Genomic DNA, 144,179 nt, shown 5'->3' on the forward strand with positions numbered 1-144,179 from the left:
ACATCCTCTTAATCTCCAGGCCAATTGCCAGTTGCTTTATAGATGAACTTTCTCCCCAAGTGTCCTCAAGGCACTGCAGTCACCTATGCCGAGTTGAAACTGTGTCAGATATGTTTCCTTAAACAGTTGTTTCAGGTTTAGTAGTCCATGGGCAGTTTTTTAAATAACTAGTCTTAACATATTCATTCAGTCATTCACTGTGTTCCCACTAGATGGTGAAAGTATTACAAAGACGAAGTAACTATGTCTACATGTCTTATGTTCAAAGTCCTTATGTGGCACGTAGGCCAGAAGCAGAACAAATGAGCAAAGCAGGAGTTTTAGAAAAGCGAAAGAATACTTCTGCCTGAAGAGATCAGGGCAGTCTTCACAGTGGAGGTGACATTTGGACTTTACCTTAAAGTAAATGGGGTTCCAACAGGTAGAGAGGGGAGGATGCCATGATCTCTCCCTGAGGGCAGGAGCTATATTTATCTTGTTCACTACTTATTCTGTAGCTACTAGCTCGTTCCTGGTGCTTAGTAGGTGTCCAGCAAACATTTATTTAATGAACATTTGTGGGCAGGTGGAGAGAAGAGACACATAATCAAATTCTCAGCAGTGGGGAAACAGGTTTATTCATACAAAAGCTACTTTTCTTTTGTGGAAGGATAAGCCGGATGAGGAGGAACATTGGAATTTAAACTGGAAAGTTATATACGGAGTCCAGGTATGCTAGACTAAGGAGCACACAGTAGGTAATCATGATGGTGGACTGGAAATGTTCATCTGGAGTGGTTTTCAACATCAATGGAATAGATCAAAAGTGAAGAGACCAAGTGTAAATCTATTAAAAGAGTATTGGGGAGGGACTTCCCTAGTGGTCCAGTGGGTGAGACTCCGTGCTCCCAATTCAGGGGGCCCGGATTCAATCCCTGGTCTGGGAGGATCCCACATGCCGCGGAGCAACTGGGCCCGTGAACCACAATTGCTGAGACTGCACGTCTGGAGTCTGTGCTCCGCAACAGGAGAGGCCACGACGGTGAGGGGCCCGTGCACCGCGATGAAGAGTGGCCCCCGCTTGCCACAACTAGAGAAAGCCCTCGCACAGAAACGAAGACCCAACACAGCCATAAATAAATAAGTAAAATTTTTTAAAAAAAAGAAAAGAGTATTGGGGAGGGACTTCCCTAGTGGTCCAGTGGGTGAGACTCCGTGCTCCCAATTCAGGGGGCCCGGATTCAATCCCTGGTTGGGGAACTAGATCCCGCATGCCGCAACTAAGACCGAACACAGCCTAAATAAATATTTTTTTTAAAAATAGAGAATTGGGGAAATGTGGATGCAGACTGTATTTGATGTTAAAGAATCATTGTTTTTTTAAAATTTATTTTATTTACTTTATTTATTTATTTATTGTCTGTTTTGGGTCTTTGTTGCTGCACACGGGCTTTCTCTAGTTGCAGTGAGCGGGGTCTATTCTTCGCTGTGGTGCACGGGCTTCTCATTGCGGTGGCTTCTCTTGTTGCAGAGCACGGGCTCTAGGGCGCATGGGCTTCAGTGGTTGTAGCACGTGGGCTCTAGAGCGCAGGCTCAGTAGTTGTGGTGCACGGGCTTACTTGCTTCGCGGCATGTGGGATCTTCCCGGACCAGTAGTTGTGGTGCACGGGCTTAGTTGCTTCGCGGCATGTGGGATCTTCCCATGACCAGAGATCATCTTTGGTGATCTCTTAAAGAAATACAAGGAAATATTTACAGATAAAATAATATATGTCTGGATTTACTTCAAAATCATCCTGGAGGGTCCAGGGGTAGGGGCACCGATGAAACAAGCGTGGCTATGTATTGATAACTGCCAAACTGGGGGATGGCAAAGGAACTTTCTGGGGTGATGAGAAAGTTCTATATATTGATTAGGGGTGGCAGTTAAACAAGTATATACATTTATCAAAACATCGTACACTTAAAATCCATGCATTTTACCATATGTAAATTTTTTGTAGAAAAATTGGGTGATGGGTAAATTGGGTTGATTTTACTATTCCCTCACTTTTTTATATGTTTGAAAATTTTCATAAAGAAGAAGAAAAGAAAGAGAAGGAAGAAACCTACTGCAGTATTGGAAGCAGGAAAATTACTTAAATTAGAGTGGTGGCATGGAATGAAGAGGGACAGATTAAGAGTGACACCTTTTCAAGTTCAAACAGGTGATGGATCGTTGGATAGAGCAGGGTTCTGCCTCATTGGAGCACTCACACAGTGTTGCAGAACTGCAGTTGGGTTGGGTTGCTTTAACCCAGGCATTAAAAGGAGACAGCACAAAATAATTTATTCGGTATTGTCTGATGCAGCTCCCATTTTCTGCAACCAAGTTCATTATCAGCATCATCAAAATGCCTACTTGATATTCACATCCACAAAACTGTTTCTCCATCATCTCTGAAGGAAAAAAAAAGACAGTGAGAAGAAAATTTCTTTTATGTGCTTTGGCTATAGGATTGAGCCTTTCTCAGGCCATTTAATAGTAGACCCAGGAGGAAAGGTATTTAGGGCTTTCCAGGGTAGGCCTAATCCTGAAGAGGTCTGGCCCGGTAATTACTGTGCCCTGAGTGCCTTCTTCTGTTGGAACTATGTCCACGGGATAGACCATATTGCCATTTTCATGTCTGTTGATTTGTTTTTATTTTAATATTTGAATGGGAGCAATCTGGGAATATTTTCGTACAGATTTGATATTATGATGACTAAAAATGACTATCAGTGGTGCTTAATGTAAGTGTTAGGGAGCAAGAATGGTTGAGGAAAGTTCCCATGACAAGGCTGACTGATCCTGACCCCATACTAATGTGAACAGGTTCTAACGCGGTGTGTGCCCGGGGGCCTACTCATCCACAGCTTTATGATAACATTCTGAATTACATTCAAACGAGTTAAACATACTGCCCCAGAGATACGCTGACAGGATGGAAAGAAGACATTACCAGAGGCAGCTCTGGCCTGGAAGTGGATCGTTCCCCTAATCCTACCAAATGGATGCATTTACCCAGCATCTGTTCCTTGCTTCTTCCCTTCTCCTTTTTTCAGAACTTAAATTTATTATCTTCTGGTTCTGAAGATCAGAAGTCTGACACATGTCTCACTGGGCTACACTCAAGATCTGGTGGGGCTGTATTCCTTTCTGGACACTCCAGGAAGGGGTCCATTTCCTTGCCTTTTTCAGCTTTGAGGGCCCACCCACTTTCCTTGGCTTGTGCCTCCTTCTGCCATCTTCAAAGCCAGCATCCTAGCATCTCCCTGACCCCGCTTTCATCAACACATTTTGCTTCTTCCCTTCTGACCGAATGCTTGCTTTGGCCAAGGTGGTCTTCATCCCTCAGACAGCCTTGTGCCTCAAGGGGACAGCCCAGCTCTGGGGGTGAGCCCGCTTAGTCAAAGCAAATCCCATACCTCTACCCCCCTCCAGTGATCTGTTCAGAAACTAACTTATGTCCATTTCCTCCCCTTAAATGTGAACTCCATGAGAATGTGGATGGTCATCTGCTTTGCCAAGCATCTGGAACAGCACTGGGCACATGGTTCTCACTTAATAAATGAATTTATCTTTTCCATTCCTCTTCAGCAAACTTTAATTGATCACCTACTTTATGTCAGGGACTCTTCTGAGTGCTGGGGATGAGAAGATATATAAGACTCCAGGAGTCTAGCAGGCGAGACAGACGATTCCCTAACAATGCGCCGTGATAAACACTGTCATGAAGTTGCAGGGAGAAGGCTGAGTGGGCACTGCCTGCAGGAGATGGGCAAGGCTTCCCAGCACCTCCGACATCCAGCAGATCGTGGAGGATGAGCGGAGGTTTGCCAGGTGAAGAATTAGGGCAAATGCAGTGACCACACAATTTGTTGCCTAAGCCAGGACACCTGGGAGAGTGAAAGGAAGGCTATTAACAATTACACTGAACAACAGGTGTAAACAGAGACTGTTCTGGGCAAACCAGGCCACATGCTCCTTCTCGGTGGGAGGAGCAACGTGGGCGAAGGCAGAGGTGGCAGAAGCCCGTGGGGAGAGGGAGACCTTGGTGTGTTGGGATGAGGAGTGGGGCGCGGTTGGGGGGGAGCTGGTGTGGCAGGTGGGGGCCAATGCGAGGGACCTGTCTTGGCAAGCAGAGAACTTCAGCTTGGTCCTCCAGCCCTGGGGACCTGTGGAGCTTCTCAGCAGGAGAGCACCAGGCCCAGATTTGCATCTGAGGGCAACAGCTCTGGCTGTCCCAGGGAGAGAGGCCCAGAGGGACCCAGACCAGAGGAGGGAGACCAGAATGGAGGCTGGTGCGGTGGCTCATTAGGGGATGCTGGGCCCTGATCTCAAGTGGGGTGGGAGGGCGGGTCCCAAAGGAAACACATACACTAGGTATTCCTGAGGTGGAACTGATGGAAGGGCAGAGGAGGGAAAGCAGAGACGGGTGATGTTCAAGTGTCCAGCCTCGGTGACTGGTGGCTCCTGCTGGTGACACGCAGAAAATGACCTCAGCTGCTTGGCAGACTCAGAGTCATCGGGGAGCAGGTACAGGAAGCTGAACCTCGCAGGGCCAAGTGCCCAGCCAAGCGGGCAAGCCAAAAGCTAAGTCACTCGATCCAAAGGGTCAGCACAGGTGGAAAAGAGGGAGACCAGGGAAGCCTGTGAAGGAGAAGCACTGAAGCAGACGGGCAGAGGGGCAGGGACCGAGGCCTGGTTTCAAGTTGAGCCACAGGCATACCTGGCGTGTTTGTAGCGTCTGCATCCCAATCATGCTTCAGAATGGAGCAGGGATCCCCGGGCAGACCCCTGGGAGCGCTGAGAAGACAGCGCCTAAGGGTGGCAGAAGAGGCGAATCTGGAGGCAAGTCAACGTAACGGAAGTGATCTGTGGGACCAGAGGGCAAAGGAAGTCAGTATAAAGGAACACTGGCATTATCTGTAAGTCCTTGGTGAGTTTTTTTAATGATTGTTTTTTATTGTGCTAAAATATATGTAACATAAAATTTACCATTTTAACCATTTTTAAGTATACAGTTCAATGGCATTAAGTACATTCACATTCCTGTTCAACCATCACCGCCGTGTATACCCAAATCCTTTTCAACAGCCTCAACAGAGACTCTGTACTCATTAAACACCAACTCTCCGTTCCCCCTCCTCCCAGCCCCTGGCTTCCACTGTTCTACTTTTTGCCTCTAGGAATCTATTTTAGATACTTCATGTGAGTAGGATTATACAGTATTTGTCCTTCTGCTACTGGCTTATTTCACTTAGCATAGTGTCCTCAAGGCTCATCCATATTGTAGCATGTGTCAGAATTTTGTTCCTTTTTCAGGCTGAATAATATTCCATTATATATATTTGCCATTGTTTGTTTATCCACTTATCCGTTGATGGACTCTTGGGTTGTTTCCACATCTGGCTATGGTGAATTCATGACTCTTTGAATCAAGCAACCATACACTGTTCTGACTGAATCATCTTGTTGAGGAGAAAAGAGGAAAGAATCCAGGGAAACTGACAGGCACTCTTTTCTCTCACTCATCCTGGGGGCCAGCTGTGGTTCTGAGTCCTTCTGTGCAGTATCTCATTTAATCTCCCCAACAACCTGATGAAGTAGGGATCTTCCCTTCGTATAATGAGGAAACTGGAGCTTAGAGGGTAAAGGGCTTGTTCAGGATCGCAGACTGGACATCCTCTGTGGATGGAGGGGAGGGATTCAGCCAAGGCGACACCCTAACTCTTAACTTGAAGCCCATTGGTATCTCAGAAGTCGACTACTACTAACAACCGTAGAGCTTTATAAAATCTGTTTTTCCCTTACTTATTATTTTCATTGTCTATTTCCTATTTCTTAGTAATGACTGACAATGGAATCCTTAAAATAAAAAGCTCCTTGCTGCTTACAGGCAGCAAAGACAAGGAAGCAGTTCCTCTGGGGACACTGTGTGCCCCGGTTGTCAAAAGGAGCAGCCCTGGGCTTGAGCCTTGGAAAGATGGGCATGCGTTTCCCTGTTACCTGGAACACCTATTAAAAGAAATTCTGGTATCATCTGTCGTTTGTGTATCCTCAAGTTTTGTGTCAGAAAGCAGATATATCTGCTCCTATGTGTAACTGTTGTTAAAAGGAAAAAAAAGTAAAATTTCTACCACGCTTAGTAGAATTGACCAGAGGGAATTGGGAAAGGCTAAAGGAAAGGAAAAAAAAAGCCCTACAAAAACACCCAGAAAAGGTTAAGATGCCTGGGAAGATGAGCACTCTTCCTGTGCTGGGGAAAAGCACAGGACTGTTCTGTGGACAGGTGTTGGGTAATGGTGGTCATGCGATCATTGATTACGTGATCACGTGAGCAACTGGGATCACTTCACCTCTTTTCTGTTTGGGCCTTGAGGATGGAGCGCCAGGAATAGAGAGGATTTTCTGGGTTCACCTCCCTTCTTCCCATCTCTCATTTCCTCCACAACCTCTTCCTTTTGACAGAGCAGGAGAAGCACCCATGGCTAGCCCTCTTGAAGCAGGCAAACAAAAGCTTGCCCTTCTGTAAAGAGACTGTTATCTTTCTTAACTTGCAGAGTCTGAGCCAATGCAGGCAGAGGAGCCCAAACAGAGTCCTAAGGAAGGAAGTGTCAGAGTTCAAGTGTGTGTTCTATTTAGGCAGAGACAGACCAGAATTGAACTGGGCTCGCACTAAGTTACTTAAAAAAAATTTTTTTTTTGGTTTGGATTGTGCCTAGTAATTTAAAAATATTGTCACATAACTGTCTTTTATTTAAGTTTTAAAAAAATTCAATTTACTTAATTTTTGAAATAGTTATACATTTGCATGTTTCCAAACTCAAAAAGCATAAAAAGTATGCAGTAAAAATTCTCTCTTCCATCTTGTTCCCCAATTCACCCATTCCCACTTCCACAATCCTGGGAAATCACCATGAACAGTTTCTTGTTATGTCTGACAGGAGTTTCTGTATGCTAAATCTATTTTGGAATTTTTGCTTTTGTTTAACATGGCTATGCTCTGCTGTTTCAATAATTTTTAAAAAGAAGTGGGAGCCATGCCTGTTTGAAGTGATGACAGAGCTTGTGTGTCTCAGGAAACCCCCAGGGGGTACACTGCCCCATACTAGGTGCCCTAGGCAGGCTCCTCAAGGTCAAGTGCCCAGGAGGCCCGGTGGGCCGGAAGATGCAAAAATGGCAGTAAAATCACAAGTTAGAGCCAAACGTTTACAATACAAACTCCAAGTGTATGGTTAAACTCTGGTAAATCATATAGAAAAACCACCCTGACATTTTTGAGAAGTAGGTTGTTAAGGAGAGGGCAGGATGAAGTAAGAAGCTGTCTCCAGAGGAAAAAACCTAAAGGCACAATAAAGAAAATCAGAGCTGTGATTGGGGAAGTTGTAGATGCTTGAGGCTTTCTGGAGTCCAGAAAGTACATTTTCTTTTCTTTTCCTTTTTTTCTTTTTTTTTCTGATGAACTTTCTTACAAGAGCTGAGCAAATGCTGAACTGAAAATGGGAAACTCCAGACGGAAGACAGTCAGAGAAACAGAGTATCTGCGAGCGCTTTGTGAGACTTCACATTCATTGTGTTGATTAGTCAAGATAAATCAGCTCTATGTACCAGGATTCTTCTGTTTTTATTTGCTCTGGAGGCGGACATACTTAAAGTGTAGTGTTTATCAGTTTCCGTTCATTCACTAACATTTATTTATTGAGCACTTACTGTTCTTTCTCAGGCCTTGGGGACAGAGCTCTAAAATAGACAGGGTTCCAGTTCTCTTGAGCTTACATGAGAGGAGGGGATCTGGTGGCATCAGGGCCAGAGGAGGTGACCCTGTAAAGGAGGGGGAGTGTTCCAGGGAGAAGGAACGGCCAGAACAAACGCTCAGAGGTGACATGGAGCTTGTCGGTGCTTGAGGAATAAGACAGAGGCAAGTGTTACTTAAAAGACATAATTATGTTACTCTTTGAGATCTTCCAACTTTTCCCTTTGGATCAGGTGACCCTACTTTCTAGTAAGGGGTAGCATTTTGGATGACCCAAAGAAGAAACAATCACTTTCTTCTCTGAACCCTTATAATACTATAAATCACACAACTGGTACTTAAAGTGATTTGTGTACAAGTCTTCTCTCTCAACTAGATGGCATGCTTTTTTACTTTTTCCTTTTTTTAAAATTTATTTTATTTTTTGGCTGCATTGGGTCTTCGTTGCTGCACGCGGGCTTTCTCTAGTTGTGGCGAGCGGGGGCTACTCTTCATTGTGGTGCGTGGGCTTCTCATTGTGGTGGCTTCTCTTGTTGCAGAGCATGAGCTCTAGGCATGCGGGCTTCAGAAGTTGTGGCACACGGGCTCAGTAGTTGTGGCTCGTGGGCTCTAGAGCACAGGCTCAGTAGTTGTGGTGCACGGGCTTAATTGCTCCACGGCATGTGGGATCTTCCCGGACCAGGGCTCGAACCTGTGTCCCCTGCATTGGCAGGCGGATTCTTAACCACTTCGCCACCAGGGAAGTCCCGATGGCACGCTTTTTGAAGGAACAAGCTTCTTTGTTCCCTGTTTCTCACAAGACTTCACGAGTCGGAGGTACTCAACAGATATGTATTGACTAAAAAAAGCAATTCAGATGCACATTGCTGAGGAAGTAATTACATGACTGGAATGGATCATGTTTGTATCCAGGGTTGTCGCTTTATGGCTCTGTCTCTCTCTGTTCTCCCCTTTTCACAGAAGATAGGGGTGGCTGATGGAAGCATTTGAAAAGGTATCCTTCTCAAGTTAAGCTCAGCAACTTTTGCACTTTTCCTAAACAGCTGGGATGCTCCCCAGCATCCTCCCCAGCCTCCTGTAGTCAGGCCCTGCTTAGTGAGGAGCTAAGTACAAAAGAAAATACTCCAGTTTACCTCTGTGCTCACCGGAAGTCAAGGTTTTCTCCCCAGGTACATACCTGTTAGTTTGATGTCTCCTTGAGATTCTCTGCCATGTTTAGCCTCAAGAAATTCCAGGGTGGGAATCCAAATGGAGATTATGAAGAACAAGGAACAGGTTTTTAGGTAGGCTGATTCTACCACTTGGTACTGATGGATATGATGGTAGAAGTTCCAGAGATCATAATCCCTGCTGGTGTCACTGTGGGTCAGATTGTCCCCTTAACATTCCACACTCATCTCCACAAACTCCACAGAACACTCAGTGCCGCAGCCTTATACGTACCTCTGGCTCCTATGGGTCAGTGCACGTGACTTTCCCTCTGCCTTCCCCTCCCCTGCCATTGTCCACCCTATTCTTCTGGATTGTGAGGCTGTCCTCAGCTTGTCCCTCCTGCAGGCAGGGTTAGTCTCACCCGCCTCAGAGCTGACTGCACTTAGTTCTCCATTCTCCCAGCTCATTTTCCATAAAACTCATCTGTCTACCCCAATGGACTGTGTGCTCCCTGAGCGCACAGATTTCTCTTAATCATCAGTAGATGACCAATAGATATGTTTTAATGAATGAACTCATTTTTCAGTTTTAAATAGAATGTAAAGGGGCTGTGCCTTTGGCCCTCTTTGAAAACCTAGATTTAAATAACGACAACGTTTTAGATACATTAGCTATATGCCATGCTGCCCGGCAAATCAGAGTCATATATCCATAGGGCATATGCTTTGACTACTCATCTGAATTAGAAATCAGACTTGAAAAGTAAGTCACTGATTTGTTGATTCAAACCAACAAAAGAACATCACTGTTCTGATTAACATCCACCTCTGGACAGCTGGATGATGTTAATTAACGCCACCAAGAAGGTTAATTCATTCAGCTGTCAATGAGCAGGGTAGAGAAGGGGAGAGACCCTGGGTTTTCAAGTCAGAGTGTCTGGGTGTGGCCCCTGGCCCTGCACTGGCTGGGCAGGGCCGTGGTGAACGTGGTAAAATGAGCACAAAATGATCCAGCTCCAAGGGCCCTGGGAGGTTACATTAGAAAATGCATCTAAAATACTAATCAGGCGACTGGCACACGGCAGAGGCTTGTTACATCAGAGAGTAAACTGGCAGCCTGAGGGCTGTACTTGCCCATCCTGACTTTTCAAATGTTGATACTGAATGTCCATTTAAAGCTCTCCAGTCTATGCTGAGTGCCAGGCACTTTTCTAACTGTGTCTCCATGTTTTATCCTTGTCACACCCCTCTGGGGTAGGCATAATCATTACCCTTATTTTCCAGATGAGGGAAGTGAGACAAAGAAATACTTATCTGTGTTTATTTTGTAGCTGTAACCTGGTCCCAAAGGAGTGAGTGCCTCTCAGCCTCCTTCTGTTAGAATCAAAATGAGGCACTTTGACTTGAGCTGGGTTAGCAGGGTGGATACAAGTGTGGCCTCTGGAGCTGGGTTAAAATCCTTATTCCATCATTTATTAGTTGTGCAACCTTGGGAAAGTTATTTCTGTGCCTCCGTTTCCTCATCTAGAAAATGGGGACAATAATAGCACCTACTGCACTGGGTTGTTACGGGGATTTGAGAAAATGCTTGGTGCTCGCTGTGGCTGTCTTACGTGCCTCTCCAACCCCTCTCCACCACATCCTTCCTCGCCCCATCAAGGGCAGCATTTCACTCACTGATGTCAGCTGGTGCAAACCCAAATGGCTTCGGGAAAAAGAGAGGTGGCAGAAATATATGAAGTGACACGTGGTTAACTGGAGACAGGAAGAGAACAGAAAAGATGAAGTGGCTTGCAAGGAACTGGACCGTAAAGGATTGTGTAAAATTATTCAAACAAAACCATTTAAAAACATCGTGCTAACCAAATGGAATAAGCTTGCCCTAATTGGTTTACTTGCTTGGTCCCTGAAGTTATCAGGGTGTAATTTGTAGCTGATACACTCAGGAAGGCCTGAAAGAGGTCAGTTGTACACAAACTCATCTTTCCCTACGTACAATGAAGCTCTTTGTAAAGCTGATACGGCTGCAGGTAAAAACTGTATTCTAAGTCCAGACGATCCCTTTCAAGCTCTGGGGGCACAAGTGTGACATTTCAGCTATATCTTATCTTCATCTGCATTACATATGGTAAAAAACAAACAAACAAACATACAAAAAAACACCCCAGTGCAGCACCTAGCACGTGGAAGATTCTTTCTTTACGTTTGTGCCTTTCCACTCAACGCTGGGGAGGCGAGGCATTGGGAGGTTTGCTATTAGGATCTGTACTTATTTTTTAAATTTTTAAAAATTTTAAATCTTTTGGCCACGCCATGCAGCATGGGGGATCTTAGTTCCCCGACCAGGGATCAAACCTGTGTCCCCTGCATTGGAAGCGTGGAGTCTTAACCACTGGACTGCCAGGGAAGTCCCTCATCTGTGAATTTAGATGGCTATAACATTAACTAAACACAACTTCAGATAATTCTACCAGAAATCCATTTAGAAAAGCCCTTGTTCTTAAATACACTTACGTATAAAGCTGGTGGCCTCTGTCCCATGGACAAGGAGAGATCTTGGTGGGCAGCCGAGATGGAGATGGGGCTCAAATTCTGGCACATTAGGCCTGTTCAATGGGACAGAATGACAACTAGACTTTCATCCAAATAGATGAGACAGACAGGGTCCAGTCTGTCATGGGCATGGCAACACTGGTAGGAGGCCCAGGCATGCCCTGGAGGTCTAAGCAGGATGGAACATAGCAAGAAACAACTCAGGTGGGTGATACTTCCAAGTCTAGGCAGGGAAATGGGTAGGTGAGCACCCCAGCTACTTGAATGTGTGGTTCTGGCACATTCTAGCACTGGCTCGGGTATCAGGGCAAAGAGGGAAGTCCCGGCTTCCAGGGAGGCAGGTGCCTGGAGCAGCAGGCCAGCTACTATGGGACTTGGCTATATTCTGTTTGCAATTTTGTTTCCCCCAAGCAAGCTTATAATGGAAATCACTATGGAAACAGCATGCATGTACCAGAAATCTATTTTTCACCTAAATTTTGTTTGAATGTTTTGTGTTTTAAATGTTTTGAACTGAAGAGTTAAGGCATATCTGATTTTAGAGATCCGTCTGTCATTTGTCATTTCTGCCCCACTGAAATGGGGGAACCTAAAGAAGCATCCCATCAGTTCTTCAATCGTGAAAAATCACAAGCTTTCTAATACAATAATTTATAAAGTTATTCTACTAACTTGAACTTCTTTCTCAAATAGGAAGAAACGAAGCTGAGCTGTCTGGCACGAAGAACAGGGTGCAATGATGCACTTTATCAAAGCGGAAAGTAGGAACTATCCCCCCTGGCTAATACTGCTTCAGCATTTCTCACACGACATTTTTCTTACTTGCGGGACTCCTTGTCCCTGGGAATAACATCATCACTGCTGGATTGAGATCCTTCCCTATTTTGCAACTCAACTTTCAGAACAAGTATATTTAGATACTATATTTATAACCAAATTCTAAATTTATGGCCAACAAGCGGGCGGAAATCAGCTTCGCCCCCTTCCCCATAATTTACCTTTCTTAATTCAAGGAGCCAAAGATAGTTTCTTCTTTGCCTCTTTCACTTTTAATTAATTAATTTGTCTTTCGCTAAATTACGGTGTTCTGACTCAGGTTATTCACCCAATGTATGTAAAAAGAAACAAACCATCTTACATTTTAGGTGCTTGGGACGTTGGATGACCCGGGCTATTTTAACCGTTCAGAAGCAGGTTTCCTCCCACCGCACCCAGAATTATCGAGATCATCCCCTCAGTTTTCTGTCTGGGATAGCTGTTCCCTCGCCCTTGGTAGAGGCTGCTGGTCAGCCCCTTCCAGGATTGACGCTGGTCGCCCCCAGCACCCTTCTTGCCCGTCTCGCGGAGAGTGGGCTCTAAGACCGCGAGGGCCGCGGGCGGGAGGCGGTGGCCCGCCCGAGCCCCGCCCCGGCCGAGCGCGGGGTGGAGCCGGCGCGGGAGTTCCCCGAGTCGCGCGCTCCGGAGCCCGGGAGGCATCCGCGGGGAGTGGGCGGGGCCGGCGCGGGGAGTGGGCGGGGCGCGCCGCCGGGCCGCGCAGCTGCCAGCAGGCCGGGCATTAGGGCCTCGGCGGAGCCCGCTCCCCAGCGCACTGGGCGGGGTGTGCGGCGGACGGCTTCGCGGGCAGGCGCGGGCCCCGAGGCAGCGGCTGCGCCCTGCGCCGGGGAGGAGCCGGGGGCGGGCGGGCAGCCGGCAGGCGGGGGCTGGGGCCCGCGGCAGGGAGTGCCGGAGCGCCGGCGGCGACGACGGCAGCGGCGGCTGAGCAGGCTCGGTGCGTGGGTCCACAGCGGCTCGGGGTCCGCCCGCTGGCTGCGGTGCGAGCGGGCGGCCCGGCTGCCCTCCTCCCCCGCCCGCCGCCGTCGCCGCTGTGATTGGGTGGAAGATGGCGCTGGGCGGATGGAAATCCTAATGACAGTCTCCAAATTCGCCTCCATCTGTACCATGGTAGGTGCGGCGGGAGGGCGGTGGGTGGCCCTCGTCCCCGCCCTCGCCGCCCGCGGGGCCTAGCGCGGGGCCGTGGCCGGGAGGGGGCGGCGCGGGCCGGGCGGGGGCGGTTGGACGGCGGGGCACAAGCGAGCGCGGAGCGGCCCCGCGAGGCGGGCGCGCGAGGGTGGCCGGCGGGGGCGGCGCGGGTCGTCGGTGCCTGGGCTCGGCCGCGGGTCCCCGCGGCGCCGGGGCGGAGCGGAGAGGCGCCGGGCTGTGGGCGCGCGAGCCGGGGCGCGGGCCCGGCCGGGGCCGGAGGTGGAAGCACGCGAGCGGCGCCCGCGTTTCCGTCCGGCGGCGCGCGGGTTCGGGCCCGGCCGGCCGGGCCGGGAGGGTCCCCGGCGGGCGAGGGGCTGCGGCGGGAAGGCAGGGTCCCCTTACCGGCCGCGAGGGCACGGAAGTCGGCTCAGGTTTCCTCCCCGCGCCTCTGGCGAGGCCGAGTCCCCGCCGGCGCCGAGGGGAAGGGGGTGTGTGTGAAGGTGGAAACTTTAAATAAGTGCTGTCGAAATTTTCCCCCTTTTCTCCTCTTCTGAGAGGAACAAGGTCTCCCGTTTCCAGCCGCGTGTCCAGGTGGCAGTCTTGTCTTTGGGAATCCACGTTGATCTTGAAAATAGCTTAAGCATTCCTGTCATTTGTTTACTTGAACGCCCCAGACGCATCAGTGTGTGGCTTGAAGTGTTTCTGTGCAGGAACTGACGGCAGGGGTTGCTGTCTGTGTTTTACTGGGGCTTTTAAAACGACTTTAAGGGAAAAGTGCTAATACCTGTGGAAGAGTCCCGAGTTGAGCAAAACGTGGGTGCGTTTAAATCTTGGTGTTTTGTGGTTGGTCAGTTTTCCACACTGTGGGGCGAATTCGTTTCATTAGCTCCTTATGACTTAACATCTTGCGATCTTAAGTATGAGCCATCACAGAAAAAAAGTTATTTTTCACCACGTGGGCCTATTGATGATGTTATTAAAGACTTCTGAAATCTTTCCTTCTGTTTTACGTCTTATCAGCCCTTTTTATGCATGTGGGAGATCCCCCCCAGCAATCTTCCATTTAAGGGTGGTACGTTTCATATACCTTTCTTTAAGGAGCGGTGAATCAGATCGAAAAGATGCTTTAGAAGCAGATTCTGTACTGCACGCTGAGGAACAGTATAAAAATGGCTGAAATCAAGTGGGATTAAAATCTACAGTATTAAAGACATCACACTGAAGAATGAATCATGAAGAATCCATTTCCTCAAATGGATGTTTGTTTTTCTTGCACAATTCATATTTTAGGAACCATTGATGTTAAAGGGACTGTATTTTTTTTAATTTTATTTTTTTAAAAAATATTTATTTATTTATTTATTTATTTTTGGCTGTGTTGGGTCTTCGTTGCTGCGCGCGGGCTTTCTCTAGTTGCGGCGAGTGGGGCCTACTCTTCGTTGGGGTGCGCGGGCTTCTCATTGCGGTGGCTTCTCTTGTTGGGGAGCACGGGCTCTAGGCGCGTGGGCTTCAGTAGTTGTGGCTCACGGGCTTCAGTAGTTGTGGCTCACAGGCTCAGTAGTTGTGGCTCGTGGGCTCTAGAGCACAGGATCAGTAGTTGTGGCGCACGGGCTTAGTTGCTCCGCGGCATGTAGGATCTTCCCGGACCAGGGCTCGAACCCGTGTCCCCTGCATTGGCAGGCGGATTCTTAACCACTGCGCCACCAGGGAAGCCCAAAGGGACTGTAATAAAAGGATTTCCAAGGGTCAGGTAGATTAATTATTTTTAGATATGCCAGTTATTATTCTCTTTCAAAAGGAATGTGATAATTAAGTCTTTGAAAGTGATAATCTTACCAGATTGCTGAGCTACACAGATTGTCAGGTCATAGTTCACTGTCAAAGTCTAGAGTTTCTGGAGTGATGTGTTGCTCTTCACTGTTTCATCCACTCAAGTATATCAGGTATACATTTAGCACCTACTACGTACAAGAGAGTGTGCTGAGTGCTGGGGATACAGCAGTGATCAAGACAGTCTCTGCTTTCATAGTGTTTACATTCTAGTTAAAAGAGACAAACAATATTCACATAAACGTATTAATATATGCTCTAATCAGGTTAAGAAAATGAGGCAGAGAGAGATTTGCCAAGTCAAACACTGAGTAAGTGGGATTTTGATCTCAAGAATTTTAGACTCCAAAACTCTCTCTAGGGCTTCCGCCCAGGTGCATTCATTACATGCGGGGTGTGTGTATTGTTGGCAGATAGGGAAACATCAGTGCCCGGCCAAATGAGATTGCTCCAAAAGTAGTGTTAAAATTGTATGTGCCTGTGTTCATATTTGAATACATTCTGATGCGCTCCCAAGGTAGTGCTAAGTATATCAAAGTATCCTACAATCTTATTCTTTAAAGAGAACTTCAGTCTGTCTTCTGAGATACTACAAAATTGATAATCAAGAAAAGCAAAAGTATTTATCTCTGTGCCTTTGTAGGTTTCTGACCTGGTCACCGCTGTCTCTCAAGCAGGTAGCCTTCCTTGAATAATCTTAGCCCTGTCCCTACCCACCCTCCATCCCCCTCATACAATTTCACAGCATTTTTGTGATCTCAGTAACACTTACCGTACTTGCTGTGTTGTAAATTTTTCTCTTATCTCCTTATTAGATTCTGAAGGCCTTAAGTGAAAGGACTATCATTTATTTCTGCAGTTTGGTGGTGCACTACCTTCTGCATACAGTAAAAGTCTCCCCGCATCCTTCATTTCTTCTGCTGACGTCTAGGGGGAGTAAGTTTGGTTAAACATGCCTGAGATGGGGGTGGTGTGTGGGGTGATGCAGAGGAGAGGGGCTGGTCCTAATGGGAATGATCTCTCAGAATCAGCAGCTGTGAAAACGCTTATAATGAGTTGACATTTTATTCTATAAATAATAACATTGACATAATTTTTTCACATGTCAACACAAGGTACCTGGGCAAATAGCAATACCTTAATAGGGTTAAGTAACTGTTAAAAGCAAATCTCTTTCGATGTGGCTTATTCCAGATCACAGTTGTTCCTCTGACATGCGAACATCAGTTAAGTTTATTTCTCTTAAGTTACTGTTACAGCCTGACGGGGTGAGTGATTATGTTTAGGTTACAATGAATCAATTTTCAGGGTACCTCTAGAAATGCCTCTTGTTGTTTGCCCATGAAATAATTTCAGTATCACATGGTGCTTGTTTTGCTGATGAAGTAGCTTCAGACTTCAGGGCCTGGCACAGAGTAGCTACCTAATATTTAAGATTATACTTCATAATTGTGAAATAATGGGAAAAGTGACCGAATGCATGTAGAGGGATGGCCTGTGTTTTGAAATTGAAGTGGAAGTTGTAGAGCAGCTTGTGGTGGCCCAGGACTAGAAAGTGACCATACGGGTCAGGGTTGTTAGGAAGCACAGCGCTGGGGGCTCCACGGATGTGAGAAGCATCCTCGCTTCCTGTTTGGGTTGTAGGAGTCCTGGCGGGGAAGGGCGTGCAGGGGAGGGGGTTGGATAAAGGAGAAGTCGTTGCAGGGGAACGTGGTCGATCGTGGGGTGGCCTGGCTCCTTGCCCACCCCCAGTCACTGGGTGTCAGCTAGATCCCCTAGAACATGGTGTCATTGAAGCCAAGGCCACAAGTCTGCTGCTCCGTGGGTCTGACAGGTTTGCTTCGAAAAAGCCTGTACCCAGTACAGCACTCTGCGCGTGGGAAACTTTAAGCTGACTGTACTTAGTGCAGGAAAGTCACAGGTGAGACTGGCTCTTTGTCTTTTCTTATTGTTTGAGTCTCACTGGGGTCACTCACGCAGAGTCAGATGCGTGTGTGGTCAGTGCAGTTTATCACTCCAGAGAGAGGGGCGGGAGGAAAACCTCAAACCCGTGGTGCCTTGCTCCTCGGGGTGCGGGGTAGGCTCTTCATGTAGTCCGAACATTAGAGTAAATGATAGCAGCCCTTGTTCCTTCTCGAGAAATAGGGTGGGTGTGATTCTTTTATTAGCGAAATATTTAATTAATTTTTATTAATATTTTAGTAGTAAAAAAGTTTTCTATGATGGGAACATTCAAAGTGAGTTGCCATTGGTTTACTAATTTTGCTGTTTTTAATGTTAATTTAGGAGAGATGAAAACTTCAAAAATAGGGAGTCTTCTGTCCTATAAATGGTTGGATAAGGAATGTTTGAACATGTGTTTGAGGACCTTAGCAGAGAGATCGTTTAGAATAAGTTTTATTTAAGCCTGCTGATCATTCGAATTTGGCTAAAATACATATTGGACATTAAAAATTGCACATTCTCATTATAGAAAATTTGGAAAGTATTCTATAAAAAAGAGTTTGGAAACTCTTAAGGCAGCAGAAAAGAAAATAACTTACTTTACCTCCCAGAGCTTGTCTTGTCTATTTTTTATTTATTTTTATTTTTTAAATTTATTTTTAATTTATTTATTTTTGGCTGCGTCGGGTCTTTGTTGCTGCGCGCGGGCTTTCTCTAGTTGCGGTGCGCTGGCTTCTTGTTGCAGAGCCCAGGCTCTAGGCGCGCGGGCTTCAGTAGTTGTGGCGCGCGGGCTCAGTAGTTGTGGCTCGAGGGCTCTAGAGCGCATGCTCAGTAGTTGTGGCGCACGGGCTTAGTTGCTCCGCGGCATGTGGGATCTTCCCAGACCAGGGCTTGAACCTGTGTCCCCCGTATTGGCAGGCAGATTATTAACCACTGCGCCACCAGGGAAGTCCGTCTTGTCTTTTTAAGAAAACTATGCCCTAGGTAAAATTTCACATTTCAGTTTTCCACGTGCATTATTGGCACTTACCACAAATAAAGGTAAGATCATTGGAATTTGAAACTTTTCATGTGCTTAAGAAGTATGGTTTTAAATACCGTATTCAATTAGGTGAAACAGGTATAAAGACTCTAGTCTCATATCATTTGGCTTTGCTTACCTCTTGGTGGTTTTCTCCTTCCACCTCCAGCTAATCTTTTTATAATAGATCTCTGAGTAGGTTAATTATTTACTGTCCCACGACCCATGTGGCCAGTTCAGCCAGACTTGATCGCAGCACACCTAGTTTTCTTCCTTGGTTCTGGGCTTCTGATAGGCCCGCAGAGACTGAGTCCACTTCCATTTTCTCGCAAGTTCTTTCTTCCTGCCTTTAAAGTCAGATTTATTGAAGCTCTCCTGAAACTTTTACTGTCTCAGGAAAGATTATTTAAGGATTTGTTTAGTTAGCATTAATTCCTTTCCAGAAACCTTCATTTTTTAGATTTAAATAATCTGATTTTGTTTTGAATTCTCTTTCAGTAGCTCAATTCCAGAAACTTAATATAGTATTTTGTAATGTATCCTACTGCATGATATATTAAAAAGAGAAGTTGGACCAGAAGGAAATTTCTAGTCCAGATTTTGACATTTAGATCTGTGCATATGGGAAAGTCTTCTAAAACTTTGTGAGTTGGTTTTTCTCATCTGTAAAGTAAAGGGGTTGGACTAGACATGTAAATATTCCTTCTGTGTTTTGTTTCCTTCTAGATCGAAAACTCAGTATTCTCTGATCCTTTGAGAGTTTATAAATGATTGTTGATACCATCATTTTGGGAATGCTAATCGTGTTTAATTAATTTTCTTTTACCTGTTTGACCCCCTTCACCCATTTCTCTCCACCCCCCTCCCCCACCTCCACCACCTCTGGCAAACACCAGTCTGTTCTTTGTTCTATGAGCCTTTTTTTTTTTTTTTTAAAGATTCCACATATAAGTGAGATAATATGGTATTTGTCTTTGACTTACTTCACTTAGCATAATACCCATGATATTCATCCATGTCGTCGAACATGGTAAGACTTTTAGTCCTTTTTTTTATGGCTGAGTAATATTCCGTTGTATACATGTACCACATCTTCTTTATCCATTCATCCATTGATGGACATTAGGTTGTTTACATATCTTGGTTGTTGTAAATAACGCTGCATTGAACATAAGCATGCATTTATCTTTTTGAGTTAGTATTTTTGTTTTATTTGATAAATATCCAGAAGAGGAGTTGCTGGATCATATAGTAGTTTTATTTTTAATTTTTTGAGGGACTTCCATATTGTTTTCCATAGTTGCTGCACCAACTTACATTCCCACCAACAGTGCACAGTGGTTCCCTTTTCTCCACATCCTTACCAACACTTGTTATTTCTTGTCTTTTTGACACATTCTGACAGGTATGAGGTGATATCTCATTGTGGTTTTGATTTGTATTTCCATGATGGTTAATGATGTACAGCATCTTTTCATGTTACTGTTGGCCACGTGTATGTCTTCTTTCGAAAAATGTCTATTCAGATCTTCTGTCCATTTTTTGATTGCATTGGTTTTTTTTGCTGTTGAGTTGTCTGAGTTCTTTTATGTATTTTGGATATTAGTCCCTTATCAGATATATGATTTGCAATAGTTTCTCCCATTCAGTAGGTTGCATCTGATCATGTTTTAGATAATATAAGGAGCGTGGAATTAGATATAGTTAAATATGAATTATACTTAGTTTCCTAGTTTGTTTTTTTCTTCTTGTTTGTTTGTTTGTGTTTTTGGCCACGCCGCTCGGCTTGTGGGATCTTAGTTCACTGACCCGGGATTGAACCCTCACTCCCTGCAGTGGAAGCGTGGAGTCTTAACCGCTGGACCGCCAGGGAGGTCCTCCTGTTCTTTTTTTTTTTTTTAAATGTTATAGAATTTATGGAAAATTACGGTCCAAAGTAAATATATTTCTTCCTTCAAAAATATTTACTGGAGGTTAGTGATATCACCATTTTATTCATTAACAGGCTAATCCACGCTGTTTACTTATTTTTGACATTTTTTTCTTTTCCAATGCCATTTTAAAAAAAGATTTGAGGGACTTCCCTGGTGGCGCAGTGGTTAAGAGTCCACCTGCCAATGCAGGGGACACGGGTTCGATCACTGGTCCGGGAAGATCCCACATGCCGCGGAGCAACTAAGCCCGTGAGCCACAACTACTGAGCCTGCGCTCTAGAGCCTGTGAGCCACAACTACTGAAGCCCGCGAGCCACAACTCCTGAAGCCCGCGTGCCACAACTCCTGAAGCCCACGCGCCTAGAGCCCGTGCTCCGCAACAAGTGAAGCCACTACAATGAGAAGCCCGAGCTCCACAATGAAGAGTAGCCCCCACTCGCAGCAACTAGAGAAAGCCCGCGCACAGCAACGAAGACCCAACGCAGCCAAAAATAATAAATAAAATAAAATAAAATTTAAAAAAAAAGATTTGAATTTTTGCCCTTTCTGATATTCCGCATTTATTTTTGTGGGTGTGAGTGTGACCTTGAACAAGTTACTTCGCTGTGCCACGGTTTTCTTATCTGTAAAATGGGGGTGAAATAATGTCCACTTCATAGGGTTACAGGATGGTACCTGGCCCAGGGTTAATCATCTGTAGTGTTTGTAGTTATTATTATTACCTTTGTAAAGTGATTTGCTCCCCTCCATGAGGTAAGGACTCATTGGCACTACTAATGCTAGTAACCAAAATTGAAATTTTTAAAGTAAAATGCAGTTATTTTAGTTCATTTTCATCATAAGAAAAATTAGTTTATTAATAGTATATGCCTCTGAGAAAGCAGACATTTACTTTGAAGTTAAGTGAGCTAGATTATAATATTGCAAACTAAGAATGTAGATTATCTTTTTACCCTGTTTTGAATATTTTGTAGACAGATTTTATTCCTTTCATCTGGGAATAAAAATGTTCTAATTTGTAACATTCTCAAATATGTTCTAGAAGCTTAGATAAGTTGGGAATACTACTTTCAGAAGAAAAGTCTTATTTTTTTCTACTAAAAAAAAAAAGCATACCAACTTTTTGTCATTGTTAGAATGAAGCGTGTGTTTTAAAGTTAGCTTCAGGGCTTATTTCCTTTCAGATTTTCCTGTTTTTTGCTGAGGCCATATTGTTGCACTTGATTCACTCATGCCTCTGCCCCCACTGGAATGATATCTCTTGTTGGCCTGCGGTGCAGTTACCCAACCTGCTTTTAGAAGAGGATTATTTAAATATCTGTAAAATAAGGTGTCGGTAGAAAAGGGTAAATGCTAGATGTTTTGAGGCGTTAATGGGTTGCTGAATTTAAAAATATAATCAGAGACCCAGTATTGTTGAAAATACCTATACATAAGACTTCATCATTTAAAACCTTGTGCATAGAATTTGTATTAGAAGGGGAGAGACAGTTTATATATGTAATTCATTTTGGAAGAAAAACTATGAAGTCTTTACTTTCACAAAAGTACTCAGTCAAGAATTTTGTGATACTGTAGTGTGAAGTACGTGATATTTAATATAGAACATGATTGCGTGAGGTGCTGTGTATCTTCACTCTCCTGTGTGTTCACTGGCTTATCCTTTGCTGCCGCTGCTTCAAAAGAAAGATCATTAGCTTTTCCTAAGAGTTGTGTGGTGTCTACAGAATGTCTAAGTTTGCTTAGAATCTCCATCTGTAGTCGTCCATGCGTCTAAATCTGCATGCCAATAAAAATTTATTTCCAACTTAAAACAAGAAGTGGATGTTCTTCCAGTGATAATGGACAGATGTTCTTATTGAAATGCTTCATAGGTGCAGGAACCAACCAGCATTTCCTACTTGTGAATAGTGGTGTACTTTAATGGAGTTAGAATATTATTGCCTTTGATTTTATTTTAGTGCTTTTTATTTCAGTGACCTAAGTAAAAGCCTTCTGCCTGATGGTGAGTAAGTATATAAGTGCTTTTCATGGAAGGAGGGGTGGACTTATTATTTTTAAGCTAATAGCGATGTGTTCTCTCTCTCTTTTTTTTTTTTGTAAAGAGTGCCTTTCTTCATGAGTACTTTCAGGAAGTATTCATGGAGGCTTGCATTCTGTCAGGGTGTATGCGGGTCCTGAGAATACAGAGATGACCATGATAAGCTCTGGTCTTACAGAGCTTCCCATTCAGTGTGTCCCGAATGGGTTATGGTCGTGCAGAGAACACCCAACTTCTGGTGGGTTTTCCCTGTGAAAATCCAGCCTTCGCCCGATGACCACACTTGAAAATCTACATCGTTGTCTTCTTGTTTGAAGACATTTATAGATTGCCCTTTTCAACTGAAAAGATATAAGTGGACTCTTCCACCTTTTTTGTCTCTCTGTTTGTGGTTTGTTCTGTTACTTTAGTCCTTTCAAGGTGGCGTGGCTGCCTTGCCCTTCCTTTCTCGTGTCCTGCCGTCTCTCTCTCTTGGTTGCAGTGTTTCACCCCAGATGTCACCATCTTTCTTTTTTACTTCTGGGACCGCACTGTGGTTGTTATACCACCTCAATGTGTTCTGTTAATGATGAGCAGGGTCATCTCAGCAAACTTGGTGAAATGGGAGGTGCCTTCTGTAATTTTCAGCTTCCCGGGGAACGTGTGTGGAGATCTGGCACCCGGTGGGTCTTAGTGGTGCTGGTGCTGAGTACTTCGCAAACTTAGAGATGATAAATCCAGGCTGGATCATTAACAAGAATTAGGATATTTGGGTCCATGTTTGGTTGACATAAAGCAGATGAGCCCTCTCTAAATGTGACGTGGTGCTGTGACAGGAAGAAGGCTGGGCTGAATAGGCGTGGCCCATTTGAGAAATGAAATTTCATGATAGAATATTTGTAAAAACCTTCAGAATTGTATTCCTGGTAGACATGGAGTGGTTGGTAAATATTATTTTTTTTTAAAGCTGTCAATTATATATTTTTATTGAATTTAAATGCTAGAAAAAAGTTTTCAAAAGTATTTATCTCTCCATCTATTTATTTGTAATACCGCAGAACTCCTCTTTAAATATTTTCCTATAGGAAATGTTTATTAATAGACCTATTTTTGTCTTATTTTCCTTCTGTCTTTTTTACAAGCAACCTATGTTTAGTACTGATTCTGAACTATAATGACGTGGTCACTTTTAGAAATGGGGTGGTATATATGCCTTTGAGGTTGAATGAATTGTTTTGAACTATCAAAATGAGGATTTTTAAAAGTGAAATAAACCACTCAGGTTTAGCTGTATGCATTGTTAAAGAATATTGTGACCGTTGGTTTCCTTGGAAACAGTAGTTTATTTTAATTCTTCATTTTTAAAAAGTCAAAAAAATTTATTATTTTAAAAAGTACAAAATTGTGTGAAGTAAAAAAACCTATCTCCTGCAAAGAGAAGGAGGGGCAGCCCTTTCCAAGAGTTAATTATTTGTTAGAGTCTGTGTGTGCGTGTTTGTGTGGCTGGACATTACCTGAGCATATATAAACATACAGTATTGTGTGTGTCATCACCCCCCCCCCCAATAAAGTTTGCAACTTGCTCTTTTCACTTAATGTATTGAATATAATGGACATTTTTCTTTGTCATTATGTTGCTTCATTCTAGGTCAAAATTGTGCTCATTTTAATTCTCCATCATCTTCAGTGTTGATCACATTAGAAAGGTTGGATTATATAATACTGATTGCATATTTTCATTTTCTTTAACATCAATTGTGTTAGTTTCCTAGGGCTGCCAAAACCAAGAACCCCAAACTGTGGTTTAAAATAACAGAGTTTTACTGTCTCACAGCTCTGGAGGCCAGAGTCCAAAATCGGCAGGGGCTGGGGGTGGGCAGAGCTGGCGCCTTCGGAGGCTGTGGGAAGACTGGTCTCTGCCTTTCTCCTGTAGCTTCGGGGGGTTTCCAGGCAGTCTTTGGTTTGTGGCTGCGTCACTGCAGTCTTTGCCTTCATCTTCACTTGATGTCCTCCACTTTGTCTCTGTTTCTTCACGTTGTCTTCCCTCGGTCCATGTCTGTTTCTGTGTCCACATTTCCCCTTTTTATACGGACGTCAGTCATATTGGATTAGGGCTCACCCTGATGACCTTTAACTTGATTACCCTTGTAATGACCCTATTTCCAAATAAGGGTCATACTCTGAGGTACTGGGGGTTAGGACTTTCAGATGTTTTTATTGGGGGATACGATTTATCCCAATGCAACAATGGAGCAGTGAGGTTCATTTTTACAAATCAGTATCAATGATGTTCATTAAGTAGGTTATGTACTAGACACTAGAGTTGCATTTAAGTTTCAGACTTTGTCCTCAAAGGACTTGCAGTCCTTTATATATATATATTTTTTCATGTATATGAAAAAATCAATAATGAAAGTAAAATGCTACATTAGAAAACACAATGCAAAAGAAAGCAATAAAGGGGAAATAGAGGGGGAAAAAAGACAGGAGTCAGGGAAAAAATCTATAAAATTATAAATTTTACCATATACATCTTAGCTTGTCAGAATCACCTTTAGATTTATACTAGCTTAATTCCAGTGATATATAGGAATGTTATTCTTATATAGGTCCATTCCCTTTCTGCCCTTTTAGGGCTTTATTTTTATATATATTACATCTGTTAATGTTATAAACACAACAATACATTGTCATAATTAGTACTTTACCATCTATTTGCTAAGCCCATTACAGCTTTGCTCCAACCTGCCCCTTTGTGCTGTTACTGGTATATGTATGACATATATTACATTTATCTATATTATAGGCCCAGTAATACTTTATATATTGTACATACATACTATTTTATACAATTGCTTTTTAAATCAGTTAAGAGACGAAAGGAAAAAAAAATGTGTTTATGGTGTCCTCTGTAGTGAAACAGTTACCGTCACGGGTCCTCTTTTTTTGTTCATGTGGACTACGATTATTATCTGAGGTCATGTGCTTTCATCCTGAACAACCTCCTTTAGTATTTCTTGTAAGTCATGTCTGCTAGCAAAAAATTGTCAGGGTTTTGTTTTGTTTGGTTTGGTCTGGGAAAATCTTTGTTTCACATTTAGTCTGAAGGCTTTGCCAGATTTAGTATCCTTGGTTGACAGTTTTTTTATTTGAGCACTTTGACTATGTTACCCCACTGCCTTCTTGCTGCCTTGTTTCTGTTGAGAAGTCAGCTGTCAGTAGTATTGGCGTCCCTTCTAAGCAACTCATCCTTTTTCTCTTGCTGCTTTCAAGTTTTTCTCCTTGTCTTTGACTTTCAGCACTTTCACTATCATGTGCCTGTTTGTGGGTCTCTTTGTGTTTATAACCTATATATTCTTTTTTTAAAAAATAAATTTATTTATTTATCTTTGGCTGAGTTGGATCTTTGTTGCTGCACGCGGGCTTTCTCTAGTTGCAGTGAGCGGGGGCTACTCTTTGTTGTGGTGCGCGGGCTTCTCATTGCGGTGGCTTCTCTTGTTGTGGAGCACAGGCTCTATGTGCGTGGGCTTCAGTAGTTGTGGCTCGTGGGCTCAGTAGTTGTGGCTCGCAGGCTCTAGAGCGCAGGCTCAGTAGTTGTGGCGCACGGGCTTAGTTGCTCTGCAGCATATGGGATCTTCCCGGACCAGGGCTCGAACCTGTGTCCCCTGCATCGGCAGGCAGATTCTTAACCACTGCGCCACCAGGGAAGCCCTGACCTATGTATTCTTAAATTCTGGTTTATGTTAAATGCCTGTACTTTTCAGTTGGGAGTTTGTTTTCTTTTTGTGGGTGGGGAGGAACATTTCAGTTATAGTATAATATGTCAGCTTTGTAGGTCAGAATTATTAGATTAATTCAGAATCGTTATGTCTCAACCAAGAATATATTACTATAGTTAAACATTACATTCTCGCAGAAGACATTCATAAGAAAATTGGACACAAACTAAAATGAAATGATAGTATGAATTCCTTTCATGAGTTGTATATTGTTGTTGTGCCTGTAGATTAGCGTCACTGTATATTTATTCCACAGATAAAATTGTTTAGTGTTCTTTGGAAAAGCAGTGGTTATGAGGGTGTCCCGCTGCATGTTTATCAGATGGTGTATTAGATTTCTAGGGCTTCTGTAACAAGAGCTGCAAACTGGGTGGCATAGAACAAGGGAAATTGATTGTCTTACAGTTCTGGAGGCCAGAAGTCCAAATCCAAGGTGTTGGCAGTGTTATGCCCCCTCTGAAGGTGCTAGAGAAAGATCTGTTCCAGGCCTCTCCTAGCCTCTGATAGCCTCACTTGGAAGTATCGAGCCTCAGGTGTTCCTTGGTTTGTCGATGGCCACTTTTACCTGTGTCCCTTCACATCATCTTCCCTCTGTGTGTGTCTATGTCTAAATTTCCCCTTTTTATAAGGACACCAGTCATTGGATTAGGGCTCACCTTAATGACCTCATTCTAACTTGATTACTTCTGTAAAGACCCAGTTTCTAAGTAAGGTCACAATCCAAGCTACTGGGAGTTAAGACTTCCATATATCTTTTTTTGGGGCGAGGGATACAGTTCAATTCATAACAGATGGCTTAAAGGAGTATTGCCATCTTAAGTTCTTTCAGAAATAAGATAGGGACTCAAGGAACTGTAGTTTTTTAAGGGGAGTAGCAATTAGTTAGTTTGGGTATCTTTTAAACTAACTAGTTTAAATATTTCTAACCTCACTTATGAGCCAGGATTGGAGCTCTATTGTGGTGGAATTTATACTTAATTTTGCATTAAACTAATAATGGCTGACCTTTTCTGGAAGTGGATGTATCAGTAGTTAGCTGACTGCTTGATTTTTTTTTTTCCCTCTTTGTGACTACTCAATCCGTCACTTTCTACCCACCCTCCCACACCCAAGTCTTTCACAGCTGTGTAATATTTTCTTTTGGTTACATGGATACTTAATAAGAAATTTTACTGTTTTACTGATTATAAAAAGAATAAATGTTTGTGATGGACAGCAATGTGTAAAGAAACTAAAAGTCACCTATAACCCATTAATCAATTACTAGTATTTGATAACATGTTTTTGTATGTTCTCTTGGTCTTTTCCATGCGTGGCAAACATGATTTTTAAAACACAATTTGTGGGTAATTGAGTTAATTATTAATGCTTGTGCTCTCAAATCAGACATTTTAATATATTTGCTCTAATATCTTTCTATTCTGTGATGTCTTGGAAACCAAGATATACTTATTTTTGTTGTTTCTCATTTTCTCTACTGATAACAAAAGTTTGGTGTAACAGATTTAGAGAGTTTGGGAGTTAAAAAAGGACCTTATGACAACTAGCCCTTTATAGTGACAAGTAAGTAGTGCAGGGGAACTAAATCTGAGATCCCGATATTTCACAGTGATGAGCAGATTCTAAATGAACTCCTTCAACATAGTGGTTTAGATTGAAGTTATGTGGGAACTAGTTTATGTTATTATTAATTTGTCCTTCCTTCTGAGAAGCTACCAAACTGGAATAGCAAGCATTGGAAGAAAGTGGTTATGCAGGAAGTCTTCAACTAACAGAGTGATTTCCAAAGGTCTTTTTTTTTTTTTTTTTTTCAAAGGTCTTTTTTAAAGTCAGTTGATTGGCGCTCATTATTGATTCTCCCATAGAAACAGTGTATAAATTCAGCTCCTTAGCCAAATGGACAAGGTGTGTTTTAGCCCTGATCAGTTACTCTGGCTCAGCAGCATCATGGCACATGGTTCATGCAGAAGGGCTGCCATTGCCACGTGGAAAAGTGGGGCTCAGAATTTCATGTCTTTTGCCACCTGTCATTCTTCAAGAAGGAGACTCACTGGGAAATGTCTTACACTTGTATGGTTACTTGAGCACCTGATGTTTGGGGAGGGTAGTGTGATGAAGAGTAGGAGTTCTGTGTCTGACACAGACCCGCGTTCAAGTTCCCCCTCTGCCATTTATTAGTGACAACTTTGGGCATGTTACCTTAAACCCTTGAGTTTATTTTACATATAAAATGGGCCAAATATAATATGTGTAACAATTGGGTAGAGCTTACTGTGTGCTTGACATTATTCTAAGCCCTTTACATATATTAATTCATTTAGTTTTCACAGTAGTTCTGTGAGGTTGGAACTGGTGTTATCTTTTACCGATAAGAAAACTGAGGCACAGATAGCTTAAGGAGTTTTCCCAGTGTCATACAGAGCTGGGATTCAAATCCCTGGAAGTCTGGATCCAGAGTCTTTGTTTATAACTGCCATACTCAACTGCTTGTCCAAAAATACTGCTCTGAGGTTACTAGGAGGAGTAACTAAGATAGTATGTCAGGGGTCTGGTTCAGTAAATGTTAGGTCCCTTCTTCAGCTCCTTAGGTGTCTGCGAGCAACCCTGTATTTTCATGGCTCACTGTGTGCTCAATCACAAATTATGAATTCCCTGTATCAGCAAAATAAGTTTTAATAACATACTAGTACTTCTCTTGATTTGTCTACACATTACCTTCTTACTGCAGGTGGAAATCCCCAGTCAAAATTTAGGCAGTTTCGGGGACTTCCCTGGTGGCGCAGTGATCAAGAATCCGCCTGCCAATGCAGGGGACATGGGTTCGAGCCCTGGTCCGGGAAGATCCCACATGCCGCGGAGCAACTAAGCCCGTGCGCCACAACTACTGAGCCTGCACGCCACTACTACTGAGCCTGCGTGCCACAACTACTGAGCCCTGTGCTCTAGAGCCTGCGAGCCACAGCTACTGAAGCCCGCGCGCCTAGAGCCTGTGCTCCTCAACAAGAGAAGCCACTGCAATGAGAAGCCCGAGCACCACAATGAAGAGTAGCCCCCGCTCGCCGCAACTAGAGAAAGCCCGCGCGCAGCAACGAAGACCCAACGCGGCCAAAAATAAATAAATAAAATAAATAAATTTATTTTAAAAAAAAATTGAGGCAGTTTTGGGGTGAGTGGAAAGGGGGAGGGACAGGCACAGGGACAGGTCTGTCCAGCACAGTGGTGGAGTCACTGGGTGTCAGGGATCATCAGCGCCTGGAAACCCTGACACGTCAGCACTTCCCGCCGGGGAGTAGGGCCTTCTCTTTGTAGTTTTGAATTATACTTACCTCTTTCTTAATTTAGGTCCTAGTGAAAAAAATTAACCTTTAGATTAAAAGTTACACACATATTCGATGAAGGAAATCATATTTTTAAATAGTTCACATTAATATTTTCAAATCAGATTTAACATTAGAGTTTTTCCCCCTTAACTTCTTTGAATCTTCTTCCTTTTTAATTGGAATGCTTACAGAAGGGCTTAGTGGAATTATTGTGTAGTGTTTTGAAGTTATGTAGTAATCTGTAGTTTTAGTATGTTGTTTTGGCTGAATACTCACTGTCAGCTGACATGGAAATAATTGTGAAATCTTCCAATCTCTTGTTAGAGCAAATGAACATTTTGCAATTAAAAAATTTTAATTTCAAGTTAAGATATTTTAAAATGAATTTGTTATAGCTAGATATTGCTTCATGTACATATGAAGAAAGAGTAGTATTAGTCAAATTTCCAGTCTATTAAGGATTCAAAGTGCTAATTTCGGTTTTGTTATCTATAAAATTAGGATAATATCTAAAAGGGTTGTTTTGAAGATAAAATAGATTATATATATAAAGTACCTAGTATAGTCCTTGGCCCATTATAGATATTTAGTAAATGGTACCTCTTATTATTATTATAATATTATTATTGTAGCTTATATTGCCTATGGGGACATAATAAGCCTTAAAAATTACTTGTTTGATTAATATACCTTGTTGATGTAGATCAGGATTTCATAATCTAAAACTTTTGACTTTCTATATGTTTTCATAACTATACTGATTTGCTTAACATTAAGTATAAACCTCAGTGAATTTTCAGATTAAATACACCTATGCACCAGCTCCAATATTTTTTTTTTTTTTTGGCTGTTTTGGGTCTTCGTTTCTGTGCAAGGGCTTTCTCTAGTTGCGGCAAGTGGGGGCCACTCTTCATCGCGGTGCGCGGGCCTGTCACTATCGTGGCCTCTCTTGTTGCGGAGCACAGGCTCCAGACGCGCAGGCTCAGTAGTTGTGGCTCACGGGCCTAGTTGCTCCGCGGCATGTGGGATCTTCCCAGACCAGGGCTCGAACCCGTGTCCCCTGCATTGGCAGGCAGATTCTCAACCACTGCGCCACCAAGGAAGCCCCACCAGCTCCAATATTAAGAAACAACATTATCAGCACTTACGATGCCACTGTCATGTTCCCTCCCAGTCACTACCCACCATCTTCCCACCATCTTCTCTTTCGTGGGACAGTGCAGGAATTTTTCTATTTTTTCTCTATTAGGCCCTACCAAAAACATACTGTATGTATTAAAAGAACTAGTCTGTTTTTGAGATTAGAATTATGTTAGATGAGAAACTTTAAATGGGGTTTGTAAATAGCTTTTTACGTGGCATATTGTGATTTTTAATGAAAGTACACTAGTAATATGTTTTGCAAGTAGGAAGTGAGCCTTTAATTTGTATTTTACCTTATTATAGGGTAATTAGTAGAACCTTTTTGAGGGACAATAATACTAGAATATCTTTTTCGCTGTCACTTGTACGTTGATGGTGAACAACAAAGGCAGAACTCCAGTTTCCTTTTCTGTAGGGATAAGTCAACTTTGTATACTCCGTCCTTAGCATAGTACCTAGTACACATTAGCCATATAAGCAATTGTTTTTAAATTAAATATCTGAATCAGTATAGGCAAGTACTTGTGTATGACTTTACCTGCATTTATTTATATCCTACCATGTAAAATAATTTAAGGTAGGCCTTGCATGTATAGAATTGCTGTAGGAAAACTGTCTTTCTAAAGGAGTTTCAGACATTAAATTTATCTAAGAATGACTGTTTTAGAGACAGTTTTATACATGTGTGTAGCATAAGCTGTAGGAAATTTACCACAGCTGTAGGAATGTAGGGTATATCAGCATTATAGAAACTAATCATACTCCATTCAGATGTAAACTAAGGCAAGCTCTATTAAGTGTGTCTGCATCTTAAATATTATATTTTGAACTGTATGCTGAACTTCTTTGCCAAAGAACTCATCAATCTGGGAAAAGTCCAGCAAAATATTAACAGTAATAGTTAGAGATGTGTAGTGTATTTAGTAGGAGAAAACTGAAAAGAATACGGTGGTTGTGCTTGGAAAGATAATGTTTAACATACAGAATGTGAATACAAGGCTGCGGGATCATTTATTGTCTCACCTGGGGCCCTTTGGAAGTGAAAGGTGTGCCGTGACACCTGGCACACTGTCTCAGGCAGGGCGGGGCATCATTGTCCTAGTACAGAGTCAACATGGATTTCTCTGCCGTATCCTAGAGTTCTAGAATCATTATTTCTTTAAACTCAAGAGATGGAATGATAGCACAACTGAAGGGGCAAACACTATACGAAATGTGGCAAATGTAGAGCTTTGGAACTGACAATAATCACAAATTTAGCAGCTTAAACCAACACACATTTATCATAACAGATCCACTGCCAGTTGAGGCTCTGAGGAGAACTGAGCTCTGGCCAACACACTGATGACAGCCTTGCAGAGGGCAAGGCTGAGTGAGGGCCCTGGCTTTTGGCTGGCTGTTAGCGCTGAGAGATTGCCTACAGTTCCTGGCCATGTGCCCTCTCCTCCATGGAACCTGTCCTCCGTGTAATCCTCTCCTCCATGTGGCCCTCTCCTCCATGTGGCCCCCTCTGCCATGGCCTTCTCTGCCATGGGATGGGCTGCCTCACAGCACTGCAGCTTGCTTCTTCGAAGCCAGTTACTGAGTCAGAGAGCAAGCCTGGGAGCAATGCAGACTCTTCTACAACCACAGAATCGTCGTCCCATGACTTTGTCATATTCTGTTGGTTAGAAGCAAGTCACGGGCCCTGCCCACATTGAGGAGAACGCTTTAACTCTGTCCACCACAATGACGAGTTCACAATCAGTGAGAAGTCTCAGTCTGACTGAGGTTTAATTCTTGCTTTGTGTGGTAAACATCTTACTTGTGATTATATTATGTGGAGGGGCTGCCTCTTTCTGAACTAATCAGTTACCTGTATCACTTATTTGGCAGTTAATCGTGTTTTGCATTTTGTTTTAACCAAGCGTAGTCTCTTTTTATTGTAGAAAAACAAACATCTATAAGGTAGTTGCATAGTATCATGTGCCGCCATGCACCCGTCCACTGGCTATGGCCCAGAGCATCCCTTGACCAGCCTGTGTCTTCTTCCGTCCCGCCTACTGTAAACCTCCCGGATTATTTTGAGGCGAATCCCAGGTATCGCTTTATTATTGAAATACCGTGTGACTTAACGTTTTATGTGCTGGATCCGGGTCCTCCCCTTCTGTACTGTATGTTCCCTGCGGATATGGACTGTCTAGTCCATACCTTGCTTGGTCCTAGTGGTGCCCAGTGGGTAGGCAGCTACACACACGTGCACAAAGTCATTTCCGAATCCCCCGGTGGTGGGGCCTCACCTGCTCTTTGCAGGTGCTTTTCACATGGACCTGTGTCGGGAAGACAGTCCCCTGATAACATAGCTCTGCAGTAACCCGGGCCTCTGGTGGGAAGAATTCTAGACGGAGTTCTGCCTGACTTCTAGATGGAAGGAACCCCGTGAACACAAAGCTCGTGCGTTCTGGGTGGGCGTCTCACCCAGCTTGACAGTGAAGGAAGCATGTTTCCTTCGCCCCCCTCCCCAGCTTGCTCCTGGCTGCGCATGTTGATATATGGTTGTACCCTATGTAGAAAACAGCAGATATCTTAGGATTTGTATATTTCATAGACCTCGATATTTAAGTGTTTGAATATGTACATGTTTAGGGATGCGGCTGATATTGTAAAGGGTTACCTATACTTAATTTATAAGTTTTGGTACACATAGAGATTTGAGATAAAAAAATAAATTGTGAATGTTTTCATTCATTTTATGATGTAATTTTATTCATCTTCGGATTGTTCGTAGGCATCTTTAGCAGCAGCGTTTTGTTCTTGACACTTTTGTGACATCCAGCGCAGTTGGTCAGAGCGCGTCATCTCTACTTCCGTTTAAGTGCGTCTATCCCTACGTGCAGCACTGCTAAATTTGTCTTGAAGCATTGGTGGATGCTGTGGCTTGGGATGGCATATCTATTCATGTAATATTGACCACTGGTTTTTGCTTGCTCGTTTGCCAATATCACCATATAATGTATCACTGATTGGTGACCTAGTCTAGCCTTTATAAAAGTGATTTTAAAGGTGCCTTTGTTATAACATCCATCACATACTATAATGAGTTCGTATCTCTAGCATAATTAATACATGTGTTCAAATTTCTTACTTCATCTCTAAAGGAATTAGAATTATCATTTATTGGGGTTGTTTCAGACTTCCTCGGATAACCCTTTGTTGTTCAAAATGAAGTAATTGTGAGAGTATTTTTTGGTAATAGGAGAGACTCTAGGGGACCGGGATGGAAAGAAGCTCCCTCTTCTCTGAGGGTGCCCCGTGTATTTGGGTAGGTGATGTGTACATTCTCACCCTGGACTCACTGAACTCTTACTTTTCCCTCCTCTCGGACTGAATAGGGGAGACCTTTTTTCCCCCTTTCCTGTGTCAGTTTCAGAATATAACAGAAGATGAGTTTAGATGGCAAGCCAAATGTGATAAAGAAATTTTAGAAATTGAATTGCTTTTGGTCAAAGCACTTCCCTGGACATTGCCTCCAAGTTCTGTCCCATGGGTCTTTAGCAACCCTATAAAGAGAGCTTCTTTAGTCCTTTTTGTTTGAGTGTGGTGACACATTTCAGTTGTATGTATGACTAATAAAATTATTTTTTTTATAAATTAGAACAAATTTGAATATTTTTCTGAAGTAGATAGTTGATCTATAAATTTCTTTTACGTTTCTATATGTAATATTTAAGAGAACATTGTTGGAAATTATTGCTGGGAACAGTGGTCTGAATGAAACAGCCTTTGGTGTGGGCTGCGAGTTTCTGCTGAGATTGATTTAGCACCACAGGGACTCTTTCCATTACTGTAGGTGTTTATTAGTAAAGTTTTTTATATGATTTAGACGATATATTCTGTGGAGAGTAGACTACTTGAAGTAATATTATGCTTGTTAAAATGAACACTCTTGTTTTATAAGAAATCTGTCGTAAAGGACCCTGAGGCCAGTCTGTGCACATCCGCTTCTTCAGCAGTGTCTGTGGGAGTAACAGAAAGGTGTGTCTGCACGCGTGTGCTGAGTGGCTGCTTGTGCTTAGTTTACTAAACTACAGTAGAGGTAGAGGGTAAATGGTGCTACCAATGGACCAGGTCTTTTTGAGGAATTCCTAGAGGATTGAAAAGTAGTGACAGGAGAGAAAAGAACCACTAAACAACAATTGACTGTGGTCCTCCCAAGAGAGCCCTTGTGGAAGCTTGAATTTGGAGCCTGCAGTTCACGGTTGGCATGTGGCTGTGATGCCATCACCATGGTAATCGCTGGAAGAGCTGGCTCAGGGGAGCCTTCTCTCTTCCTGTTCACACAGAGTAGCTGGCACGTGGGGTCAGGCCAGAGACGTGGTCTTTGCAGAGAGCGGGTGACCTTCTATCTGGGGGCGGATAGGCCGTTAGGGCTCAGGAGTGGAGAGATCAGGGATGGGCGTGCGGTGGGCCGGTGTCCCTGCAGACGCGGGGCTGGGATGCAGCCACCCGCAGCCACGCCCCCTGGTACCCGACCTCCCTACTCCTCCAAGCACCCGCTTCCTTGGAACTGGGAACTAGAGCTTTCAGGACAAATGCGGAGGAATCCCAGCCAGAGATACCGATGCTGGTCATCTATCATTCACGAGTCAGAACAGCTAAGCAAGGATTTCCAGAAACTTAAGGAAAAGCGGGAACTTGAAAGAGAACAAGAACCTTGGTTCTCCTTTAAGTGGCAGTAGTTTAATGACCAAGGGCCACATTTCTGTTCCTTCGCTTTTTTCTTTTTGGCTTTCCTGTACTGCCTTTTGTTGCAGAGATGATATTTTCTTTGTTTTTTGGCAGTTACCTATGAAGTTTTTCGCATGCGTAACTAAGCTTTTCTCACGTCGAAGTTGTTCAGCACCTTTCTCCCCGTCTGCTTCGAGTCAAGCTCCTGAGCGGCGTTAGCTGCCCTCTGGGCCGCTGTCCATGGAGCTCTTGGGTTTTGAGTAAAGGGTGGCAGATCTGGTTATCACTACAGAAGCAAATGTGTTACTGTCCCTGCGTAGGTAAACAAGTGATGGGGGTGTGGAGGAAGGAGAGAGGTAGAGGGAGAGGCAACTGGTTTCATAGCGGGAATTTAGTCCTTTATGAAATTGGTTAATCTAGCTAGAGATTTAAATGTAGAATTACTAGATTCCCTAAAGCAGTATTATATCTAATGATTTGTAATAAAAATTAGGAGGTGACGTGGGGAAGGAGAGTTGGAGGAGTGTGTGTGGGCCAGTTTTTCATTTGCAGGGCAGATTTAAAGCTGTTGACGAGATAGCAATTATTTACAGCTGTGATAATAACCACCTAGAGCTGAAACCAAGCTGTTCACAGCCGGTGTCTCTGGGGAAAGGACCTGAAGGGAGGGAGTGGCAATTAACACTTAGGATTTACTCTCTACCCTCCACAGTTTGCATTGTTCTCAGTGTGAGAACCTGCAGTGTTTATTAAATAAAAGTGTTACACAAGGCATGCAAAAGGGATCTGATGCTCATTCTAGTCTTCATTACAACTGTCCAGAGGGAGCTGACTTCAGACTTTTGGATAGATTAAAGAGCTGTGTATTTTCCTTCTACCTACACAAGTAGCTTCCAAAACAAAGTACAAGTAAAGTACTTCACTGTCTTCTATTGGAATTTTCCATCGTGTTGATCAGTTTGGTAAAATGATCACTTAGGAGAATTTTGAGTGACTGACGCTTCTAATTCCTTTACGAAGTGAAGTTTCACTCTCGTTGTTTGATTTCCACACCTGTGAGCTCGGCAGAGTAGGTGTTTCCCTGTATTAAAAGGTGAGGAGACCAAGCCGGGTACAGTGACTCGTCCATGGCTCATGAAGTGGTGCCGAGCTTGGGCTCAGACGCTGTCCCCGATTCCGGGCCCCCGCTGGTCCCGCTGCCTCCGCACGGGAAGTTTATAATGTCGCCAAACTCAGGTTCCCACCCTGATTTCTCCCTGCATTCTGAAAATTGTATTCTAGTTGTATTTAAAATACGTAAATCTGTGTTTATTTTAAAAGATGAATTTTACTGCAATTTTTTAAGAAGTGCCACCCATGAACACTGGGTGTCATTCAGCCTCTTGCTGTTTCAGCAGCTGGACGACACTTACTCTCTACCCTGCTGAACGGATCTTTTCTCAGACATAGGTGCCTCCCAGAATTTTCCTGATGTCTTTGTTTTGCACTGTTGTAGCTTGCTGAATCAAAGCAGTGGAATGTAGATGCTGTTTGCTTCAAGGATTAACTTATCTTTTTGGGCTTGTGACACTAAACAAGCAACACTTGGCCTTATCTGATCCCCGCAGTTATGTTTTTCACCCAAGAAATTTTGGATTTCAACAAGTGACTTGCTCTCCAGGAAAACGATGGTGGGAAAGGAAGCGTATTTATTAACTCTTGTTTTGGGATCCCAGTGTAGCATCCTTGACCCTTGATCACCTGGTCTTTTTCTTTTTTTCTTAAAATTGTGGTCAAAAATATATAACATAAAATTGGCCATTTTAATTTTATGTGTAGATTTCAGTAACATAATTACATTCAGCATATTGTGCAACCATCACCACTATCTAATTCCAAAATGTTTGGAAGCTCTGTAGCCATTTAGTAAACCTCCCCATTCCTCCCTGTCTGCAGACTTCACTGCCCTCTAGTCTGCTTTCTTTTTTTTTTTTAGTCTGCTTTCTGTCTTCTGTGAATTTGTCTGTTGTAGGTATTTCATGTACGTGGAATCATACACTGTTTGTCCTCTTATGTCTGCCTTATTTCACTTAGCATAATGTTTTCAAAGTTCATGCGTGTTGTAGCATGAATCAGTACTTTATTTCTTTATATGGCTGAATAATATTCCGTTATATTATTCCACATTTTGTTTATTCCTCTCTTGATGGACATTTGGAGTTGTTTCTACCTTTTGGCTATAATGACTAATGCTGCTGTGAACATTGACATACAAGTGTCTGACTTCCTGTTTTCAGATCTTTTGGATATATACCTAGGATTGAAATTGTTGAGCCATATGGTAATGCCATATTTAATTTTTGGAGGAACCACCAAATTTCTTCACATCATCACCAATGCTTGTTATTTTCCATTTTTTTCCCCCTGGATTCTGGCCATCCTGTTGGGTGCGAAGTGGTACCTTGTGATTTTGGTTTGCATTTCTCTAATGAGTAGTGATACTGAGCATCTTTAAATGTACTTATTTGCCATTTATATATCATCTTTGGAGAAATGTCGGTTCAAGTCATTTGCCCATTTTTTAATTGGGTTGTTTTTTTGTTCTTGAGTTGTTGGAGTTCTTTACTCTGGATATTTATCCCACTTGGTCAATAATCCTTTTAATATGTTGCTGAATTTGGTTTGTTGGTGCTTTGTGGAGGTTTTGCATCTACTCGTAAGGAATATTGCCTGTAGTTTACAGAGTCTTAGTCTGGCTTCAGAGTCAGGGTAATGCTGGTTTTATAAAATGAGTTAGAAAGTGTTTTCTCCTCAATTTATCAGAAGAGTTTTACAACCCCTGGTTGTAAGTGTTCTGAAATAGTTGATGCTGAGGATTTTTCAGCTGAATGGTGTTGGTGGAAGGACTGACCCCTGGAACTTCCCGCTCTGTCCTTTCTGTGACGTCATTCCACTTTGAGTGATGTTTGGGACAGGACTCCACGTGGTGCCAGCTGCAGTCAGTTCCTTTCTATATTTGACAAAACTATTTAAGTTTGATGATAATTTTAGTTTTTATTACAGTTAGCCCCTAGAATCTGGAGTATGAACTCTGTTGTTATAGTAACAGCATAAGTCAGTCAATAATTTACATAGTTTTGATTTCACTTCAACTTAATGATACCTTTTAACTATATGGTGATTTTCCTCTCAGGAATCTGAGGGACTTTACAAATAATTCACTTTACTGTAACGTAGGATTTGGGGAAAATAGAGGTGCTCATGTTTTCATAAGTGGAAAAGCATTGCCCCACGTTTTCTGACTGAGCACCAGCGCACAGGTCAGTCATCCAAGTCAGGTGTCTGGGGGTTGGCCTGGCGCCAGTCCAGGGCCCCTTGTTCTTTATAGAGCTGAAACATTCGGTAACACAGAATATAAGAACTGTCAAGAATGTGGTAGAAAGGGCTTAAAATGATGAAACATTTCTTGTAAATTTTTTTGGCCGTGCAGGTGAATCTCTGCATTGAAAGGTATGCAGAGATGCTGTGAAAACCAAATCTTGCCCCCTTTTTTGGTCGTAGGTATGGTGCCAGTGATGGAGTTCAGATATAGCTGTGTTTTAAATGTTTTAACCGTCCATGAAGGTATTTTGTGAATTATTTGGCGTTGGTAGAAGGGTAGGATTTGTAAAATTCAGTGTGCCCATTCAAATCATTAAGTATGTTTGGTCATGTTGGAGAATTTTCTTTCTGATGTTATTGTTAAGCTAAATGTGAAGGAGCTACAGAGTAATTCTTGCTAAAGAGGCCCAGTGTCACTGCTGTTACTTTGACAGAGATGAATTAACGAGATTTTTTCAGTAATTCTTTGTCTCGTGATCACATACAGGTCAAAGCATGGGTTTTTTGGTTGTGGCACCAGGTCAGTGCCAACACTTTTCCATTCCTTGACTGACTTCAAAGATTTGAAGTGAATCTATGTCTTTTTTTATCCTCTTCATATAAATATTCTCTATAAGTAACACACATTTAGCCATGAATTATATAACCAAACTTTTCGTTGGAGATATTAGGTCAGATAATTTGAAGGTTGTAGCTTTTAGCTCACGTCTGATAGGAACATTGAGTTTTAGTGGATATTTGAATTTTAGAGGTTAAAATTATATGCCTATTGTTTTTGGTTTGGTCATTAGTCATTGATTTACAGTAGTGATGCAGATGTGTAATTTGTTGCTTAGCTTCTGTTTTTTACATGGCATGTCTGTACACGTATCACTTTTAGGTGAAAAGGATTACGTAAGTGCCGACTTCTGAGTAACTTTAAATTTTCAGTCTTTGGCCAGTGATTAGTCATAGAACTGAGTTTTCCCGAAGAGCTTAGATGAGGAATTTTACACGTGTAATATGTGCTCCTGTGGTGGCAGTTGAAGGAGAAAGTAAGCTCCTTTAATTTCTTTTGGGAAGAATCCTGGGGGCGGGGTGTGGTCAGGCAGGTAGGAGGGAGGATGAGACATACACACGGACGTGTGCACACCTACCGTTGGACAGTGAACTTGTACAGTTTCCCCTTCTTTGAGGAGCTCACGGAGATGGCTTCAGAAGGACCTGCCTCGGGCCCTGCCTCGTGCGCTGGCCTTGGGCTCTGACCTCCCTGTGCGGCTGAGTGTGGCTGGCAGCACAGCCTGTCTCGCCAGGGTGGCTCTGCCCCGTGTGGCCACTGCTTCTCAAAAGCACTCGCAGCCCCTGTGATCTGCTGCAACAGGGCAGCGCCGTCTTAGGTCCGGGCCAGTCCGGGGGTCCTTTGTCCTTTCTGTGGAGCCCGTTTTAGCTCTGATGGCAGAGCTACAAGCGGAGAAGGCCACTGTGGCGGGCCTAAGATTCTTAGAATGACTGTCCTGAGTGTGGGACCCCCAGATCCTTCCTCAGTCACTGTGGGAATTTCAGGTCTTCGAGGGGTCCTGCCCAAGGTGGGAGTAGGAAGGGGCAGAGGGACTGCGTGTTCAGTGCCTTGTGTGCCAGGCTTCGCTCTAAACGCCTGCTGTCCATTTGGTGGAAACAGGCCACGGTGGGGCTGTTGTTTGCCCTGTTTGGGAGATGGGGAAAGTGGGGTTCGGGGTGAAATAGCTTGCCCTAAATTCACACCTTCAGTGTGACTCTATATTGCTGCTAGCTGTTCTAGAATGGAAGCATTTTAGGTTTTCAGTAGGTGCCGCACATCTGGCCTCTCTCACCTTGCTGGTGAGGAAGGTGAGCAGTGATTTGCAGACGGTGATGCTGCTTAGTTGTTCATGCGTTAGAACCAGGCCAGGAAGGCAGGCCTCCTGGTGTGTGGGCCTCGCTCAGTGCCACACAGCCTGAGCTGGAGGGGGACGTGCCCTCACGTGCATCCGGGCACGTGCGAAGCGCTGATGAAAATACCTCTGAAGGGACATCGAGGCTTGGCTCTTTTCGTTCCATCTGTTAGTGAAGCCTTCCCCAGATTCCCCAGCGCTCAGCGTCTTCCCTGTCCTGACATCCTGTAGTGCATACTGTGTTGTAGCAGAGCAGCTTGGTATCTGTTCTCTCCTTTATAACTTTAGATTTATTTTAAAAATAATTTTCCACCTGTCATCATGAAAAACTAATTTTTGTTCACTGTGTACTCCCCAGTTGGATTATGACCTTGGCAGTTTCTCTTTACCCTTTTTAATGTATATCAAAAGTTTTCGGATTTGAACCCACAGTGAAGATTAGTTTTACAGTTAGACCTCATATATGCATACTGGAATATTGGAACAAACGTTCCACAAACCATTGTTTACTCTTGGTAGGGAGACGTACTGTCATGTGTTCTGCTTTACTGAAGAAGAAAATGGTGGTTGTGACCCCCTGAATTGTTCTCACCCCCCGCGAACGGGTGTGACCGTTTGAAAATAACATTCCACAGCTTTGGGCACAGGGCTGGGCAGAAGTACTCAGATGCTTACTGAGGTTCATCTTTTCTGAAGGACTGCTGCTGTGAGATGATTTTTATGATGCCTGAAACTGAGGGTATGGAAATGGTTTGTTTTTTCATTAAAATGTGTGTTGTCTTTGATTGAGTTTGAGGGATACAGCGTTTTCCGGGAGAACAGGCATGGACTTTCAGCCCTCTCTTTCTTCTCCGTTTTCTTGTTTAGGAGGCAGAAACTTGTTTCTCACATCTTCTTACTTTGGAATCATCCTCTTACGGCTCGCATTCATTTCCTCTTCGTTGTGTTCACGGCCTCACATCGGCTCTTCCTGTGCCTCCAGAACTGTTCTTAGTTTGCTAAGGTCACTTGCTCCTTTGATCATCAGGAAGCCTTTCCTGCCTGTTCTGGCAGTTCTCCTTTGGGTACTGACCTGATCTGACCCACTTCGGTATTCAACTTGGAATGATAAATGCTGGATTCTAAGATATGACTTGAAGCACAGAAGTGGGGAAAATGTATTTTCTCATGTTTGTATTAAATACAAACTATCTGCTATAAAGAACTGTAACTATCTAATGTAAAGAAGGAAGTGCCGGCCGTATCTGTGGGTTCCACATCCGAGGATTGAAAATATTTGGGAAAAAAATTCTGGAAAGTTCCAAAAAGCAAAACTTGAATTTGCTGTGTGCTGGCAACTATTTACATAGCATTTACATTGCATTGAGTATTATAAGTAATTGAGAGATGGCTTAAAGCATACGGGAGGATGTGCATAGGTTATACTCAAGTACTACACCACTTTACATAAGGGACTTGAGCATCCTTGGATTTTGGTACACGTGGAGGTCCTTGGAACCAATTCCCCACAGATACTGAGGGACGACTGTATTCTTGATAAGTATGTTTTCTTGATGGAGATGTTCATCTTTTAGGTTTTCATCATTTTTTATTTCCTACTAAGATGTATTAAGTACCCTGTTTTCTTAAACAGTATACACTGAACATAATTAGCTTTTCAAAATGATACGTCTTCATAGATACCATTTTTTACCATAGTCTAGCTTTCGATTTTGGAAGAGATTTCCTTAATTTACTTTCTTGAAAACATTTCTGGGTATCAGTTTGCTTTTGTGTAATTGTTTCTTTCTCATAATGGCAGATGCAGGGCAGTCAGATGTGTGTTTTCCACGGTGGACTGTGTAAACATTATTTAATCAGAAGCAGCTGTCTCCCAAGTGATTTTCTTTTTTCCTGTTTGCAGATGGTATCTTCAAAACATAGGTATACTTATCAACAAATAAAGGGTATCCTTATAGTTTCAACTTACTTCTTTCGCTTGGGTGGTCATTTTTGGCATGATTCAGCTTTCTAAGAATCATACTAGGTAGGTTTAAGGAGGCACTTACTCCATGGCCTGCAAACTCTTACATGGGATGATTGTTTCTGAGGATGATACTGTACTAACTTTCATCCAGAACCTTGTTAGTGTCTGACCTTTAACAGACTGTGCAACGTTTTATCCTTAATGTTTTAATAAGATTGGAAGAGCCGGTAGGTTCACACGTTGTTAGAAATGTGGGGGTGGAGGTACTATAGAGATCAAGATCTTACATACGAGATAACCCGGGTCCCGAGAGAGAAGCATTTTTTCTCAAGGTATTACAGCTAGTTAGTGGCATGGCCAGAGCCAGACTCAAGCCTGTAGCTTTGCTAGTTGAGTGCTATTTTTAGTGTACCCTGGTCTCTCTCAGTAGCTCCATAATGGCTCCATTTTTCCGTGAAATTTTTTCCGTAAAACAATACTTCCTATTTTTAATAAACCTTTGGTTTCAATTAGTAGCATTATATTGACAGGGATATTGATTTTAAAATATTATCCAATATTAACCTTGTTTCTCAAGCACAGCCATTGAGGTTTTTTTTCTTTATGATTTTATTTATTTATTTATTTTATTAAACTTTTTTTTTTTTTAAGAACAGTTTTATTTTCACAGCAAAATTGAAGGGCAAGTACAGAGATTTCCCATATACCTCCTGCCCACACGTGCACAGCCTCACCCCTTGTCAACAGCCCCTCCAGAGTGGCACACATTACAACTGATGAACCTATGCTGACACAGCATAATCACCTAAAGTTCATAGTTTACACTACAGTGTACCCTTGGTGTACATTCTGTGGGTTTGAACAAATGTATAATGACATGTATTCATCATTATAGTATCGTACAGAGTATTTTCACTGCCCTAAAAATCCTCTCAGCTCTGCCTGTTCATCCCTCCTTCTCCTTAATCCCTGGCAACCACTGTTGTTTGTTGTTGTTGTTTTGAACTGTCTCCACAGTTACCATTGAGTTTTTAACTTTCAATTAATTTTTATATTTAAAAGTTTTATAATTTTTATATTTAGAAGTTTTATTTGGTTCTTTAAAAAAATCAGCTTAGGCTTTAAATTCTCATCTTTGTTCTTATAATCAAGCTTTTGCTATTTCTTTGCACATATTAAGCATTTGTTTTATATCACGTCTGAAATAGTCCTGGTATTTAATATCTTGAATCTAATTCTGCCGTCTGTGCTTCTGCTGGCTTTTACTCGTGGTGCTTTGTTTTTCTGTGTATGTGTGATTTTTGATTGTGAACTCAAATCTCTTGGAGGTTTATTTGTGGGAATTCTTCGTGGGGTGGATTGAATTTGTCTTCTAGTGTGAGTTTGTAATTCCGTTGGTTGCTAGTTGTAGGGTGGAAGAGGGCACTGTCAACTCAGGACCTCTTTGAATTACATTTTCTGCCTGATTTTGTTTGTTTGTAAGATCATATAGCACGTGTGAATTTGGGTCACAAGCTTTGATTAGGGCCAGCTTGTGGTTATAACTGTTGGGAAGATATTTATCATCTCCCCCACTCCCACACCAGGGACAAGTCAGGCAGGTTTCATTGCCGTCTCCTTCTGTGGTGCAGAGTTATTTCTCGTTCCCCCTTAGCTGAAGACGTAGCCCTCTTGGGCTCACTGTCGTGCTGGGGTCTTCTGCTGGCCTCCCTGTCTTTGGTGGGCCCTAAGCTTCAGCACCGGTTACCATGCTCTGTTCCATCCAGCTGTCAGAGTAGGGTGCACAGGTCACTAGTGTTGGCAGGTGACCTCCGTGTAAAATCTGTCTTTGGCTTTTGCTTATCTCCCAGGGTTCTCCCATGGCTTCATTTTTTGGTTTCTGCAGATTCCTTATTTTCTCACCAGCTCAGTAAATTATTATTGTTTTAATTAAAAAATTCATTCACCTTTTGGTTGTTTTCATCAGGAGGGTCACGAATATCTAATTACTTCTTCTTGATGAATTTGTAGTGATAGGTACTGAGTCTAAAATAATCTTATGTAAGTTACAAAAATGGAGACAGAACTGTCAGAAAGAATGTCTTCTTCCTTCTGAGCGTGTTGTGTTCTCAGACAAAACAAATGAATCCTGATCCCCACGAAAGCTTTAGAGCAGAAATTCCTAACTGAGAACGCTAACATTTCTTCCCTTGATCCCAGTAAAGAATCGTGATTTCGTAAAGCATTGTTAATTGCAGTAGGGTCATATTTCTCAAGTGTGGGGATGCAAGGCTGTTCAGAGCCATTACTATTGGATGTTGACTTGTTCTAGGCTCAATTTAAATCTTGCGGTGCTTGACTGTTATTTGACATGATAGGGTGTGTCAGCCTTCAATAAAATCTTCAAGGGATGATGTTTGAGAACTCTGGTAAACGTACTAAAAATTGTGAGGCAAGTTTTCGGCTTCATGGTGGTTTTTCACCCGTTATATCTAACTGTAGTATTGAAAACACTTAAATTTAAAAAAACACTCATCGGAAACTGGATTGCTTTGTCTACACTTTGCCTTTGTAGTTAGCATTTGGCTAGAGGTAGACATGTGCTCTGGTCGTTTCTGCAAGAAAGTCTTGAATTCCTGCCGCGGGACTATCCTCCTGTAGTTCACAGAATCCGCTCTGCGGCGTCATTATGCTGTACTGAGGTATAGTTTACTGTGCTGTGCCTTACTTTAGAACTGTCGCCAAGCAAATTCTGTCCTCTCTGTACTGTCCGTTTCCATCTGCTGCCCTTGCTGTATCTGCAGCCACAATCCCTCCCTGTCGAATCGTGTTGCTTGGCATGTGTCAGTTGGCTTAGAATTCCCTGGAGCTTTGTGTTAGTACAGTAGTGTCCTCAGAAGTGTCGATAAAAGTGATTGGAAATATGACAATGTTAAGTTAGAAGACACTTTAGAAACTACCTGATCTTCGGCTGTGAAAACCTAAGTTTGTGTAAAGGCTTACTTGAAAACCCAACAGATAAGCTTAGAGCTGGGGGTTTGGAAAATTGCTGAGGAGACTGGCCCTTTTATTTTGCAAATAAAAGTTCTTAAATTACCAGAAAGGTTAAATGACAGTGGTCAGAGTTTCCACTTCATCGCACTTAACCTCCTCCTCAATCCAGCCTCGTTGGATTGTGGTTCTGCTGGTGGTTAGGCTTTTGGGGAGTATTATGAGGGTTCTTCCAGGGGCCGTGTTGTGGAGTTGGCCAGATTGAGGAGATGATCTATTTTTTTTATGAAGCTTCCTCATTTTCTCCTTCTGATTTTTGTTTCCCTCTCTTGTTATTTCTTAGCTATTGCATGGAACAGGTCATATTTATTAATATTACTGGCCAATGAGAGTAGCTTTTCTTCCCCTTGGGATTGAAGGGAAGGGAGAGAAGAGAAGCAGCATTTACGGACACCGGCTCACGTACAAGGCACAGCCAGATGCTTTTACAAAAGCTTCAACTCAGTTTATTCGTAGCCACTCTGTAAAGTAGTGGGTGCCATTTCCCTCTTACCCTTAGGAACCTGAGGCACAGAGAGGCTAAGAACTTGAACCGTAGTCAAAACTACCCTGAGGCCAGGATGGGTGGGGGAAGGGCTTTCTGAGCAGTGCCTGGAAGCGTGTAGGGACACCAGTGGGACATCGGGGTGGTCAGAGCACACGGGTGTGGCATGCGATTGGTGTTACAGCGGAGAATGCTCACATGGTGCTCTGTTCTTGCTTCATCCCGAGGGCCAGAAATGCTTTCCCCGGGTATGTGTACTGGCGTTTTATTGTCCCAAGTACACAGATGCATGAGGTTGTACTTTGGATAATAGCACCTTTTCTTGTCTTTTTTTTTTTTTTTTGTGGGAAAGGGGTTATACTCATTTGAACACACCAATATCAGTTTAAATTCTTACATCTGGCTTAGTGATAGTTTTCAACGTATGTGAGGAAATTCTGCGACAAGATACTTGAGCTGGCGGGGGCGGCGAGTGGGCTTGTAGCCTTCCACCAAGACGGTTCTGTTCAGTGGATCTTGAAGTTGCTGTAATAACTGAATTTCATGTCGTTATAAAACAGTTCATGGAGAGCCAAATTTAGAAATAAATAGTATCTGTGAACTAGTGATTGTGTCGGGGATTTATATAAAGCCGAATAGTAATTCCTAAATTAAAAAAATAAAGACAGTATCATGTACCTATACAAGTGCTGGATGGCTGGAGGGCATTTTAGAGGAAATGTCTCATTTGGGTGGAACTTGACCAGCAACCCACCCGGTCCCTTTCATCAGTACTCATTTCAGGCCCGTCAGGAAGTCGAAGAGGCGTCGTCTGACGAAGGTCTGGGCTTCCCAGGCTCAGGAAACAGCAGGGGCGGGCTATGGGCACCAGGTGGTGGTGACCGTGGCCGCACCCTTGGGGAGGCATGGCGTGTGTGTCGTGTTGTCGTCCTGTGTGCGGCTCCGCAAGGTGGTGTTCGGCGGTTTTGTGAGTAGTATCGGTTGTGTTTGTCTGGTAGTGTGTGCTCTTGGGAATTGCCAGGTAGACTTATGCAGAGTTACTATGTTTTCAGAATAGCTTCTACTTCCCTTTCAGGCGACGTCCTGAGCCCATTTGCTAGCGTGCCGGTGCTCAGGGCCTGTGTGCTGCCCACCACTTCCCCCGACTCCGCGTCCCTTTTCCTTCAGAGGCCTCAGAGGCGCAGAATTGGGTCGGTCGTATTCCTGAGACCGTGACGCACAGTTACTGCCTGGGCAAGGCCCCTCTTTTGTTGGGCTTTATTTTATTTTTTCCTTTTTGCCCTTCACCCTGCAGTTCCACATCCCGGCCCTCTTCTTCCAGCCCCACTCAAGTGTGTTTCATGTACATTCTTCCAGCCCGTTTGCCATGTACTGTTATATATGTATATGTGGTAGTGGTCTATGTTCATCTCGTGTTTACTGTTATATATATATATGTGGTAGTGGTCTATGTTCATCTCGTGTTTACTGTTATATATGTATATGTGGTAGTGGTCTATGTTCATCTCGTGTTTACTGTTATATATATGTATGTGGTAGTGGTCTATGTTCATCTCGTGTTTACTGTTATATATATATATATGTGGTAGTGGTCTATGTTCATCTCGTGTTTACTGTTATATATGTATATGTGGTAGTGGTCTATGTTCATCTCGTGTTTACTGTTATATATATGTATGTGGTAGTGGTCTATGTTCATCTCGTGTTTACTGTTATATATATATATATGTGGTAGTGGTCTATGTTCATCTCGTGTTTACTGTTATATATATATATGTGGTAGTGGTCTATGTTCATCTCGTGTTCACTTTGTTTACTTAATATTATGTTTTTGACAAATATCCATGTTTTTGTATGTAAATCTAGTTCATTTATTCTGACTGCTACATAGTATGCTGTCATTTTATAGACCATCTAGATTGCGGTCAGCTGTGCAGTCGTCAGTGACATTTCAGCAGACGTTCTTGTCACCTTTAATTCTGTGTGAGAATTTTTCAGGTATATACCTCTGAAGAAGTGTTAGGTCACTGAATATATGCATATTTAATTTCACAAAATTTCAGCTCTCTGTGATGGCTGCTCTGAGATTACACTCCTGTTAGACCATGTGGTACGGCAGGGGCTCTCATCCATTACTTAAAACAAGGAGCAGGATTTGATATAGTTCCTTGATCCAGGCTTTGTCCATGAGAATGTTCCTGCAAACTAGTTTTTAGTTATATTATTAAAAGCCTTTGTTCTTCATTATCACCCTTCATTTTCTTTCCATAAGGTAGTTATAGGGAACAAGAAAATTATTTTAAGGGTTTCTCTGTAATGTGTATATAATTGTGACAGTATTGGGAAAATACTGTAAATACTAAGATTTCTGTTTTTCATTTTATAGGGCGCCAATGCCTCGGCATTAGAGAAAGAGATTGGTCCAGAACAGTTTCCAGTCAATGAGCACTATTTTGGATTAGTCAATGTAAGTATCCGTTGATACGTAGCCTTCAGATTATGCTGGGAAGTAGTGTTAAGAATGATGAATGTAGTTCATAATTTATTAAAGGAAATTTGTTCCTTTGTATCAGTAGACTTAATGCCAAGAAACGTGACTTGGAATTTCAAAATTATCTCTAATGGGAGGGAAACAACATTGCCTGAAGTCTTTTTATAAAAATTTATTATTTATTTATTATTATTATTTTTTTGGCTGCATTAAGTCTTCGTGGCGGTGTGTGGGTTTCTCATTGCGGTGGCTTCTCTTCTTGCAGAGCCCGGGCTCTAGGTGCACAGGCTTCAGCAGTTGTGGCTCATGGACTCTCTAGAGCGCAGGCTCAGTAGTTGTGGCGCACGGGCTTAGTTGCTCTGCCGCATGTGGGATCTTCCCGGACCAGGGCTCGAACCTGTGTCCCCTGCATTGGCAGGCGGATTCTTAACCACTGCGCCACCAGGGAAGTCCCCATTGCCTGAAGTCTTAAGAGTCTTGGAACAGTTTCTAACTTGTCAGCCTGATTTTTTTCCTATTTTGTGTCAGGATTTTCTCATAACCAAAATTTCATATGGCCTAGACCAAATGATCTCTTTGATTCTTTGAGATTTACGTGTCTAAATATAAGTGGTCCAAATGTACAGATATAAATATAGTTTTGTAAATGCCCCCATGTGTCTATAGAGTCTTTGTCAGTTTGCTTCTGGCGTTGTCCCAGTGGTATAGATTTAAAGGTGTAAAATATAAGAAAAAAACATAGCCCTGCCCTTGTGGAGGTAATCCTTGTAATTATACATTATTAAAACTTTGGAAGAACTTTCTTTAGAATTTTTAACTCTTTCCTGAATCATGAGAAAACACCACAAATCTTTGTTATATAGTTGTCATGGTAGTTTATGCTGTACTGTACTGTTAGGTGGATCCATGGTGAGTGTTTTAAAATATGTGTATTGGTGATAATACAGGTAAAGTAAGTTATATTGAACAGATTGGTGTGTTACTGAGTACTAGCACGTCATTATGGACAGATAGATTTCTTGTGCAATTTGAGGAGGGCAATTGCAGTGGTATGTGTGTCTCGCCTTGCTTGGGGACCCTTCTGTGTCTGCGCTGGGCATAAGCTAGTAACACAGGATCAGCAGTGCCCACCCTCCTCCTCTTCCCGTCCCTAGAGGAGGCCACTCATTAGGCCTCAGGCTATTTTTTCTGGAATGTATCCTTACAGCCTAAATAAGGTACTTATACTGCCATTAAAAAAAAAAATCTACTGACTTCCTGTTTTGGCAGATAAGAAACTTCACTCTCTTTTCTCACCATCCCTGCCCAACTTCACTTTCCCCTGTTCTCCCAATATGGAATTAATCATTGCTTTATTTTTCCATGTCCTGAACTTTCATTTTTTCTTCCCAAAGCCTTCAGCAGAACTAAAGAAAGCCAAAAAGACCTTCTCAATATCAGTTTCCACCGAGCCGTGCCTGTCAGGTACCACCCAGCCCCCATCCTCCTGCTGTGCAGCTTCTGCCTGGCAACGTCTCTTCCATCGCCCTTCACATTCCCTGCACTTGTGTCCTTTCCTTCATCCCGACTTCTTTCCGGGTTTTTCCTCCCTTGCTTTGTGGAACACATTCTGTAGATGCTTGTTTAGGAAGTGTGCATGGATACAAGCTTTGAGGTCTTGTATATTTAAGACTGTTTTGGTTATTGTTAGAGCTAGATATCCATCCTAGGTTACAACCTCCCTTCAGAGTTTTTCAGGGCTTACTCGGCTGCTTTCTGGCTTCTGTTGATGCTGAGAGGGTGGATGCCATTCTGGTTCTCGATCTCTTATGTACGGGGCTTTTTTTTTCCCCTTCAAAAAGTTTTTGGGAGGCCTTAAGGATATTCTCCATCCACAGTGTTCTGAAATCTCATCGTGTGTCTTGATGGGTACCCTGTTGTGCTGAGCGTTTATGGACGCATTCAGACTGATGATTTATTTCCCTCAGTTGTAAAACATTTCTGCTACTGTTATTGGGATAATTTTCTTCCTGTCATTGTAATTTCTCTGTTTTGTCTTTTTTTGATATGGTTAGTTATTTTGAAACACTTAGACTGATTCTTTATTTTTCTTATTCTCCCATTTTTGATCATCTGCCTTATTCTACATTTTAGACTATATCTTCAACTTTTTTGTCCAGCTCATTGCATTTTTTTATTTCTTAGAATGTTACTTTTTTTTCTTCTCTTGTTTCATGGGGGCAGTATTTTCTGTTCCTTTTCTCAGGATGTCATTTATAGTATTTGTTGTTGCTGAGGTTTTCTTATGCTTACTGGATTGCTTCTGAGACCTTGGAGTTTATTCCCCGCCCCCTTTTAAACTTTGGTATCTTTCCTGTTGGAAGCTTTCCTCAAATTGTACTCATCTATAAGGGTGAAATGCTGAAAGGATGACTGGGGCTTCTTGTGTTGTGGTGGGGCTGCTCTTTCAGTCTAGAGTGGCCCCTGGCGAATGCCCCTCCCTCCCACAGCCCCCATCCCATTTCAGTAGCTGGAGCTGTCTCTCTGGGGCTGTTTATCTTCTGCCTGGAGGCCTCCTCCAGTGCCTGTCTGGGGCGGGGGGGGTTATTCGGGGTTTTATTTGGTCCTGTTTCCTGCTTGGTGCCTCACTGCTGTCCTTAAGGGTTCTCCACCCAGGGTCTCCTCTTCATCTTCTGTGGAGACTAAACCTGCAGCTGAAGGAAGAGTTGAGTGCTTGGGGGTCTAAATGGTCCTTTTAAAGACTGATGACCAGACTTGTGTTCTCAGAGGTCCCCACCCCACAAAACGTCTCTGACCCTTTAGAGGTGAGTCCGTTGTTTCCATTTGTCTCTTAGAGACATTTGGGCTACTTCTCCTCCGTCTGCCTTCTGTTTTCTGAAGTTCACTGATATCTCTAGTCTGTCGTTGTCTTCTTTGGCCTTTTGAGTTTTTGCCTAATCTGTTCTTGTACTGTCATTTTATTGGGGTATCATGGGGAGGAGAGTTAAATGAATATATTTAATTTTTCTTGTTTATTGAGCAGTCTGGCCTCTACTTCTAATATCTGAAATGCTCATACTTACAGAGTTGTCTAGTGATCAGAAGCCTCATTTCAGTTCTGGGGCTGGCAGACCCCAGTTCTTCAGTCTCATTGCCCTTTCCCTGTGGCTGGCTACCACCCTTATTTGGCTCAGCCTCCAAAGCTAATTTGTGTCTTAAATCGTAGAAAAGTTGTGCCCATTTTTAGTGTCCCAGAAGAACCCATTTTCCTTAGAATAGTAGTATTTTCTATATTGAAGGCTGTTTTCCCTTTACCTTCTCCAGCATAAACATTCCAATCTCTCCATTTTGTGTCTAACTTTTTTGCAGATAACCTCAAAACAAGTAAACGAGTCTTAAAGCTCTATATTATTTTTTCTTCTGCTGATACGTTGTTTTTAATTGGATACCAGTATCCAAATACCAGTGTTGATTGTGTGTAAAAGAACAAACAAAAAAAGTTTCTAAGAAGGTATCATTTTTATTACTTCATGTGCATCAATCTAAATTCAAAAGGTAGAATTTGTATTTCTCCCTGAAGCTGAGTAACCGAGATTCAATAAAACCAAGGAAAGCAGGAATTTCTGATACAGTTTCTGATCTCTGTGCCTGGTTATTATGATGAAGAATTGAGATCCCTAAGGTAGCCAGGGCTCCAGCTGTGAAAGATTGAGGAACACCTTGAATTACACGCAGAAATAAATTGGTGGTCAGAGTAGATGCACCAGAACTAGGATAGCAATGAACTTCTTCTTTGATCTGAGCTCTCAGGCTGCTTTGCAGCTGTGTCACGTACCTTTAACCGTTTTCCATAAGCCCTGTTTTCAGCCCTTAAATTGTCATCACCCTTCTCTCTCGTTTCCTTCCCCCTTTTTCCTTTGCAGAGTTATCACACTATTATAGAGTCCCTTAAAAATTAAGGTTGGAGCTTTGAGGGGTCGGGGAGATGGCTTAGTTAACTGAGAGATGAAGGTTTTAACATCTTCCTCCTGTCCCTGGGCCTGTCTGCCAAGTAGTCAGTGTTGTAAACAACAAGGAAGGTGGCTGCTTTAAGGCATTTGGTGGTTAATCTTTCCTAGCAATTGGATTCTGTTAAAGTGAGGCACATGTATATTTTCTTTTCATCAGTCTGTTCTTAGCTAAGTGTGCAGGTTCATTTTAATTGCTCTTACAAAAAGCTAATACTGAAAAGGGTTCCCATTAGATCTGCCTGATTGGATCCGTTTTTGCGACCAGTAAGTGGTAGAATCACTCAACAGCACTTGCTTTTGGGAAATAGTATGTGTATTTGGGCAGTTAGAAAATTAGACTTTTTTTCTTTTTTTTTAATGGAGAGAAGGAAATAAAAACACCCCAAAACCCCACAGTTAATTAATCTACCAAAAAATTCAGAGTGGTTACTCTTCACTTTGTTAATAACAGCCTGTTTTCCATTATTTTCAGTTGTAGATGTTTTTATCTTGGAGGAATATTTTCACAAATGATAGCTTTTATGGCCGTTTACTCTGAATGGTAACTCTGATGCCATCACTATGATTTGCATAATACATAGAGTGGGGATTTCCTGTTGGGTTAAACTCTTGTGAATACGTTAGTATTTCTGATGGTACAGGACGTTAGGAGAGGGGAAATACTTGTGTGGCTCGGGGGTGCAGAAGCCATCTTGAGGAGGGAGAGGAGCCTTTGGAAGCTTTCTCTTGCTGTGAAATACCCCCCTTACGTGTCGGCTGTTTATAGTCAGCTAAATTCTTTGAAAACAAATTGTTTAATCTGATAAACCAGATTGCCTTTTTCCTTTATATCTTGTAGCTAATGAGTACTTATTTTAGTAAAGTTGATAGTAGTGATTTAGACTAGTAGTATCTCTTTCCTACTTTCTGTGCAGTCTCTCCATTTTTAAAAAATTTTATTATTATTATTATTATTATTTTGGCTGCAGTGGGTCTTCGTTGCTGCACGCGGGCTTTCTCTAGTTGCGGCGAGCGGGGGCTACTCTTAGTTGTGGTGCCCAGGCCTCTCACCGCAGTGGGTTCTCTTGTTGCGGAGCACGGGCTCCAGGCACATGGGCTTCAGTAGTTGTGGCGCGCAGGCTCAGTAGTTGTGGCGCACGGGCTTAGTTGCTCTGCGGCATGTGGGATCTTCCCGGACCAGGGATCGAACCTTTGTCCCCTGCGTTGGCAGGAGAATTCCCAACCACGGCGCCAGCAGGGAAGCCCAGTCTCTCCATTTTTAATAGCCTTTTTAAAATCATTTCATTATATGATTTTATTTTAATTTTCTAACACAATAGGCTCCCAAACACAAGTAGGTTTGTGGGGCTAGACTGTCTTATAAAAGTCTTTTTAACCTGAATTGCTAGTAGTCACTAGTTGGAACTCTGAATCCAGGGAACAGGGGCCATTATGGAGGAGAGCGAGAAATCAAAATGAAACTTTCCATTTGTAGGCTGTAAAGTTGATTAGGCCTATGTCTCTTGGTTTCCTTTTACATTGGTTTCGTTCTCCTTTAGCTTCTCTCCGCCTGATGGCCATCTTATATCATCAGAGATCCCAGACTGTCCGTATCAAACCTGACCAAAGAACTCTGCCCCAAGGCCTCTGGCCAGATTGGATCCAGTGCCCGACCCTGTTGCAGGGTCTACAAAAGGGCTTGTGACTGACAGTCGTACAGAACTTGCACAGAGAAGTCGGTTCCTGTGAGGAAGCCTGGGGCAGGGGAGCAAGGGAGGGGGGAGGAACAGATGTCCATGAGAATCTGGATTAGGTTCACCTGGCTGCAGAGAGGGGGTGGGTAGCGGCACGTGGGGTCTAGACTTACGTAAAACAGGGCCACCTAAACAGATTGTGGTTGGGGGAGGAGGGACTTCCCGTAGAAGGGAGAATGTTCACAGGATGGCACCATCGCCAGCCAGCATGGGGGACCGTGGGGCACTTAAACATTTAAAAACATTGTTTAAAGGTAATACTGTTGACATAATTGTGATTAAAACCAGTAGTTTCCAAATGAAATATGTAAGATGATTCATTGGGGACCAAAATACGAGGATTTCTAGTGTTTATTTTTATCTAAGAAGGAAAGATATAGGTTAAGCTTTACTAATTCTTAATAATTGGTTGACACTGGCACCCATACTACTCTGTCCACGTGTGTAGTGGTCCTATGTCACTGCAAGTTGCATAGTACCAAAGGCTAACAGTATCACCCCTCTTATTCATTTGTGCTGTTGCAATCTATTATGATTCAAGTGTAGACTTAGGGATTACAGGATTTAATCTATTTCAGCTAAGCTAATTTTTCAAAAGGACAGATGGCTCAAAAAAGGTTGTTTCAAAAATAACCATGTAGTGATGAGGTATTCCGAACCATGCTAAGTTCTTCATGCAGATCATTCATTTAATTCTTTACAAGGTTGTAGAGGTGGGTGCTGTTTGTAAATGTCATTTACAGATGAGGAAACTGATGAAGAGAGAGTGGCTTGGTAATTTCCCAGGGTCGGGTAGCAGAACCAGACTTGAACCTAGATAGCTTGGTTTCAGATCCTGTGTGCTCAGTGGCCAGGCTTTGCTGCTATCAAGACAGATAATTACTTAAATGAATTCAAACAAATTTGGTAGATAGGATCGACTATCTAATACCATAGTTTAGAAAGTAAAGGCTGTCAAGGAGAGAGTCTTTTCCACTTGGACCTATGTATGTATCTTCGCGGAGATACCTTTTTCAACTTTGATATCCCTTAAAACTACGTAGCCAAATAACTGAACTGTCAAATCACTCTATTAAAATCTATAACCCATAGTTTACAAAAAAGCATACTAAGTCTCATTGCTCTTACTTAATAATTTTTAGTGAAAACAAAAAATTAATATAATTTGAAATGTTCATCTTAATCACATTTGTTATATTTTTAGTGTACATAATGTACATATATTATTTCTAAACAAATATGCATGTATTAGGGATATGTGCTCAAAATGATCTTATTGATGGGCATATGAAAAATCTTTTTTTTTTTTTTTTTTTTCAAGACTTAGAGAAAAAAGCATTAGAGAAAGCAAGGATAGGTCACTGTGTTCAATAAACAATTGAGAAGTCAGTGATCGGACCTTTAATATTTGTTTCCACTGATTTTAAACCTGGTCATACCTTTGATCTTCAGAACCAGCTGAAAAAGCACAGGGTAGGTTTCAACCCTATTCAGAAGCAAGAGTGCAGAGGAAATCATCCCAGACAGTCTTTTGCATGAAAGCTATATACTTGAAGGATATGTTTTTAGGTTTCAGGAACTTCAGTGAAAGTTACTACTAAAAATCAGGGAAATTGAAGGAAAAGCTTCAAAGTTATGAATAAGATTGAAAGTTAGTTTATTCTGGAGAAATAGTAGTAGTTTCAACCTTTAATTTTTCTTTAATGGGGTTGATGAAGGTAAGTAAAGAAGACCATAATAGAAAGCCTCAAAGGTTGGTTGTAATGTTACCTATCGCCTGTAGTCAGAAGATTAGCAGGAGGCTGACCTCAGCATTCTCTACATGCCAGTTCCTTAGCTTATTTGCTTTTTTATTAGTAGGTCAAGCTTCATCATCATAAATGTTTCTAATATACTGTGAGATGCTGTCTTTTGTTTATCTACTTGCTCTGTGGAAGTTGTTAGAGTTCCCTGTTGTTTATTCTTTAATAAAGTGTCCAAATTATGGGGATTGTATCTTCTGTTCAGTTTACAAAGCCATAGTTTGTTGGTCATTGGAGTCATTAGACTGTTGTACAATTACTAGTATTTTTCAGACTAATTAATACTGATTAATTGGTAAGATAATCTTAGTAGTATTGGAGATTCTACTGCAGGTGTACTTAGCCCCTGGATAGGCTTTATTGAAGGATATCCATGGTTGTATTCATGATCAGTAATATCAATGCATCATTGTCATATACTTTTAGCATTTCTCTGGAAAGCCTGTAAACACATCTATCTTTACGAAATCAGTTCTTGGCTCCGACTAGCAATGTGAACATAGAAGTTGTAAATCTTCTCTGAGTCTGTTGTCCTGTTCCTTTTTTGGGGTATTTAACTTCTTCCTCTGTTCCTTGAGTATCTTGTAAATTGGTAGTTCAATCTAGACACGTGGTTAAAGTTTAGGGATTTTATTTTGTTTTTTAAGGCAAGAATACTTTATAGGAATTGCTACATGTTTCTTGGTGCACCACATCACGGGATGTAAAGTTTTGGCTGTTCATTTTGAATGATGCTGGAATGCATTGGGCGTTCAGGTCTGAGCCCCCCATTTTAAAGTTCCCCATCAACCTTTAACCAAATGTTTTAGGTATCCAGGGATAATTATTACCCAATCCATTATTTACAATGATTTCTTCTGAATTTATTAGCCAGAATTATTCTCTAAACAATAACTTTAATGCCCCCTGAAATATGGTTTTTAGGAGAAAGGTGGGGTAAAACTTTGATGCTTTCCTTTTTTATATTCTTGTTTACAACTTCCACTGGAGACTAATAAACCACATAGATATTTGTGTAGTTGATGTGCTTTTTAATCCATTGCAGTAATTCTTTTTGATGAAAGTTGGCTCTTCAAGCCACACAAAAAGATATTCCAGGCTAATCTTGTACATTGTACATTTCCTGTCCATTACGTTGTATAGCCATATCTGTAAGTCGTCCTAGTTCCTTTTTGTGGGAAAAGGGTTTTTAGAGGCCACAATCTGGATGCAGGGGAAATTTATTGATGTGGAGACCGTTTCAGTGGACAGAACCTGAGAACGCAAACACAAACACACACACACACACACACACACACTTACTTTAAGATTTACAAAGAGGCATGAGTTTATACTGCTATTTCTAATTCCAATTTAACTTTAAAGGGCTTTTACTCTTCTGATTTTTACTATTGTATCTTTTTTCCTTTACGTTAAAAAATTTGATTACGGGCTTCCCTGGTGGCGCAGTGGTTACGAATCTGCCTGCCAATGCAGGAGACATGGGTTTGAGCCCTGGTCCGGGAAGATCCCACATGCTGTGGAGCAACTAAGCCCATGTGCCACAACTACTGAGCCTGCACTCTAGAGCCCGCGAGCCACAGCTACTGACCCCGCATGCCACAGCTACTGAGCCTGTGCGCCACAACTGCTGAAGCCCACGCGCCTAGAGCCCGTGCTCCGCAACGAGAGAAGCCACCGCAATGGGAAGCCCACGCACCACAACGAAGAGTAGCCCCAGCTTGCCACAACTCAAGAAAGCCCGCGCGCAGCAACGAAGACCCAACGCAGCCAAAAATAAATTAAAAAAAAATTTTTTTTGATTCCTAGGGGATACTGACATAATTCCTTCCTTGCTTTGTCTTACAGTATATCTTTAGTGGTTTCAAAATAGCAATATCAATGGGTTAATTCTAACAGTGTGAGTACTGAATGCTGTTTTAAGATTTCTTTGTTCTTTTTGTTCTTAGACTGTAGTTCAGTAGGCATGAATAGTAAAAATCCTGTGTTTTAAAGTTATTTGAAGTCATTCTTTTCTTTTTTTTTTAAAAGCTTTATTTATTTATTTATTTTAAAATTTACTTTATTTGGTTGTGTTGGGTTTTTTTTGCTGTGCGCGGGCTTTCTCTAGTTGCGGCGAGCGGGGGCTACTCTTCCTTGTGGTGCCGGCTTCTCATTGCGGTGGCTTCTCTTGTTGCGGAGCACGGGCTCTAGGCACACGGGCTTCAGTAGTTGTGGCTCGCGGGCTCAGTAGTTGTGGTGCACGGGCTTAGTTGCTCCGCGGCATGTGAGATCTTCCCGGACGAGGGCTCGAACCCGTGTCCCCTGCATTGGCAAGCGGATTCTTAACCACTGCGCCACCAGGGAAACCCTCATTCTTTTCTTTACGTAGTTCTACCACCAACTTGGTACACATTTAGGTCTGATTTATTTCTGTTTATTTTCAATTGTAGGAATTTATTCTTTCTTTCTCATTTTAATTTAGTTTTTTAAAAATATGGGTACAAAGTAAGCTTTTTATAACCGTGTACATGTACAGCAGTCTCACTTTCATTGCTCTCTACTCTTTTCCCTTTCTCTATAAATAACCATTTTTATTAGCTTTTGATATATCCTTCCTAGTTTTAAAATATAAGCAAACGTGTGCATGTGTTTATGGACATAGTTGAAGAGTGCCCATTCTTCAACACTCTTCTCCACTTGCCTGTTTCTGGTTACTGTATGCCTGACCCCGCCCCGTGGCAGTTCTCTGAGAATTGTCCTCGTTCCTTGTTTACTCCCCAGGTCCTCAGTGATGGACTTCTAGGGGTTTTATTAGCCAGCTTTGGGAGTCAATGTCTATTAATGGGAAGGAAAAAAGAAGGCAGAAAATATTTATCAAACTCTGTGTTATTTTCTCTGTAACGTAGGATGACTTTCTCCCCTGTTATTAAAGGGACGGAAACTGAGGCTGAGTGATCAGTCACCTGCCCCAGGCCACGTGGCCAGTGAGAGGTGGGGCTGCAGCTCAGGGTTCAACTCTGGAGCTGAGTCCACGTCCTTCTGACGGATCGAGAATAATGTGACCTGGCATTTCGGCATTTCAGTGGTTGTTGGGCTGTCACGTTGATGACTTTTTCATCTAATATTTCAGAGTATCTTGTTTTTCCTTATTTTTTGTTTTTGTTTATTTTTTGGATGGCACTGAAGAACCTGATAGTAAACCTCACTATTACGGTTTTTTTAAAAGAATTTTTGAGAGTTACATTTTTAAATGTACAGTATAGAAAATGCTTTGTATACACCCAGTACTGTCCTAACAATGGGAATTGAAAAAGGAATTCTCCAGAATCCTAAACCTTAACTAATCTCACTGTTTAAACTATGTAGTTCTTTAACTCAGTTTTAATAAAGGCCAAATTTATTGCATGTATTTTTCTTCAGTTTTAACCTGCAACTGATGCCAAGAGCATCCATTTAATGTTAAAATGGGTAATTTGCAATCAGGGCAATTATTTCTACTCTCAGATACCTTTTAATTTATGAGGATCATCAATTCCCTATCTTGTCTTTCTCTTCTCTCAGCTGTAGACATAGAAATTCTTTCTCTGGAAAATGTGTTGCCTCAAATTTAACAAAAATGTTTTTTTCTATTCTAGTTTGGGAATACTTGCTACTGCAATTCAGTTCTTCAAGCACTTTATTTTTGTCGTCCGTTTCGGGAAAAAGTTCTCGCATACAAGAGTCAACCCAGGAAGAAGGAGAGTCTTCTTACGTGCTTAGCAGACCTCTTCCACAGCATCGCTACCCAGAAGAAGAAGGTTGGAGTCATACCTCCTAAGAAGTTCATAACAAGATTACGGAAAGAAAATGGTAATTCTTCTACTTCTTAATGTATCGCTTACGTAACAGGAAGATCAGGTGCCACAAGCATCAGCTGAGCATCTTTACGCCTGATGATGCGTTAGCCGCTGAAAAGCCAGCGGTGATGTTCCTGTCTCTAATGCAGTGTCAGTTTAGTGAGGAGACAGTCACGCAGTGGTTACTGTGAGGTGTGATTGCTGTTTGAAGTATGTTGTACAAAGATCAAACTCTGTGTGCCAGGAAATGAGAACTCATCATTTCTCTTTTTTGCCTGCTTGGCTTTTCTATCAAGAGAAGTTGTGGGCTTTTGTTTTTTTTTCTTTCGCTTAGTGTTCATTTGTTGTCTTCATAATGCTTTCATGTATGTTAATTCATTTGATCCTTACGATAACCTGATGAGAGAGCACGTTATTTCCCCCATTTTAGCCATGAAAAAAACAGAAGCTAAAAGACTTGCCAGGAGTCACACCCCAGGGAAAGGAAAGACCTAACACAATAAATTAAACTTTCTAGCTTAGGGTAGGTAGTTTTAACTTCACCTCCTGTCCCCACCACCGCCCCCCCCCCCTTTTAAAAATAGTTACTGATTGCATCCCACTTCCCTTTTCTCTCTTAAAATATTTTTCGTTTAATTTTCCTAGCAAGCCCATAAGTTAGACATTACTTCCTCACTTTACGTGATGTCACTGGCTCTCAGAGACGTTAAGGTCACCTGTCAAGCCCCACACTTCTTCCTGACATCTGAGCCCAGTGTTCTGTCCAGTGTGGTGTGCTACCTCAGAAGGTTCAGATGGACTCGAGAAACACGTAGAATTCTGTTTGTTTGTTCGTTTGTTTGGATGTAGGCATTTCAATCATTCTAGAAATAAAATTGAGTAGTATTTTTAGTTTGATTTGTTACCTATCAAATATAATGATGCACATAGAAATATGACTTGAGAAGTCTTTAGTGTTGGTTTTTTTTGTTTGTTTTTTAAAATATTTTTACTAATTTTTGGCCATGGTATTCTATTTATTTATTTATTTATTTATTTTTGGCTGTGTTGGGTCTTCGTCTCTGTGCGAGGGCTTTCTCCAGTTGCGGCGAGCGGGGGCCGCTCTTCATCGCGGTGCGCGGGCCTCTCACTTATCGCGGCCTCTCTCGTTGCGGAGCACAGGCTCCAGACGCGCAGGCTCAGCAGTTGTGGCTCACGGGCCTAGTTGCTCCGCGGCACGTGGGATCTTCCCAGACCAGGGCTCGAACCCGTGTCTCCTGCATTAGCAGGCAGATTTTCAACCACTGCGCCACCAGGGAAGCCCTAGTGTTGGTTTTTAAACACACCAGAGGGGAGGCCTGCCCTTAAGTCAGTTGACACTGTTCATTATCACATGAATTGAGATGAGCATGGGTCATATCTCGTTCCCTAAAACATATGAAGATGCTGAAATAATATGGCTCTAGGTTACTACTCTTGAATCTGATACCTATGTTAAAGATTTTGTTCATTTTCTCCATATACAAATATAGATCAGTTGATTAATTGCTCACAAAAACACATCGTCTTTGTGTTTCCCTGACTAAAGCTAAACCTACTTACTTTCTTGAATTACAGATGTGTATAGTATCTTCTGTTGGTAAGAAAGCCAAGTACAACTCTGTTAGAATGTGGACTGAGTGATTCAAGTCTTCTCAGAGAGTCTTTTTGTCTGTGTTGGTAGTAAACTTAGAAAATTTTGTCCTGGTAGAAAACTCATGTACTGTTAACCCGTGAACAACATGGGTTTGAACTGCGCGGCTTCACTTAAATGAGGATTTTTTTCAATAGTAAATACTATAGCACTGCAGCATCTGCAGTGGCTTGAATCCACAGGTGCGGGCCAGGTACAGAGGAACCACGTATACACGGGGCCAACTGTGAGTTAGTTATATGTGGATTTTCAGCTGTGCAGAGGGTCACCTCTCCTAACCCCTGCTTTGTTCAAGGGTCAGCTGTTCATGATAATTGAACATGCCATCCTTTCTCAGTGATTTTGTTAGTATTTTAGGAATGTTCAACATCGGAAACATAAACTTATACAGAATGCATATTATTTTCCTTTTCATGTAATAGTACATTTTCCTTGACCTGATTGTTTAATTATATATCGCATGTATTCTGTCTTAGTTTGGGCTGCTGTAACAAAAATACCATAGACTGGGTGGGTTAAACAGTAAACATTTATTTCTCACAGTCCGGAGGCCAGGCAGTCCAGGGTTAAGGTGCCGGCAGATTCACTGATGGGTGAGGGCTGTCTTCCTGGTTTGCAGACAGCCACCTTCTCGCTGTGGCCTCTTATGGTGAAGAAAGAGGGAGAAGCAGGCTCTCTCGAGTCTCTTATAAGAGCACTATTCTCAGCCCTTAAGACCTAAATGACATCCCAAGGGTCCCATCTCCAAATAGCATCATACTGGCGATTAGGGTTCCATCATATGAATTTGGAGAGGGGCAGGTGCATGCAGTCCATAACATTATCTTTACATGAACAATGATTTTTTTTTTCGTTTTTTAAAATAATTTATTTATTTATTTATTTATTTTTGGCTGTGTTGGGTCTTCGTTTCTGTGCGAGGGCTTTCTCTAGTTGCGGCGAGCGGGGACCACTCCTCATCGCGGTGTGCGGGCCTCTCACTATCGTGGCCTCTCTTGTTGCGGAGCACGGGCTCCAGACGCGCAGGCTCAGTAGTTGTGGCTCACGGGCCTAGTTGCTCCACGGCATGTCGGATCTTCCCAGACCAGGGCTCGAACCCGTGTCCCCTGCATTAGCAGGCAGAATGAACGATGATTTTTAAATTTAGATCGACTCTCCTGCTGAACGCAGCGTTCACGTTTCTGTGTTTTGAAAGTTCTGTGTGGTTCAATACCTGCAGCTTTATATGTTTGCTTATCAAAGCTGAGATATCTTTCCAGTATTTGTTATTTTTTAGTAGTTCAATTTTTTTGATTTTTTTTGTGTGTTTAGGCAGAGTCAGTTGGTACACAGTAGACTTCTTAATTACTTTGTTGAATGAGATTGATTCCAGAATGAATATTCCAAACCCATCTTTTCATAAGCTTTGTTTCATTTTTCTATACCTCAGAAATAATATTTAATAGACAAGCATGTTTATTACTTGATGTTGTTGGCTTTTGTAAATATGTTTTGATTTTTGGCTTTTGACTTTTTTCCCGCTAATTAATGTAGAGGAGAGCATGCAAATCAAAGAAGATTTAATAAGGTATCCATTGCATAACTCTCGTGAGATTTTATTGACCGGTTTGTTTTAAATCTCTGGAAAGTGTGTTAACCTATTTCAATATCTCCACTAACTTTCATTGTTGGAGTGTTCTTTTTTCTTCATATTAGTTTATTAATTATACACTCTTTTACTATTCTTTTCATGCTTACCCTAGAGATTACAGTATGTATCCTTGACTTATTAGAGTATATTGTAAAAAATATTTTAACCACTGCCCCCCAAAAATTCAAGTATTCTATAATACTTGAACTCCATTTGCTCCATCCAGCATTATCTAATATTGTTATACATTTTATTTTAATTTTTTTAATTTTATTTTTTCATAGATCTTCATCGGAGTGTAATTGGTTCATAGTACTGTGTTAGTTTCTGTTGTACCCCAAAGTGAATCACCCATATGCATACATATGTCCCCATATCCCCTCCCTCCTGAGCCTCCCTCCCATCCTCCCTATCCCACCCCTCTAGGTCATTGCAAAGCACCGAGCTGATCTCCCTGTGCTATGCTGCTGCTTCCCACTAGCTATCTGTTTTACATTTGGTAGTGTATATATGTCGATGCTACTCTCACTTAGCCCCAGCTTCCCCCTCCCACCCCGTGTCCTCAAGTCCATTCTCTATGTCTACGTCTTTATTCCTGCCCTGCACTAGTTTCATCAGTACCTTTTTTGTTTTTTTTTTAGATTCCATATATATGCATTAGCATACGGTATTTATTTTTCTCTTTCTGACTTACTTCACTCTGTATCACAGATTCTAGGTCCATCTATCTCACTGCAAATAATTCCGTTTCTTTTTATGGCTGAATAATATTCCATTGTATATATGTGCCACATATTCTTTATCTATGTCATCTATCGATGGACATTTAGGTTGGTTCCCTGTCCTGGCTATTGTAAATAGTGCTGCAGTGAACATTGTGGTACATGTCTCTTTTTGAATTATGGTTTTCTCAGGGTATATGCCCAGGAGTGGGATTGCTGGGTCGTATGGTAGTTCTATTTTTAGTTTTTTAAGGATCCTCCATACTGTTCTTCATAGTGGTTGTATCAATTTACATTCCCACCAACAGTGCAGGAGGGTTCCCTTTTCACCACACCTTCTCCAGCATTTTTTGTTTCTAGATTTTTTGATAATGGCCATTCTGACCAGCGTGAGGTGATACCTCACTGTAGTTTTGATTTGCATTTCCCTGGTAATTAGTGATGTTGAGCGTCTTTTCATGTGCCTCTTGGCCATCTGTATGTCTTCTTTGGTGAAATGTCTATTTAGGTCTTCTGCCAGTTTTTTAATTGAATTGTTTGTTTGTTTGATATTGAGCTCCATGAGCTTTTTGTATATTTTGGAGATTAATCCTTTGTTGTTTCATTTGCAAATATTTTCTCCTATCCTGAGGGTTGTCTTTTTGTCTTGCTTATGGTTTCCTGTGCTGTGAAAAAGCTTTTAAGTTTAATTAAGTCCGATGTGTTTATTTTTGTTTTTATTTCCATTACTGTAGGAGGTGGGTCAAAAAAGATATTGCTGTGGTTTATGTCAAACAGTGTTTTTCCTATGTTTTCCTCTAAGAGTTTTATAGTGTCTGGTCTTACATTTAGGTCTTTAATCCACTTTGAGTTTATTTTTGTGTATGGTGTTAGGGAGTGTTCTAATTTCATTCTTTCACATGTAGCTGTCCAGTTTTCCCAGCACCACTTACTGAAGAGGCTGTCTTTTCTCCATTGTATGTTCTTGCCTCCTTTGTCATAAATTAGGTGCCCATATGTGCGTGGGTTTATCTCTGGGCATTCTATCCCGTACCATTGATCTATATTCGTTTTTGTGCCGGTACCATACTGTCTTGATTACTGTAGCTTTGTGGTGTAGTTTGAAGTCGGAGAGCCTGATTCCTCCAACTCCGTTTTTCTTTCTCAAGATTGCTTTGGCTATTTGGGGTCTTTTGTGTTTCCATACGAATTGTAAAATTTTTTGTTCTAATTCTTTGAAGAATGCCACTGGTAGTTTGATAGGGATTGCATTGAATCTGTAGATTGCTTTGGGTAGTATAGTCATTTTCACAATATTGATTCTTCCAATCCAAGAACATGGTATATTTCTCCATCTGTTTATGTCATCTTTGATTTCTTTCATCAGTGTTTTATAGTTTTCTGAGTACAAGTCTTTTGCCTCCTTAGGCAGGTTTATTCCTAGGTATTTTATTCCTTTTGTTGCAATGGTAAATGGGAGTGTTTCCCTAATTTCTCTTTCTGATTTTTCGTTGTTGGTGTATAGGAATGCCAGAGATTTCTGTGCATTAATTTTGTATCCTGAAACCTTAACCAAATTCATTGATTAGTTCTAGCAGTTTTCTGGTGGCATCTTTGGATTTTCTATGTATAATATCGTGTCATCTGCAAACAGAGACAGTTTTACATCTTCTTTTCCAATTTGTATTCCTTTTATTTCTTTTTCTTCTCTGATTGCTGTGGCTAGGACTTCCAACACTATGTTGAGTAAGAGTGGCAAGAGTGGACATCCTTGTCTTGTTCCTGATCTTAGTGGAAATGCTTTCAGTTTTTCACCATTGAGTATGATGCTTGCTGTGGGTTTATCATATATGGCCTTTATTATGTTAAGGTAGGTTCCCTCTATGCCCATTTTCTGGAGAGTTTTTATCATAGATGGGTGTTGAATTTTGTCAAAAGCTTTTTCTGCATCTATTGAGATGATCATATGGTTTTTATTCCTTAATTTGCTAATGTGGTGTATCCCATTGATTGATTTGCATATATTGAAGAATCCTTGCATCCCTGGGATAAATCCCACTTGATCATGGTGTATGATCCTTTTAATGTGTTGTTGGATTCTGTTTGCTAGTATTTTGTTCAGGATTTTGCATCTATGTTCATCAGTGATATTGGTCTATAATTTTCTTTTTTTGTGATACCTGTTTCTGGTTTTGGTATCAGGGTGATGGTGGTTTCATAGAATGAATTTGGGAATGTTTCTCCCTTTGCAATTTTTTGGAAGAGTTTGAGAAGGATGAGTGTTAAGCTCTTCTCTAAATGTTTGATAGAATTCACCTGTGAAGACATCTGTCCTGGACTTTCGTTTGTTGGAAGATTTTTAGTTGTGGTTTCAATTTCATTACTTGTGATAGGTCTGTTTATTATTTCTAATTCTTCCTGGTTCAGTCTTGGAAAATTGTACCTTTCCAAGAATTTGTCCATTTCTTTGTGGTTGTCCATTTTATTGGCATATAGTTGTTTGTAGTAGTCTCTTATAATCCTTTGTATTTCTGCAGTGTCAGTTGTGATTTCTCCTTTTTCATTTCTAATTTTATTGATTTGTGTTCTCTCCCCTTTTTTCTTGATGAGTCTGGCTAAGGGTTTGTCAGTTTTGTTTATCTTCTCAAAGAACCAGCTTTTAGTTTTATTGATCTTTGCTGTTGTTTTCTTCATTTCTATTTCATTTATTTCTGCTCTGATCTTTATGATTTCTTTCCTTCTACTGACTTTGGGTTTTCTTTGTTCTTTCTCTAGTTGTGTTACGTCTGTAGGGTTAGATTGTTTACTTGAGATTTTTCTTGTTTCTTGAGTTGAGATTGAATTGCTGTAAACTTCCCTCTTAGAACTGCTTTTGCTGCATCCCATAGGTTTTGGGTTGTCATGTTTTCGTTGTCATTTGTTTCTGTGTATTTTTTAATTTCTTCTTTGATTTCTTCAGTGATCTCTTGGTTATTTAGTAGCACACTGTTTAGCTTCTGTGTATTTGTGTTTCTTACAGTTTTTTTCCTGTAATTGATTTCCAGTCTCATAGCGTTGTGGTCAGAAAATATGCTTGATACGATTTCAACTTTCTTAAATTTTCCGAGGCTTGATTTGTGACCCAAGATGTGATCTATCCTGGAGAATGTTCCATGTGCACTTGAAAAGAAAGTGTATTCTACCACTTTTGGGTGGAATGTTCTATAAATATCAGTTAAATCTATCTGGTCTGTTGTGTCATTTAAAGCTTTTTTTCCTTATTTATTTTCTGTTTGGATGATCTGTCCACTGGTGTAAGTGGCGTGTTAAAGGACCCTACTGTTATTGTGTTACTGTCGATTTCTCCTTTCATGGTTGTTAGCATTTGCCTTATGTATTGAGATGCTCCTGTGTTGGGTGCATAAACATTTATAATTGTTATATCTTCTTCTTGGATTGACTCTTTGATCATTATGTAGTGTCCCTCCTTATCTCTTGTAACAGTCTTTATTTTAAAGTCTATTTTATCTGATACGAGTATTGCTACTCCAGCTTTCTTTTGATTTCCATGTGCATGGAATATCTTTTTCCATCCCTTCACTTTCAGTCTGTATGTGTCCCTAGGTCTGAAGTGGGTCTCTTGTAGACAGCATATATATGGGTCTTGTTTTTGTATCCATTCAGTCAGTCTGTGTCTTTTGGTTGGGGCATTTAATCCACTTACATTCAAAGTTATTGATATGTATGTTCCTATTACCATTTTCTTAATTGTTTTGGGTTTGTTTTTGTGGGTCTTTTTCTTCTCTCGTGTTTCCTGCCTGGAGAAGTTTCTTTAGCAGTTGTTGTAAAGCTGGTTTGGTGGTGCTGAATTCTGTTAGCTTTGGCTTGTCTGAAAAGCTTTTGATTTCTCTGTTGAATCTGAATGAGATCCTTGCTCGGTAGAGCAATCTTGGTTGTAGGTTTTCCTGTTTCCTCACTTTAAGTATATCCTGCCATTCCCTTCTGGCCTGTAGAATTTCTACTGAAAAATCAGCTGATAAACCTTATGGGGATTCCTTTGCATGTTATTTTTTGTTTTTCCCTTGCTGCTTTTAATATTTTTTCTTTGAATTTAATTTTTGTTAGTTTGGTTAATATGTGTCTTGGTGTGTTTTTCCTAGGGTTTATCCTTTATGGGACTCTCTGTGCTTCCTGGACTTGGGTGACTATTTCCTTTCCCATGTTAAGGAAGTTTTGGACTATAATCTCTTCTAATATTTTCTCAGACCCTTTCTTTTTCTCTTCTTCTTCTGGGACCCCTATAATTTGAATGTTGGTGCGTTTAGTGTTGTCCCAGAGGTCTCTGAGATTGTCTTCAATTCTTTTCATTCTTCTTTCTTTATTCTGCTCCTCGGCAGTTATTTCCACCATTTTGTCTTCCAGCTCACTTATTCCTTCTTCTGCCTCTGTTATTCTGTTATTGATTCCTTCTAGTGTATTTTTCATTTTAGTTACTGTGTTGTTCGTCTCTGTTTGTTTGTTCTTTAGTTCTTATAGATCTTTGTTAAACATTTCTTGTATTTTCTCAATCCGTGCCTCCATTCTATTTCCGAGAGTCTGGATCATCTTTACTATCATTACTCTGAATTCTTTTTCAGGTAGACTGCCTATTTCCTCTTCATTTATTTGGTCTTGTAGGTTTTTACCTTGATCCTTCACCTGTGACATGTTTTTTTGCCATCTCTCTTTTTTCTTTTATTAACGAGTAGGATTGTGTTCCTTTCTTACTGGTTGTTTGGCCTGAGGTTTCCAACACTGGAGTTTGTAGGCTGTTGGGTAGAGCTGGGTCTTGGTGCTGAGATGAGGACCTTTGTGAGACCTCACTCCAGTGAATATTCCCTGGGGTCTGAGGTTCTCTGTTAGTCCAGTGGTTTGGACACAGAGCTCCCACCGCAGGAGCTTCAGCCAGACCCCCGGCTCGTGAACCAAGATCCCGCAAGCCATGTGGGGTGGCAAAAAAAAAAAAAGAGAGAGAACAATAACAAAGTAAAAAATAAAATTAGAGTAGGAAACTAACAGATAATGTTAGAAAGACTATAAAAATAAAAATATAGATGAATCAACAACCGGAAAGTACGACAGTACTGCAATAGTGAAAAAGAGGAGGAGGGAAAAGGAAAAGAAAAGAAAGAAAAGGAGAAAAAAGAGGGGGAAAAGCCCTTGGCTGTGGAGGGCAGGGCCTAAGCAAGGGAGAGGTTTGGGTGGTGGGTGGGGCCAATGCTCAGGACCCACAGGACTGGAGAAGGCCCTGGGAGCTATGGGGGGGGTGGGGCTTAGGCTCAAGGAACAGAAGGGGCCCAGGCGTGCCCCCCCCCCACCCCTGGTCTCAGAGGGTGGAGGACCTCACCTGGGAGCCCAGCAGGCTTCCTGGGCTTGAGTCAGAGGGGCAAACGCCCTCCTCTCCTCTCCTGCTCCTCCCTCCTGCCTCTCCTGTTCTCCCTTGGCCTCCTTCCTATGCCCCTGGGACCAATGCGGCCAGGGGGAGGGGTGGGCCCTGGAGGGCAGAGGACCGGCCTGGGAGCTCAGCAGGCTCCCCGGGCCGAGTGGGCAGGGCAGACGCCCTGCGCTTCTCTCCCTCTCCTCCGGGAGGGTCCCTCCCATCTGCGTTTCCTGATCTCCCCAGCCCCAGGGGCTCTGACCCTATCTGGCTTCCACTTCTCCTCCCCCTTCAGTCCCTCCACGTCCTACCGGTTCACTTGGGGGTTCCTCCTGTCTCCTTGGGCGTCAAGGTCCCCACCAGTGGCTGGCAGGCACCCTAGTTGGGAGACGCTAACTTGGCATCTTCCCACACCGCCATCTTAGAATGTATTTTCTGGAGTGTTCTTAAATCAATCTCCTTCCATGTTATGTTAAAAACTTCCCATTCTGTATTCCCAATGGATGTTAGCTCTATATTGTTTTCACCACTATTGCTTTATATTACTAATCGTTTAGATATCCCTTGGAAAGAATCTATTTTAATTTCAGTAATGGATTTTTGTTTTTGAAACTTTAATTTATGTTACCTAATCAAAGCAGAAGACACTACAGCACTGTGTCCTACACACGGGGTGGTGACACTTGCTCCACATGTATGTTGTCTTTGATGACAGGGAATACTTGCATTGCATTAATGATTGTATGCTTAGTCCCTGCTGTGTTCCAGGCACTGTGCAGGAATTAGGGATAATGAAATAAGACAAACCTCTACCCTCACGGGGCTGACATTCTAGCGAGAAAGACAGACAAACAGTTACGTAAGATAATGTGTCATTGCTACAAATAAAAGTAAGCAGGGCAAGGTGGTAGAGGATGAGGGAGTTGATAAGTGATGTGAGAGCAGAGATTTGAAGTGAGAGACAAGTCATTTGAAGATCAGAAGCAGGGTTGTTCCAAGCAGGTAGAGCAGAAACTGCAGTTGCCCTGAGTGCTTGAAGGACAGCAAGAAAATTACTGCAGCTAGAGTGGCGTGAGGTGAAGGTCAAGTCAGAGAGAAAGAAGGGCTAGGCAGCTCCCGATTTATTGTGAAAGCCACGGGAGGCCCCTGGAGGGCTCCGCTCTGCATCAGAAGGTCCCCTGGCTGCCGGGGGCCTGGTGGCAGGAAGGGGCGCCCATGGGCAGCACGAGGAGAAGCATGGCGACTGGCCAGGAGACTCCTGCAGTTGTGGAGGTAGGAAACGAAGCCATCTGTTTATGATGATTGACTTCTGTCAGCTCTCCCTTGTTTAGAAGAATTAACACACAGGTTGGTGACCTAACTTACCGAGAGTTGACTCAGCTGGATCATCTAAGGAGGACTTGAAGTCAGACCAGCTGGCTTGAGGCAAAATGCATTATCCATATTGTTGTTTGGGGCCAAGTTTATTCTTCTCATGTCGTCTTAGCTGTTTCAACCCCTGTTATCTGTTCCTTCATTCATTCACTCAAGAAATGTCAGGCACATCTAATGTGTGGCAGTACTGTTCTGAGTGCTGGGGATACAGCAGTGAATGCAGTAGGAAGGGTGCTGGTTCTCAAGGAACCTGTATGTACACAGCAGCATTTCAGGTGCTATGGAGAGACACAGATACAAAAATATAAACACATATTCAAGTATTCGTCTTCCTCAAGCGAGGAAATAACTAGTTGTTCACAAATAACAGCTATTAAATAGATTTTAGTAAATAATTTCTCATATTCATTAATCCTTTTTCTCCAAAAGAGCATGAAAGATATTTTGTATGATGAAAAGCTGTAGCTATTTCTGAATTATGAAGAAAACTTACTTTTAGGCAGTGATTTAGTTTCCCTCTTTTATTTTTTTGCATTGATGTTACAGCTGTACCAGGACTTTGATAGCTTATACGTTTCATATACGTTTACTTAATATTGACATTGTCTGTCTCTCCCGCTAGACTGTCAGTTCCTCAGTGTCGGGAGCCATTTGTTCCTATGCACCTTTGTAGTCCCAGCACTTAATCCAGTTCCTGGCACATCGGAGGTGCTTACTAGATATTTGTTGGATGAGTGAATGAATGAGTGAATTTGTTTAATTTGCCAAAGCAAGTTTGAAGTCCGCCTTGCCCATTATGCTGCTTTGCAGAGAAGAAAGCCACCCATAAGAAAGCTAAGAGTTTAGAAATTAAATATAATACAGTTTACAGGGACTGTCGTGAGGCCATTTAGTTGATGATGTTCGGATGTTTATGTGGTCTTGGTCGGTGTTTAAAACTACAGTGGCTGCTCTTAGTTTAGGCTCTGCAAGGTTCTGGTATGTTCGGTTTACTATGTTTATAGAAAATGGACTATAATATTTAAAATATTTTAACAAAATAGAGTATTTTCTGATTTACTTTGCATCTCATTTGTAGAGCATTCAGGTCAATTGAGGTATTTCTTTGAATATGATGTCATTGTTCTGTATTAAAGGAACATCCCCCCAAAAAAGATATTTCATCTTTTAAAAAAATAAAACATTTGCATATTTCTGCTTTACAAAAAAATATTTATTTTGAAAAACATGCATATATGCTAAAATAATTTAAGAGGGAAGAATGAGTCTAGCTTGTGGCATTAAGCCATCATGTAGCTATCCACTGTGGAGAATTATTCATCCCTCACCCTAACCAGGCCCTTAGCAGTGATTATAGAGTCTTTCTCCTGGTCCTCTCCCATCATCCCTCCCTCTAGATTCTCCATGACTTCCCCAGTTTGTTTCCACTTTGCTCAAGACCCCTAATCACCTCTGGCATAATCTCCTTGCAGTCCTCATCTTAGTGGGCCTCCTGAGGTTGGTGATTCTGTGACCTGGGGAGGGGTAAGTGAGAGATGGAAGCTCTTGGTTTTTGAGGGGTTCCATTCACGTCCAGGAGCTGCCTGGACACGGAGCAGGTTAGGGCAGGAGTCGGGGTGGACGGAGAAACCATGGATCAGGCCATTAGTGGGCGAGCGGAGGTTAGCCATGACCCCAGAAGGGTGAGGGTTAAGGGTAGGATGGCCAGATCTTACGAGTTTTCTTGATTGAGGGAGAGTTTTTATATGCAAGTGAAAGTGTAGTGGTTTAGGGGTGGCAGCAGGAAGCTGGAAGATGCCAAAGGTTGAAGAAATGGGGAGTTTAGAACTGAAAGCAGCTCTTAGAAGGAACAGCAGACAAAGAAGAAAATCCCAAGGATGAGGAAGGAAGTGAGGTACAATAATAGTGGAGACTAGGAAACTGGGGTGAGGGGCAGGGTGGTGTTCTTAGGGATGGAGATTATTGCCTTGAGAGGCAAGGGGAAAGGTCGTTGACCTCAGTTATCTCAACTTCGGCACAGACCGGTCCATTGGTGGCACCACCTGAGGGTTCCGAGCATGGCTTGGCTTCATCTCAGAGATGGAGAGGATGGCCGGAGGGTCTGCAGAGGTGCAGGCGTCTCACGGTGTGGGTGGTGTGCCGTGACTTCTGCCGGAGCAGGTGGTGGGGTGGTGTCAGATGCTTTGGCTCCACTGTCCCTTGTGGGCAAAACCCAGAAGACACGCAGTACAACGAATTACAGATCAGTTAGAGGTTAAGTCCACGTGGGCTAATGCAGTAACTCTTAGGACTCAGGGCTTTTATTGTTCTTAAAAATAACATAGGGAGTTTGTTTAAGGCCAATCAAACCCCTCAGGACAGACTTATAGCAGAGAAGTGAAGTATGGCTCCGGGTGCAGTCCTAGCATCATTGTGTTGGCCTGTGACATGCCCGTGACCAGAGGTGGAACCACAGGACGGATCCAGACAGTCTTGTTCTAGCACCTGCACCTTAAATGTGATACTTTTCAAAGGTCTTTTTGACACCTAGATTAAAATCATTATTTTCTTTTAATATTCATGAAAATGAATATTTTCACTTGCTCCCATTTTATCTTTATAATAACCTTGCAGAGGAAGATGGTATTCCATTTTAGAGACAGGAAAATCAAGACCTTTTTCGTTACAGTGGGGTTGAATGTTTTTTCATGTGTTTTATTTAAACTTTTGAATCTTGTTTCTATAAATTGTTGATTTCAAGTCCTTTGCCAACTTTGTATTTTCTGTTGTGTTGAGATAAACTCTTTATATTATATGTTGAAGATGTTAATAACTTTCAGGTTTCACTGTTTTTAACTTTTTTAATGAGTTCTAATGCATGGAACTTAGTTTTATGCAGTCATGTCTGTAGCTCTTCTAAAATGTAATTTTTAAATTCCTTTTATTTTAGGAAGGCTTTCCCTAAATTTTCTTCTCAATTTATATTCTATCATTTAAAAAAATGTAAACTGTGAACTTCCTGGCACTTATTAAATGTTTACGGAAGCTCTGAAGGTGAAGCTTCCTGACTAGGTGGTTATCTGAGTGCGTTTTGTTGGCTGGACCACAGGCGCCTTGTGTGGCCAGGTGGCCCCGGCTGCCTGTGTGTGGCTCGCTGGGGCCGGATGGCCTGGCTTGAATCCTGGCCTTGCCGCTTCCTGGAAGTGACTTTACCACTTGATCCCCTTTCCTCACTTGTGAAATACCATTAATAGCAGTGTCACAGGGCATGAGACCCTGCCCCTGAAGTCCTTCCTCTTCAGGCTCAGGGTGCGTGATGCAAGCACAGGTCAAGCACTTAATGTTAGCGACCCTCAGGTTTCCACGACATTTACTTATTCCTGTAACTACAGGGAACATTCCACAGAGTTACAGACCTCACATTTGGAAGGGGCCTTAGAGATTCTCTGGATTAAATAGGTAGTTCATGGTGCCTTTGTTCCCTAAACCTGACTGCACAGCAGAGTCACCTGGAGGAGCTTTGAAAAGTGCAGGTTCCAGGCCTCATCTCTGACTTAATCAGAATCTCTAGCATGTATGGCCCAGTATTTCTTAATGTTAACAACTTCCTCTGTGGTTCTATGCATTTGCGTTGGCACTGCCAAGAGGTTGTCCAGCTTCTACTATAAAACTTTCCATGTTGGGACTTCCCTGGTGGTGCAATGGTTAAGAATCCACCTGCCAATGCAGGGGACACTGGTTCGATCCCTGATCCAGGAAGATCCCACGTGCCAGCGGAGCAACTAAGCCCGTGCGCCCCAACTACTGAGCCTGCGCTCTGTAGCCCGCGAGCCACAACTACTGAGCCCACGTGCCACAACTGCTGAAGCCCGCGTGCCTAGAGCCTGTGCTCTGCAACAAGAGAAGCCACCGCTGTGAGAAGCCCGCGCACTGCAATGAAGAGTAGCCCCCGCTCGCCGCAACTAGAGAAAGCCCGCGTGCAGCAACGAAGACCCAATGCAGCAGCCAAAAAAAAAAAAACTTGCCATGTTGTAATATTTGTGGAGTAATAGATTAAGTGAGCTAATAAAAAGCAGTTGTTTCTTATCTCCTCAGTACATTATGTGTGAGGATAGGTTTTGCTCTTTTCTCATTGATCTATTAGTATTTTTTTTAAAAATTCTCTTTCATCATAACTTTATTTTCTCCAAATTCAGTCATAATTTGTATATGTGAAAGATACCTATTTCTTGTACATTACTGTAACAGTTCCAAACATTTTCCTTAGTTCTGATAGAATACTATTCTTTTTTTAAATTTAGTTTTTTAATGAAGTTACTAATTCTGAAATAAGTCTCTATATTCTTATTTTTAGAGCTTTTTGACAACTACATGCAGCAAGATGCCCATGAATTCTTAAATTACCTACTAAATACAATTGCTGATATTTTACAAGAAGAGAGAAAGCAGGAAAAACAAAATGGTCGTTTGCCCAACGGTAATATTGACAGTGAAAATAACAACAGCACACCAGACCCAACGTGGGTTCATGAGATTTTTCAGGGAACATTAACTAATGAAACCAGATGTCTTACTTGTGAAACTGTAAGTATGTCATAAAATTTCGTATAGAACAAACCTAATCCATTATATTAAATGTTCTTTGAGAATGGGTATGAGAGATGAACTTGAAAGTTGTAATCCTCAGGTGTAGAGTATATGACTGTGACAGATGTGCCTCTCCGTTGTCTGCTTATTAATAGTGAATACTGAGGTGGCAGAGAAATACTTGCTGCAGTTTGAACTATTTGAGTTTGTTTCACTACAGGAGACCATAGAGCCGTGTTCTGGAAATTATAGTCTTAGTTGAGCTCGTAAGAAACCTACAAGTCAGGGAAGTATATTAATTTGTGTTCCTTTTCCTACAATTATGTTTGTTGTTTATGGTTGGAATAAAAACTGAAGCCTACTGTGTACACTCAAGGAGGGAAACTACCCACTTGCTGGGTAGTTTGTAAAGATGAGCAGTAGGTAAATCTCTTGAAAACGGTTTACTCATAGGGTCGGATAACGCAGGCCTCCTGTTAAGTTCTTACCTTGTTCTCCCTTGACGAACGAAAGGTCAGACTCTTACTTAGGCACCTTTATCCAGTTCTGCCAGTGACCCCCCTTCACAGCACAGTCTCCTCTCAGCACAGGGTCTGGTTTTAGAGTTTAGTGGTTTGCATCGCCTGTGGTCACCATGCTTCCTTTAGCCTCCTGCCATCTGGAACATGTTCATAGTCTTCTTGTCTTTTATGATACTTAACATTTTTAAAGACTATGCCCCTCCCCCTTTTAATCTAACGTTCCTCGTATCAAGTTTGTCTGATGTTTCCTTCTAATTAGATGCAGGTTGTGCATTCTTTTTTTTTCTTTTATTAATTAATTTTTTATTTTTGGCCGCATTGGGTCTTCGTTGCTGCACGCTGGCTTTCTCTAGTTGTGGCGAGTCGGGGCTACTCTTTGTTTTGGTGCGCGGGCTTCTCATTGCGGTGGTTTGTCTTGTTGTGGAGCACGGGCTCTGGGTGCGCGGGCTTCAGTAGTTGTAGTTGCAGCATGTGGGCTCAGTAGTTGTGGTGCGTGGGCTTAGTTGCTCCGTGGCATGTGGGATCTTCCCGGACCAGGGCTTGAACCCGTGTCCTCTGCATTGGCAGGTGGTTTCTTAACCCCTGCGCCACCAGGGAAGCCCCGGTTGTACATTCTTGGTTGGAACAATTCATAGTTAATGTGTCCTCGTCAGGATATCACATACAGGCACACAGTTCCGTCTGCCCCTCGTTGGTAAAATTAATTTTGATCTCCCATTCACGATGTTGTTCAGTTTCTCCACTTCATAATGACTGTTTTTTATGCCCTTGTAACTAGTAGGCAGACTATGGGAGACACAGATATTCTTGTTCCTCATCAAAATCTCCCCCCAGACTTAGCATTCACTGATGATTTTTGCCCAATCCAGTCTTTACTGTGATGGTTGTACTGCTAGTTTTTAATAGCAGAGGAGAGTAGCGTGGTCAACTGGAAAAGAGTCCACAAGCAAGAAAAGTAAGGGAAATGCTTTATGGATGTTGGAAAGAATAACAGTCTACTCGGTTAACTGAATCAGATAAACTTATACTGGCAGAGACTAATAAGGAACTGTCTTTTTTTTTTTTTTTTTTTTAAATAGATTTAAGAAAAATGGAGTGGAAAGTACAGAGAGTTCCCAAATTGCCCCCCTCCCCACTTCCCCCTAATAGTAACATCCTTGGCATTAGTGAGATATATTTGTTGCAACTGATGGGCCAGTGTCGATACATTATTATCTAAAATCCATAGTTTACATAAGGGTTCATTCTTGGTGTTGCCTGTTCTTTGATCTCTCTTTGTTTTGACAAATGTATAATGATGTGTCAATCACTACAGTATCCTACGGAGTGGTTTCACTCTGTGCTCCACTATTCCTGCTTCCCTCCTCCTCAACCCCTGGCAGCCACTGGTTGTTTTGCTGCCTCCATAGTTTTGCCTTTTCCAGGTGCCATGTGGTTGGAATCGTAGCGTATGCAGCCTTTTCAGATTGGCTTCTTTCACTTAGCAGTATGTATTTGAGGTTCCTGCGTGTCTGTTCACAGCTTGATAGCTCATTTCTTTTTATTGCTGAATTACGATTTTTTGTCTGGAGGTACCAGAGTTTATCCATTCACCTACTGAAGGACATCTAGGTTGCTTCCAAGTTTTGATAATTACAAACAAAGCTGTTATGAACATGCATGTGCAGGTTTTTGTGTGGGCGTAACTTCTCAGCCTCTTTGGTTAGTGCAGCACTGGGGAGCACAATTGCTGGATCATGTGGTAAGAAGAGTGTGTTTAGTTTTGTAAGGAACCACCCAAGTGGCTGCACCATTGCACATTCCCACCAGCTATGAATGAGAGTTCCTGTTGCTCCACATCCTTATCAGCATGTGCTGTTGTCAGTGTTTTGGATTTTAGCTCTTCTGTTGTAGATGTGTAGTGGTGTCTTGTTGTTGTGTTAATTTGCATTTCCCTGATGACATATGATGTGGAGCATCTTTTCGTGTGCTTATTTGCCACCCGTATATCTTCTTTGGTGAGGTATCTGTACTGGTCTTTGACCCATTTTTAAAATCAGGTTGTTTGTTTCCTATTGTGGAGTTTTAAGAGTTCTTTGTATATTTTTGATACCAGTCCTTTATCAGGTGTGTCTTTTGCAAAGATTTCCTCCAAGTCTGTGGCTTGTCTTCTCATCCTCTGAACTGTGTCTTTGGTAGGTCAGAAGTTTTTAATTTTAAGTATTAAATTGTAATTTTAATAAAGTCCAGTTTTTTCCTTCATGGAAATGCTTTTGATATTCTTTAAATGCTTTTGGTGTTGTATTGAAAAGTCATCACAGACCATCAATGGGTGTAGAGTCGTTGAGAGTGGGAGGCCCCGGGGACCGAGTCGGAGGTCCCTCCCATTGCATCGCATCGTCTCCTTGCGCGTAGGAAAAGTGATGACTAAAGTTCTGTCCTACTCCAGTTCAGATGAATAAGTAGTAACTTCATTTTTATAAGATGATTTATTCATAATTCAAACAGAACATTGTTCAATTTTGGGGGGAAATAAAAGAAGGTCATAAGTGAAGATCATAGTTTGGCATTTTGGGCTAAATTTTTTCTTTAAATGATAAAACAATACAGATATCACGTCCTTTGCCAAACATTCTCATTCAATCTTGGCCTGTGTTTTTTAAGAAATAGTGTATATGGTACAGTTTGTTTTATGCTTCACAGTATTACCAAGATTAGGGGAAGTAATGGAATTTCACATCACACTAGCCTTTGCCAGTAAGAAAATCAGTCACAGGTGCACTTTGGTGTTTTACCTCTACATATAATGAAAGTTATTCATTCAGTGTCCTTTTGGATAACTTGGGGGAAAAAGAATTCTTTATATACTTAATTATACTTAATAATACTAATAATAGAGTGCACTTAATTCTATCATTTTGGAACAGTGATTAAAGAAATCAAAGGTTGTAAAGCAATTATACTCCAATGAAGATGTTTAAAAAAAAAAAAGAAATCAAAGGTATTTCCCTATTTTTACAGATAAGCAGCAAAGATGAAGATTTTTTAGACCTTTCTGTTGACGTGGAACAAAACACATCCATTACTCACTGCTTAAGGTAAGTGCAGAGTTATTTATTTTGACATGTAATGACTGCCTTTGGTTTAGAATATTTTTAAATGAATACATAATTTTCTGGTATGGACAAAATTATTTTGTGTTTTACACAGGGGTTTTAGCAACACAGAAACTCTATGCAGTGAATACAAATACTACTGTGAAGAATGCCGCAGCAAACAGGAAGCACACAAACGGTAAGTTAGTGTTTTTGACATTTATAGTGATTCTTTGGCAGTGTTGTAGATGGGCTTTTCTAGCTGAAAGTGATCTATGACAATTTGCAATGAGAAAACATTCTTTCTTTTATCACCAACAGCTCACACTCATTAGGTAATTACTAGATAAACAGTATTCAACTCTGTACCCTCGGGTGATTTTCTGCATTTAGTGATTGTTTAATAATCATAAACCAATACAGTTAAAATATTTTGCTTTGAAGCTTTCTTGATTATGTAAACTTTTTCTTGGTGAGGAAGGATGAGGGGAAAGTACTTTACTCACCCTCACCCTAGTTTCCACTGTTCCTAGATAGGATTTTGTACCTTCTCTCAGTATATTATTATAAAGATGGTATTTTGGTATCAAGGAATTGAATCATCATCATCATCATCATCATCCTGATTATTTTACTTTTTATTTTGAATCAAACTCAGAAAAGTTGTGTGAACAATACTAACAATGTTTTTTTTTTTTACCGTAAACCATTTGAGAGTGAGTTCCTGATATGATGTCCCAAGATCCTGGACACTTGGGTAGCTGTTTCCTACCAAAAAGGAAGTCTCCTATGTACCGTATCCATCCAGGTCAGGAAAGTAACACTGATGTGTTACTGATATCGTAGACCTTATTTTAGTGTCACCAGCTGTCCCAATAATGTCCTTTATAGAAAAAAGGATCCAGCCCAGAATCACATGTTGCATTTAGTATTCATGTCTCTTTAGTCTTTTTTACATTTAGAACAGTTCCCTGGTCTTTTCTTGACTTTCATTATCTTGGCACTTGAAAATTACAGATTAGTTATTTTATAGAATGTTCTTCTTTGGGTTTGTCTCATGTTTTTGTATGATTAGGTTCAGGTTATGTATTTTGGGCAGGAATCACACAGAAGTGATGCTGTGTTCTTCTCATTGTGTTCTTTTAAATGGCACACGATTCTGGTATGTGTCAAGTGTCAGGGTTCCCAAGACCGCTCCTGGATTTGGTGATTGACTAGAAGGACTTGCAGGGCTCAGCATATATAGTCGTGCTCACAGCTGAGATTTATTACAGGGCAAGGGGACAAGTACAGTCAGCCAAGGGGAGGCCAGGCCAGCTTGCAAGAGTCCTGTCCCCGTGGGGTCACACAGACGTACTTAGTTCCTCCAGCAACAAATGTGACAACGTGGGAGAAGTGTTGTCTCCCAGGGAAGCTCATCACCAACTACCAACTCGGTGGCCGAGATTTATTGGGGGCTGGACACGTAGGCATCCTCTGCCTGGCATGTACCAAAATTCCAGGCTCCCGGAAGGAAAGCAGGTGTTCAGCATAAACCATATGATTTGCACAGACAGTTCTCAGGCGCATCGAGACACACTTGTCAGTTAGGGAACAGTGGGGACACCCCCCAATCAGGTTCCCAGATGTTAACCCAGGACCATCCTTGCACCCGGCCTTTCCGAGGACAGTCTGAGGCCTGCTCTGGGACTCTGTCCTGCACATCCCGTGACTGGTACTGTTCTCTTTGGACACTTGACTAACGTGCTGTCTCCCAGGATTCTTCACTGTGAAGCTGTGCTTTTCTGTAGTTCATACGTATTTTGAGATTGAAAGTTTGATGAGAAATGGGGATATTTACAATTTTTTTCATTCTTTAAATCTCAGTGAGGACTCAGGGATTCCTGTTTTATCCCGTGGGTAATGATTGTCTCATTTATTTTCATGTTCACATTATCCCGATTTGGCCAGCAGGAGCCCCTTCCCGCTGCCTCCTGTGTCTTTTGCCCCGCCCCTTCATTCTCCAGCCCCTCTTTACTCTCTAGTGCAACAAGATGTCCAGGCTCACTTTGTACCTTCCTTGCCCCCCACACTGGTACCAGCCGTTTCTCGAAGGAGCCCTGGTTCCTTTTAGGGGGAGAATAACGTTTAAAAACCAGGACCGTGGTGTAGGTATGCTCGTTGCCGTTGCCGTGTCACTGTTCCTGGGGCCCCTTAGTGAACAGAGCTGGAGGACATGCGTGCTCGTGTGTGTACATATGTGCACACATTTACATCTGTACTTATTTATCTGTTGGTCTATCTGTATCGAAAAACCACAAATTCACAATGGTACCTCCAGTTTCATCCAACACCATACGGTTTATTCTGGTTTTCTCCTTTTTGATATTTGTAAGCCCCTCCTCTGACAGTACAGATTGGCTCCCATTATCCTTATATATTTAATAGTTTGGTCAGTGCCCCTGTAGGTAGCCAGGCTTATCACCACACCCCTGCCCCCCAGAAATAAACCCGCATTTATATGCTCAATGATCTTCAACAGATGGTGGTGGGAAAACTGGGTATCCACCTGCAAAAGATTGAAGTTGGATCCTTACCTCATACCATTCACAAAAATTAACTCAAAATGGGTTAAAGACCTAAACATAACACCTGAAACTATAAAACTCTTAGAAGAAAACATAGGGGAAAAGCCTCACGATGTTGAGTATGGCAGTGATTTCTTGAATATGACACCAAAAGCACAAGCAACAAAAGCAAAAACAGATAAATGGGACTAATCAAACTTAAAAACTTATGTGCAACAAAGGAAACAACGGAATGAAATGACATGAAAATATTTGCAGAATATTAACAGAATGGGAGAAAATATTTGAAAACCAGATATCTGATAAGAGGTTAATATCCAGAATGTAAAGAACTCACACAACTCAACAGTAGAAACCAAATTACCCAATTAAAAAATGGTCAAAGGACTTGAATAAACATTTCTCCAAAGATGACATACAGATGGCCAACAAGCATATGAAAAGATAACATAACTAATTATCCGGGAAATGCAAATCAAAACCACAATAAGATACCACCTCACATTAGTTAGGATGGCCACTTTCAAATAAAAAGAGAAAATAATGAGTGTTGATGAGGATGTGCAGAAAAGGGAACTGTGCATTGTCGGTGGGAATGTAAAATGTTGCAGCCACAGTGGAAAAAAGTGTGAAGGTTCCTCAAAAATATTAAAAATAGAATTGCCGTATGATCCAGCATTCTGCTTCTAGGTACATATCCAAAAGAACTGATAACAGGATTTTCAAAGAGATAATGTGCATTCCCGTGTTCATTGCTCTAGTATTTACAATAACCAGGAAGAGGTGGAAGCAACTTAAATGTCTGCTGACAGTCACGCATGGTCATAGGTCGCGTTCCCCTCACCCCCAGCACCATGTGCCCCAGTTAGTCCTGCTTGACATTAAGTTTATAAGAGGAAACTGTGGAATTTTATGTACAATTATTAAGCTTTTCTGTGTGGTCAAGACTTGCCCTTTTTCTTTTCTAATATAAACATTTAAAGCTATAAATTTTCCTCTAAACGCTGCTTTGGCTGTGTTCCCACAAATTTTATCATGTTGTATTTGCATTATCATCCATTTAAAAATCTATTCTAATTTCCCTTGTGATTTTGTCTTTGTCCCATGGATTATTTAGAAGTATATAGCTTAGTTTCCATATTTCAGGGTTTTTTTGCTATTTTTTTGTTTTTTAATTTTTGTCAGGAAAATATATCCTGTGATCTCTGTCTTTTGGAATTTATTGAGACTTCTTTCATTGTCCAGTACATTAGTGAATGTCCAGTTGTACTTGAGAAGAACATATATTCTTCAGTTAGAAATGGAGTGTTCCATAAATGTTGATTAGATCCATAATTTGGTTGTTCATACCTTCCCTATTCCTACTGACTTTTTTTGTTAGAGAAGTCTGTTAAAGACTTTAACTCTGTGCATTTATCTGTTTATTTCTTTAATTCTATCAAATTTGGTATTTGGAGCATGAAGCTTTGGTAATTGGTACTTGAAGATTGTGTCCTCTTGATTAATTGGCCCTCTTTATTATGGAATGTCCTTCTTTATCTCTAGTAACACTCCTTGGCTTGGGTTCTACTTTGTCTGATACTAGAATCAGCCAGAGCCAGCTTTGCTGACTTTGTTAATGTCTTTTTCCATCCTTCTACTTTTTAAAAATAGTTTTAAATTATAATTAGATATTATCTAATTATAATTAGATAATAGAAAGGTAAATACCTCTTACGTTAGTGCAAAATGAACACACCTTATTGTTTTAAAGATGTAAAAGCAAGAAAATGTATATCATAAATTCATCCAAATTTTAATCATTGTGTAGTAGGTAAATGCCATTTAAAAAAATCTAAATAGAAAATTAATTTATAAGTCAGTTTACAGAAGATAAAAATCAATGTCGGGGACTTCCCTGGTGGTCCAGGGGTTAAGACTCTGTGCTCGCAATGCAGGGGGCCCGGGTTCGATCCCTGGTCAAGGAACTAGATCCCACGTGCTGCAACTAAGACCCGGCGCAGCATGCATGCATGCGTGCATAAATATTTTTTTAAAAATCAATGTCTATTTCAAACTTTAACTAAAAAAGGAAAAAAAAGTTCTCTGTCCTCCCGTTTTTTTCTTCAGCGTATTTGTCTTTTGGAGAAAACATTACATTCTGAGACCACTTTTTTAACAACAGTGACAGAGATCAAGAGCTCCCTGAGGTAACCTTTCTCCACACATGTTTGCATGGAAGGAAAACCAGAATCCTATCAGTTCTTTGGTGTGTTGGTGGAATTGGTGTTTCAAGCAGGAAATCAGCTTCTTTGTTCTTCCTTCTGCTGCACCATCTCCATAATGAATTTGACTCAGCTTATATATGTGTTCATTTCTTCCTGAGCCATTTCAGTGTGAGAAAAATTTTGTGAGATAGTCTCTCATCATCTTTAAAATGTGGCTCCACAAATATTTGTGTTTGACTTTATCCTGTGTCTCTTCACAAGTGTTGGGTTTCGTCTGGGAAGAAGTGCTGCTGGGAGGATTCGTGTTCCTCCCGTGTTGTCTGATGGGGCGCATTTTATAAGCCAGCATTTGGACATGTTATCTTTTCTCCATTTGGGCTTTTCCCCCTCTGCTGTGGCTTAATTTCTAAAAGCACATTTTTCCTAACCCCCAGGCCATATCTGTCTCCTCTTCCTAATCTTAACTGACTGTATCTAATACACTACTAACATATTTAACACTTAGAAAAATCCTTGTGGGTTTGCACCTCACTGGACATTTTCAAAGGATAGTTTGCTTTTATTGTTTTGAAAGAGTTTGTTTTAGCAACTCTATACCAGTTTAATTGAACATCTGATGTTTAAGAGTTGGATTACTGTGTATATAAATATATATCTTGACTTTTTTACTTTCCGTAAGTATTTTCCCATGCCATTTAGAAACTTTCAACAACATTGTTTGAAGTTGTATGATACTCTGTTGTGTTTGTATTGTAATGTATTTCAGCATTTCCTGTTGTTGAATAGCTAGGATTCTCCCACTTTTTCACAGTATAAAATAACTCCAGAACTGAATTCTTCTCAGAAGTCTTGTATTTGAGATGATATATTTAGTTTCGATTACTGAGGCAAAGGCCATAAAGGCTGTTAATTCGTATTGCTAGATTGCTTTCCAGGAATGATTAGGTTTTATATTTATTTTCGCTAATGTTTTCCAAAAGCCAGGTTAATAAACATTTCTGGAATAATAAGCTGCCGCACCACATTTAAGATCTGTAGAATGCAGATCTGGAGTAATGCTATAAAATGATTTGTTTTCACTTCATTAGAGGCAGAGGTTTAATAAATTTCATTTTTTAATTATGAAAAGTGTTTTGCTTCACTGAACACACACAGAATTCAGTTCAGTAGTGTTTGTCAAGTACCTACGTGTGCTAGGTGGAGAAATATAATAAAAGAGATGATTTCTGTCCATCCGGAGTCCAGACCCTAGAGGAGAAAGACCCAGAATCATCTAAATGTTTTATAGTGTAATAAACTGTACAGATATGAAGTGAATCTGTAAAGTGCTGATGGAGGGTTGAGGAGAACAGTTATTTGTGCCAGAAGATCAAGCATTGGCGCTGAAGTGAAATGGGGGAGCAGAGGCCTCTCGGGGAGAGGCTGCCTGGAGGGGTCTTCAGGGCGTTTGGGGATGGGGAGGCCCGTGCTTTACAGGTAAAAGCTTCACTCCTGCGTTTCCAGGTTATTTTATTCCCTTTCCAGGATGCACGCAGCCACTGCTCGTACTAAGGAGCTGTTCCTTGTCCCTGGCAAACGCCTTTAATGGATGGTCTTTAATGCTTTTCTCACTGTCTCCTGCTCTCAGTCTGTTACTGGATTATATAGCTGAATAGAACAAATGGATCTCAGCCTCCATTCACCTCCAAAGGAGTGAGCGGCCTTAAGGAACTGGTTTTTCCTGCAGCTGGCACAGTGACCTATATTTCAGAAGTACACAGTTCTTAATAAAGGAATGTACCATCATATCTCTTTGGGAGCCGTACCGAGTGCTGTGTCAGATTATGTGGTTTGGTGATGATGGGGGGCAGGGGCCGTCTTAAGGCTTTCAGAATTTTGCTTTGCTAATACAAAAGTCATGGGTAGAAATATGCAAAAGTGGGCAGTGCCAGGCTATGAAAACTATCAACTGTTACTTGAATCGTGAGGTTTGATAATTCTTTTAAGGACATGGTGAATGCCTTTTATGAAATTTTGTTTTCATGTTTATTTTAACAGGATGAAAGTTAAAAAGCTGCCCATGATTCTAGCTCTGCATCTGAAAAGATTTAAATATATGGATCAGCTTCATCGATATACAAAACTTTCTTACCGGGTAGTTTTTCCTTTAGAACTTCGTCTATTTAACACTTCAGGCGATGCAACCAATCCTGACAGAATGTACGACCTCGTGGCCGTCGTGGTTCACTGTGGAAGGTAACAGGGCCGTGGGCCATGCTGGCAAGATGCTTGGTGGTGGGCAGTGCACGCACAGGATGCTAGTGAGCCACTCGGATGCAGGCCTTTCGGAGGTTTCTGTAGCCCTCGGTGCTGTAGGACGAAAATAAGTTTATTTCAAATGGATATTTCAGATACGTTTTACCATTTCCTTCTTAAAACCTTTGTATATTAAAATAGTGTGTTATTGCCTGGATTTGATACTTGTTCTTATTATTTAAATATTATTCCGGGAACTTTAAGTCCTGTTAGTTTTTCTTTTCCTTTTCTTTTTTCTTGATTATTGGTAAAAAAACACTGCTTAAAGAGATTTTACAAAATAAGTTATTTCTGAGATTAATTGGATATGTTCATCATGTTAATGATTGTGAAAAACACTTTAAAAAGGTTTTGGAGATAATCTTCAAAGATAAGCTTTCTGATTTTATAAGTCCGTGTGTTTGTTTCCTGTTAGCCAATATAGTGTACTGTCTCATCTATAGATCTTAATTTATAAAATAGCTCAAAAAATTCTCAAACCACAAGAGTATCACATAATCAACATTTATATTTGGAACATACAGTCTTCATTGACTATTTAGAATTTCCTGTAATAATTTTATTTTTTATTTATTTATTTTTGGCCACGCTGTGCAGCTTGCAGGATCTTAGTTCCCTGACCAGGGATGGAACCCAGGCCCCGTCAGTGAAAGTGCCGAGTCCTGACCACTGGGCCTCCAGGGAACTTCCTCCTGTAATAATTTTAAAACAGGGCACTCATCCTTTTCCCCCTGGCTGTTGGAAACTTGTACTAACAACGTGTTTTACTCCAGCCTCTCATTAGCTGTCCCTCCCTCTCCCAGCTTTCTGCTCAGAATATGTCAGGACAGCTGGGAGGGAGTCCACTTCTGTCACAGTCTTTAACCTCCATGGTCTGTGTCAGCCCATCTCCTGCCTCTTATCCTCAGCAATAATATTTGTTTTCCATTTTTGGAGCATTATGTTTCTAAAGTAAGAGTGATGACATCTGAACAGAGGAAAACGATATCGGGTACCTTACAGAACCCTGGTGTAATGATCAGACTGGAGGTTTATTTTAGCATTAAAAGTGGTTTTTTTTTTTAAGTTTTGAGGTGTTTTCCTCTACAGTGAAAAAGTACTCTCTTTATGTCATTTTGTCACCTAAGATATTCATCTCAACTATGGAATCAAAGATCTGAGGGAACTTGGAGGCAGCTTATTCTTATATCTGAGGTTGCTACTTTTAAAATAGTATTCACCATAAAGAATAATCTGTGTTGAAAATTACTTCGAAGTCTGTAATATAATAATTGTGGTAGAATTATAATTTGATTTAAAAATTATATATAAGCTTTTATAGTGAGTCATACTTAAACTGGGAGAGGTTAAAAATCTTTGACGTGTTCTTTGTAAAGAATTTCTTTTAGGGACTTCCCTGGCGGTCCAGTGGTTAGGACTCTGCGCTTCTACTGCAGGGGACACGGGGTTCGATCCCTGGTCAGGGAACTAAGATCCCGCAAGCCACGAGGCACAGCCAAAAAAAAAAAGAATTTCTTTTAAAAGAAATAATCCCACCTTTATTTTCACATTTTTCTAGATTTCTGTATTCCAGATTTGTTGAAAATGAGATGCAGAGGCAATTATAATAATTATAGTGGTGCTAAGAGTTAAGTACTTAAAGCTAGCACTAATAATACTAAAAAAAGTCACTTGTTTAAAGAAGTTTATGAAGTTGGAGTTTGATTTCAGAACCAAGGGTTCAATATCTTTACTTTTTCAAGCATCATATGGAATCTTTCCTTGAGAAAAACTATTGCCAAGGGTTAAGACTCAGAAATAATTCTACATGCATTGTTTTGTAGTTTAATTCAGCATGTTCTGGCTGTGATCGCCTCTCCTCCCCCCAAAAAATGCTAGAAATTTTTATTTAAATCTTTTACAGAAGCAAATTGGAAAATTACTTCAAAAATAATAATTTTAAAAGGCAACAAAGAATTTTATAGTATAGCTTTTATATAAGGAGAATACTGGTTATATCTCTCAAAGTAGAGTACTGATTATTTGGTTTTGAAATTGAATGCCAGTTCAGATCAATGTAGCTTGATCTTTTGGGGGAAAGAATAGGTAAGGAATATTTTTATCTGTTTCAGTTTTTCTACTTTATAGAATGTGGAATATAGGGCATAGAAGAGCAATGCTAATAAACTTTGTATAAAATTAACTTTTATTTCTCTTTGTTTTAGTGGTCCCAATCGAGGCCATTATATTGCAATAGTTAAGAGTCATGATTTTTGGTTGTTGTTTGATGACGACATTGTAGAAGTAAGTAGTTTCCTAATTTCTTGTTTTTCTTCAAAGTTGTGTATGTATTTTGCTCTTGACTTTTTCCTTCCAGCTTCTCATTGTATATGACAGGTCTTCAGATTGTAGTCTGATTTCTACTTCTTACTCCCTAACATCCAGTCCCATTGCTGGAATGGCCAGCTAACCTTTAAAATGTTTAGAATAGGCACTTCCCTGGTGGCACAGTGGTTAAGAATCCGCCTGCCAATGCAGGGGACACGGGTTCGATCCCTGGTCCGGGAAGATCCCACATGCCGCGGAGCACGTAAGCCTGTGCACCACAACTACTGAGCCTGCGCTCTAGAGCCCGCGAGCCACAACTACTGAGCCCGTGTGCTGCAACTACTGAGCCCGCATGCCACAACTACTGAAGCCTGCGCTCTTAGAGCCTGTGCTCCACAACAAGAGAAGCCACCTCAATGAGAAGCCCTCTCACCTGCACCGCAACCAAGAGCAGCCCCCGCTCGCCACAACTAGAGGAAGCCCGCACACAGCCACGAAGAGCCCACGCAGCCATAGATAGATAGATAGATAGATAGATGAATAAATAAAGTTTAAAAAAATGTTTAGAATAAAACAAGGGAAATCTTTCAACAACAGAGCTAGTTTAAAAAAAACACTATTAACAAAATTTATTGAGCTATAAGACACAGTAAAGTATGCAAATTTTAAACAACTTAAATTTTTACATGTGAATGCACACATGCGCACGCACACACGTAACCGCCATCTAGATCAAGATATAGTATATTTTCAACACCCCAACAAGCTCCCTTATTCCTCCTCCTGGACAGTACCCACAGCCTTCCTCCCCTACCCACCATCCTCTGGAATCCACTATTTTGAATTTTATTATGTTACTGTGATTAATTTTGCCTATGTTTGAATATAAGTGGGCTCATCCAGTGTGACTGCTTTTGTGTCTGGCTTTTTTCACTCATCAGTACCTATGCAACTCAATCTTGTTGCCTGCAATAGTAGTTCGTTCTTTATTGCTGTCTAATTTTCCATTGTACGGATATAGCACGTTAGAAACTTGACTTTTTGTCCATTGTTGACTATTAGAAATAAAACTGCCTTGATTATCCTTGTACAAGTCTTTGGTTGGACATAGGCCCTCATTTTTCTTGGGTATATTTTAGATTGAACCATATGAAATAGCCATTTTTGTAGGTCCCAAATGGTTGACAGTTAGTGGTTTCCTATAGTTCGGCCTATACCCAGGAATAGAATTGCTGGGTCACACACAGGGTATTTGTACGTTCAGCCTTAGAAGATGCTGCTAAACATTTTCCACAGCGTCTGTGCCATTTTACATTCCTCCCAGCTCTGAATGAGAGTTCCATTTGTTCCGCATTCTCACCAATACTTGTCATCATCCGTCTTTTTAATTTAAGCCATTTGGATTGTGCAGAGCTGTTTTATGAATGAGAAAATGAAAAGCATTATTCTAAGAAAGGTTGGAGATTTTATTGGATTTAAGCAGTTCAAAGAGCTCGTTTTTGTACTAATGTTTATGTTTTGCCTCACAGAAAATAGATGCACAAGCTATCGAAGAATTCTACGGGTTGACGTCAGATATCTCAAAGAACTCTGAGTCTGGCTACATCCTTTTCTATCAGTCCCGGGACTGAGGGAACCGCTATGAAGAGAGACTTTCTGCCTCATTTCTTCTCTGGTTATTTGGGAAAGGATCAAGCACCAGTTTTCCAAGAAAAGAGAAATGCAGGAAGCTCAGGGGGTAGTAGCACACTTTGCACACAGTAAAGCAAAGGCTGGATTCACACACTCTTCCTACCATGGTAGTTGATTGATTTGCTCAGGTATCGTGCTGTCTGCGCAGTTCCATACAACAAGGCAGTGAAATCAGAGATACCAGCTCCTCTTGTAAAACAGCCTTCCAGTAATTGACATGCATTTTCTCTTCATTAATTGCACCAATAATGATTGAACTCCTTGGGGGTGCAGTAGAAAGAAAAGGAATCTGTGAGTTTGTACTGACAATTGCAGGAGATGATGTTGAACACACTGCATACATTTGCCTGGTTGAACACGTCGAGAAGCAATACTGGGTGGTCTTTTCAAGCGTAAACCAGAAATAACTTTTGGGCCCAACACTTGCAGTTGCCTTCCTGATGTAAAGAAACTAACAGATACTAGAATCCAGTGTCAGGAAGACAAATACGTTTGCTTCTCTGAAGAAGCTTATAATAATATACAGTATATGTATATCTAGGGAACAGTTGGTCAAAAGTGGCTTTTTGTTTCCCCAAGGGGAAAGACTGGCTTTGTAATTATAATTTTTTTCCTTATTTATTTTACTTAAAACTGGTAGAGTCTAAGTATTGTATGAAGTGCCCATGATTGTGTCAGTAAATTTGAGCATATTTTTATTAGTTTTTGTCAGTTTTAACTAATCCTTTTGTTTGTTTCTGTTTTTAAGGTGAATTTTAAACTCTGTTTTAAATCATAAGTTACCTTAAGAAAAATTGCAATGAGAGGAGGTACATATTCTTTTTCAGGAGGAACTGATATCTCTGGCTAAATATTTGTCCTAGTTGTCAGTCAGTTATTTTATTCAGTTTTAATTTCAGGAAAATTAAAAACTATCAAAAATTCCGTATCATTGTGGAATGATCTAAGAAATCCTGGTGCAGTGGTGGTGTGCTGGTCTTGAGAGTTCTTCAGTGCTCTATTTCAGGTTGAGGCCACGTTTGGAAAATTCATGTCATAGCAGTTAACGTTATTTTCAAATGTTCTTTATCCTGGAGAGAAGTGATCCATCCCAGCCCCAGCGCCTGGAGAGCTAACAGACCCTGTGAGGATTACATTTTAATGAGGTCGACCAGAAGTACTTTGAAAGCAAGTCTTTTTTTTCCCCTTCCACCTTTACAAATGTTATTGGAATTTAACTTTGTGTTTAAGACTTCATTCTGTTGGGAGTTTCAAGAAGTAATATGTGTGATGTAAGATGTATGTAAACCGTTGCAGTTGACACTTTTCCATGCATCAAGGAAGTTGTCTGACAGTGGCCGAATGTAACTTGCTGAAAATAATTGAATATATATTCAAGATAATAGCAATCAGGTCTTAGATGTTCTTTATCCATGTTTTTCCAGGCAGTAATCTTTCTTTTTTAATTGTTGTAATTTTGTAAACTTATTTTACTAATACTGTTGAATCTGAAAAACAAGCAACAAAAAAATGTTTTGTCTGCTGCTATTATTAACATTTATTATCTGTATCTTTTAGCTCAGGAAATGACTTCACCTGTTCGTTCCATGAATAGATCTTTAACAGGGTCACTTAGCTAATTGGGCTGTTGAAACAGATGTGCTGGGAGAAAATGATGATATATTTTGACAGATTGCTTTTTAAGAGACAGTTTCTAAAGCCTTACCCTGGCTGGAATGGTTCTGTACAAATTATATGGCCTGCCTGATCTACCAACATGGCACAGAGAATCACAACCAAGAATGTGGGCAAGGTGATAGCTGCGGAGGTGGATGCATTTTTTATTTTGAGGGCTTCAGCCAAATTGTCTTGGAATTTAAAGCTAAATTTCTGCAGCTTTCAGTATGGAGACGAGGAGTAACGTGAAGCTGAACCAGTTTTTACTTGCGCTGGGCCACAACATGTATGAGAAAGATAGATGAAGTCATTTGCATAAAGGTACAGCATTGGGATACTATGTTGTGTTTGTTTTTACATTTTGCATTTTAAAAAACATACAGTGAAGTAAAAGCCAAGGTTAAATTTCCTATTAAAGCAAGTTCTAGCGTTGTTTTTGGGTTCCATGGTAGTCACACACTGTTCACATCTACACCCTGTTTAATAGCATGACTTGTCAGGAGGGGACGATGGGGTGATGGTTCTCAATTTTCTTTGTACACTCTAAGTGCAGCTGCATCTACGTAAAATGTTTTGAAGCTTCTCAGAAATACAGTATACTTTAAAAACATGTAGGGTTAGGGTCGGGGGGAAAAATGCAGATATAGTAAGTAAGAAAAGTGACCCATATAGAACGCGTTGTGAGGTTGTGTGCTGGTCCGACTGATTGAAACGAGGGGCGGGTTTCAGTTGTAAATGGTGGCTGATTGCTGTCTAACTGTGTACATGTTTGTTGGGATGGCTATCCCATATTTTGTATATTGGAATAAAAATTTCTATAAATTATCATAACTGAAAGTAAATATTCTAAATTAAGTCTCACTTCTAAGTCACATGGCTTCTGTCTTGGCGGCTTTACCTTTAGAAGCTGGCTCGAGACAGGAGCCCTGAGACTTTAGGCAAAGGGAAGAGGTGGGGAATGTAATATATGGGTCTCGTCGCCTCTAACCATCCGTGTAGGGTTTTTTCTTTCCTTGACGGCAGTAGAAAGACCTCACTTCCATAACTTACTACTCTTGATACTTTCTTTAAAGCTACTTTTCAATAAAGATTCTCTCATGAGGTATTTACCTGGGAGTTGGGAGGCTAAGGCGCTCAGGTCCTGGCTCTTCAGTGAATTTAACTGTGTGACCTTGGGCAAGTCACTTAACCTCTCTGTGCTTCAGTCTCCCTATCTTGTAAAATGGGAGTAATACCTACCTCACAGGGTTGTTGTGGGGATTAATTAGATATAATGTCTGTAAAGCATCTAAGGTTCTTGAAGAAGGCGCTATATAAATACAAAATAATATCTATTAAAGTTGGTTTATTTGTGCTTGTGGGGTTTTGTGTGTTTTTTCCTTTTTTCCTCGAATGCATTTGCAAACTAGAAGTACACACTTCGGACACTGTGTTACTGGTTTTGCTCAAAAGTTACTACTTTTGTGACCCAAAGAGATTTTACCAGAACACATCCCATTTGTGTAAAATAGCATTCCGTACGCCCCTGCGTGTTTCTTCAGCACGTACCTTGCATTTATTTGTCTTAATTTAGTAGCATTGTCTTTCCAAAAATCCCAAGTTTAGAAATTTAAACTTAGAATCTCAGAGGGCAAAATATCTTAACAGTCACTGTTCCTAGCACCCCTCCTCCCTTCCAGGGTAGTACTTGCTCCTATAAAATCAGCACGTGAACTTGAGAACTTGAAGCTTCGTCAACTGTTGAGTGACTGCTGTTTACTTATCCTCACCATTCTTGGGAACCCCGGCCTGGAGGCGCTCTTGTTTATTCACGTCTCGGAAGGACTGTTCTCAGAGTGAACACAGTACCCGCAGGTGGGACACTGAGATAATCACCTGTATCATGTTGAACTCTGAGTAAATGACATTGTCTGTTTTCAAGAGTTTTTCGTGGACTGTTGAAAAGCCAAGACCACCCCTCCCTTTTCCAAGTTCCCTTGTCTTCCAGAACCTGTGCGTGTTATTTGAAAGCTTTTCCTCTTCTCCTCATTGATGTGTTTTCTGTGATAACCCTTTTTTTTTAAATCTCCAGAGCTGCTGAAATAACCCATCATTTTTGAGTTGAGCATGTGATAGGCCCTGTACTCGGCATTTTACGTTTTTTAAAGATTCATCTTGAAGACAGTGTCTATGAGGTTCATTTTACAAAAAAGGAAACTAAGGCTTTTCAGAGGTTAAGTGATTTTTCCCAAAGTCACTCAGCTGGAAGGTAGTAGATCCAGGTGTCAGTGGATCTTAACCCCTTGTTTCCTTGTGGAAGGTTCTAAATTGCTCTCAGGAATTCTCCCTCAAGCAGCCACTATGGACCCCTGATTTCTGAAGAAACAAGCTTACACTATTCATCATATGCCACTTACTATAACCCACCTTAATAATGGGTTCCTTTCTTAAATTTCCTCAGCTGCTGCCAATGATTTGCCCTATAATTCAACTGATCTAGGACTTAATGAAACGTCATACCTTCTAATAGTTTTCAAAGAAGCAAAACTCTTTGAAGATCAAAAAAACAGTCCCACTCTACTGATAAGTCATTCCCAAATCTGGATAATTAGCAGAATCACTGGAGGAATTTTACAAACGTTCAGATTCCCAAGATCCATCCCTGAAGATTTTGACTGACTGGAGATGAGAAATCGAGTTCTCAAAGGCTCCCAGGTGATTCTAATCATCCAGGTTTGGGCCTGTGTTAGAACTCACCTGAAGTTCTAGATCACGGTTTCTGTAAGTTCACTGCCAATCTGGAGTTGACCTGTTGGGAGCATTGTCAAAAAGTGAAATCATCTAAGGAATACTCATGGGACACTTAAGGAGGGACAGAACTCTTGTCTTTACATACAGCATTTGAACGGCTGCCGTCTAGGGGGTGTTTTGCTTCTAGGGTTGAGTTGGGACAGAGCAGTGGGAAGAGCAGAAAGGCCCTTAAGTACAAGGGAGAGCTCTCTGCTGGTTCAGCAGTGAGAGAAGATAAGAAATGAAGCCTCGAGCTGACGCGTCTCACCATTGGCAAGTGGGGTGCCTAGACTGGCTCAGAGGTTGTGCTAGAAAAACAAGCTCCTTCCCACGTGAGGCTGCAGGGACAAAGGGCGGACAGGGGCCATGCGTCCTAGGCCAGGGCTCGTATTAGCTCCACATCACACTGCCCTGCATCTTTTAAAATAGCTGGACATAGGGTGCTATCATTTACTGCAGGGAGAATCTAGATTGCACTGGTCATTAGGGTGGGAAGCACCCCTTCGCCTGTCCCTGACTTGAAAAAAGGGACGTGGGTTGAGCAAAGCACAGCAGTCTCTAGGTTTCAGGTGGCAGGAGCTGATTTCGTATTCCTTCCGTTTGCGGGCACAACAGCCTTGGGTGAACCTACCCTGCATAAGAAACGCACTCCACCGTCTCTCAAAATGCTTTCCTTTGGAGAACACTCAGGTTCTTCAGATTTAGGAACGTCCGAATTGTGGCCAACTTGATCGAAGATGTTAAAAAGTGACCGAGGAGCGATGGCTCACCTTGTGCGGTGGTGCAGCCCTTGCCCAGTAAATCCTGGAAAGTGCATCTTGGGTCATTGACAAGATTGCAGAAGAAGAGACGTGATTTTACTGTACTCGGCCATGTCGTCACAAAGTCTCACCCACTGCAAGGCCCAGGAACAAGACAGTGATCGCATACTGTCTGTGCACATTTTGGGGTGATAAAAGCAATGATTACTTGTGTTGTTTATAACCTATTTACTGAAACTTCTGTTTGCTGGTAGCTTTTCCCTTCAGGAAGGAACCATTTTCCAAATGGTGTTTGTTTTAGGCTGCAAAAATGAATTTCTTGGCTGGACTTTGGCTAGTTTTTAATAACCTGCCAGAGTGTCATAGTTATTTTAAGGAAAAATAAGAAGTGATGATAGGATGATGAGGAAGGTAGACTTACAAAATGGCCTGTCTGTGGATAAGATGATTAGATGGGATAATGGAAGCTTCAGAAAATATAAGCATCTTACCTATTTTCCCAGCATTACATGTATTTATCGTTCTAAAAGCCATCTCCATTGTTGCACTCTGCCCAACAGATGTATTTTTTAAGTTCCTATCGTGAACCCAAGTATGAGCAATGTAGTGTCTGGACTTCTATACATTATATATACTCTATTTTACTATGTATTAAGCTATTGACGAGAACCGGTTTGAAATTACATTGATTTACTGAATGTAGTTACAAAGTGAGATAAGGCTTATGATCCTATCCCAAAGCAGGCAGGCAGGGGTGGGGAGATTTGTGCTTTGAGAAGGAAATCCTGAGCTGTGGTGTGGAGAGGGGTCTGGAGGGGCCAGAGTGGGTGTGTGTGATGAAGCTTCAGGGCAACAGGACTCTGCCACGGGCTGGCTGGGGTGGAGGCGAGGGGAGCAGTGTCTAGGAGGACTCCTGGATTTGTCTCGCTGGCACAACTTAAGAGGCAGAAGCCTTCTGCTGAGAACCCTGGAGGAGGACGAGGCTTGGGGGTTAGGTCGTAGTACTCCACGGTATGAACGTACCACGGTTTCTTTATAAGCATTTGCTTTTAACAAACTCACATTGCCTGGCAGTTTGGGGAGGCCTAGCCCTGATGGCCGGAGAATCATTGGAATTCACACGCTCAGGATCTATTAGCCTCTGTCCCACATGCCACGGGGCAAAGCTTTAACATTAGAATTTGAGATTAGGTAAAAAGTTGAAATGGGTCTTGTACTTCTGAGATAATTACTCTGTTTCCAGTGAACTCCCAGAATGTGTTACAAGGTCTACAGTGATTCTGAGGTATTTAATAACTGAGGACAGATTGATAAGCTTAGCAGCCTCATGGTGAAGAATGTTGGGTGTCTTGAAAGCGTTTATTGGAAATGAATCGTATCTACCCTCTGCTCTGGCATAAATAATTTACTTCTATGGAAAGATGATACGTCTTAAGGACCATGGAGGGGCTTTAGAACGAGAGAAAAAAATGCAGTTGAAGGGCAACTTGCAAAGTTTTCAAAGGAAGTTTTGTGAAGTGAATTTACTGCTAGACAGATTGAAGTCCAGTCCGATGAATCTGATGGACCTGCCCCAGGACCCGGGTGCCACTCTGTTAGATGCAGGCGTTGCAGTCCCATAGGAGGAGGGCTGACTCCAGGGCAGCCCTGCAGTCCCCCCTGCTGTGTGATGGTTCACTGGTATCAAAGATGCTCCCATTCTCTCCAGGGGGAACTCTTGTCAGAGATAGCTGGTGACGCGTCAAGTTTCTCTGACACAGGTCTCTTGGTATCTTTCCCAGCACCAATCTAGATCTGAACTGGTGGTCACTTGGTGACCGTAATGTTCATTGCCTTCTCCTTTATATGCTGAGCTAATCAGACACACATTAAGTGGACAGCAAGCCAGCCCTTCAGAGCCTCAGGACCCAGTCCCATAGCCCATAAGCCTGCTTTCCTCATTTATAAAATGGCAAAAGTAAGGCTATCGTGTAGGAATGTCATAAATGGAATTGAGATACATATAAGATACACCTGGTACAGTTCAGGGCGACAGTCCCTCAACAGCGTCGTCTAGAAACTTCGGCAGAAACCTAGTACCGATTTCTTAGATATTGAGTAGTTATTATGTGAAAAGCATCACTTCAGTTGTTGCAGGGGATATAAAGATGGCTAAGACACCATTTCTGTTCTCACGGCACTCACAGTGTAGAAAATAAGCTCGTATTTGAAAAAGAAAGACAAAACGTGAGTAAAATGTTCTTCCGGTTCAGGAGGAGGTGTCAGAGGAGCCTCATGTGGTTTAGAACGCATCCCGGCCCCGCTCCACGTGTCAGCTGAGCAAACGCCCGGGCTTCATCCAGGTCCTCGCCTGTGAAATAGACGGCACTGTGGATGCTGCCGAAGGGTCCAGAGAGTGAGGATTACATTGCAAGCGCGCAGTCAGTGCTAGCAATGATCTATTTATGCAGCTCTTATTATTGAGCACCCACTGTGTGCCGCCAGTTTCCAAGAACACAGAGTGAGGCCTTGTGCAGTTCAGTGAAGGAAACAGGCAAGTCAATAATTAATTGCAAGGATACAGAGTGTGGAGAGCCCTGATGGGGACGTAAGTAAGACAATGCAGGAACACAGAGGAAGAGCATCTAAATCAGACTGCAGGCAGGGAAGGCTCCCAGAGGAAACGCCACTTGAGCTGAGCTTTCAAGAAGTGAGGGTTATTCAGAAGAAGGAGGGGATAGAGAGGGGATGCCTTTGATTATAAAGAAGACAATATGTGAGAAAGTGCTGTGGACAGAAAGCGTCACCTCCTTGGGAAGTGCGGCTGTAGTGTGGCCAGAGCCAAGAGGCAAGGAAGGTAGGGCTCTAAATCCAAGAGCCTAATTGATCAGGTAAGGAGTCTGAATTTTCCTAAAATGGAGAGAGGGGACCTCGGGAGGGTTTTAAGCAGAGGACTGATTTCTCAGAGTGACGCTTGCGAAGAGCCTTTTAGTAGATTCCTCCTGACTGGAAGAGGAAGACCAGTGAGAAGGCTGTGGTCATCCAGCTGAGAAGGCTGTGGTCATCCAGCTGAGAAGGCGTGAGAGCCTGGCCAAGGGGTGGCTTTGGGGATGGGGGGGGCGGTTTGGGACACAAGACGCTGAGATAGAATCTTTAGGACGTGATTGCCATGGTGGGGTTCTCGCGGGTTCTCTTGCAGGCCGTTTGGTCCCTCTCTTCACGCTCCGGTGGGGCAACCTCACCTGCTCCATGCCTCCGACTATCAGCGATGTGAGTGACAAATCTTTGCCTCTTGCCTAGGTGCCTTGAGCTCCAGGCCCTTCTAGCCAGTTGTCACGTGGGCAGCTCCATCCAGATGTTACACAGACACCTCAGACTCAACTGGCTCAACCCCCATCCTGCCCTCACTCACGTACACAGGTCAGAGACTGGGAATCGTCCTCCACGCCTTTATGTCCATCCTGCCAATACATCCAGACCTCAAGTCCTCTCAGGACGACCCTCTAAAGCTCCTGAGCCCACCTACTTTGCTATCTCTGGGCCGTGGCTTTGGTCCAGGCCGCCACCACCTAGTGCCTCCTAATCAGCATTTCGGCCTCCGGTCCTGGCCTCGGGAAATCCGTTCCCCACAGTGAAATTTGAGGGCTCTTTTTTAATTTTAATTTATTTAATTTATTTTTGGCTGCGTCGGGTCTTAGTTGCTGTGCGCAGGCTTTCTCTAGTTGCGGCGAGCTGGGGCTACTCTTCTTTGTGGTGCGTGGGCTTCTCATTGCTGCGGCTTCTCTTGTTGCGGGGCACAGGCTCTAGGCGTGCAGGCTTCAGTAGTTGTGGCCCACGGGCTCAGTAGTTGTGGCTCGCGGGCTCTAGAGCGCAGGCTCAGTAGTTGTGGCACACAGGCTTAGTTCTCCGCGGCATGTGGGATCTTCCCAGACCAGGGCTTGAAACCGTGTCCCCTGCGTTGGCAGGCGGATTCTCAACCACTGCACCACCAGGGAAGCCCCTGAGGGCTCTTTTTAAATCGCGCACACTTTCTGAATACATGCTGGAAGAACTCACCTAAAACGCACACATGAAATGGGACCGAGCTAGTGCAGAACGAGATCGTGTGGCTGATTCACTGGGAATCCTCAACACGAGCTGCTTCACTGCTGTGTCTTAAACGGAGCAAGTGTTTTGCTGAGTGCAAACGTTGGAATATTCATTAGGTGGGGATTTTGAAAAATGGCTTAAAAACGTTTACATCCGTCTTCTGTGCACATCATAAAATGTTTCCTGGAAGTAGTGATGGGAGAAATCAGACAGCCAGCTACTTGTTCCAATGTCATTCCCTGGATAAAACCTCTTTGCCCCATTGATTTGAAGAAATGCCACCTCCATCAGGTCCTGAGATCCCACATGAACTTGGCGCTCTCTGGGGCCCTCTCTTTGGCTTCCAGATCTGCCCGTCTAGTCCCAGGACCATAAAGTTGTGATCCCCCTCGTCTTCCACGTCTTAGTAGCCCTTCAGTGAAAAATAATACAGACAAGCACACAGGAGTGCCTAGTGCTTTCTGTGTCTGACTATTTAATACATTTCAGAAAGTATTTGGGCACTGATTTTTTTTTTTTTTTCACAGAACACTATTGGCATCCCATGGAACACAGGCATTCCCTGGATTTGAGAAATACTGAACTTGTACATCTTGCTTTAGAAAGGCCCAGCACGCCTGGACTTGACCCTGGAGGAGGTCAGACTCACGTGGCTTTTACTGTGCACCTGCCCCAGCCAGGCATCGTGCAGGAAAGCGTTCAGGTGTCTCGTCTCGTTTAATCCCCACCTCAACCCTCTGGAGCAGCGGTCATGCCCTCTGTTTTACTGGGAAGGGTGGGAGATTCAGGGACATTCCGACGAATGTCTAACACCTACCGGGCAGTGTGCCAAGTGCTGGGGTGGAAGGCTGCTTCTGCCCACGCCCTGTCCTCAGTCACGCCGCGCTGTCACTGCACCCCCAGGAACAGGAGTGACGGGGGCGACTTAGGGAGCACTCGTGGGCAGGCCGGGGCTCGCCCTACCCTCGCACTGCCCGCCGCTTCTCCCCTGCGCGAGCTGGGAAAGAGGGCGAGCCCTGCAGGAGGAGCGGGTTCCCGTTTTCCAGGCGAGGAAACGGAGACGCGGAGGGGTTATGTCCGCTGCTCGCGAAGCGGCGAAGCTGGGATGTGGACCCAGGAGACGCCGGGCTCGAGTTTGCAGCCTGCACAGTGGACCGTCCTCACCCTACCTCCACTCCCAGGCCCAGCTTTTCTGCCCCGGGCCTTAGAGCAGGCCGTGCCCTCTGCCCTCATCCTCATCGTACCCTCACCGATCCCTCAGCGGGATGTGACTGCCGCGCTGGGCCGTTGTGTCCTGGGCTCTCCTGGCCACCAGAGGGCCGTGGCCGGCCGGCCCCGGAGCACGGGCTCCGGGCCCTGCGGGCGGGTTGGATCGTCACCGAATGTATGGAGCTGACTCTCAAACCCAAGACCAAACCCAACGCCCGCCACGGCGAGGCCAGCTGGGTAGAGCAGTGACGTTTACGTGATGCAATAACGCAATACGGCCCCCACCAAAGGCCTGGGGACGTGCCACGCCTGCCCCCATCTCCCTCGTTTACTCAACAAATATTTATGAACCTCCGCCGAGGCACGGGGCTAAACATCAGATTTATCCGTTGTTTCCATGGAACAGTGTCTCGGGGTTCAGGCTGCGGGTCCAGGGTTTGAGAGCATGAAAGTGGAGAGATCATCACAAACTCGCAAAGGGAAGTAAAATGTCTGGACACACCATCCAACCGTGTTGTTAGGAGGGTCCTTCCTGCACCCGCACTGTGGACGCCAGCGCCCCTGACGCCGTGCACGTCATTGACCTTGACCGCTGAGGCCTAATTCTCCAGTTTATGAAAGGATATTACCTTCGTGAGCAGTGCGAGACGGGAGCAGAGTTCCGTGCAGGGCAGTGTTTGCACAACTCAGCCCAGCTCTTTGGTTTCCCAGCAATTGTTATGGAACCAAGAGACTGTGCGGCGGCGATCCACTGATGACTCCGGAACAGGGCTGGCAGCCTGGGGGTGTGGAGAGCCGGGGAGGCCACTTCCCACAAGTGCTTCTAGCCGAGTGCCAGGGACCCTTTACATCTCAGCCGCTGCTTCTGCAACAGAGCCAGCCTCCATTTCGATATTTTATGCACCTACTTTTGTTCCATGCAGGAGTCTTGTCAGACTCAGGCAGTGAGTCTCCAAAATCAAGGCAGGGGTGAGTTGAATGGGGGAAATGATTGTTTTCTCAAGGATTAAAATAAACAGAGAGGATGGGTTATTACATACCCAATAATGTTGGCCCCTTGATTAAAAATACAAATGTAATTCAGCTCAAAATGATCCTCTAGTTTGCTGTTCTACAAAATTAGATTACAGTCATAAATGAGCTGAGTCTCTTAAACACAAGCCGTTTCCCTCACGTCAACTGTCTCTGGAGAAACAGCCTTCCCAACTTGGATTTTCCATGGATGGAATTTTGGCCAAAACATTACTAATCTGAACATTTGAATCATGCTTCCTACAATCATTAAAGGCCAAGAGGCAACATGGCAGAATGGGGAAGCTTGGACTTCAGAATCAGATAAACCTGGATTCTTTACTTGACCAGCTGTGTGAGTTTTGGTCAAGTTACTGAACCTTTCTGAGTCTATTTTTTCAGGTAAAAAAATGAAATAAATTAAAACATTTAAAATGAGGATGACAATGTCTACCTTATACGGTTGTTTTTAGGTGTTCAGATACTGTATATAAAAGTGCATAGGGGCTTCCCTGGTGGTGCAGTGGTTGAGAGTCTGCCTGCCAATGCAGGGGACACGGGTTCAAGCCCTGGTCTGGGAAGATCCCACATGCCGCGGAGCAACTAGGCCCGTGAGCCACAACTACTGAGCCTGCGCGTCTGGAGCTTGTGCTCCGCAACAAGAGAGGCCGCGTTAGTGAGAGGCCCGCGCACCGCGATGAAGAGTGGCCCCCGCTTGCCTCAACTAGAGAAAGCCCTCGCACAGAAACGAAGACCCAACACAGCCATAAATAAATAATTAATAAATAAATAAATAAAATAAAAATAAAAAAATAAAAAGTGCATAACATAGTGCTTGGCAAAGATTAGGCCCTCCGGATATGGTAACCAGCACTGTTACGAATGCTTAGTAGAACTCAGATGAGAAGACTGTACACATTGGTTCCAGAACCCAAGGGCTCTTTCTTCATCTCAGAAAGGGAAATACACTAAGCCAGTGGTTCTCAGTTTCTGCAGATCATTAGACTCTCCTGGGAAACCTCCAAAGATTCTGCTTTTAACTGATCTGGGATGAGGCCGGATGTTCTTCTTCCCTTTTTCTTTTTTCAACTGAAGAATAGTTGACATACAATATTGTACGATTTCAGGTGTACACCATAGTGATTTGAATTTATATACATTATGAATTAATCACCACAGTAAATCTAGTAACCATCTGTCCCCATACAAGGTTATTACAGTACTATTGACTATATTCTCGATGCTGTACATTACATCCCCGTGACTTATTTATTTTACATCTGGAGGTTGGTACCTCTTAATCCCTTTCACCTGTTTCACTCATCCCCCCACCCCCTCCCCTCTGGCGACCACCTGTTTGTTCTCTGTATCTATGAGTCTTTTTCTGTTTTGTTATGTTTGTTTGCTTTGTTTTTTAGATTCCACATATGAGTGAAATCATATGGTATTTGTCTTTCTCTGCCTGACCTATGTCACTTAGCATAGTACCCGCTAGGTCCATCCATGTTGTCACAAATGGCAAGAGTTCTTAGGGGTTCATGTATCTTTTCCAATTAGTGTTTTCATTTTCTTCAGATACATACTCAGAAGTGGAATTGCTGGATCGTATGGTAGTTCTATTTTAAATTTTTTGAGGAATCTCCATAGCGGCTGCACCAATTTACATTCCCACTAAGAGTGCAGGAGGGTTCCATTTCTCCGCATCCTTGCCAACACTCGTTATTTCTTGTCTTTGACAGTAGCCATTCTGACAGGTGTGAGGTGATACCTCATTATGGTTTTGATTTGCATTTCCCTGATGATTAGTGATGTTGAGCATCTTTTTATGTGTTTACTGGCCATTTGTATGTCTTCTTTGGCAAAATGTCTATTCAGGTCCTCTGCCCATTTTTAAACGATTGTTTGTTTTTTTGATATTGAGTTGTGTGAGTTCTTTATATATTCTGGATATTAACCCCTTATCAAATATATCGCTTGTAAATGTCTTCTCCTATTCAGTAGGCAGCCTTTTCATTTTGTTGCTGGTTTCCTTCACTGTGCAAAAGCTTTTTAGTTTGATGTAGTCCCAATTGTTTATTTTTGCTCTTGTTGCCCTTGCCCGAGGAGACAGATCCAAAAACATATTACTAAGACTGATGTCAAAGAGCCCGTGTCTTCTTCTAGGAATTCTGTGTTTCCACATTCTTTTAAACATGCACTTAATGTGCTGTCAGGGCTGAGAACCCCTGCTCTGCGTCCTCATCAGCTGCGACAGGCTGACCAGACGTCAGGAAGCCTCACAGTGGTGTTCGCTTGGGGTCTGGCCTTCAGCCTCATACGTTCAGAACTATCTTATCAGAACCCTCGAGGTGATTGGTCTTGGAGAGACAGACACATGGTGAGAGTGAAATGGAGAGGTCTGAATGTAGTCTTATTCATTTATGATGAAGAATATACCTGTCAAACCGACCAAGTATATGTGTTGGCCTGAACAGCATATTTTCCCTCTAAGCAAACTCCTAAGGAAGCCACATGATGAGGAAGGACTCGGAACAGAGGAAGTGGCCGCATGGTTTGAAAGTTGCCTGCCGTCTGGCCTGAGATCCCATGAAGGGTATGTGCCCTTTGGGAAGGCTGGATGCACCTGCCCTCTTTGCCAGGTCCTTTGTCACCCGTGAATCAGTCTGCACGGCATGTCGTCGGTTTGCTGCCAGATCACCTTTGCAGGTCACCATTATCAGGTCATTCAGAAATGGATTCCAGAATGGGAGTCAAGACAGCAGAACTAGCTCACATCTGTGTCTAACAAAACGACTGGTCATTCATTCCATCAGAGAAGGGGAAGGTCTGGACCATGGCTCTGTTTTTTTTTTTAATATAAATTTATTTATTTATTTTTAATTTTGGCTGCGTTGCTGTGCACAGGCTTTCTCTAGTTGCGGCGAGCGGGGTCTACTCTTCACTGTGGTGTGCGGGCTTCTCATTGTGGTGGCTTCTCTTGTTGCAGAGCACGGGCTCTATGTACACAGGCTTCAGTAGTTGTGGCGCTCCGGCTCAGTAGTTGTGGCTCACGGGCTTAGTTGCCCTGCGGCATGTGGGATCTTCCCGGACCAGGGCTCAAACCCATGTCCTCTGCACTGGCAGGCGGGTTCTTAACCACTGCGCCACCAGGGAAGTCCCTGTAGCTCTGGTTTGATGAAAGCACGTGTCATAAACATACATATGAGTGCCCCAGAGGAAAGGATCTGGGCCTCAAGCTCTGTCCTTCTCATTCCCAAGGAGGATTTGAGAACTGCCATGAAAGCTGTGGCTAAAATTTTGCCTGAAGGATTATAAACATTTAACTTTGCTTTTAGAGCTCATTACTGATCCCACATCTGGGCCGAGGTGGGGATGGTGGACCAGGGCCCAGCAGCTTCTGAAGCCCGTACATCTGAGAAGGAGGGAGGATGAACATCCCATGACCAATGTGCATGTGATCCTGCCAGGCCGGGATCCCAGCAGGGGGACATTAGGAAGAGGGTGTCAGTGAGTGACCAGATGGGGAGTGATGTGGGAGGAGACCCACAGCTGAGGCCATCGTTCCCCATCAGCACGTGGGTGACAAATGACCAGAAGAACAGGGTGACTGAGACATTGGGGTTGTATAAAATGTTACCCAGGGAGGAAAGCAGGAGCTCAAAGTTAGGTTCACTTCGGGTTCAGAAGTCTGTCTTTTTTTTTTCTGGCCACACCAGAGTGGCTTGGGGGATCTTAGTTCCCCGACCAGGAATTGAACCTGGGCCCCCTGCAGTGGAAGCACCGAGTCCTAACCACTGGGCAGCCAGGGAACTCCCCAGAAGTCTGTCTTTTAAAAAGGATTAATTTATTTAGAATTTAAAGGATCACCAAAGAATTGAGGGTGACTGTCTGGTCTTTCTTACTAGAGAGTGAGAGCTAGGTTCAGTTTACTAACCAGTGATACAGGTTAACTGTATTGATTGAAACCCAGCATTCAGTATGGCTCTGATACTAACTTTAGTTCCTTCTCATGAACGCTAGTTCCTTGGCCAGGAGGGGCAGAAGGAAATTTCTTGCCTAGGCTGTGTTTGGATCTTCGCTACATTTAGCTGCCCTAATTTTGCTTTTCTGATTCTCTCCTGTGGGACCCAGACCGGTTTCCATCAGATAAACCATGTGCTTGCGTCAGGGACTTGTTTTCTCCAGGAGTCCTATTTTCCTACCTCCTCTATGCTGTCTCACTGGAGCAAACTCGCTGGCAGGTAGCAATGAACCTGGTGTCTCCCCAGCTCACCTGCACACCTTTGAGGGGAGCCGGGTTTGTTCCTAAACCAGCCGATGCCCATGGTTCATGTTATTGTACTTAGGAAATGTGGTTACACACTAAGAAGTCAGCCAATTAACTATTACGTACGTGAATATAATGAGTGTAAAAGGGAGAACTGCTTCTTTGAAAGCTAAGTTGAATGATTTGGAAAGATTCAATACAGGTAACTTAAAGATTTGCTTTAAAGTAAGTGTAGGGGAGACTGGGGGAAAATAATTTAAGAATGGAAGCATTCTGTACTGAAATTGCTTTTCAACAGTCTGTAAGATCTCCTGCCCATTTAAAGTAATCAGAATTTGAAATTGTAGATAACACATTATAGGTGTGATTTATGCAAAAAAGGAGACAGCAAGAATCCCCAGTTGGGGCACTGCGCAAAGAAAAGGCTTTGGCCCTGGGTCAAAATATTGGCAAATAATTGACCATATATGTGTTTTAAGGTAAAATAAAATATTTAAAGTATTTATATAATTATTAAATCATTGATTCATTCATTTAACACATACTTATTGAGTGCCTACTATGTGTCAGTGTTCTCAGCTCTGGGAATGCAGAAATGATTCAGACCAACCAAGTCCCTGTGCTGAGAATGTACATTCTAGTGTAGGAGGCGGCAGGAAACAGGCGTGTAATGTATACCTATGATGTGATGCACCTCTGTGAACCGTGCAGGTGAGCAGAGCCGGTGATGGGGTGAGGAGGCAGGGGCAGGAAAGGCCTCTGTAATGAGGACACGTGAGACCAGAGAGGGAATCACATGGGGAGCCACGTGGAGATCAAAGGGAAGACTATAGGGGCAGAGGGACCAGTGGGGCAAGACCCCCAGCCGGGCCTGAGCTGGACGTACTGAAGGAACCTGGGGGAGCGGGTTGGAAGGCGAGCACTTCGGGGTGAGGAGAGACACGGGCAGGGCCAGGTCACCGCGGGGGTGACTTTGGATCTTACCCAGAAAATGGGGGAAGCCAAGTGGTGGGAGGGGTGGGGGGAAGGAGCCTGGCTAGGTCTGATTTCTCATTTCAAAAGGCCACTCTGCTGCTGTATGGAGAATTGAAGATAGGGGGGCAAAGGTGGAAGCAAAAAGTCACACATGGCACAGACAGGGCCCAGGCAGAGATGCCCAGGAGGACCAGCAGGGAGGACCGGACGCCCAGGGCGGTGCGGGCGAGCGAGAGGAGCAGGGTGGAGGCGGAGGGAGTGACCCCTCCAAGTGGCCTGATGGACACAGAAGGGAGGGGGAGGGGGAGCTGAGGGGAGGGACAGGGATGTCGGTGGGCGCGTCCCGGGGGGATGGGAGCGGAGGGGCGCCCTGGAGCGCGAGGTGCTGCGGCCTTTGAGTTCATTAGAGGGAAGAAGGCGGGACTGGGTCCAGCGACGACGACGAAGCCTGCTTTGCGTCTGTCTCCGACGAAGCCTGCTTTGCGTCTGTCTCCGCAGCTGATGCGTTGGGAGGTGGGCCCAGGCCGCTCTTGCCCATTTTTGGCGGCGCCGCCCGTGGATGCCGCTCAGCAGAATTCCGCAGAGGGAAAATAAGCCAGAGGCTTACATTTCTCAGGCTTTAGGTAGACGCTCTGCGGTTGGGAAGCTTTTGGAAAATGTCTGTTATGGGAATGTATTTTATATACAGGTGTCAGCAATCTATTAAAAAAAAAAAAAAAAAAAAAAAAAAGGTTCCCGGAAGCCTCAGGACCTGGCTGGGTCCCTAGCGCGGATCGGAAATATCCCGCATCAGGTCACCCTTGGGGACCAGGAATTTCTGCCGAGGGATGGAAGAAGGAGCATGGTTCAGAGATGTTACCCCGACGGCCTGGCTTTAGTTTTCTGCCATGTCTGCCTCTACCCCTCGGTTCCGGCCCTTGGGAACAGCCGATGCCAACAGGTTGAAGATCCTAAACCTTTTAATTTTGCCCCAGCACAGCCCTGCTTGCCCTTGATAAGCCCGAGACAGGGAGGTGAAGGCAGACGTGTGCTTTTCATAACAAGAAAGCTCCACGTGTGTCTTTACAAACTAGTGTGGCCCCTGTGAGGGATTCCTCTTTCCTGGGCTGAAGGCAGGTCAGGGCCCCGAACCCAAACAGGCTGAGTGGGCCTTGCTTCGCAGCCCACACCTGCCTCTTTCCTGGTAGGAAACAGGCATCCCTGCCTAGAAAGGGCCTGCCCATCAGGGAGAGGCCAGAGCCTGGGCCTCCATCCCAGGATGAGCTGCCTACCTCCCTGGGCCGTCTGGGTGGGGAGGGGGCTGAGGGTGCGGGCAGGATCAGGTGCCTGAAGGGACCAGAGGAGGAGAGGGCGGCGCTTCTCCGGGCAGGACAGCTCCTGGGGGCGCTCTGACCAGCTTTTCTTAAGTTTTGAAAGTATTGCTTTTACTGGTAAATAACAACATACCTAAAGTTGCATAAAAATCTAGGTACAGTTTAATACCTGCAGCCTAGGAGTCCCCTGAGTGCGTCTTTCTGGTCAACCCCCTGACCCCACAGAGTGACCAACAGCCTGACTGTGTGATAACCATCTCTTTACTGCCCTTTATAGTGCGAGCATGCATGTGTGTACCTTAAACACTGTACTTTAGCTTTATTTCTAAACCGCATAGGAATGGAGTCACGCTCTGTTCCTTTATCCTGCTCCTTTCCCTCAGCATCGTGCTTTGAGATTCATCCAGGCTGTTGTGCACAGACTTAGTCCACTGGTTTTCACCGCTTATAGGATTCTCTCCAGTGAGTATACCACAGTTACTTATTCATTTGACTGTAGATGGGGAATTGGCTGTTGTACAGGGCTGCTGGCAGTGGGCAATGCTGTTATGAATATTTCTGAATATGAGTCACATGTGCAGTTTCTCTGTGGGCTGTACCTTGCGAAATGGAAGTTCTGGGTTTGCATATCTGTAATTTTAAAGATGATGCTGAACTGTTTTTCAAAGAGGTATCTGGGTTGTCCAAATCTATAACCTTGCTGACTCTCATGTTTGTTAATTATGAAAAGAGTATGTCAAAATCACCTACTATGTGTGTAGATTTGTCTATTTGTCATTTTAGTTCAGTCATTTTTTTTGCTTTATATATTTAAATCTAGGTTATTAGATATATCAAATTGTTATATCTTCTTGGTCAATGGATCATATTCAAAACAATTTTGATTTCAATGCAAGAATGTTGATAAGAGCACTGTGCATTGCCGGTAGCACCGGACAGCCCCACGTGGGAGACTGTCCAGATGTTATCATTTTATCACTACGAAGTGACCCTCCTTATCTCTGTGGATGCTTTTTGCTTTGAAGTCAGTTTTGTACTTCTAACCTTGTTGCCTCCAGGACCCTAGAGATCCTAGAGAGCCAGAGGGAGTGAATTTGCTGAGTGAGCCCAAGAGGGCAGGAGAGAGAGTCAGGCTGACCCCCTTGAACCACCCGGCCCTTGGGGCTCAGAGAGGTTGGGGGACCCTCAGTCCGCTCCCTCCTGGGGACCGGAAGGAGGTGGGGAGGGGGAGCAGAGCCTTGAGGACAGGGCCCCCCATCGGAACACCTGCTGGTTGGGGGGGTCAGCTGCGCACACACGGCTTTTCCACGTGCTCACCCCACCGCTCTGAGATTCGGTTTCTAAGGCTCTTGTTTCTATGCTGTGACGTGGTGGTCGACAGTATTTTCAGAGGAGGAGCTTTGAAATGAGAAGGCATTTATGACAGCAGAGTGACTCAGGCTGGGGCTCTGCTGTGGGTGACTCAGGAGCTGGGCGCGGGGTGAAGGCTGCTCTGGGGCCTATAGGGCTCGTTGCTGGGCCGTGAACAGGAGCCTAGACCCCCTCAACCGAGATGCAGGCTCCTCGGCTGCCCCAAGAGGCATGATGGAGTCTGGAATGTGGGCTCGGCGACAGGACAGGAATGGAGCTGGCCCAGGCCAGTGGGTCATAGCTTCCATCTGTGTGCGTGTCGCTGCGGGCCCGGCGGCCGAAGCCAGATTCTGACTCACCCCCTCGCTCATCTCTGCCTAGTGTCACCTTAAAGCTGGTCAGTAGAGAGACCATGTGCGTCTGTGCACTTCACAAGTGGGGACCTTCCAGACCTGCCCGGCTTTCCACCTCACCGAGAAACGTCCTACCTTCTTTGAGCGCTCCAGCCCCCAAATCAGCGGTCCCCTGGTCCCACAGTCATTGGAATTGTGCCCCTGTAAGTAATAAGTTCACTAGTATGGGATCAACCGACACTGTTTTTTTTTTAATTAATTAATTAATTAATTAATTTATGGCTGTGTTGGGTCTTAGTTTCTGTGCGAGGGCTTTCTCCAGTTGCGGCGAGCGGGGGCCACTCTTCATCGCAGTGCGCGGGCCTCTCACCGTCGCGGCCTCTCTTGTTGCGGGGCACAGGCTCCAGACGCGCAGGCTCAGTAGTTGTGGCTCACGGGCCCAACTGCTCCGCGGCATGTGGGATCCTCCCGGACCAGGGCTCGAACCTGCGTCCCCTGCATTGGCAGGCAGACTCTCAACCACTGCGCCACCAGGGAAGCCCCTCAACCAACACTGTCTTATTGGGTGAGTTCCAGTGTTTTTAATCTTCATGTATCTTAAATCTGATATGGAGCCTAAAACCCCAAATGCACTCCTTCAGTCAGGCCCTCTGTGCTTTGGCCTCAACGGCCCGGCATTCTTGTCTGTTCAGTAAACTCTCTTTGGGAAGGAAAGGGGTAAACTTAGATTCTCCTCCAGATCTACAGATGCAATTTCAAAATGACATCTCCACCCAAGGACCTAGATGCCCGTTGGCTGTGCATGCTGGGTCATTCTCTGTGTGTGTGTGTGTGTATGTGTGTGTGTCACCGAGCGGTATTTGGAAGCCTGCATGCCTCTTTTCTATGGTTAGAAATTACTTGGCAGGTCAAAACAGTGAGCTCCAGGCCTTATTCTCTGTCTTGAATTTATAGACAAAGGACCTTAGCTCCTTGAGGCTGATGTGAGACAGCAACAACCTGTTTTAGCTCTTTTGTGGATGAGCCGGGACCAGTGTTCAGGGACATGGATGGGTAGGGTGGGGACACGTGAGAAGGCAGGTCCAGGCCTGAGGGCTGTGGGCGTGACAGCGGGAGAAAGTGTGGACGGACGCTTATAAAATAGAAAAGAGCAGAAAAACAGGTTGTGAGAGTTCAGGGGCCAGTTAAGTAGGACGTTTCATCTCATTCCTTGTGTGTTTTTCCCAGGGATCTAGAACTAGTTTTTCCTCCACAGTCACGTGCATCGTCGCCAGGGACACAGGGAGGAGATGCCAGCTCTTGCCTCCAGAATGGTCACCCTGTGGTACCACCTTGGGTTGGGCTGCGGCACTTCCTTCTTTTTAGGAGACGTGGGAGCTCCAGAATCCATCTGTTTCCAAAGCAGAGTGTATGATGCATGCGTTCCGCTCCCCAAAGCACTTATTTAAATGCTCTTCAGTGCAAGGCACTGCCTGCACCTAAATTTTCACACTGAAAATGGCTGGTGAGTTTTGGCATTGGTCAGAGTGACATGACTCCACGGAGCTGGTGTACAGCTGAACTCCTCCCTTAACTTGGAAGCAACTCTAGGGATAAAAGCAAAATGACCCACAGCCCAGGGATGGCATGGTCAGCTGGGATTGCCCCTGAGTTCCTACCTCTGCAGCTGAGGGTGTTCAGCACATGTTTGTGGGGATGGTGTCAAGGCATCGTGGAAATCAGTGACTTCAGTTTGAAGTCGATGCCTCCTTGGGGTGTCTCTTACCCCCATCTGCCAGTGCACGGGCAGGACCTGGGCATCCCCGTGCTAAGAGCCGCAGCTGCCTCTCAGCGCCCCGTCTGGGGGTCAGGCCCTGTGCACGGTAGGCTTATTCCTAACCAAGCCAGAGCCTTGCATGGCTGAGGAAATCGGAGCCTGAAGAATTCTGCCCCACCCCCCTAGCCAGTTCCCAGAAGAGCTCAGCGTTAGCCCTCGTGTTTCTGGCCTCGGTTTGTGGTCTGTCCATTACCCCACCCGGCATGTTTTCCATCTTTGTCTTTTTCATGTCCTTCGTTTCATTTCCCGCTCTCCAGAGAAGCTATCCAGAGGAGACTCTTGCTTGCACAGAGGGACACTTTCCTGGCAGTCCTGCAAGCCCAAACACCTGCCTAAATTCCTTGCTCTGCAGGACCCCCGTTAGGCGCCTGACTTGCTCCTGCTCAAGCCTTAGGCCCCCGGCTGTGCCCCGCTGGTCGGCCGAGTCGTGTCCTGCTGTCTTTGCACCCCAGGGCCGAGCCCCACCTGGAATGCGGTAAGCGCTCGCTGTGGACAGAGCCTCCCTCCTTCCTCGCCCCACTGGCCCCCCCCCAGCCCTTCCTCCTACATCGCAGTGTCCTGACTGTCCCCCAGGGCCACCTACTGGCCTTCTCAGCATGCCACGGTCTCCCAGGCTGTCAGATCACTGGACAGCCCTGCGGGAGAAAGTGCCATGGGATTTGGGTCAATGGATGAAGCCAGGAAGCAGGGAGGGTCTGAGGGAGATGGACTGAGCTGCCTCAAGGTTCAAACCTAACTCTGGTTTCTTCCTTACAGGCCGGTGCGGGGCCCCAGAAGGTGCGGGAAGTTAGCATTCAAGTTACTTTCTGCTGCATATGGGTTGGCAGTTGGTTCTGTGTCTGAAAGAGGAGCTACCGTGTAGCTGAGCCCGTGACAGGAGGGTTCTGGACAAAGGAGTGACCTATTTCTCACAGGGCCCCGTGAACGGTTTGGTGGCCTAGGGGAGCCACGGGTTTGCATCAGCGAAGGCTTCTACCCAGGAAGCCCGTCCAGCTAATTCTGGGCAGCTGATGGGACCTCCTGCAATCCAGGTGAGAAGAAATCTCAGCTCAGGGCTGGCCGTGAAGGGTTGGGGACCCGCCCCCGGGGGACACAGTGGCTGGAGAACTACCCTTATGGCTTGACGGCGGGGTCCCGTCTCCCGCAGCCAACCCTGCAGGTGGAGCTGAGTCAGGAACCACAGACAAGGTGAGACTTGGGGCCCTGTAGCCCGGTGGTCGCGTTACAGGCAAGAGGTGACTTTTGGCTCATGTGATTCAAGACCTATTTTGCCACAGAAATACAAAGTAGCAAGACAAAGCAAAGAAGTCATTAACTATTATTATTGCTGCCGTAGAGTTGCTTTATGTTTTATTATAAAAACAAAATTCAACTGAGTAAACTTGAAGATCTGATTGGCTTTGTTAGCTGAGTCATGAATTGGGCAGCATCCCATCCAGGTGGGGGGCTCGAGGGGTTTTTATAGGCGGAAGGAGGGTGGGGAAGGGGAGCTATTAGCCAAAGAAAAGAAAGGATTGTTCCAGGCCAGGCTGACCTCTTTTGGGAGAAGGGGGGGCAGGGGTTGTACCTCACCAGCCTTGATCAGGAAATTGCAGATTGGCTGTTTTAAAGGTGACATTTCTAGGAGGGATTGAAACTGCCATTAAGGGGCTTCCCTGGTGGCACAGTGGTTACGAATCCGCCTGCCAATGCAGGGGACACGGGTTCAAGCCCTGGTCCGGGAAGATCCCAGAGCCCATGAGCCACAACTACTGAGCCCATGAGCCACAACTACTGAGCCTGCGAGCCACAGCTACTGAGCCCGCAAGCCACAGCTACTGGAGCCCACCCACCTAGAGCCCGTGCTCCGCAACAGGAGAAGCCACTGCAATGAGAAGCCCGCACACCGCAACAAAGAGTAGCCCCTGCTCGCTGCAACTAGAGAAAGCCTGTGCGCAGCAACGAAGACCCAACGCAGCCAAAACTAAATAAATGACAAAAAACAAAAACTCTTAAAAAAAAAAAAGAAACTGCCATTAAGTCTTGGTTTGCTGCGGGGTGAGGGTGAGGCACAAATGGCTCCATCTGGGGCTTGTAATTTCTTTTTCACCGTTTTCTCAGCTAGTGGCTCTGATATTTCTCCGAGTCCTCTCCCCTAAATGAACAGGGAGGGGCCCAGGGTGTGGTTTGGGCTTCCTTATAGAGTGTTTCATCACATCTAACTTCTGCTCCAAAGTTAGTGAACTTCAGGCAAATTTTTCACCATGTGCACATGGTAAATACTTGGGTGACATTTTTATAGGCACCCAAAATACTTTAAATTATAATGTTAGTGAATGAGAAAATAATAGCACACGAATCATCAAAATCACTCCCAGGATTTCCAATGTTTAAGAACAGCCTGGCTCAGGGGGTCCTGAACCCAGAGTTTCCAGCTGAAATGGTGCCCCCGTGGTGATATTGTATGTATAATAAAAATATATATTTGGTTTTGTCCCAGGTTCCTGGCACAGGGCTTCTAGCACCCTTGGAATTTCCTGAGTGATAGAGGTGATTGGAACAGCTTTTGTTATTCATAGCAAGCCCCTTTTGACCTCATTCAAATTTATATTAATGAGGTGACTCTGGGAGGATGGAGACTGGCTGCCAGAGGGACCAACCCTGTGATTAAAGGGTTTGGAACTTTCAGCCTCACCCCTGGGCCTCTGGGGAGGGGGTAGGGCCAGAGATTGAGTCCAGTCTCCAAAGGCCAGGGATGTAATCCATCAGCCTTTGTAATGAAGCTTCCATGAAAACCCAAACTCTAGGGCTTTGGAGAGCCTCCAGGTAGGTGAACACCTGGAGGTCTGGGAGGGAGGCGCACCTGGAACTCTCCAGGCCCCTTCCCACACACCTGGCCCCGTGCATCCCTTCCATGTGGCTGCTCCTGGGGCGAAGCCTTTATAATAAATTGGTAATAGTAAGTAAACTGTTTCCCTGGGTTCTGTGAGCAGTTCTAGCAAATTACTGAACCTGATGGGGGCTTGTGGGAACCTCCAATTTGTAGCCAAGCTGGGCAGAAGTTGTGGCTAACCTGGGGAGCCACTCCCTGTGACTGGTGTCTGAGGCTGGGGACAGTCTTGTGGGATGGGGCCCTTAACCTGTGGGGTCTAGGCTGACTCTGGGCGGTCAGTGTCAGAATTGAGTTAAATTGTAGGGCACCCAGTCAGTGTTGCTTGGTGTGGAAAAACCCACACTTCAGTATCTGAAGTGTTCGGAGTACAGAAGCCGAGGTTTTTCTTTTAACCATGGTTAGCAGTATAAACACAACTTATAGTTTCTCTGTCCTACCAGCTTTGAAATTGTGTGCTTCTTGATGAATTCTTACAATCTGCAAACATTCGAATCACTTCAAATGTTGGCAAACAAAGTGAAGCTTTAATAATATTTTGCATGACACCATTTCAACTTTGCCTAATTTGAATTAGCGTGAGATATATTCATTCACTGAACAAATCTTTTTGGAGTGACTTCTGTGGACCAGCCTCTTCTAGGTGTTGGAGATTCAGCAGTGACAAAACCAAGTCCCCACCTCTGAGGACTTAATAGTCTCACGGGGGGACTGACAATAAACAAATAATTGATATGATATGAGGTCAGGTAAGGTAAATTCGGTGAACAAAAATAAAGCAGAGGAAGGGATAAGGAAAGATGGAGGAAGAGGTATGTTTTCAGATAGGTTACCAGACGGGGGGAGGGGAAGGGCAGAGGCAGCAGCAAGCAATCGGAGTGTCTTTGGTGACTTTTTAACACACACCTATTAACTGTGTGTCTTTCGGCAAGTGATTTACTTAATTTTTCTGAGTCTGTTTGCTCATCTGTTGAACCAGGATGTTAGTAATACTTGGCTTATAGGGTCGTGGTAAATATAGAATGTGATCATGTGCCTCAAACCTTTATCTCTGACCCCAGCACATACAGAGGATGTGCTGAAAACAAGGTGACTGTCACTATTATTATGATTATTATGATTATTATCATCAGGAATAGTAAGGTCTTTGAAAGGACTTACTACCATCAAGGCACGGGACTCCGGCAGAGCACAGAGGCAGCCTCTCCTGGGAAATGTCTAAACTGTAAACACGTCTGTGGATATTTAAACACACTAACTCTCCTGCTGACAGGCGCTGGTGAGGGCTGAGGGCGAGAGAGCTCAGCCCTGGGTCACTGAAGAGAGTGGAGAGTGGGATTTTAGAGGACACGCTCATTATGAGTAGGTAACTTGAGGGCTGAAACTGGATATGACTTGAGAGTTCCTAGCCTGAAAGAAAAGAATGCCATCCAGACACCACTAATGCCATCTTCAGTATCTTTTGTGCATGCTCTATTGATAGGAAGAAGCATTTTGCAAGCTCCTATCAACAGCTTGGAATTATGCTTAGTATGTGGAGAGAGGTGTACAAGTGCGCACACACACACACACCCCTCGAACACGTGCAGGCCACCAGGAATAGGTGCAGCCCCTCCTCCAGGCCTCCCTCCTCCTCTTGTTCTCCTTTTCTATTTTTTAAAGTTTTTTTTAAAAAAACATCTATTTTTTCCTAGTTGATAAAACGTATATCCAGGAGGGTTACAGGTGTTGAAGAAATAAAGTATTTATTGATCAAAATCAGTAAATAATATACCGAAGAGAGAGTGGTGTTCAGAAGAAAGGATGTCTCCGTGTAAGTTTCCACTTCCAGTTTTGTTTATAACTCTTGTGAATTTGTTCCAAAGCAACTGATAGGGAAAAATCTGAGCATAATGTGAACTTTGCGTTTGCCCGTGAGCATCAAGCCGTATCCAACTGAACTGAGCGGGGTAGGAATTCTCAACATGCGCACGTGCACACGCCTACACACACAGACACGAGCACGCACACACTCCTGTACAAGCACGCATGCGCGCACGCACATACGCACAGCCCGCGTACACGTGCACGCCCGCGTACACGTGCACGCACGCACAGGCGCGAGCACGCACACATGCACGCGTACGCAGGTAGCCGGACGCCTCAGGCAGCTCCCAGCGACCTCACTTCACCACGCTTGTGGTCCCGAAAGGCTGGGCTTTCCTCTGCTTTTGCACAGGTGAGCTTTTCTATATTAAAGAAAAAAGAAGAAACAGTCATTCCACGCCGCCCACGTCTAAGGCTCCAGGTTCACAACTCCAGGGAGCACGTGCGGGGAAGGCATCGTTTGTGTGTGCACACCTTCACCCAAATCCCCGAATCCTGCAGGAGCCATCCGTTTCCGCGCCGTCCTGGCTGGCTCAGTGGTTTCAGGCCTCGCTGCGGTTTCCAAAGCACGGAGCGCCGGTGATAGAAAACGAAGAGGTCGAAAACAAATGTCCAGCAGTGACAGCAGTTAATTGTAAAAGAAGTCTATAATGTTGGCTTAGATTTTCAACTTTGATGAAACAGATATTTACTGTAAACACTTGCTTCAAAGGCCCCATCTCTCCAAGGCAGAAACACATGCCTCAGGCTTAAAGGCTGGAAGGATTGCTTCCCTTTGACAGTGTCAAGGAAAACCGAGGACAGCGGGCCCTACCCGTTTCCACCGTCCTCGAGGACACGGAGGCTGCAGCTCCGCCCAGCCCCCCGTTCGCAAGCCCGCTTCAGGTCATTTCCAAGGTAAAGTGCCGTGCTCATTTTCTAATTTTTGTGTTTATGAGCCATCTATCATGTTAAAACTGCTACCGTTTTCGCTAGGGTACTGTCTGTTTTGAACGTGTCTTTGGTATTTAGTTGTTCCTGGGCCCTATTTACTCCCGTAAGCCAGGTGCTGTTTATTGAGTGATTTTGTGTGCAGCAGTGGTTTTTAGGAACACAGATGTCACGTTGAAGCACAGCGGACTGTATTTGGCAATGGTTTGTCAGCTGCGTTACTTGGTGATTACTTAGTAATGTCAACACGTGGCCCCGAGTGACTCATGGTGGAGTGTAGGGGGAGCCAGTGTTAATATTTTGAGGAGCCTCACATTTATGTTTTAACTGACTTTTTATTATGTAGTTTTCCAAACATACACAAATGTTCCTTCTTCTTTAAATGTTGAAAATATCTACCTGGAGCTCATCATGTAAGAGAGCCCTGGGACTGGCATTCAGGAAAGGACACTAGGGCCAGCATCAAAAACCCAGTTAGGGGGACTTCCCTGGCGGTCCAGTGGTTAGGACGCCGCGCTTCCACTGTGGGGGGGGGCACGAGTTCAGTCCCTGGTCAGGGAACTGAGATCCTGCAAGCCGCAGGGCCAGAATAAAAAACCCAAAACAAACAAACAAACAGACAAAAACCCAGTTGGGGAAGTGGGACCTGGAGACGATTGGAGAAAACACCCCCAGGGTGTCTGTGATCTGGGCAGACTCTCAGGTCAGAGGCATGAGCTGGAAGGTATCCTGGGGAAAGCGCTGGGGCTGCGAGGATTTGGCGGGGGCGGGGGGAGTCGGGAGGTGGGAGTTACAAGCAAGAGAAAAACACGTCCAAAGGCGTGGGCGTGAGGAGGTCACCACACATTTGTCAAGACCAGTGAGCTCATCTGGGGCTCCTGGCGTCCAGTGTTGGCCTCTGTCGATGATGCTTGGGCGTCCGACCAGCTTAGGGTCGGTCAGCAGCTTGGAGCCTCCCAGCTGCAATCCTGGGTCCGTACAGCAGAGTGAATGTATTAACATTTGTGCGAAATGCCCCAATAAAAGACACCAAATCCATACCTGGAGGGAGCAGAGGGCGGGACTCCTTTCCTGGGGCTTACTGGGGTAAGGTAAGGCCAGCCAGCCTCCTCTCTTCACTAGGGACCAGGTTGAAGTCTCAGAGAGGCTGCAGGACAGGAAGAGTCCTGGCGGGTGCGATGGCGTCTTGGTAACCTGACCTCCCCCCACGCCCCCCGCCCCGCCCGGGTTTATCCCGGAGGAGGCTGACTGGAGAGGCCGGGGAGGGGGGAGGGGTCCCCCCCAGCACAGCACACCCCCAGGAGCACGCTCACCCCGCATTCAGCTGTCGGGGATTGTGCAGAAGCAGAGGGGATAATCTCTCCTCAGCTGCTCCGTCAAACTTCCTCGCATTCCGCAGGGTCCGACGCCCCCCACCCCGGCACTGCTTCCTGCTCGGGGCAGGGGCTGCAGTCCCTTCGCTGGTGGTGGCGGGGAGCGGCGCCTCTCCTCCGCCTTGGCGGCGAGGGGCAATACCGCTGCCCTGACAAGTCCCCGCTGGAAGTCCTTCCTCCCCACTGACCACCTCCCTCCCCTGTCTTCCCATCACTGCCCCACCTCGATGGAGACTGTGTCTGGGGCACCTCTGAGCGATGTCCACGTAGATGGCCCGGCATCTCTAGAATACGTGGGTACCTGTCATCTCTTGTTCTCGGCCACGGGGCCTCGGCTGAAACACCAAGACAATGACAGTGCCTTTGGTCACAGTCCTACACACGTGGATCTTCTGTGAATTTACTGCTCTATTCCATTGGTCCCTTTGTGTGTCTGGTGCCACAGCTACCATGTTTTTATTTCTAAGACCTTGTTGCATGTCTCATTCTCTAGAAATGTGGCATGTCTCTGACCGTGGGATGTAGTCTAAGGTCAAAGAGAGCAGCAGAGATTGATTGATTGATTGATTGATTGATTGCTGTGTTGGGTCTCCGTTTCTGTGCAAAGGCTTACTCTAGTTGCGGCAAGTGGGGGCCACTCTTCATCGCGATGCGTGGGCCTCTCACTATCGCGGCCTCTCTAGTTGCGGAGCACAGGCTCCAGACGCGCAGGCTCAGTAATTGTGGCTCACGGGCCCAGTTGCTCCGCGGCACGTGGGATCTTCCCAGACCAGGGCTCGAACCCGTGTCCCCTGCATTGGCAGGCAGATTCTCAACCACTGCGCCACCAGGGAAGCCCAGCAGAGAAATCTTAAATTTCATTCAATTTTATTATCTGTAGTAATGATATAGTAATTTTGAAACTAATGTACATTGGAGGATGAAATAAATAGGTAAAGTTGTTGATGTAGTGAATCAAGATTTTCAAGATGAGAGAAAAGTTAAGAGAAACACCTTTAGCTTTAATTTTGAATTGGTGATACTGATTCATAGTTTAAAAAAAAAAAAAAAAAGTAGTTCCTAGCTGCGTCTGCTGAAAGGCCTGGAAACAATGATACTACAGTAGTAATGGGCACACTTAAATCCAGACCTTGGTTTCTTAGTATTAGGTTGAAACCTGTGAAATTGCCATTTTTGTGTAATTAAGTCTAATATTAATCCTCACGAAAGGAATCAGGGCTTTTGGGGAAATGTGTGATTCCAGATCTGGGTAGAGGAGGTATAAGGTGAGCCTGGTGTATCATGTGCCATAAAGGAAGCTGTCAAAGATTAATGGAGTTACACCCAAAACTTACAAGAGCCAACCTAAAGGGGTCTTCTCATGGCCAAATTTGGGACAATTTGAGCATCAGGAAAAAAAAAAAAAAGACTAAGATTGATTATAAATAAATATTTTACTTATGTTTGAATTAAAAAATCCATGGCTCCATAGTTTTATGGAAAAAGAGAGAGGAGATCATTTACCTGGGTTATGACAGCGACACAAATGTCTTTCTCCGAACATTTGCAATTAAAGGGAAAGAATTGAGCATTTATCCTGCCTTTTGAGGGGAAAGTGCATTTCATTCCTAACTGATGAGAAGCAGTCCTTTACAGAAGGATGTCAGCTAATGTATGTGGAAAGAATGATGGAATTGGAAAATTATTGTTTTGCAAACCTTAATGAAATAATTGATTCAGGCAATAAGTGGATTCTATAAACCAGGGTTCAGCAAACTACAGCCCCCCAGTCAAATCCAGCCCCCCTGCCCCCCAGATTTTGTGTATCCCATGAACTAAAAATGGTTTCAGTAGTTTTAGATAGTTGAAAAATCCAAAGGAGAACAATATTTCTTGACAAGTGACATTTATATAAATGCAAATTTCAGTGTCTGTAAGTACAGTTTTATTGAACACGGCCATGCTCGTTCATACATGTTCCTATGACTGCATTTGTGCTACAGTGGCAGATTTGAGTCCTTGAAATAGAGACCATATTGTCCACAAAACCTAAGTTGTTTAATAGCTAGAACTTTCAAAAATAATTCGCTGACTGGGAGTTGAGGAAGAGGATATTTGCATGGTTCCAATGTATCACTCTATACATCATTCCACTAATTGCAGAAAGAAAAATGCACTTTATAACGGAAAGACCTGGCAGTCGCCACCTTACCAAGTTGTCAAGGCTCAGCATCACTAATAAAGGGACAACCTGATGTTATGGACCTGCTGACGTGAGGCTGTATGAGGTCCATACATCACCTCCGAAGTATTCTTACCAAACATGTTTAACTTGAAAATTTTAGAACAGGTTTACTGAGGTAGAGTTGACAGTAAACTGCACATATTTAAGGCACACAATTTGATACGTTTTGAGATATGTATACACTGTGAAACCATCACTGCAGTCTAGATAATGGACCAACAAAAATGTCATTGGTGTTCCTTTTCAGTCTCTCCCTCCCACTTCCCATGTCTCTCCGTCTCATAGATCTGCTTTCTGTCACTATAGGTTAGTTCACATTTTGTAGAATTTTAAGTAAATGGCATCATACAGTGTGTATGCTTGCTTTTTGTCTGGCTTCTTTCACTTAGAATAATTATTTTGAGATTCATCCATGTTGTTGCATGCGTCACTGGTTGATTCCCTTTAATTCCGTTAAAAGGTGCGCATATATTATAATTTGCTTTTCCATTCATAGGTAGATGGGCATTTGGGTTGTTTCCAGTTTGCAGCTATTACAAATAGAGCTACTGTGGACATTGATATACAAGTCTGTGTATGGCCATATACTTTCATTTCTCATGGGTAAAAATCTAGGAGTAGAATTGTTGAATCATATGATAGATTTATGTTTAACTTTTTAAGAAGCTTCCAGATGGTTTTCCGAATGAGAGTGCTAGTTGCTCCATATCCTTGCTGCACTGGTTACGGTCAGTCATTTAAATTTTAGCCATTCTCATAGATGTGTAGTGGAATTTGTGGTTTTAATTTGCTTTTCTCATTATGACTAACCATGTTGAGCATGTTTTCATGTGTTTATTTTCTGTCTGTATATCTTTGCCCACTTAAAAAATTTAGGTTTGTTTTCTTATTTTTTTTTTTAATTTTTTAAAATTTATGTATTTATTTATTTATGGCTGTGTTGGGTCTTCGTTTCTGTGCGAGGGCTTTCTCTAGTTGTGGCAAGCGGGGGCCACTCTTCATCGCGGTGCGTGGGCCTCTCACTATTGCGGCCTCTCTTATTGCGGAGCACAGGGTCCAGACGCGCGGGCTTAGTAGTTGTGGCTCACGGGCCCAGCTGCTCCGCGGCATGTGGGATCTTCCCAGACCAGGGCTCGAACCCGTGTCCCCTGCATTGGCAGGCAGATTCTCAACCACTGTGCCACCAGGGAAGCCCTGTTTTCTTATTCTTGAATTTTGAGAGGTTTTAAAAATATATTCTATTTGTGACAACATGGTTGGACCTTGAGGGCTTTATGCTGAGTGACATAAGTCAGAGAGAGAAAGACAAACACTGTATGATCTTACTTATTTGTGGAATCTAAAAAAACCCAAACCCCCCAAATCACCAAACTCATAGTAAAAGAGATCAGATTTATGGTTACCTAAGGCGGGGGGTGAGGGATGGGCAAATGGTACGAAGGTGGTCAAAAGGTACAGACTTACAGTTATAAGATAAATAAGTATGGGGGATGCAATGTACATCATGATGACTATAGTTAACACTACTGTATGGTATATTTGAAAGTTGCTAAAAGAACAGATCCTAAAAGTTCTCATCACAAGTAAAAATTTTTTTCTTTTTTTCTCTGTTTTTCCCCCTTGTTTCTATATGAGGTAGCAGATGTTAACTAAATTTATTGTTGGTAATCATCTCATAATATATATAAGTCAAGTCATTATGCTGCACACCTTAAACTTATACACTGCTGTATGTCAATTTTATCTCAATAAAATTGAAAGAAAAAAACTGATTAAAAATATATTCTAGATACACGTTCTTTATCAGCTATATGATTTTCAAATATTTCTCCCAGTCTGTGGCTGGTTTTATTTATTTTTTTGTTCTCTTAATAAAGTTCTCAAAAAGCAGAGGTTTTAGTTTTGATGAAGTCTCCTGTATTCCTTTTTCTTTTGTGGATCATTTTTCCACAGAGTTGCCTTTGCATCTTCGTAAAAAGCCAGTTGTGCACATGTTTCTTGAATCTACATTCTGTTTCATTCATCTCGTTGCCTACTCATTGACTTGATAATGGTAGCCTTATGCTAAGTCTTGATATAGGTGGTGTTAATTCTCCAACTTGGATCTTCTTTTTCAAAGTTGTTTTGGCTATTCTAGGTTTTTTGGCTATTCTTTACAGTCACATATGAATTTCAGAACCAGCTTGTCAGTGTCTACACTGACAAAAAGCCTGTTGGTATTTTTATTTTGATTGCATTGAATCTATAAACCAATTTGGAGAGAACTGACTATCTTGTCAATGTTGAGTCTTCCAACCCATGAACATGGTATACTTCTCCTTTTACTTAGGTCTTCCTTAATTTCTCACAGCAATGTTTTGTAGTCTTCAATGTACAGGTTGTGGTCGGCAGAGTTCTAAGATGGCGGCCAAGATTCCCGCCTCCTAGTATACATGCCCTGTATAGTTTCCTCCCTTTAATGTGGGCAGGACCTATGAATGTAATGGGACCTCACCCGTGTAATTTGGTTACTAATCAGTTGATATTGAGTTAATAAAAAAGGATATAATCTTAAGTGGGCTTGACATAATTAAGGGAGTTCTTAAAAGAGGATAAAGCACCAGAGAGACACTCTCCTATTGGCCTCAAAGATGATGAAACTTCCATGAGTACTACAGCTGCAACAAACTGAATCTGCCTACCAGCTGATTGAGTTTTTAAGAGGTTCCCGAGCCTCAGATGAGACCACAGCTCTAGCTGACGCCGTGATTGCAGCCTGGGAGAACTGAGCAGAGGATTGAGGTAAGCCGTGCCTAAACTTCTGACCGAAAAACCTGAGTGTTTTTCCAAGCTGCTAAGGTTGTGGTAATTTGCAACACAGCAGTAGAAAAAGTAATAAAACAGGCCCTGAACATCTTATGTTAGAAATATCCCTATTTCATATTTTTAGTAACAACTAAAATGAGAATGGAACTGTTTTCTTAATTTTGTTTTCAGGTTGTTCATTGCTAAAATTTAGAACTGTAATTGAGTTTTGTATGTTTATCTTGGATCCTGTGGCTCTGCTAAACTTGTTCATTGATTCTAATAGTTTTTAAATAGATTTCTTAGGACTTTCTGCATATAGGATAATATTGCCTGTGAAAAATAAGAATGTTATTTCTTCCTTTCCAATTAGCATGCCTTTAATTTACTTCTCTTGCCTTATTGCTCTGGCTTAGAACTTTCAGTTCAGTGTTGAATAAAAGTGATAAGAGAGGATATCTTTGCTTTGTTCCTAATCTTAGGGAAAAGTATTCAGTCTTTCACTCTTAACTATGATATTAGCTTAGAGATTTTTATAGATGCCTATTATCAGGTTGAGGAAGTTCCCTTCTATTCCTAATTGAGAGTTTTTATGAGAAATGGATGTTGGATTTTGTCAAAAAAAATTTTTTTTGCATCTATTGAGATGATCATGTGGTTCTTGTCCTCTGTTCTACTAATATGGTGAATTATGCAGATTGATTTTCTCATGTTAAATCAACTTTGCATTCCTGGGGCAAATCCCATTAGGCCATGGTGCATTATCCATTTAATATATTGTTGGATTCTATTTGTTAATACTTTGTTTAAAAATTTGTATACTCGTTTGTAGCTTTCTTTTCTTGTAATTTCTTTGTTTAGTTTTAGTATCAGATAATGTTGACCTCATAGGGTGAGTTGGGAAATAATCTTTCTTCTTCAGTTTTCTGGGAAAGTTTGTGTAAATGTGTATTATTTCTTCCTTAAATATTTGGTAAAAATTATGAAATTTACCACCAGAATTTACAACCTTTAGGCTTGTGGTTTTCTTTGTGGGATTATTTTAAATTACTAATTCAATTTTTTTACTTTTTAATAGGTCTTTTCAGATTTTTCTATTTGTTCTTGAGTCAGTCTTGATAATTTGTGTCTTCCTAGGAATTTTTCTGTCTTATTTCAGTTGTGTAATTTGTTGGTGTGATATTGTGGTTTTTAATAAGAAATTTATATATTTGATTTTCATCCCTGGTCCTGGCACAGAACACCTAAAACCCTTGGGATTTCCTAAGTGATGAGAGTGATAATGGTGTCTCTTGTTATGTTAATGAGGTAACTTTTAGAAAGTCACTAGGTAACCTAAGGTTGGGGACTGGTTGCCAGAGGAACCAACCCCATGATTAAAAGGTTGGAAATTTCAGTCCACCCACCACCACCTCAGGGGAGGGGAGAGGAGCTTGAGATTGAGTTCAGTCACCAGTGGCCAATGACCTAATCAACCATGATTATATAATGAAGCCTCCATAAAACCCCAAAGGGATGGCTTCATAGAGCTTCCAGGTATGTGAACATGTGGATTTGCTAGGAGAGTGGTGTGCCTGGAGAAGGCATGGAAGCTCTGTGCCCCTTTCCCCATACCTTGCCCTATGCATCTCTTCCCTCTGGCTGTTACTGAATTATATCTTTTTATAATAAACTGGTACTCTTAGTAAGCAGAATGTTTCTCTGAGTTCTATGAGTGACTCTAGCAAATTGATCATACCCAACAAGGGGTCATGGGTATCACTGGCTGATCTATAGCCAGGCAGTCTGAAGCACAGGTGACAACCTGGACTTGCGATTGGTTCCTGAAGTGGGGGAGGGGTGAGCAGTCTTGTAGGACTGAACCTTTAACCTGTAGAATCTGATGCTGCCTCCAGGTAGAGTGTCAGAATTGAGTTGAACCCAGCTGGTGTTGGAGAACTGCTTGGTGATATGGGGAAAAAACACACACATCGGAGTTGGCATCAGGTTATCCATAATGCTCTATTCTATTTCTATTTATCATCTTTTATTTTCTGTAGAGTCTGTAGTAGTGCTTCCTCTTTCATTCATGACATATAATTATGTCTTCTCTCCCTTTTTCATGGCTAGTCTAGCAAAAGGTTTATCAATCTTGACTTTTTCAAAGAACCAGCTTTGGTTGCTTGATTTTCTCTGTTGTGTTTCTGTTTTCTGTTTCATTGATTTGTTCTCTGATACTTATTATTTCCTTCTATTTACTTTGGGCTTGATTTGTTTTTCTTTTACTAGTTTCTTTGGACAGACACTAAAATTGTTGATTTTAGATACATTTTTTCTAATATAGTTGACCCTTGAACAACACCGGTTTGAACTGTGCGGGTCCACTTATATGCAGATCTTTTTTCAATAAAAACGTATGACAGTCCTACACAGTCTGAAGTTGGTTGAATCTGTGGATTCAGATATGTGGATGCAGAACCACAGATATGGAGGGCTGACTATAAAGTTGGACGTGAATTTTTGACTGTTTGTTGAATTTCTGGGTGAATGAGTATTCTGGCCCCTCCATCCTGCTTGAACTTCATTTCTTAACTCCACCTTTACCCACATAAAAAATTACTGCATACTTATGTATGACTGAATATACCATGTTGAAACAGCTGAGATGAGGTATGTCTGGCTCACAGAATATGTGGTATCTCTTCCTGTCCACCCCAAGTATCTATTTATGGCTACTGATTTAAATGAGGGCAGAAAAGCTCTTGGTGGAAAACAAACTACACCTGAAACGGGGCTCCATACAGTTCAGGCGTGTTTAGCAGTGAGGCTGGGACCAAGGCGAGAGCGTGAGCTGATGGGGGGTGGTCATAGTGTGAAGAGGGGCTCTGAGGCATTCGAGAGGATTCATCGAGGGTTCTGTACAAGACAGACAGGGAGTCGTGTCTTCAGGACAGGCTGGAGGGTGGTGTGTAGATCTGCTCTGACCCAGCCCTTAGGGATGAGGTGTGTGTTATGGGGAGAAAAAGACTGTAGTCCTAATCCATGGAACTGTCCCCTAATTCCAAGCACTTTGTCCCTTAAGGCCAATCACACCTGATGAGGGAGCCATTCTCACTCTCACTTCTCAGGGTCTGCCAGGCCATTAGGTCACACAAAGTCTGAGGTCCATCAACAAACATCTATAGCTTGGAGTAGTGGAGGCTGCATGGCAGTGTTGGGCTCAAGGGTAGAGGTGGTTGGTGGCACCCTGGACTGCATATGAGGAAACAAAAGATAGTACTTTGGGACTGCCAGAAATGAATGGGAGCATGGAGGGGGCTTAGTGGCAGAGGTGGGAGCTAAGAACCATAGTTATTTGGATCTCAATTTTGTGGCGCTGTTGCTTGCCTACCCAATAGCTAAAGAACAGTGATTTTGTTTAGTCCAATGCTAGTAGCAATATTCCCTCAGAAGTTGGGTGCAATCCTGGGGGATTAGTTGAGTGTTGGAGGCATCATGGTACCCCATTTTCCTTTGTCAGCCATTGGTTCATGAGTGGGTACATGACCCACTTCTGGCAAATGAAACATAGAGGGGGACCACCAAGAGGTGTGATGATTAATTTTATGTGTCAACTTGGCTGGGCCATGGGGTGCCCAGATATTTAGTCAGATATTATTCTGGGTGTTTAAGTGAGGGTGTTTTGGGATGAGATTAACATTTAAATCAGTAGACTGAGTAAAGCAGGTTGCCCTCCCTAATGTGGGTGGGCCTCATCTAATCAGTTGAAGGTCTGGATGGGACTGAAAGGCTGGCTGACAACCTTTGAACTGGAACATTGGCTCTTTCCTGTATTCAGACTTGAACTGAAACATCGGCTCTTCCTTGGCTTAGAGCCTGCTGGCCTTCTGACCGGAACTTACATCACTGACTCTCCCAGTTCTCAGGCCTTCAGACTTGGACCAGAGTCATACCATTGGCTCCCCTGGGTCTCCAGCTTGACGACTCACCCTGCAGATCTTGGTACTTCTCAGCCTCCATGATTGCATGAGCCAATTCCTCATAATGAATCTCTCTCTTTTCTCTCTTGAGAAACAAACAGATATGTATGTATGTGTGTATGTATGTTTATTTATTTATTCATTCATTCATTCATTCATTCTGGGAGAGATTTTTCTCCCTGATGAAAAAGAAGAGCCCTCTGAGGAGAAGCACCCTTTGCTCTTGGCTTTGATTCGGTTGGGAGGATGGGCCGTCTAGAGCTGTAGCGGTCATCTATGATTACAAGAACATAAGACGAGGAGAGCTGTGCTGGGGAAGCAGGATAGAAAGACAGAAGCCTGACCCTTGGTGACATTCTGAGTCACTGGACCCACCGTGGAACAGCCTGGTCCAGGCAACTCCTTGAAGTTTAACCCTTGCTACCAGAAGTGTGGGCCACAGCGCACATTGGTGGTATTATCCGTTATATTGGTCAATTATATTGTCATTTATGTTCCACATTTCTAACGAGCTTGTGCACAAGCTCAGGCCCCATCCCAGGTCTTCTCATTTGAACCATTTAATCATTTAAAACTCAGCATCTTCATTTTAACAAGATCCCTGTGTGATTTGTATGCACTCTGAAGTTTGGAAAGCCCTGGCTTGAGTGACTTTTAGCTGGGTGTTATTTTTCTTGCACCTGAGCACATCCTAATATAATTGATGTGACCTCATTTGGATCTGTAGACTGAAGTTGGTGAATATTTGGCTGATGTGGTTCTCTGACCATGAGGTGCCCCTTCTTTCTTGCTTGTTCCTCCAGACAGTCTGGTCTCTGTCCCTTGCTCCCACTTTTTCACGCGGCTAACGTATCTCCTTCAAGACACAGCTAAGGCATCTCCTCCTCCAGAAAGCCCGCCTGACGCCCCCCAGGTAGAATCCGGAGCACTTCCTACAGTGGTTACTGTGTCCTATTTTATTTGCATCTTAACTTGGCTAGAACCTGGGCGCCGTAAGGAAAACCTATTTTTACTCTTTGTACCCTGCACGCCTATCCACTGTCTGGCACTTGCTAACAGCTGAAGAAGTGTTTCTGAAAGGCTGAGTGAATAGTGCTTTGCCGGCCCGCTCCTTGCTGCTGTGTCCTACTCCACCAGACGTCTGGCCATCCGAGGCGCACGGATGGGGCAGGAAGCCGGGGTGGGACTAGGGAACGAGGAGGCCGGCTGGCCCAGCAGCTGTCTCTCCTGCCACCCCACCCCCTGGTCCCCCAGAGAGGACACAAGTCAGAAGCAGCTGCTGGGGCCCTCCCTCTCCCTCCTCCTCCCTCTCCCTCCTCCTCCCTCCTCTCTCTCCCTCCTCCTCCCTCCTCTCTCTCCCTCCTCCTCCCTCCTCTCTCTCTTTCCCAGGGACAAATGTCACAAAGCCGCTGACAGCTGAGGAAGAAACGTTTGGGCAGAGAGGAGACCCCACAAATATGAGCTGGAGCTGGAAGCGCTCCGGTCCTCCCCCTGGACGGGGGCCAGTCTGTGGATGCCACCAAGCCCCTCAGGCTCCGGCTGTCCTTTTAAAAGCAGAGTGGAGTGGTGATGAAACCTCACGGGGACAGGGGCCGCGATAGCCCTCTGCTAGTTGCGCTGAGGGCCTGGCGCGTTTAATGGCGCGTTCTCATTAAGCAATGATTAGAGGTGTGATGTTTCTCCCTTGCTAGATGCAGTGTCGTTTGTTTCGATAGACGTAGGCTTTCAGCAGAAGCAGCCTGGCTTTAATCTTGGGTAGGCGGGGGGCCGTTGCTGGGATTGGGCCCCCTGGCGTGAACATGGGGCTCTGCTGGGGAGGTGGTCAAGCTGCTGTCCCCCAGTGGCCCTAGGCAGGGCCTTGGCCTCGTTGGGGGGCGCTCCTGTGGGTCTGGCATGCGCACATGTCGGGGCTGTTTGGTGAATCGGCTCCTGGGCTGAGCGGCCCCTCTGCCCGCCTGGCCCTTTGCGCAGATGTGCTAATTGGTCTGACTGCAGGCAGAGGAAAGTACCGAGGGCTCGGGGTGGGGACGCGGACTGTCTGTCCCCAGAGGGGCCCGCGGGGAACAGTCCTTTGGGCGGCAGTGGAGATGGCAAAGCCACGATTAATTCGTTCATTTTGCAGATGTTTGCGGGCAAGCCCTTGTCACCAGAAGCTGGGTGGGCCCTCAGGATTCAGATCTGGAGGACCTATTCCTGCCCTCAGAGCCCCCCATCCAGCAGGGAAGACAGACAGACAGACAGACAGACAGTCTGATGTAGAAAGTGCTGAGATAGAGGCAACCACAGGGAGCGAAGGGAACAGAACCGAGACCGAGGGGTCAGAGGGTGTCCCAGAGAAGGGACGCCTGAGCCGCTTCTTGGAAGGACAAGGCCGGAGAGGAGGAGAGTGACATCCACTCAGTACTGACCATGTGCCCAGCCCAGTGCAGGCCACAAAACCCACCTGTCATCCCATGACCCTCCACAGATGGGGACCAAGGCTCACGGAGGCTCCCCAGCTGACCTGAGGTCACAGGGGAACCTCCAGAGCCTTATGCCATGAGGTGCTGCCCAACAGTCATGCATGGATGAAGGGGAGGGCCCTCCAGGCTGCATGAAGCATGTTCTCCAGTTTCTGTACTTGATGTTTGACATCTTCCTTGCTGACCAGAGAGGGACCACACTCCCCAGGGTCAGCTGATTCTTGGAGGAAGCAAAACACTGGCCCAGAGCTCCCCTTCCATCATCTCATATAGATGCAACAGTAAAGAAATGGAAACAAAGTTTTCCTTGAAATGAGAACTCTTAGGTTTTACTTCTCTTAACTTTCATATATATAGCATACAGCAGCGATCATTGTATTTATCATGTTGTACATTACATCTCTAGTACTTATTTATCTTATGACTGGAAGTTTGTACCTTTTGACCACCTTCATCCAATTATCTCCCCCCTTCCCCCCAGTAACCACAAATCTGATCTCTTTTTCTATGAGTTTGTTTGTTTGATTTTAAAGTATAATTGACCTACAACACTATGTTAGTTCCTGGTGCACAACATAGTGATTCGATATTTCTGTGCATTTCAAAATGCTCACCACAATAAGTCTAGTTATCATCTGGCACCATACAAAGATAATACATAATTACTAACTCTATTCCCCACACTATACATTTCATCCTGTGACTCATTTATTTTGTAACTGGAAGTTTATACCTCTTAATCTCCCTCACCTATTTCTTTCCTCTCCCCGGAAGTGGTTCCTTGTGGCAACCACCTGTTTATCGTCTGTATCTATGACTCTGTTTCTATTTTGTTATGTTTGTTTGTTTTTAGATTCCACATATAAGTGATATCATACAGTATTTGTCTTTCTCTGTGTGTTGTAATTTACTTAGCATAATATCCACTAGGTCCATCCATGTTGTCACAAATGGCAAGACTTCATTCTTTTTTATGGGTGAGTAATATTCCACTGCATATATATACCATATCTTCTTTATCAATTCATCTATTTATGGGCACTTAGATTGCTTCCATATTTTGGCTCTTGTAAATAATGCTGCAATGAATGTAGGGGTGCATGTATCTTTTTGAATTAGTGTTTTTGTTTTCTTTGCATAAATACCCAGGAGTAGAATTGCTGGATTGGATGATAGCTCCATTTTTAATATTTTGAGGAGTTGGAGGTAACTTTAAATTGGGTGGTCAGAGGAGGCCTCTCTGAGGATCTAACATTTAATCTGGGGTTTGATAAGGAGGAATCAGTTTCGCAAAATCTCAAGGCAGTGCAGCCCAGGTGGGGGAAACAGGTTGTGCAGATGCCCTAAGTTAGGAACAAGCTTGTATTGTTCAAGTAACTGGAAGACGGTGGGTGTGACTGGAGCAGAGATCAAGGGCAAGAGTGAAATGAGGCCAGGGAAGAAGTAGGAGCTGGATCTCACAGGCCTGGTAGACCAGAGCGAGGACCTTGCATGTCACCTTCATAATGCAGGCTTAAACCTCTTGCCTCTGTCTCACTTCTGCCCTTTTACCCAGACCAACCCTCATCTCTCACTTGGACCATCGCGCTAGTGTTCTGCCTGGTCTCCCTCTTCCCCCTTTGCCTCCCCTGATCCATTTTCCACATAAGAACCAAAGTGATCTTTTGAAGAGGATGCAGGACTTTGGCACGTTCATCGTCTGTTCCAGACTCTTCCTGGTGTACCTTTCTCTCCTGCAGGGGCTGGAAAGCTGAAGACCCTATTTCACAGACTCCACGCAGCTAGGGTTCCAGAAGCAGTTTAGGCTCTGCTTCCATCAGAGGTATTTGTGGATGATGTGAAACAGGGCGAGTGAGGCGGGGAGAGAGGCGGCATGGCACAGGGCATTCACTTTGGAAGGCGTGGCCTTGCAGGTGTGGCCCTGGCGGGTGCAGTGCGGCTCTGCAGCGACTGTTGAAGCTGTGGCCTGTGGACGCGGGACTGCTGGCTCTGTGGTGCGTTCTGGGGCAGCAGTGCGGCCTCCCCTTCCTGATTCCTCAGCTTGCCTGGTGGTGAGCTGTGTGGTGATGCTCTGGGCCCCTCCTCAAGGTCCAGTCCACAGCCCGTTCAAAGTCTGTGAGCAGGTAATTCCCGATGTTAGATCCCTTTCTGCTTATTAAACAACCGAATGTGGTTTCTGTCATCTTCTACTGAACTCTGAACACAAAAGCCACCCTGATCCCATCATGTCCCTGCTCCCTAACCAGAGAATAAACCCCAACGTCCTTCGTGCCTGTAAGGCCCTGCCTTCCTCAGCCCCTCGTCTGACTCCTGCACACCTTCCTCTCCTCTTCTCTTCTCCTGCTGAGGCCTCCTCGTTGGTCGGGTTACAGCTTTACGTCACTCCCTCAGAGGAGCCTCCCTCTAGGGCTGGTGTAACAAGGTACACAGCCTGGCTGGCTTAAACAGCAGAAATGTGTTGTCTCAAGTTCTGGAGGCCAGAAGTCTGAAATCAGGGTGCCAGCAGGGCTGGTTCCTTCCAAGACTGTGAGGGAGAATCTTGCAAGTCTCCTCCTTGGCTTGTAGATGGCCTTCTTCATGTTCACGTGGCTTTCTTCCTATGTGTGTCTCTGTGTCCACATTTCCCTTTTTGATAAGCAGAGCAGTCATATTGGATTAGAGCCCCACCCTAATGACCTCATCCTAACTAATTACATCTGCAGTGACCCTGTCTCCAAAGTCCAATTCCATTCTGCAGTCCTGGGGGTTAGGACTTCATCACAGACATTTGTGGAGGACACAGTTCAGCCTATAGCAGTCAGGTTCGCAGTTATTACCTGTCATCAAACTGTGTCAAAAGTGGTCAGCACAGTGTGTGACAATATGGGCATCTGCCAGGTTGATGTTTGTCCTGCGACCAGACCATAATTCCATTAGTTGGGAAGACGTGTCTGCTTTGTCGGTTGCTGTATCCCCGTGCTTAGCACGGTGCCTGGTGCAGAGCAAGTGTGCAAAAAGTGTTCGCTGAATTGGTAGAAGAATGAACTGATGAATAAATAATGATTGTTTCTAATAGCTAATAAAAGACCTAAAAGGCCAATGGCACACTAGTGGCCAAATCGACCAAGTCACGGTTGTCTGTTACACAGCTATTATAGTTGTCTGTTGCACAGCTATTAAAGTCTATTTCTGAAGAATTTTTTTTATGGTTTTTTTTTTAATTAATTAATTTTTGGCTGTGTTGGGTCTTCGTTTCTGTGTGAGGGCTTTCTTTAGTTGCGGCAAGCGGGGTCCACTCTTCATCGCGGTGCGCGGGCCTCTCACTATCGCGGGCTCTCTTGTTGCGGAGCACAGGCTCCAGACGCGCAGGCTCAGTAGTTGTGGCTCACGGGCCTAGTTGCTCCGCGGCATGTGGGATCTTCCCAGACCAGGGCTCAAACCCGTGTCCCCTGCATTGGCAGGCAGATTCTCAACCACTGCGCCACCAGGGAAGCCCTCTGAAGAATTTTTAACAATGTGGGGAAATGCTTATGATTTGTCATTATGACATAGTAGAATATAACTGTTTATGCAATTTCAATTATTTGAAAAAAAGAAGAAGAAAATGAGATAAGGTCCAGCATTGAACCTTACAATTACTGAAAATTCTGATATAAACTCTGATCAAGTTTGTCATTTTCCACACTGAATTTAACTCCTCTGTTTCATTCGCTCAGTGCCTTCATGTCAGGGCTAAAGAATGATTAGCACCTTTGAAAATTAGGATCCTATTAACTATCCTATATTCTTTGGAGCATATAAAATGAGGATATGAAAAAATAAATAGGGCCTCTGGGCTAAGATAATCTTATTTTTAGTCACTCATTTTGCCGTTAATAAAACCATATCTGATTGAATGTAAAAATGATGCATTTAAACTTTTTATTTTGCATATTTCTTCTTTAAAATAAAAAGGACTTTTTTCTGATTTCAGAACTAATACATGCTCATTATCAAGAAGTTAAATATCAAAGTAAAATAGAAACTTAAAATATCCTAAAATTCTGCTTCAATCAAAGCAATAACCATTAATTACATTTTGGTAATATTCTTCCCTAAACACACACACATATAAACGTTGTGTGGAAATGAACCCACAGTACATGACAGTCTACAAATGGCTGTTTCAGTTAAAACATTTCTTGGCCATTGTTTCATGTCAGCTTCCATCACCTCTCTGGTTCTTTTTATCCCAGGAGGGTCTCAGACTCGGCAACTTAGGGTCTGAGAATAAGTGAGATACAGGAAGGTGACTGGTCATCTTCCCAAGGGCAGAATGGTCAGGGTCCAGATGCCTGGATTGGTTCATACTCTGTTGTTCATTGCTCTTCTTGGCCGTGGAGACCAGGCTCATGAACCACATGTGTGGTGGTTGGATGAACCGTATGTGGAGTCCTTTTCAATGGAAGCCACTGTGTAAGTAGCAAAAGAACAGAACCAGGGCTGTCCTCTGCTATTGGAGTTAAAAGTCCCACCACTCTGCAGAGTTCTCTAAAGCCTCCAAAGGTTAGTGGAGTTATTTCACCACCATTCGGAGCTGTGACACAGCATGTGAAACTGGGTGAGATGGCTAAGAATACAGATTAAATATCTCTTAAGTGGTGTGGTTATGGTATGGGTTGTGGGCTGTGTGTATGTGTGTGTGTATCTGTATGCCTGGGTGTTTCACTAACAATTTAGTAAATTTCAGTCTCCACATTTTCTTGTTAAGCTGTAGTCTTCATGTGTCCTCAAAATTTCTCAATGATTTATAGGTATAGCATTTTATGTTTCGGGAGTAAAAAATTGTATCTTTAAGCATATTGATACATTAATACATCTAAAACATCAGAATTATATTTTGAGGTATTCGATGAGAAGCAGAGGTTACTGTAGGGTCTGTGAATAGCCTTTCCCCCTCAAATTTGGAGTAACACGAAGCGCCGATTTTAATAAATGTTTCAAGACTGATTTCTTCGAATGAACTCTTCCCTGCTCTGTTTTCCAGCCTCTTCTCTGGGTAAGGGCTTGTGCAGGGAGGACTTTATGTCACATTCCCAGGGAATGATGACATCGTACCACACTGACGGTAAATAAGGACCTCCGCTTCCAGGAGCGGGAAAACAAACCTCTGTGGAGAGGAAACCTGCAATTTGAAGTTATTTTGAAAAATGATTTCATTGTCTTGTATTATAGAATATTATGTGAGATGATCTATTAATTATCTCATACTTAGGACAGTTTTTTCATTAATTTAACAGAGCAACTCTGTTCACCTTCTTTCAAGGTACAGTACAAAATTTAACAGCCAACAATTAGGAGAAAGGGGCTCTGGGGAGCATTATTCCTGCCCACGGTGCATACATCACCCATGTTTATTGGTTTTACCTTTGAAACTAAGCAAAGCACCAAACACGTCCTTTTGTGTCAGAATCAGGAGATGTATTTCCGAGCAATTGCACATTATTTCAGAGATGAAGACTTAGGTGGAGCAGGTGACGAGAAGACACAAAGAAGGTCTTTGAACTTGAACCTTGATTTTGAAGTGTCATCAATGGCATTTTCCTTGTCTGACGTCAGGTGGCAGGGAGGAGGGAACTGTCTGCTGGCCCATCACGCCCAGCCCTGGGGGGAGAGAGTTGAGTGCTTTACCATTCAGTCTGCAGCCCAAGCTGGGGTCCTGAACACAGCAGAAGCGTGCCTGACAAACGCTGCTCTAATGTGGACTTAATTCACTTAGAATTTTTTTTTTTCTTTTCCGTTTCTAGTGTTCTTTCTGAAAGAAGCTCAGGAAAGAGAAGCAGATCGAGTCTGGTGTTAAATAAACCCAGCTCCATCTCCACGGCATGCATTGCTCTGCATGCATTTTTGTATATTTTTGTCTTCCCACATTACCCGGGGTTCTGGTGGGCACAAGTCTGGGTGTTAGACCTTCAATAAGTGTTTCTTGATGAATAAATAAATGCAAAGGTACATAAGTGATCTCCTGGGTTGAGCTGTACCTGCCTGTAGACCACCGGAGTCTTCCATGACTGGCAGACTGCTGGGTGTGGTGACCTTTAGGCATAATGGTCAGTATCTCAAGCTCTCATAGACTCAGGGCTTTCTCAAGGGTGGGATGTGGCATCGTGTGCCCCTGTTTTGGGCAAACAGATGTTTCTTGTTTCATTAAAGAGATAGTTAATTCTTTTGTGTCAGAGACCATGGCATGTACCTTTTTTCATAGGAAAAGCAGAAAAGCAAGGAAGCAAGCTGTCTAGAGCAGGAATGAAATGGGAGGAAGGAGAGATGGGGAGGGAGGAATAGGGAATGTCCTTAGTGCTTGCTGTGTGCCATGTATGGAGCTAGGGGTTTCACACACAGTATTTAAATGTGTCCCATCCCCCTCACCGAGGGACTCTGAGGTAGGTGTTGTGATGCCCATTTCAAGTATAAAAAACCAAAAGCACAGCGTGATTGAGTGTCTCACCCTGGGCCACATGGCTATCACATGGCAGAGCTGTGGTTTGTACACTGGCCTGACCGCTCGAGCCTAGAGCTGTTTATGCTGAGACAGGACCAGTAAACACTGGGACCCTGACTTGTCTTCCTGATGATGAGGGCTGCACATCAAAGACACATCCAGTGGTTAATTTGGAAGAGGCAATAACTCATTAAAGGAATTTTTATATCATTTTATATTAATGGAAAAATTTAGTATACAACTTACTATATTCCATGCGAAGTGCTAAATGCTTTACACACCTTACCTCATCTGACACACACATACACAGGATCCATTGAGGCAGATGTGAGTATCCTTCCCATTTTATGCGTGGCAGAATTAAGGCTTAAGACACTACACGACCAAAACAATCTTGAAAAAGAACAAGATTGGGGGATTCACACTTCCTGATTTCAAAACTTACTACAAAGCGACAGTAATCAAAACAGTGTGGTCCTGGGACTTCCCTGGGGGTCCAGTGCTTAAGACTTCACCTTCCAGTTCAGGGGGTACGGGTTCGATCCCTGGTTGGGGAGCTAAGATCCCACATGCCTTGCGGCCAAAAATAAACCAAAACATAAAACAGAAGCAATATTGTAACAAATTCAATAAAGACTTTGAAAAAAAGTGTGGTCTTGGCATAAAGCAGACATATAGACTAATGGAATAGAGTAGAGAGCCCAGAAACAACCTCTTGCATATGTGGTCAAAGGATTTTTGACAAGGGTGCCAAGAGACATTCAATGGGGGAAAAGACAGTCTTTTCAACAAATGGTGCTGGGAAAACTGGATATCCACATGCAGAAGAATGAAGCTGGACCCTTACCTAACACCTTATGCAAAAATTAACTCAAAATGGATCAATGACCTAAACGTAAGAGCTAAAATTATAAAACTTTAAGAAGAAAACATAGGACAAAATCTTCATGACATTAGATTTGGCAGTGATTTCTTGGATATGACACCAAAGGTACAGGCAACAATAGAAAAAATATTCAAATTGGACTTGAAGAAAAGTAATACTTTTGTGCATCAAAAGACTCTATCAACAGAATAATAAGGCAACCCACAGAATGGGAGGAAATATTTGCAAATCGTATAGCTGATAAGGGATTAATATCCAGCATATAGAGAACTCCTACAACTCACCACCAACAAAAAACAAACAACCCGACTCATAAGTGGGCAAAGGACTTGAACAGACAGTTTTCCAAAGAAGATACAGATGGCTATAATGCACAGGAAAAGATGCTCAACATCACTATTAGGAAAATGAAAATCAAAACTGTGAGAAATCACCCCATACCTGTTAGGGTGGCTATTATCAAAAACAGAAAATAGCCAAGTGTTGGCAAGGATGTGGAGACATCGCCCCCTCTGCACTGTTGGTGGGAAGGTATTACAGCCACTGTGGGAAATGATTTGGTGGTTCCTCAAAAAAATTAAATATAGAGTTACCATAAGATCCAGAAATTCCACTTCTGGATATATATCAAAAAGAATTGAGCAGGGTCTTACAAGATATTTGTACACCTGTGTTCACAGCAGCATTATTCACAGTAGTTAAAAGATGGGAGCAACCCAAGCATCCATGAATGGATAAGCAGAGTGTGGTCTGTACATGCAAGGGAATAGTTATTATTCAGCCTTAAAGGAGAAGGAAATTCCAGCTCACGCACCAACATGGACGAATCTTGAAGATGTTACGCTCAGTGAAACAAGCCAGTGACAGAAGGACAAATACTGTACGATTCCACTTCCATGAGATACCGGAGTAGTCAGATTTATAGGGACAGAAAGTAGGATGGTGGTTGCCAAGGGCTAGGTGGAGGGGCGGGTGGAGAGTGAGTATTTAATGGTGTGATGGTTAATTTTGTGTGTCAACTTGTCTGGGCCAGCGGTGCCCAGATATCTGGTTAAACATTATTTCTGGGTGTGTCTGTGGGGACGTGGTTCTGTTTCCCTGGAGAACCCCGACTGACACAAATGGATTTAGGGTGTTAGTTTTGCAAGATGAGGAGAGTTCTGGAGGTGGAAGGTGGTGTCTGCAGGGTGACGTGAATGTGTGTGACGCCACTAAACGGTGCACTCAAAAATAATTCACATGGTAAGTTTTGTTATGTGTATTTTACCATAATAAAAAAATGGGAAAAAAGATACTACATGATTTTTGCTCTCGTTCACACAAGTAGTTAATGCTGGAGTTCAGATTTAAAGCTGGATCTTGCAGATTCCAGAGTCCTGACCAAACGCCACGCAGTGGGTCTGTGTGTGTGACTGAGGCTGAGCATGTGTTGCTTTACTGAGTATTTTGCCGTCGAGGTGGCTGTGTTTGTGGTCCGCAGCCCTGAGAACCCCAGGAAGCAGCCACCCACCATGCAGAGCGAGAGCAGGGGGCCCCAGGGGAGCCCCAGGGATGGCAGACACGGGTGGGCGTGGGCCCATCCTGTTGTCGCCGCTGCCTCTCATCTCAGGACCACAGTGGCCAGCGGGGAGGAAGTGGACGGAGCTAGGGGACCCCCCCCCCCCAGGGTCCTCTCTGCAGCTCAGCTGTGCTGCCTTCTGCCCCTGTCACAGAGCAGATGAGAAAGAAATTAGGCTCTGGTTGGAAAAAATTAAACAAATGAGATAGAACAAATCCCTTACTGTGCCTGGAAAATTCCACTGTCTTATTAGAAATACCGAGGATGCCAATAGAACAGACACGAAGTTCATACAAGTGGGGAAATCTCTTTCTGTATTTCGCATCCTTGCTTTTCAGGTACAGTCACTGGGATAGGGTGCAAGTAGCTTGTTAATAACAACAGCTAACACGTAATGAAACTTTGCTGTGTGCCAGGCACTGCAGTAGCCCACTATTTGCACTCTCCCCAGTCCTCCCTCGTCTTCATCCCCTCTGCCTGCTGCCTTCCTGGGGTGCTGTCCCAGGTGGCTGGAGGTGCAGGATGCAGGCAGGTGGGCACACATCACCCACCGGGAGAGGAATGGGCTGGGCAGGGGCCTGAGGATGGCAGCTGGACAGGTCTGCAGGGAGTGCACGGTCAGGAGGTGGAGGTGTGTGGGGGGGCGCCTAGGGAGATGCCCTCCTTGATGAGGCTTCTCGGACAAAGGCCCCAGCATGTTCAGAGCATTCGGGTCGGTGCTGCCCCTTCAGCTCTTGGAGGAGGCTCCCGGTCTGTGCTGTTAATACCCCAAGTGCTGGCACGGTCCTGGTTGGGTGTAGCGTTTTGAAAGAAGGAGGACTACCGATCAGTAGTTTATTTTGGAAAACCATTAGCTTGAAGGCAGTTTGGGCTGGAAAGCTGTTGGGTGGATTTTGCTCTCCCACTTTCCTGTTCCCTGCCCTGTGCCCTGCCCCCATGCACGTGCACACAACTACAACACACACACACACACGCACGCACGCACCTGGTTGGCAGAGCCCTGTCTGCTGAGAAAGAGTGTCCCTGCTGAGGGACAAACGACCTAAAAGTTTTGTCCAAGCACGTGGGTTCTTCTTTGGAACACGTAAGTCTCTGTTTGGGTTGTCTGCCCCCTCAATCCCTAGTCTTGGGACCACCAATGGCGCCTGCAGTGGCTGGGGGAGCCCCTCATGAGGGCCACTCTGGGCTGCTCTGGCCTTGCGGAGTCCATGTGTTTGGAGGACGCGCGTGCCATGCTGGGGGAAGGCTGCCTGGTCCATTTTCTTCCAAGACACCCAGATGTGTCTCTAGATGCAGGCAGAGGGCTTTGCTTACAGGCTGTGGCTTTCAGAGTTTGTTGAGATTGCCTGAGCAGCGTGAAGCTGGCATCTCCCCCGCCTTCTTACCTGGGCTGCTGGTCTGAAGGCGGAGGCCATTGGAAGAAAGAAATCTTGTGTTGCCGTGAAGCAGGTGGCATCCCTGCCCTTTCCTTTCTCCTCCTCAGTGATGAGTGATTGAACCAGCACCACCTGGCGACTCCCCACTCCCCTGGGCCGGTACCGACTGCCACCCACACTCCAGCTGGCATTCTGAGATAAACCCATCCTGGCTGTTCTGAAAACACGAGGGCTTAAAGATATTGCTGAACGCTGAAAAATAAATCAATACACGAGGCTGCTTATGTAAGTATATTCATATGAACATAAAAACTGAAGTAGTGACTCGTCAGTTTAACAAGCCGGCCTCTGTGGGAGGTGGCCGAATTTCTCCCTAACTCACGTGTCCTTATTGTCACTGGGGTTCCGTACAGGCCCTGCGCTGGGTTGACAGCTGAGATATTTGGGGGCTAAGGGAGCCGTCAGTTCCCTGCTCCTCTCCACTCAGGATAAACCACTTGAATTTGAAGACTTACAAATGGCCTAGTCTGAATTGAACACATATAATAAGTGGTCTTAGCAGAGAAACCCTTGTCAGTTAGTTGCTTAAACAGATATTTCAGTGATTTTGAACTATGACCCTCGTCATGGTTTAGAGCAGTCCAGCCTCTGATGGCTTTAAAAAGGTGTCTGCTTATTGACTCCTTCCACAAATGTTTGTTGGGCACCTGCTGTGCCGTGCGGGGCAGGGAGATGGGGCAAGGTTGTCAGGGGCCTTGGCGCGGGCCCTTGCTGTCTAATTTAATACATCTGGAGATCACTGGAAATATCACCAAGTCAGGCGCTGTCCCCAAACACAGACCGCACAGCTAGCAAAGGTGAGGCTTCCCGAGCTGAGTTGACACGTGGTCTTGACATAGCACAGAATGAAGTGGCATGTGGCTGACAGTAATTTCTGCTTGAACAAAACTGGAAAGATCCACCAGAGGCTGCTCTGTGCTTCTCTCCCGCCTGGTACTTCTGGCTCACTGTCGAGTGTTCTGGAATCCCCATGCAGCCTGAATGCAGTCTGTGCATTCCTCAAGGAAATGTGCTTGAGGGACATCATTGGAGGTTACCAAAGAAGGGATGAAGACCCGACCGCCCTGCTCCCTGACGATGTATTAAAACTAACACAATACCCAAGGGCATTGAGAATCCTCTTGGTTGCCTAGATCACTTTTGTGGGTCTACTGGGAAAGCACAGCTGGGTGGAGACGGTCCCTGGGACCCGCTGGCAGCAGCATCTTGGGATGGATGCTGGGTGAGTCTCCACCGGACATCTGGGGCCGCCAAGAGCGGGATGCTATCCACGCGCACCTGCGGCTGTGTGATTTCCTGCCCTGTGTCTGACGCCCCTTTCTGAGGTCCCGGGCTGGCCGTGGCTCTGTGTTTCTGACATACCTACAAGATGAGGCTCTGAACGCAAGGTCCTTGCCTGCTGGCTGGGGGTCTCAGATGGTTGGGAGTGCGCTTGTGGGGGGGAGGGGAACACACGTCTGCTGGAAACGCACCTTTTATCCTAATCCTCAGTCCTGCACCCTGGCTTGAGGGAGGAAGGCCCTCCTTCCACCCGAGGGAAAGCAGACAGGCCTAAGGATGGGCACGGACAGCCAGCCAAAGTTTCCTGATTCCAGAGACTTTCCAGTAGTCCCTTGTGACCCCCCCATCTCCCCAGGGGCCCTGAGGTTCCAGTGGGTGGCCCAGTCTCCCCGGGACTCAGCTTCGGCGCGCTGAGCCCTGTCACCTCCAGAAACAGCTCTCTCAGAGTTGAAAAGGGGGTCCCCCTGCAGGGATCGCTGGCCATGTTGTGCGGCCAGGAGGAGCCGCCCACTTCTGAAAGGTTGATTATTCCCCTCATGATGCAGTTCAAGAGCAAACAGATGGGGGCAGGATGGGGTAAGTTCGCGGTGAAGACGGCACCGCCCTGGCAGCTCCAAGCAGGGGCTCAGCTTCTGGTGCCACCTGTGGGCCCTTCTGGAATAATGTGTTTATGTACGTGAGACAATGCGTAGGACTACAGAGGGAACTAATTATATTAAAATGCAGTTAAAATATTTTTATTTATTTATAAACATTATTTATTTATTTTTGGCTGTGTTGGGTCTCCGTTTCTGTGCGAGGGCTTTCTCTAGTTGCGGCGAGCGGGGGCCACTCTTCATCGCGGTGCGCGGGCCTCTCACTATCGCAGCCTCTCTTGTTGCGGAGCACAGGCTCCGGACGCGCAGGCTCAGTAGTTGTGGCTCACGGGCCTAGTTGCTCCGCGGCATGTGGGATCTTCCCAGACCAGGGCTCAAACCCGTGTCCCCTGCATCGGCAGGCAGATTCTCAACCACTGCGCCACCAGGGAAGCCCTATAAAAGTATTTTTAAAACGAATGTATGAAATAGCAATACATGTGCTTCTCTATTAATGTGTTAAATATCGCGCCCTAGCAGCGGATCAAACTATAAGAACAGGGATAGTTCTGAGGAAACTTGGAGTGTGGATGACCTTTGGAGCTCTGCGCACATAATGTGATGTGAAGTGACTGATTCCTATTGGTGACAGCATCACAGCCACTGCTGTCCCTGCTGTGGTCTGTGTCTGTCATTGGTTCCACTCATAGTCTAAGGAAATGTTAAGTTGCAGTTAGAAGTGAGTGAAAATAAAGATGTCATCTTCTCCTCCATCCAAGTTCATGCACGACATCCCAAATCTGCCCACAGACCCCGGGGGCTCCACGGCACCGGGTGAGGAGTTCCTGCTGTTGGGAGGGGTCCTTGTCAGCTGGACTGAGTCGGGGCAGGAGAGGGAGTGGGGGACCCGCTGCAGGAGCGGGCAGAGGAGGTGGCCCTGGCCAGGCTGCTTCGGGTCTGGGTGTCTGTGACTCGGGGCTGCTGCCCGGGCTGGGCCATGTTTAACCAGGGACCCTGGTTTCTTTCCTGTCACTTGAACTTTCTCATCTCACGAAGGGGAATGATTTCAGAGGAATGTGGAAAGTAGACTAGAATCAAGGTTCAAGGTCGGGGAGGGTAGCTGTTCACATAAACCCCCCAAGCTAGAAGAACTGGGGGGTGGGGGCGGAGGCTGCCTGGCCTGGGGCGTTTCCAGGTGAGGGGCCTTTTAAATTTCATTCTGTTTACGTTGTTGCCTCGTCCGCCCCAGCCCCTCCTGTATCACGAGAAGAGGGAGTGACGGCTCTCTTGGTTTTGACCCCATAGATTATAAACCTGAGGGCAGGAAGGGTGGGTGCACAGTGGTGAGATGGGCTCTGGGAGACCCTGGGATGACGAGCCAGGAGGCTGGACCCCTGCGCCGCCCTGAACCGCGGCTGGGCTGGCCACCGCCCTGCCTGCCGCCGTGTCCTGTCTGTGAAGTGTGCTGATCCGCTGCCCTGGCGTCTCCCAGGACGGCTGTGATGCATGCACGAGCGCTCTGCGGTGTGTATTCGTCCAGTTCCCAAAGTCACTGACACAAATATGTACGACGGGACAAAAAAGTAAATAAATAAGACAATTGGAGCGAAGGGAAAAGAGGGGCAGGAGAACGTGGTAAAAGGTGTGGTTACCCACGATCCCGTGGCGAAGGCGGGGCAGGCAGGATGCCGGTGTTTGGGGCGGAGGGGAAGAGCTCCGGGCGGTGGGCACGCAGGGCGGTGAGGACGTGCTGTTCCCGGCCGCTGGGGAAGGCAGGGCGGGCCAGGCGAGGGGGACGCTCCGGTTTCCAGCTCAGGCTCCTGGGAACAGTGGAGCAGCGCCTGGGCTCGGGGCGGACCCTGAGTTCACCTGGGTCTGTGGGGTTTGACCCTGGACCCTCCTATTCTTATGGTTCGTGTGGTCTTGGAGCTTCCTAGATGGGTCTGGACTGGAGATACACATTCAGAGTTACTGGTCATTGAAGTGGTGCGGGAATGTACGCGGTCAGGTGGAGGTGAGCGCAAGGTGAGAGAAGAGGGCCATGGGTAGAGGGCAACACTGAGCTCCTGCATACCCTAACCACATCTGCCCACCCCCGCCCAGACTTCGCACCCAGAATTAACTGTGATTCATCGTTTACTGAAATGTCCTCTCCTCTGTCTTCGCCTTTCTGTATTATAGTTGCCTTTCGGATCCGCCTCTCATGCCCTCTGTCCTCTGCCCTTGTTTGTTTCTTTTTACGAATGCCGTGGCCTCTGCGCTTGGACCTGGGGTCCATGGTGTTTGG

At 43.7% G+C, this 144,179-nt stretch overlaps 1 protein-coding gene and 1 non-coding gene across 2 annotated transcripts; both read left to right on the forward strand.

Moving 5' to 3' along the window:
- The first annotated feature begins 13,168 nt into the window (after positions 1 to 13,168).
- On the forward strand, positions 13,169 to 92,676 carry USP12 (ubiquitin specific peptidase 12). Its single transcript, XM_061170576.1, has 9 exons — positions 13,169 to 13,402; positions 48,234 to 48,314; positions 59,480 to 59,693; positions 74,786 to 75,015; positions 78,540 to 78,616; positions 78,729 to 78,812; positions 85,425 to 85,622; positions 87,887 to 87,965; positions 89,519 to 92,676. The coding sequence occupies exons 1-9, from the start codon at positions 13,355 to 13,357 to the stop codon at positions 89,618 to 89,620; spliced, it is 1,113 nt and encodes a 370-aa protein (XP_061026559.1). The 5' UTR covers positions 13,169 to 13,354; the 3' UTR covers positions 89,621 to 92,676.
- TRNAA-CGC (transfer RNA alanine (anticodon CGC)) lies at positions 83,075 to 83,147 on the forward strand. The gene has a single exon. It is a non-coding gene; the product is annotated as a tRNA-Ala (tRNA).
- Positions 92,677 to 144,179: the final 51,503 nt, after the last annotated feature.

Source organism: Eubalaena glacialis, chromosome 16 (assembly GCF_028564815.1).
Source record: "Eubalaena glacialis isolate mEubGla1 chromosome 16, mEubGla1.1.hap2.+ XY, whole genome shotgun sequence".
NCBI lineage: Eukaryota > Metazoa > Chordata > Mammalia > Artiodactyla > Balaenidae > Eubalaena > Eubalaena glacialis.

What these genes read in the sequence shown, in the direction of transcription:
- USP12 (XM_061170576.1), top strand. Translation starts at nt 13,355, where the DNA reads ATGGAAATCCTAATGACAGTCTCCAAATTCGCCTCCATCTGTACCATG. An exon ending in AAGATTACGGAAAGAAAATG is followed by an intron (nt 59,694 to 74,785) that starts GTAATTCTTCTA and finishes TCTTATTTTTAG; the next exon opens with AGCTTTTTGACAACTACATG. An exon ending in AAACAGGAAGCACACAAACG is followed by an intron (nt 78,813 to 85,424) that starts GTAAGTTAGTGT and finishes TTATTTTAACAG; the next exon opens with GATGAAAGTTAAAAAGCTGC.